The sequence below is a fragment of the Hypomesus nipponensis genome, chromosome 9, assembly GCF_054491055.1.
Source record: "Hypomesus nipponensis isolate SF chromosome 9, ASM5449105v1, whole genome shotgun sequence".
In the NCBI taxonomy this organism is placed as follows: Eukaryota; Metazoa; Chordata; class Actinopteri; order Osmeriformes; family Osmeridae; genus Hypomesus; species Hypomesus nipponensis.
In genome coordinates, this window is record NC_140369.1 from 10,585,906 (window position 1) to 10,724,560 (window position 138,655).

The 138,655-nt window shown below is 44.4% G+C and overlaps 14 protein-coding genes across 23 annotated transcripts in view; 10 read left to right on the forward strand and 4 right to left on the reverse strand.

The window, feature by feature from the left end:
- pa2g4a (proliferation-associated 2G4, a) overlaps positions 1-1,166 on the forward strand; it is a 4,951-nt gene extending 3,785 nt beyond the window's left edge. Inside the window, exons 10-13 of the mRNA XM_084704335.1 lie at positions 1-73; positions 167-294; positions 455-508; positions 619-1,166. The exon at positions 1-73 is cut by the window's left edge and continues 22 nt beyond it. Coding sequence (XP_084560461.1) covers positions 1-73; positions 167-294; positions 455-508; positions 619-681 — 318 coding nt within the window. The 3' untranslated portion in view covers positions 682-1,166. The remainder of the gene's footprint in view (positions 74-166; positions 295-454; positions 509-618) is intronic.
- Positions 1,167-2,016: 850 nt separating this feature from the next.
- crbn (cereblon) lies at positions 2,017-12,905 on the forward strand. 3 transcript variants are annotated; one of them, XM_084705716.1, is made up of 13 exons: positions 2,017-2,153; positions 2,628-2,650; positions 2,738-3,556; positions 4,115-4,221; positions 4,345-4,547; positions 4,713-4,862; positions 5,710-5,872; positions 7,213-7,275; positions 7,433-7,517; positions 7,669-7,784; positions 8,814-8,878; positions 10,070-10,201; positions 11,240-12,905. In XM_084705716.1, exons 3-13 carry the CDS (start codon positions 3,490-3,492, stop codon positions 11,421-11,423), a joined length of 1,335 nt encoding a protein of 444 aa, XP_084561842.1. In that variant the 5' UTR covers positions 2,017-2,153; positions 2,628-2,650; positions 2,738-3,489; the 3' UTR covers positions 11,424-12,905. The 3 variants fall into 3 exon arrangements, with proteins under 3 accessions (XP_084561842.1, XP_084561844.1, XP_084561845.1); XM_084705718.1 differs by having other exon boundaries at positions 2,128-2,251; XM_084705719.1 differs by lacking the exons at positions 2,017-2,153; positions 2,628-2,650; positions 8,814-8,878; positions 10,070-10,201; positions 11,240-12,905 and adding an exon at positions 7,967-8,261 and having other exon boundaries at positions 3,403-3,556.
- Positions 12,906-17,469: 4,564 nt separating this feature from the next.
- Positions 17,470-21,025, reverse strand: LOC146272852 (vasopressin V2 receptor-like). The gene is made up of 2 exons (XM_084704411.1): positions 19,170-21,025; positions 17,470-18,993 (listed from the first exon to the last, which is right to left on the reverse strand). The coding sequence occupies exons 1-2, from the start codon at positions 20,023-20,025 to the stop codon at positions 18,776-18,778; spliced, it is 1,074 nt and encodes a 357-aa protein (XP_084560537.1). The 5' UTR covers positions 20,026-21,025; the 3' UTR covers positions 17,470-18,775.
- A 2-nt stretch (positions 21,026-21,027) lies between these two features.
- vhl (von Hippel-Lindau tumor suppressor) lies at positions 21,028-22,728 on the forward strand. Of its 2 annotated transcripts, none has more exons than XM_084704412.1 (4): positions 21,028-21,152; positions 21,282-21,514; positions 21,742-21,867; positions 22,106-22,728. In XM_084704412.1, coding segments are annotated over exons 1-4 (582 nt in total). In that variant the 5' UTR covers positions 21,028-21,150; the 3' UTR covers positions 22,327-22,728. The 2 variants fall into 2 exon arrangements, with proteins under 2 accessions (XP_084560538.1, XP_084560539.1); XM_084704413.1 differs by having other exon boundaries at positions 21,097-21,163.
- A 2,793-nt stretch (positions 22,729-25,521) lies between these two features.
- Positions 25,522-30,494, forward strand: tatdn2 (TatD DNase domain containing 2). 2 transcript variants are annotated; one of them, XM_084704410.1, is made up of 9 exons: positions 25,522-25,592; positions 25,886-25,936; positions 26,613-26,720; positions 26,803-27,121; positions 27,229-27,636; positions 27,779-28,840; positions 28,944-29,071; positions 29,420-29,603; positions 29,726-30,494. In XM_084704410.1, exons 3-9 carry the CDS (start codon positions 26,617-26,619, stop codon positions 29,864-29,866), a joined length of 2,346 nt encoding a protein of 781 aa, XP_084560536.1. In that variant the 5' UTR covers positions 25,522-25,592; positions 25,886-25,936; positions 26,613-26,616; the 3' UTR covers positions 29,867-30,494. The 2 variants fall into 2 exon arrangements, with proteins under 2 accessions (XP_084560536.1, XP_084560535.1); XM_084704409.1 differs by lacking the exons at positions 25,522-25,592; positions 25,886-25,936 and adding an exon at positions 26,015-26,212.
- A 480-nt stretch (positions 30,495-30,974) lies between these two features.
- ghrl (ghrelin/obestatin prepropeptide) lies at positions 30,975-31,673 on the reverse strand. The gene is made up of 4 exons (XM_084705270.1): positions 31,666-31,673; positions 31,418-31,558; positions 31,198-31,293; positions 30,975-31,100 (listed from the first exon to the last, which is right to left on the reverse strand). The coding sequence occupies exons 2-4, from the start codon at positions 31,529-31,531 to the stop codon at positions 30,975-30,977; spliced, it is 336 nt and encodes a 111-aa protein (XP_084561396.1). The 5' UTR covers positions 31,532-31,558; positions 31,666-31,673.
- Positions 31,674-32,617: 944 nt separating this feature from the next.
- Positions 32,618-36,676, forward strand: ccdc174 (coiled-coil domain containing 174). Its single transcript, XM_084705730.1, has 12 exons — positions 32,618-32,633; positions 32,728-32,759; positions 33,348-33,449; positions 33,544-33,644; positions 33,746-33,804; positions 33,946-34,099; positions 34,194-34,289; positions 34,399-34,535; positions 34,674-34,768; positions 34,908-35,055; positions 35,262-35,414; positions 35,650-36,676. Exons 1-12 carry the CDS (start codon positions 32,618-32,620, stop codon positions 36,432-36,434), a joined length of 1,878 nt encoding a protein of 625 aa, XP_084561856.1. The 3' UTR covers positions 36,435-36,676.
- A 631-nt stretch (positions 36,677-37,307) lies between these two features.
- On the forward strand, positions 37,308-42,712 carry LOC146272857 (uncharacterized protein C3orf20-like). Of its 2 annotated transcripts, XM_084705886.1 has the most exons (13): positions 37,308-37,786; positions 38,033-38,119; positions 38,427-38,508; positions 38,709-38,921; positions 39,095-39,374; positions 39,482-39,586; positions 39,776-39,911; positions 39,996-40,209; positions 40,311-40,638; positions 40,824-40,940; positions 41,863-42,005; positions 42,298-42,441; positions 42,537-42,712. In XM_084705886.1, the coding sequence occupies exons 1-13, from the start codon at positions 37,420-37,422 to the stop codon at positions 42,643-42,645; spliced, it is 2,325 nt and encodes a 774-aa protein (XP_084562012.1). In that variant the 5' UTR covers positions 37,308-37,419; the 3' UTR covers positions 42,646-42,712. The 2 variants fall into 2 exon arrangements, with proteins under 2 accessions (XP_084562012.1, XP_084562013.1); XM_084705887.1 differs by lacking the exons at positions 37,308-37,786; positions 38,033-38,119 and adding an exon at positions 38,137-38,325.
- A 6,198-nt stretch (positions 42,713-48,910) lies between these two features.
- Positions 48,911-66,133, forward strand: fgd5b (FYVE, RhoGEF and PH domain containing 5b). Of its 3 annotated transcripts, none has more exons than XM_084705737.1 (22): positions 48,911-49,297; positions 50,503-53,395; positions 55,820-55,970; positions 56,065-56,123; positions 56,250-56,280; positions 57,342-57,493; positions 57,804-57,960; positions 58,187-58,274; positions 58,464-58,514; positions 58,849-58,907; positions 59,153-59,224; positions 59,925-59,993; positions 60,831-60,914; positions 61,038-61,117; positions 61,500-61,596; positions 61,784-61,921; positions 62,016-62,118; positions 62,208-62,344; positions 62,520-62,645; positions 62,757-62,911; positions 63,549-65,637; positions 66,007-66,133. In XM_084705737.1, the coding sequence occupies exons 1-21, from the start codon at positions 49,288-49,290 to the stop codon at positions 63,583-63,585; spliced, it is 4,749 nt and encodes a 1,582-aa protein (XP_084561863.1). In that variant the 5' UTR covers positions 48,911-49,287; the 3' UTR covers positions 63,586-65,637; positions 66,007-66,133. The 3 variants fall into 3 exon arrangements, with proteins under 3 accessions (XP_084561863.1, XP_084561864.1, XP_084561865.1); XM_084705738.1 differs by having other exon boundaries at positions 58,190-58,274; XM_084705739.1 differs by having other exon boundaries at positions 48,912-49,297; positions 62,520-62,618.
- Positions 66,134-69,044: 2,911 nt separating this feature from the next.
- prkcda (protein kinase C, delta a) lies at positions 69,045-79,437 on the forward strand. The gene is made up of 18 exons (XM_084705028.1): positions 69,045-69,170; positions 72,167-72,296; positions 72,411-72,610; positions 72,732-72,798; positions 73,244-73,400; positions 73,953-73,984; positions 74,161-74,246; positions 74,387-74,516; positions 74,619-74,719; positions 75,084-75,180; positions 75,263-75,393; positions 75,492-75,665; positions 75,902-75,993; positions 77,746-77,808; positions 78,114-78,252; positions 78,507-78,695; positions 78,790-78,918; positions 79,006-79,437. The coding sequence occupies exons 2-18, from the start codon at positions 72,188-72,190 to the stop codon at positions 79,162-79,164; spliced, it is 2,055 nt and encodes a 684-aa protein (XP_084561154.1). The 5' UTR covers positions 69,045-69,170; positions 72,167-72,187; the 3' UTR covers positions 79,165-79,437.
- A 1,123-nt stretch (positions 79,438-80,560) lies between these two features.
- On the forward strand, positions 80,561-84,288 carry rft1 (RFT1 homolog). 2 transcript variants are annotated; one of them, XM_084704890.1, is made up of 10 exons: positions 80,561-80,770; positions 80,946-81,031; positions 81,147-81,266; positions 81,386-81,677; positions 81,761-81,895; positions 82,045-82,305; positions 82,428-82,572; positions 82,709-82,814; positions 82,922-83,171; positions 83,399-84,288. In XM_084704890.1, the coding sequence occupies exons 1-10, from the start codon at positions 80,708-80,710 to the stop codon at positions 83,561-83,563; spliced, it is 1,623 nt and encodes a 540-aa protein (XP_084561016.1). In that variant the 5' UTR covers positions 80,561-80,707; the 3' UTR covers positions 83,564-84,288. The 2 variants fall into 2 exon arrangements, with proteins under 2 accessions (XP_084561016.1, XP_084561017.1); XM_084704891.1 differs by having other exon boundaries at positions 80,566-80,770; positions 80,946-81,026.
- Positions 84,289-84,402: 114 nt separating this feature from the next.
- Positions 84,403-85,376, reverse strand: mustn1a (musculoskeletal, embryonic nuclear protein 1a). Its single transcript, XM_084704893.1, has 3 exons — positions 85,234-85,376; positions 85,000-85,120; positions 84,403-84,635 (listed from the first exon to the last, which is right to left on the reverse strand). Exons 1-3 carry the CDS (start codon positions 85,240-85,242, stop codon positions 84,538-84,540), a joined length of 228 nt encoding a protein of 75 aa, XP_084561019.1. The 5' UTR covers positions 85,243-85,376; the 3' UTR covers positions 84,403-84,537.
- A 739-nt stretch (positions 85,377-86,115) lies between these two features.
- On the reverse strand, positions 86,116-91,154 carry ruvbl1 (RuvB-like AAA ATPase 1). Its single transcript, XM_084704892.1, has 11 exons — positions 90,853-91,154; positions 90,286-90,372; positions 90,030-90,162; positions 88,867-89,018; positions 88,482-88,571; positions 87,581-87,730; positions 87,412-87,475; positions 87,098-87,296; positions 86,915-87,017; positions 86,747-86,838; positions 86,116-86,641 (listed from the first exon to the last, which is right to left on the reverse strand). Exons 1-11 carry the CDS (start codon positions 90,991-90,993, stop codon positions 86,482-86,484), a joined length of 1,371 nt encoding a protein of 456 aa, XP_084561018.1. The 5' UTR covers positions 90,994-91,154; the 3' UTR covers positions 86,116-86,481.
- Positions 91,155-91,476: 322 nt separating this feature from the next.
- On the forward strand, positions 91,477-100,612 carry eefsec (eukaryotic elongation factor, selenocysteine-tRNA-specific). Of its 2 annotated transcripts, none has more exons than XM_084706415.1 (8): positions 91,477-92,084; positions 93,467-93,674; positions 93,764-93,860; positions 94,289-94,453; positions 95,288-95,926; positions 97,548-97,704; positions 99,676-99,905; positions 100,242-100,612. In XM_084706415.1, exons 1-7 carry the CDS (start codon positions 91,790-91,792, stop codon positions 99,855-99,857), a joined length of 1,743 nt encoding a protein of 580 aa, XP_084562541.1. In that variant the 5' UTR covers positions 91,477-91,789; the 3' UTR covers positions 99,858-99,905; positions 100,242-100,612. The 2 variants fall into 2 exon arrangements, with proteins under 2 accessions (XP_084562541.1, XP_084562542.1); XM_084706416.1 differs by lacking the exon at positions 100,242-100,612 and adding an exon at positions 92,918-93,032 and having other exon boundaries at positions 91,964-92,084; positions 99,676-100,234.
- Positions 100,613-138,655: the final 38,043 nt, after the last annotated feature.

Genomic DNA, 138,655 nt, shown 5'->3' on the forward strand with positions numbered 1-138,655 from the left:
GCCCGTCTGGGTGTGGTGGAGTGTGCCAAACATGAGCTACTACAGCCTTTCAGCGTGCTCAATGACAAGGAAGGTATATCTCATGCTCTCTCCCCTCCTGCACAGTGTCTGGATGCATGGCCTTTCCCACTATCTTGTTCTGACAGTCTTGTTCTTTCTCTCTCAGGAGAGTGTGTGGCTCAGTTTAAGTTCACAGTGCTGCTGATGGCCAATGGCCCACATAGAATCACCAATGGACCCTTTGAGCCTGAGCTCTACAAGTCAGAGTACGAGGTGCAGGATGCTGAACTCATGGTAAGACTGCCTGCCTACACACATTCAACATTGAGGACTGCTGGAATGCACAAGGGGCGTAATCCATTTGATCAAATAAACTGTTGCGCTACATAAATAACACAAATTTTACTCCATGACTTGTACCTTGAGACATGACAAGTTTTTTTTTGCTCTCTAGACTCTACTACAGAGCTCAGCAAGTCGCAAAACACAGAAGAAGAAGAAAAAGAAGGTTAGTTTTGTTTTTCCTGAATACTTTTATTATCTACGCTATTACTATAAAAATTATTATTATTTGTTGTTCTGCATGTTCTCATCTACTTCCTCCTCTATCTCCTCCAGGCCTCCAAGACAGTTGAGACAGCTACTGGGCAGCCAACTGAGGAGACTGAGGCTGCAGAGTAGATTCTACATGTCTTTGGGAAACACACAAACTCATACCAACACCCCAAATAACAGAACATTTATAATTAGGAAAGGAAATTACATATTTGCCAATTGTCATGTTTCTTTTGTCCCCATATGTTTTTCTGGTTTTGAGCCCACAAAATAAATCTGATGGATCAAATTATGATCTTTTATTGGATGCACCAAACGTATACACATTTGTTGGTGTTCTATGCCATTCTGGGGATTCTCAAGTCCAAACACAAACATTCACAAAAGTAAAGCCTCACATCTAAGTTAACAACTTTACTTTTCCACAGAGTGTATCTGCTCTGACCATTGATACTGTAACTGGAATGAAAAATGGGGAAACACTTTTTGGATTATTTACATTTTTTTGAAATGTGTTTTTACACCTTACTGTTGGGTGATGCACCTGACTGAAAATCTTGCTACATAGGTAATATGTTATGAACTTTCTAAATTAAAATGGTAAAAACAAACTGTTAAGAAATATTGTTTTGGCTAAATTGTTCACTATATCTTGCCAGTTATATATGGGTTCAAAATGTATTACAGACGCTTGATATGGCAGTGTTGTTGATGGAAGATGTTATTAATGATTGCATATAATTTGCTATAATTAACTTTATATGTATTTATATGGAGTATCATTTAGTCGACAGAATTCCAGAACCAACACCCAGCCTCCCTTTTGGAACACTGCTACACCTACTGCCATCAGATATTAGCCAAATTGTATTTGAAATCCCTTTAAAATACTTATACAGTTCACAGTTTATCTGTAAAGATAAAATTACATTATGGATTTAGTGGAAAAACCTTTTATCTACTATATGTAAATGATGCTGCGTGTTCTCATCTGATGAGTCGGTGTTGGTGACATCAAGAATGCAGCTGAAGGAAACAAAAAGTCAAATTAAAGTCAGCACGTGAAAAGTGCTTTACAATCTGACAAGATCTGAATGAAATGAGTCCAGATCGTGTCCCCCGACCCTGAGCTTCTTGATTTATATCTGTTTTGCTGTTGGGCTTTTATAAAATGAAATAAATCAATAACATTTATATTCACAAGGGCTTTCTCATTTGTGTTAACTCATGCTCACATATATGAGGGCCTACATTGCATGATCAATGATAAAAACAACGAACACCAGGTAGAATCGGTAGTTCAAGTGTTACAGTGGTGACAGCGCTGCATTCTTAGCCTACAGTCCACAATTGGCCTACATATCCCGGTGAGCTTAGTGTTGGGCGATTGAATATGACGTCAACTTCTGTATAAAGGCTCACTGTTTTTGTCGTCACATCCTCTTTCAGTTGGTGTCTTCGCTTTAGCGGTAAGAATCAAGACAAATACACCTATTTTGAATCGAATTGCATCGTAGATTATTTGTATCCATCCATCCATTTTACTAACTTGACTTCATTCTCTATTGCAGACACATCTCCACAAGATGAGAGCCAAGGTGAGATGACCCATATCAGAAATGTTATTAACAACGTCGCCCCTGTCTCAATAACGTCAAGGAGTTAAGAGCTAGCTCTAGCTAGCCAGGAAACAAACGTGTGGGAATGCACTTTTCCAATGTTTTCTGATTTATACTGGTCTTGAATGGAGCCTTTAATGGTGTCCTCAATTGTGTTGCTGTTGGTTATATGCTCAACCAAGTTCTGAATCGTTGTTAAGCTGGCTAAATTGTGGCCCTCTACTTATGCGCCATAAATGCATGCTTGTTTAGTTTAATATTTTAATGTACTAATGCGTGCGAAACTTTAGGGTCTAAGCAGAACATGCAATGTTTAATTCCTTACAAGTTACTATTTGCATCTTAAAGTTGCTAAAAATAACCATCTTGATTTAAATTCTAAATTGTGCATTTTTGCTGAAACTAATGGAGTCTAGGGAGGCAAACGTGCTAAAAATGTTCTTTGTTTTGCAGTGGAGGAAAAAGCGTATGCGCAGGTGAGTCCTGTAGCAACTGTATGTTTTGTAACATTTCGTCTGTTATGGTATTATGATCAAAGGCTCATGTTGATTTTCTATTCCAAGGCTGAAGCGTAAAAGGCGAAAGATGAGGCAGAGGTCCAAGTAGATCGGCAATTTCCCTGTGGTTTTGAGCCCCTCCACGTGCCGGACCCATGTTTGTCATGAAGTGAGGACCAGATCCTGCCCAACTTACCATGAAGGCTGGCTGACTGCTTGAGGGCACAAGACTTGTCTCCTGCTCCTCATATCTGGACTTTGCCACCAGCCCAGCACTGACTGTTCTTAAATGCCGGAATAAAAACGTGGTTTATAAACTACTTTGTGTCTAGCCTCTGGTTTTGCTCAGATGTTCTAAATGATTGTTCTCAGCACTTGCACCATTGGCTGTCTAAGCTGAAGAAACTTGAGTACTGATTCTGTATCATAGTTTGTTATGCGGTTGACCTGCTCTGGATAAGAGTCTGCTACATGTAATGTATGACTGGAGTGCTGACCAGCGGGAATACAAGCTTTAGTTGATTTGGGAACGACCACATTTACAGGACCTTGAGATGGGAAAGAAACATGCCTATGGTTTCAAGCGTGGCTACAAATTTATTTTGTGAGAATATAGGTGTGCAATTTTTTACTGACTTTGATGTTTATGCGACAAGAATCTGAGCTCAAGCTCAATATGGGCTGGTGTGCGTACAGTGGCGATCCTTGAAATGACAATTCACCATCTCGGCCAGTTCGTGGCAGCAATGAGCCCGCTCGTCTAGCAAACTAGAATAAATACGTCAGCGAAGAAGTGTTCAGTTTGTAAACAGAGGGATATGGCTGACGATAGGGGTGGAGGCGACAACAACGAGAACATGGGCAACCAATTACAACTGATACCCGGTACTTACAGCGCTTCAATATATCACTGACCAGCTGAATGATGCACGACAGCATTTTGTTAATTGCACTTTATTGTCTTGCAACCAAGCAAAGACTCATGTTAGCTTACTAGTGCTAGCTAGTGTGTAGCCTACTTGGTTTCGGTCTTGCTTAGACAGCAAGGCCACGGTTTTTACTCATAAATTCACGCAACACACTTGAATTATGTGAATCTTCATATTCTAAGCCTGTATAGTGAGGGCCGACATGTATTTAGTTAGATGTATATAGTACCTGTGTGCCATGGAAGTGAAACAGAAAGTAAATCTAATCCAAATCACAAATGTGCATAGTTTGTGTCCAAGTCTCAAAGCGTTCCATGGAATGTACATAATAGGCCTATACATATTAGGAAGTGCATTATGTGAGAAGCTTAGTCTTATGCTATGTACTGACAGTTTCATTTTATGATAAATCCATGTAGATGAGAGCACATAGCAGGGATGAATCTTAAGCAGGAGGCTGGGATGGATTATTCAGATGCGAAACACATCATTTGTGTCCTTTGATATGATTCAGGCAATGAGGAAGAAGAGGAGGACGAAATGGAGACCGAAGACCGGGACAGTGAGGACGCTGAAAAGCCCAGCATTAACTTTGACCCCAGTCTTCCCACTTCACACTCTGTGAGTAGTTCCTCATGGAAACGTCGTACCTAACACAATTTGATCATAATTTAATAAATCACCTGATGTAACTTCCTGTTGGACTGTAAGAATATCTGTTCCTCACCTCCCTGGGTCTTCCAGTACTTGGGCGCGGACATGGAGGAGTTCCACGGTCGTACAGTGCATGATGATGATAGTTGCCAGACCATCCCGGTGCTGCCGCATACATCAGTCATGTTGATCCCTGGGCAGACACTGCCGTTGCAGCTCTTCAGGCCACAGGAAGTCAGCATGATGCGCACTGTCATCCAGAGAGACCGTACCTTCGCCGTGCTCGCTCACAGGTACTGAAATAAGAATGAGGGAGATCCAGTTTGGGCATGTGGAGTTAAATGTTGTAGGCGAGTGACAGGGAGAATGTTCAGACAGAGCCCGAAAGGGCAAGACCTCAATGATGCAAGTATCTAAAATGAATCTTCTTGCAACTGCATGTTCTGTATTCTTCCCAGTGACACAGGTGATCCACAAGCTGAGTTTGGGACCACAGCTGAGATCTATGCGTATCGAGAAGAGCAGGAGTATGGCATCGAGACTGTGAAAGTAAAGGCCATTGGCAGGCAGAGATTCAAGGTCCACGAGATCAGAACTCAAGCTGACGGGTAATCAACAAGCAGAATCAGAACTTCTCACACAGATTTCCTATTAACTAGTTTATACCAGAGATGGACATACACAGATCCTTGTTTATTTTAGATATTATATATATTAGAATTATTGATATTTACATGAAGAATCTGTATTTGAAGGGCCACAGCTACAATTAAGAATTGGATATCAAAGTAACCACTGGAGGGCACACTCCCATCATGTTCCTTACAGTCTCATTCAAATCAAAAGACCCCCCCCCCTCCTCTTTCTCTATCTCTGTCTCTCGCTATTCCCTGTCACCACCAACAACAAGTATACAATGGATCAGACAACAGTTATCACTATCACTGGCTTTTATACAAATTGTGGTTGTTTTTTAAAAACAAAATATATGCTGCCTCCTATCACTAGAAGCAACCTGCTGTAGGCCCCTTTCAACATCGACAAGCTCTTCATGTCATGGTGTGCCCGCAAAAAATAAATGGATCTCACTTTTAGAACTCACTGTCTCTTAAGGAGGGCTGAACATTTAGTTAAGCATCAATTGGACAAAAAGTATGCTGCTTTTTGGTGTAGCGATTGTTCTGTTAAAGTGGCGTCACTATGTCGAGTGAATGTGGACATCTGTGCTAAATGTTTTACATTATGTAGATTTTTTAATGCTGTGTCTGTATGTGCACAGTACCAGACACTTCTTCTTTAACGAGGCTGTGTAGACTGTATAATTCTTACAAAAATAAATACTTTCAGGTAGGTTTGTAGGATCTTTTAGTTCACAAGTATTCAGAGCACATCTCTCATTATACTGTCGTCTTTTGATGCAACTCTCTCAAACCCTCTTTTCCTCTCCCTTCCCAGGATCAGACAGGCTAAGGTGCAAATCCTGCCAGAGTGTATCCTACCAGACCCTCTTACAGCGGTGCAGCTGACTCCCCTGTCCCGCCTCCACATGCATCCCTCCTCCAGACCTCCCACACAAAGCTGCAAGCAGGCCCAGTGCTGGTGGAACACTTATCGCCAGGTCAGACACACATGCACATATATAGATATGTGTATTGTTCAACTTTAACCCTACCACACACAGGTTTTGGATTGCTACGTGTATGGGTCTTATTTAAAAATGATAAACCACAGAAGCTAAGGTGACATTTCCTGCAAAATATTTACTCACATAATTATCACTTTCTTCACGCCCTGTTATTCAATGTCAGAAATTCTTCCCATGTTTATTACTTGATTAATGGTGAAATTATGAACTGTGCTATTGGTAGGAGTGAATATCAGTGTATAAGATGTCAGGTGTGTGGAGATGGAGAAAAAGGTGTAAGATCTAGTGCTGTGGTCGCTGGTGTCACTTTTTCTTCAAGGTTTAGTTGATGATGACTCACTTACCATAGAGAAACATACCTATTGGGTAGTGATGAAGAAAGTGTTTTGTCCGTCTCTTCATAAACGGAGTGACTAAGTTCAGTTGAGTTCTGGATTTTAATAAGTATTGATCAATCTGCAGATTGGGAGAGAAAACCAGACCCCTGACAATAAATGACAACACAACACCAGGCTTAGGTGTCAATCAAGTCTCTCTCCCCTCTGAAGGCCGGAGGACCATCTTTTATAGGGCACAAGAATGTAAACATGGATAGTGACAGTCAGGCAGTAATGACGTTACAACAGTCTAAGAGAAAGAGATTCACAGCTCCCAACACATGACCACTCAGACTAGAGAGTTCATAGTTGGAGCTCTCCTTGTAGTCATGACAAGGACCATTTAGCCAGTACTTTCTCCTGATCTCAAACATCTATTAACCCTGACACATAGACACAATCTACTCTAATTAATAGCAAGCTTACATGAGAACATACTAACTAGTATCCAATGACTAGTTCTCTTGATTAGTGAATAATGTAAGCACACAGGAAATCTAAATTTCTTCCACAGTAGGTCGCTTTGGATCAAAGCTTCTGCTGAATGGCTAAATTGGCCGTGTCCGTGTCCCAATATGTAGTTGCCATGTCATCTCAACTCTCATTAGCATTTTTATTGCTTTTGTTTGTTGATGATGAAAGAGTGTGATGAGAGTGGGAGTGACAGGGTGTGGAGAGCTACATGATGGGAAGGCAAACTGTCTGTTGAGAATGTTGGAAGAGATCATCTTCAGTTATATGTGCTCTTCATGCTAGTGAGATCAGGAGTGAGAAAAAAATATAGAACGTGTGAAGGGTGTTAAATAAACCTGGCAACATTGATCCAATGTCACCTGTGTTTGTTACAACAATGCCTCTTAAAATGTAAGGATCGTCCCTTACCTTAAATGTTGCCTGCAAAAACCTGGAAAAGTAACTCTTTTCTTTTCTCCCCAGAGGAAGTTCCAGTGTGCAAATATGACCTCATGGCCACCCTGGGTCTATGCCCTCTATGACTCTGTGAGTACTGCAAGCTATCAGGGGTTCTCCCGATGGCACACAGAGACATTGAGGAACATTGTAACATATTTTGACTGTACACTTTTGATGGGTTGTAATGTATTAAGACAAGCGTCTCATTGACTCATCAAACTTGTGTCCTGGTGTTTTGACACAGGAGACTCTGATGAACAGAGTAAAGAAACAGCTTCACGAGTGGGATGAGAACTTGAAGGATGATTCCCTCCCTACTAATGCCATTGGTCAGTCGTTTGAGTTGCTGAATTCTATATCCACCCTTATATCTGGAAAATACGTGTACCTGCATCTTTCTCTTTTGTCTTATTTCTCTAACTTGACACAGCTTCTCACCCTTTCTTTCTTTCTTTCTTTGCCCATTCTCTCTCGGCCTAGACTTCTCCTACCGAGTAGCAGCCTGTCTGCCCATAGACGATGCCCTGAGGCTTCAGCTGCTCAAGATCGGCAGTGCCATCCAGAGGCTGCGCTGTGAGCTGGACATAATGGACCGGGTGAGAAGGAGTCACGCACATATGCTTTACATGCCTAACCCGCCTGACACCCTACCTCGTACAAACAAACCTGTTCTCCCCTTACTGTGAACTGTTGGAAGCCCTCCCTAATGTACTGTGGTATATTTAGCTGTTGCCTATATATAGAGATGATCATTACCCCCCCTATCTCCGGTTCTCAGATGCTCTTAGTGAGATGCTCCCCAGGCCAGGGACCAGGGGCCTCTTTCAGTGATGAAGCACATCTCCCTAATCTTAAGCCCCTGTCCCTCAGCACCATTGCAACAGAACTTTCCTTGCACAGCAGTAAGACCATTCTACTCCAACACAAAATTTAGCAAGGTCCTCTGGCATACACAGTTGAGTGCCTTCACTCTGCATCAACAGCCCAAGGGAAACCCTGTTAGTGTGACAGTGGCATAAGCACGGCACACATGTCTGGAACATAGTTAATAAACTGTTAAGCTCTGGAATACCTCTAGGTTTGTGTCTATGTTTTTTCTATTTCTGTCTCCCTCTAACCCTAACCCTCTCTCTCTCTCTCTGTGTGAGAGACTGTCTGAGTACATTAAATAGAAATCATTTTGCGTAACAACATACTTGATAGAACATCAACCCATATCCTACATCTTATACATTCTCAAACAGAAAGATCCACAACATTCAGTCATATCGCAACATGTTGGGAACCTGTATGTTAGTGATTAGCTGGTGTTAAACTCTTATAATCTGCAGAGGGCAGTCTGAAGATGTCACACATTTACAAAGAGGCTTCACAGAGGCCGACTTTTGACCATACCCATCTGTTGGGCCAATTACAGTGCCTGTTACATAACCATGTAGAAGGGGAAGCAGCTGGTACGATTATCAGAACTTATTTTGCTGCTGCATGCCTGGTGTACTGAACATGAAGTCCTCATGGCAGTATGTTACACTCCAAAAGGGAATGGAAGTGACAAACAAAGAACACAACACATGTGGCCGTAACACAATACAAATGTTGAACTGCGTCTATTCTCTCTTCCACAGTGCACTTCTTTGTGCTGTAAGAACTGCCACGACACAGAGATCACCACTAAGAATGAGATCTTCAGGTGAGCTGGAGGTTGGGTCCGTGTCTCACTCTGGTCTCACGCCTGGTCTGGATGTGTCTGGAGGCTGGATTGACACACTGTCTTCACATTATTGATTGTGTTTTGTGCAAGTGTTTTCCCCAGTCCCTTCTCCATGGGGGGGGCACTGTCAGCTGAGCAGCGGGGGTTATGTTACCAGAGCTTTAGATGAGACGGGCGTTGATACTAATGGAATCAGGCTGTCTCTCATCTGTCAATTCAATCATGTCCCGCACCCTTCCTCTTTCATGTGTTGCCTCGCCAACTCTGTCCACCGTTTGGCTAGAAGCCAGGATTTTGTAATTGCAGGGGATTAATAGTCTGACCTTTTTAGTTAAATTGTGGACACACAAGTATAACATTTGACGAACCTCCAAGGGCATAAACAATCACAGGCTTGGTGCATATCCACACACACACAGATTCCAATCAACTATGAAGCCTGCATTCGATTGAACAATGATGTGTTTCTTTGAGGCCAGACAGTGTACAGTTGATCAGAATAAAGCTGTAGGAAAGATGACCCCTCTTAAACACCTCCACTTAGCCATCCTCTCTGTTAATGGCTGACTAGTCACGGGGATAGTTGGCCTGTTCAATTGAAATTTTTGATTTGACTGAAAGATCCAGCATCCATCACAAGGAACGGAAACGTGCGTGTTTGGGATTTTCGATCTCATTTTAAGGTGCGTCATGTAAGCGTGCAACCAAGAGGGGAGCCAGTGAGATGATCCAGGCTCCTGTGTACGTGTGCTCTGTGTTTGTACTGCCCTGCTAGAGAACAACCAGACCCTCCATCTGACAACTTCACTTGAGGGGTCCCACCCATTTTTCACCTTCACATGATGGAGGGAGAAGTACACTTAATTTTCTCTGTACATGTCACAAATGATAGATTTAACTGGATAGATTTCATTTGGAATTGTGTTCTGATTTGTAAAATAACAAATTGACGGCAAGATGAGATTTTAGTTCAAATCTTGTAGTCTATTACACTGTATCTGAATCTGGTTTTAGTTTCAGCTTTGTCGAGCCCTCCAAGGATGCTAACTGCGAATGCTAAACCATTAGAGCTTGTCTAACAGTATCTCTCCCTTTCTTTCTCTCTCTCTCTGTGTGTGTCTATCTCTCTTTCTATGCCTCTTCTCTCTCTCCCTCCCTCTCCTCATTTAGTCTCTCTCTGTATGGCCCCATGGCAGCCTATGTTAACCCTCATGGCTATGTCCACGAGACCCTCACCGTCTACAAAGCAAGCAACCTCAGCCTGGTCGGCAGGCCATCCACACTGCACAGCTGGTTTCCAGGGTAACCCATATTTCCCCCACCCCCTTCACGTCTGTCTCATGCCCAACTCAGTGGCTCATGTTACGTGAATACTGACTCTCACACAAACAGATGGACATAGGATTGTGCGCAAAAGATTCTCTGCTTACACTTTTGTGTTATTCTAAATGAAAGATTAACTTCAATAGGGAGGTTTTTATGAGAACCGATCATATTACTGTTAAAATGATTAATTGGCTTTGTGTTTGCAGTTCATGGACATGTTTCCTTACTATATTTGGACTGGAAGTAATCCCACGCTGCCATAGATAGGCAGTTGCAAGTCTACGGCCCCAGGGTGGACAGTCTTTTTTGGCATTGCATCAGTACAATATGTGGTGCCTTATTAGAATTTCTCGATTTCCCCTCATCTTTCCTAGGCTGCTTAGTATTCCAGTGGGTACTAGACCAGTCTGTCATTATGTATCATTGTTAACTAAGGTGGTATTGACCCAGCCTGACTTATCTGGAGAGGGTTGAGGGAGAGGCCAGTTCTGTGTCAGCAGCTTAATCACTCTTGTAAAGTCTAAACACACCAGCCTTTAAACAGTGCCTAGTCACGAAGCACATTTGTTATTTTACCGCCATTCTTTGTTACTGCCTCTACTTATGCTCACAGTGTGTAAGGTGGGGATGGAAGAAAGAGAGAAATAATGTCATCATAGTTGCTTGAACACAGCTCCAGAATGCAGTTTCAGCCCCAAGGTTTAGAACAGTCTTAGCTGGACAGGTGTCAGATGTAAGCTGCAGTTTCTCATCAGTGTGCCTGGCCTTGGTTGTGACCACATCAAAGTGCTGCCACGACTTAAATCGGTGAAGGAAATGAGCTGGTAGCTGATAAAATGGAGATAAGAGAAGGGATTGCATTGATTAACCACAGTCTGGGTCATTTCAATATTTGAGAGAAAGGGAGAGGAGAGCTGTCTTTGTAGCAACAAATCAGCCACCAGTTAGCCTCACTCCTCACCCAATCCTGCCAGGTTGTGAAAGACAGACCGCAATCCGTATTTCCTCCCTCAGGTACGCCTGGACCATCGCTCAGTGCCAGACCTGTGGCTCTCACATGGGCTGGAAGTTCACAGCCACAAAGAAGGACTTGTCGCCGGCCCGCTTCTGGGGCTTGACCCGCTCTGCCATGCTGCCAAGGATCCCTCAGACTGAGGGGGATGAAGGGGACGAAGGCTCTCGCCTGCTCTGCCTGTGACCACCGACCACCACACACCCCTCGGCACCAAGGTCTTCTACCAGACAACCTTTGACAAAGGTCTCCCCCTCGCTCTCTTCCTGTCTCACTCTTGCTCTCCCTCCCCCAACTAATCAGTGCCTCCCACCCACCCTTGACGAAAGCCCTGACAGCAAATCTATCATGTTGGTGTAAAGGTCATATAGCCTCTCAGTGACACTTTACAACACAGAAAAGGAAGGAAAGAAAAAACTAGAGAGGGGCCTGTTTTGTCCTAAATCAAAAGAATGGGGGAGGGATAAGGTATAGAGATATACAGGAGCGTGAAACCATTAGTGATGTGGTCAGGCGTATCATCCTAATAGCATGCTACTCTTACATCTACTGCTACTTTCTGCTAAAGACCAACACATGCTTGGTACTACATGCATCACCCTGTCTCCAATCCACCGTACGGTGATGTGTGTGTGTGTGTGTGTGACCCTGCATGCAATCAAGCTGGGAAAGACAATGAGGGTTCCAAACACTTGTCAGGAGAAATTCCTAGCCCCTTATTAGTGTTTCACAACAACTAATCAATAGAGATTCACTTTGGATTCAGGTCCAGAGTTAGACCTACGTCATTCTTTGAGACAGTGTACTTTAGCAGAGAGATAAACTATTCAAGATTAAAGATATAACTTGTTTATTTTGGGAAGATCTTCTGCTTTGACTTGGGTGCACAAGGCTGTGTATTGATATTTGAGAGTTTAGACTGGTGGCCAGGCACAATCGTGCCTGCATTTTGTGCAAGGTGGAATGACATGTCTGGCTATTATGTCATGCATTTGGGACATGTTATTTGTTTTTTTTTGTATTATAACATTGATTTGTCAAAATAGAATATGTAAAATACATGTAGAGAAATTGTACTTATATTGATATTTTGTAAAGAACGATGGGCCACAGGACACTGGGCCTATGAAGACGAGCATCACTTTGAGTTTCTTCATATTTGTGAGTGAAGGCTTAAGCATGTTCGATGCCTGGTGTAAAAATGACTAGGGCAGAAAGCACTGAATCTACAGAGACCTTTTTTGAGAACACCAGTCGATCCTTTCCCTGATTATTTGTGTTTGGGATGTTTGTGATTACTGACAAGGTTTGTTGGTGTACTACTGGAATACTGTTTGTTCTCTACCAGTGTCTTATAGGTATGTTATTGCAGAGTTATAGAATAACCTGGAACGTTAAGTGGTAAATGGCAATTTCATATCAAGAGTTGAACTTTTTCTTTCATCAGTGGCTTTTAAATTGTACTTCTAGTACTTCAAAATTGCACTTCCAAGGTTATTTTGGCTCATGTTTGTAAAAATATAACTGTAACCAAGCCATGATTGCAACTCTGGTTTGATATAACAACATTGTATCTTTGCTGGTCCCTTTCATAGCCTACAGGTATTTCCAATGTTGGAAGTGTCACAAAGCAAAGTAATTGGATGCAATAAATGTTTTACATTACAACATGTTGTGGTTGTTTTATAAAGCAGAACAGATCTTGGACACTATTTTCTTTCCCTCAATGCTCAGTGGAGGATTGATTTCAGGTGAGTCTAGAAAATATGTGGTGCAATGAACTCTCAGTCCAGTTCACATGGACACAAATGGATATTTAGGTGGTCTTTGAACAATATGAATAAAATTGCTTTAATCTGTCTTTTGAGATTGTGCTCCCCTCAGTTGGTAATAAACCTTGCAATGCCACCAGGTTCCATCCATTGTGATGAAGAAAAACGTTCCGATAACTATATTATAAGTATGTCTCCATTGTTTTAAATTATTTACTTTCAGAAGGTAAGATCATTTCAAAAGACTTTGGTTTGTGAATATACAATTGCTGAATATTCACTGGTTTTCAAGGAACTATCACGCTAGTAAACACAAGTGACTCGAAATGAACTCAGTCTTGCTGGTATCTAATAGGATGTACTCTACAGTATACAGTGATCACTGACCATTAATACGTTGATATAAGAAAACACAAGAGACAAACATCCAGGCTTTTAGCAGCTAGGCAACCAGACCGGGCCACTCTAATGAGCAGCATGTCTTTCTGAATCCCAGGCTTGCCAGTAGACAGTGGACGGTCTTCATCTTGCCATGTGCCCCACCCACACCTACTTTGGCAATATGATCACTTGGAATATTTAAAAACAGACAGCAGAATCCTTGTTTTTATTATGGAATGGCTTGTTTAGGGCAACTTAAAACAGGAAGCTCCACAGGAAACTTCCTGAAAGCTTTTCTGTCACATGTGATGTGCCTTGCTCTGCTCAGACAACTGGAGTGTTTAAACACAGGCTGGTGCCTTTGTGACATCACCACTCTGAAAAAGAAAGGTGACACACTCCTCAGGAGTGTGAAAAGAAATAAAAATTGTGAGTGCTGAGATGTGAAGAGGATGAGCTCATGAAAATAACCAAGATGTGAGAATGGATGAAAGAAAGGTGGTTGTGAGTGAGAAAGGTCAGGTTTCACCCAACACATGGGTGACAAGCTAAGACGGCCTAATGCTCTCAGGATTCTGAACAGAACACTCACTACCAGCTATGCCGACATAAAGCAAGTGATTTGCTGGTGCTGGTGGTAGTTTACATATCTGAGAAGTGAGTTTAACCAATCCACACCAGCTACACTAGCACCAGTTTTCCAAAAAATTAAATATTTTGTTTGTGTGTACCTTTGTATAATCTGTGTTTACTGGTGCTCTGTACCATAAAAAGGAGCTTGTAGTTACACCAGCAGTGGGTAGTCTACACAGTCTTGCTCTGCTGAGGGAGTGTGGACAAGAGGCAGGTGCCACACACCTGGCCCTGGTTCTCCAGGTAGACTTGACAATCCCGCAGGAAAGAGGAATTATGGAAGTGTGCCCATACTTACAGAAATGTACAAAATGTAACATTTTGATTCTGCTTTTGTCTCTCATTGTATAATTCTCATTCTCTGATCACTCAAGTCCTTTAGGATTTCTTAAAATGTTCTCCTTGAAACTATAATGAAATGTTAGATAATGATCCTTAAAACAATTCAGTTTACGTGCTTTTTCATCCTCTACATTTGTCTGCTGTCTCTTTCTCTGTCTGTATTTTCCTCTTTGTCTCTCAGTCTTTCCCTCTTCCTCCACTGTCCAGGAAGTATTTACACTGTACAGCACGATGCTCTGCTTAGGTTGACAGCTTTATTCATCATACCTCCTTTAGCTTTGGAAGCACTGCATTACATCCGATTCAGTGTCAGGAATTGGTGAACTGAGAGTCACACAGACATTCTCAAATTATGTTAGAAAAGGAAGACGATGGAAGGCTGCAGTTTTTTTGTAACTAGACTTAAGAAGGGGTGTCCTGCACTAACCAAGCCTTTTTCGCACAATGACAGACACCAATGTCTTTCATGTATGTGAGTAAATGTGCAGTGTGGAAAAATCCTTTAATATTTGAAACAGAGTGGGATAAAGCAGGATGCTTAGAACATGAATAGAAAAGAGCAATTATGATTCATTTGATGAGCCCTGTCGTGAATTCTAGGAAATATGCCATCTAAGCTGGAGGAAGTAGTTAGTGTATTGTTTTTTTGTTTGTGTTTGTACTTTGCACCCTGTAATGCGACAGATTATTCTGCTGGCACTTGTCTTTATGTACAAATATGTATTTTACATACAGATGCACATACACACATATGCCCAATCACATGAACACCTTCAAGAAGAGAAGGATTCCATTCAGCATAGTTATCCCCTCCTCTGCACTACTGTGATTTGGGAAAAGGATCTATCATAGAATTAATAACGATATCTTCAATTTCTGGGTGTGATTTTACCCTGACCACTGTGCTTGTCAGAGGACTCTGAGAGCATGTATGAGGTATCCAAGGACCTGGTGCGGATTTTCAAGTTTACGCAACAATAACTTTGGTGTCTGATGTCAGATTATCAGTGTAACACACTGCATGGTTTCTCAACGGGAAATGAAATTGATTTACCGCTATTTGCCTTAAACCGCAGTACTCAGAATGGGGTGTTCCAATAAAACTGCATGGAATGCTGTGGCAGGGCTGTGCTGTGTTTGTTCAGAAACATACTGTGATGACTTCCTAAGACTCTCTATGTTCAACTGACCCCAGTGTCATCTGATTCTGTCCATTTCTGCAACTTGTTGTTTGTTTCACATCCCACATTGATGTTTCTGCTAATTAATCCTGTTTCAAAGGTGCTCATGGGAAAGAAGGTTGTTGTATGTCATGTAATGTCTGGTCTCTGAAGGCTATTGAGCACATTTGTCTTTGTGTACTGTCAGCATGTATACTGGGTGAAGTGTGTCCTTGTGAGAGAATTGTTCATGTTGTTGCACTGACTGTCAGAATTTGGCTCCACCAGAGACTTCAGTCCTGGTCCCACTCATCCTCTCTATCTACAGCTACCTGCTTTCATCCTGTCCAATTAAACTGCCCTCTCTCCTACAAGAAAGTGCGTCCCTATTTGCAATATTAAAATCCAGAAACATTCATCTATGTGATGTAATATACCTACCAAAACTGAATAACGACTTTACAGACATTGAGTTATAATTCATAGCAAAATGATCTGGGCTACATTCAGAGATTGGTGGAAGGAAGTGGCTTTCGGTGTTCCCACTCTGCCTAAAAGATGTATTACACAAGTGAGTCACAGAGTGGTTGGCAACCAATTTGATTTGTTTTCCTGTTATGACAAACACCTGTCTCTGTTTTGCTTTCCTGGTGAGCTATTTCCTTTCAGACATGCCATTAGGTGGCCAGTAGAGAGTAGAAGAGCACAGCAAAGTTGATGTGATAGTACCTTGTTGTTACCCTGACAGAGCCTTGCAGGGAATGGTCCTTCTAATAGCTTGAAAGATTCATTCATTCATTCATACATACATACATACATACATACATACATACATACATACATACATACATACATACATACATACATACATAAACATTCTCTGTGAAAATAATTTTCCTTGTGACTGCCATTGCAATTTGGACTTGGCACTGTGTCTCTATAGTGACAACAATAATGGTCTGTCAAAGACATTAATAATGCCAGTAGCTAGGCATCAGCGTTGCTAATGATCCATTGAGGGTTGGTGTCTGCTCTCTTTGCTGTCAACACAGTTGGTCATAACATCTAACTGCTTAACCTCTTATCCTCGCCGATTATTTTGTGCAAGGTAAGACCAGACAAAGGTGTTTGTTTTGGAAAAGGCTGCACCCCCTCGCCCCACTTTTCCTCCACACGTGTAAAACACACATAACACATGCTGGTAGAGGGACACATCAATTATCCATAGGTTTGTCACATGTTTTGTGAGTGTATGTCTTTACATCAGATCTAAATAATAATACAATAATACAGAGATTAGAAATATGCACCTGGAGAGGCTTCTGTTATGATGTAGCATTTAAGTGGACCTGAGAGCATAACAGGAAGAAGATGGAAGGATGGATAGATGGATGCCCTGTCATGTTACTGTACACTATATCCGTAATTACAGCTACCAAATACATTATTCATCCTGATACATGAGTAGTAAGATATTTTGCTTTTTTCGTGTGTTTGTCGGACGATTAATGTATTGTACATATCTTACAGTTGCTCTTTGTTGTTTTTTTACTTTATAACTTTCTTTTAATCTATTCACTTCCCTTTTTTTCAACAATGTGCACATTTTACGTCCTTCTTAATAAGGTTATTTTGGAAAGTGTCGTATAATTAAATTGAAATATTGGGCAATGTAATAAAAAATAGATTTTAGTCCCATACTAAAACCATTTTCAATGGAGATCTTTATTTACATTTTCTCTTATTTTAGGACTATGCTTTATCCATATCTGGGCAACTGGTGTTGCTTCCTCCACTTAATCAAGATCATGGAGATTATTTGTTGTAACCTTTAAAGGGGCATAAAGAAACAACCATTTTCACATGTCCAGTATGAAACTGGTGTAATGTTGTCCCTTCACAATTAAATGACAAGACATAGAGTGACAGTTTTGAAGAGCAGCATATTTCTTCAGGAAAGTAATACTTTATTATTATTTTTTCTTCAGAGAATTATCATTCTTCATAAAATACAATACAGAGAGTAAGATGAATCTTTACAGTATAATATGCACCGAGATTTACACAATGTAACATATAAATACACACAGACACTTTAAGACGCCATTAATACAAACAAAACAATGCACGAAACAGTTCCACTTCTCATGAACTTTTATTTCTCTAGCTTTTCTATTCAGCATCTGAATGAAACGTAGTTAATGTGTTCCACAGTTGAATAACTGTAGGCTGTGAAATGAATTAAGGAATTTAAAATGCTTTACAAACTGTGAGTCAACGTCTATATGCATATTGGTATTGTGTTTGGTCTCTTGGTCTTAGTAAACAGGGATTGATGTTGAAAAACATCAATGAAAAAAAAATGTTAGGATTGCACAACAGACTTATCCGGGCAAACAGGAAGTAAATTGTTCAAAAGTTTCTGGAATTTTCCTACATTCTCATCAAGATAAAGCCTATGAATCCTGGTTGTAAAATAGAAAAAGAAAGTGCATAGATTGTAGATAGGGCCTATGGTATTTTTTTATTTTCTTATAGGCCTATGTCTATAGCCTGACATGCCTGATTCAGCTGTGCCAGTACACTGTAGCTTGGTTATTTTGTGTATAGGCCTATGTGGGATATATACATTTACATTTAGTGATTTAGCAGACGCTTTTATCCATAGCGACTTACAGTAAGTACAGGGACATTCCCCCCGAAGCAATAGGGTGAAGTGCCTAGCCCAACGACAAAACGCCATTATCATGGCCGGGAATCAAACCAGCAACCTTCTGATTAATAGCCCGATTACCTAACCACTCAGCCATCTGACCTCCCCACACTGAATAAATGGGATATTTGGCATGAAAGAATACTTTTTTTCAATTATGGTATCAGACTCTTTTAAAATAATATAATGTTCACAACTAAACTGTAAAACAATTTTAGACACAATTGTCTGTCGTCTCTGCTTCACGGTCGCCGCTATCCTACGGCTTTATTTTATCCATCAGCTGTGCCTTCGGCAACACAAGGTTTCACAGCGCATTTCTGTTTAGCTCCCTCGTTCTTTTGTAGGGCTCATCCAACCTATTTCTGGTTTCAGTGCCATGCTTACGCGGCTCGATGGTTCACTTGGCATACCTTGACCATGATATCAAGGGGTCAGATTAGAAAGGAAAAGGTCGGTCATCTGCACTGATCGACACAGTGGCTGTGACCTTTGCCCTGATTATCCATGCTGTCCCACACCATTATCGATCATTTACTACGTGAATTGTTTTGAGTCGGAGAGGCTTTTAAAGCTCATGTAAAGCGAGCTGACAGCTGTAGCCTCATCGTGCATGGAGTCCTTCCTGTCGGAGTGCCTCTGGCAAAGAGCTGTCACCAGTTTCTTAGGTAGCTGACCGCTGAAGAACAGGTAGATGCAAGGATTCGCGCAGCTGTTTAGACTGGCCAAAAGCATCAGGATGGTGAAGGTCGCTGCTGTATTAAAAAATTAGATGGTTAGCAATGATGTGGGTTAAGGGACTACTTTTTATACACAGACCTACTCCCAAACGGCCAGACAATGTATTAATAAAGTAGGCCTATTTAAACAAAATAGTTCAATTGTAGGCTGGCAAATGACAATAGCATTTTGTATTAAAAGTGTGTCTTACTTTCTGTTGGTGCATCAGTGTCCCAAACGGACCAAAGCTGGACAGTAAAGAACGGAGCCCAACAAATGATGTAGGTAAGCACGATAACCACCGTCATTTTCACAGTCTTGATCCTAGCTTTGGACACACCTGCCACGCTGCTGGCTCTTGAAGGTAGAGGGAAGGCTACCCCTGCGTTATCCTGGTGCGTCTTTAAATAAAGGTTGATCTGGATGGCTCGGCAGATTCGCACCTGACACACCACCACGGTGAATATGGGAAGGACAAAAATTACAAGGGTCGTCCACGTGATGTACGTCTTTAGACCCCACGGTTGAATGAAATCTGCCCAACAGTCATAAACACCCGGCGCCAACTGGACGCGCGAGAAGATAAATATCTGCGGCAGACTTCCCAGAAGAGAGATCGTCCAGGCAACGCACACAGGGATGTTCCAACGCGCACGCCTCCTCTGGAATGTGACCATTGGGTTGCAGATTGCCTGATATCGGTCGATGGTCATTGCCACGATCATGTAGGTAGAGGCAAACATGCCCACCACTTGCAGATATTTCACTAAGCGGCAAACAAGGTCCGGCCCGATGAACCGGTCGGTTATGTCCCACATGAGCTGTGGGCACACCTGGAAGAATGCAACCACCAGGTCTGCCAAGCATAGGTGAAACACAAAGACGCGCATCCTGGACACTTGTTTGCGTCTTCTCCAGAGAATCATCAGAACCCCGGTGTTGAGGATGGCTGCGCTAAAGAATATCACACTGAGAAGCGCGATCTCTGCCTTAGCCAGATTTTCGTCTCTTGGAAGGTCCTCCAACTCCATAGGTTGGCTGTAATTACTTCCATTGAACGGGTTCATACTTATGGAAGGCTTTGGCAAGGCCTTCCAACGAGTATGCACACCAGTAGTTTAGGTGGCTGCCTTTGCTAAAATAAAAAGTAAATATTTATACTAAAAATATTTATACATTGACCCAAGAAAAAAATGTATACATTGCTCAGAAGAAAACATGGGCCAAATTAAAACAAACACATTCATTTGTTGTAGCCACGCAGTTTACATTGTTTCATTCTAAAGCTTTTTGAAAAGAGACCTTATATGCATTCAGCTGTGGAATTCCAATTATTACAAGAATTTCAAATTGATTCTGTTTCTTTTTTGCGTGAGTAGTCAATCAGAATTAATTACCATAGTGGTTGAATATGATACAAGAAATGTTCAAAGAAAAATAAACTCACTGAGCCTGTATTTTAGAAGAAGTTAGGTTCGCAGTCTGTGTTTGTTGGAGAAGGATTGAAGCTGTCTCTCGGTGTTTTATAGGAGCCGCGTATCGAAGCGGGGTGGAGCTAACCATCAGCACCACCCGATTGCCACTCTACATGTTTCATGATCGGAGTTGCACGTTTGACAATGTATCGTTAGACAAATAGATAGGCCTACTTAATCAGTGTTAGGCCTATTGAAATATGAAAGTTTACTTAACTTTGTGTTCTTGAATTAGGCCTAAATTGAATTATCCAGATTACATTTTATGTTTAGGCCTATTGTAGGGTGAGATAATTACCCTTAAAATAACCAAGATAAACCTTTTTGCTCCTTTATTGGTATAGTGTCAACCTCTAACCCTAACCCTAACCCTAGAAACAGACTATGACCGAGAACATTTACCACAGGACACAAACATAAAAACCACAGGACACCTAAAATATTCTTTGGGGTCCTCTGCAAGAACATTACACTGAATTACTACCTATGTTAAATGGGACATTCATAAGCTGGTGATCCGAATTTGTGGCTTTGAACCCAAGTGTATGGCCTTCGCTTCTCCCAAGTAGTCCTCTAGCGTCACGGTGAGTTGACTCTGCCTGCAACTGATTGACACTAGATGTGACCAATAAAAGCTCTCAGTTGCTTGACGCACCACGTCTGTTCCAGAAAAGGAAGACCAGCTACAGAACGTAAACAACGCCTGCGAAAAAGGATATGTGAGACAAACGTTTGTCAAACAGTTTTTCTTTTGTTTGATAATTGTAGAAATACTCTGCTTTAACGTTTATTCTTCTGGTAGGGTAGGCTACATTTTAAAACGTAATTTACTTTTGTTTCGAATTTAGGTGCAAGAGAAAGCGACTAGCGACGGCCTACAACAGAATGCCTCAAGAAGTTCAAGATGAGCACGAACAGCTCCAATATGTTAGGTCCGTGAATACTGGAATACCTTCGTATGCTGTGTTTTGTAATCGAAGTCCCCGAACAGCACGGATGTATTGGATTAATTTCAGCGGACAGCCTCAGGCCTATGCTGATTTACATCCAGGAACAGGTCGAAAAATGAACACATATGTCGGTAAGTCGTGAAATAATGAGCTAGCCACTGGTAGATGTTTTTACGACGTTTCAAAGCTAGCTGTACTAGTAGTGTGTTAGCGCAGGTAGCTGATTGAGTTATGTTAAGAGTAGACCAACAATGGCATGTCGCCGTCAAACCAAACCATGCACGGTACACATCTCCATTGTTCTAAGTGTAAACAGGGTTAAGATAGATGTAGAGCGCTTTCTGCTATTTTTGCCTAGGCCATCCCTGGATGTTTAGAGACGCAGAGACAGACGAGCCACTCAAGGTTAATAACACAAGAGAGCTGTTCCTGCCTAAAGCGACAGGAACTGGAGAGGCGGATTTCATCAACATCACCTTACCAGGTAAACATCACGTCATTTATTGAAGTATTTATTTAGGTGGCAAAATCCTTCGAACTAGCCTAATGACAAAATCATAAGACATCAATAACTGTTAGAAGATCACTATCAGATGTTTTAAAGCATCAATAAACAAGTCTTTGGTAGCTGAAAGCTTTCTCCTAGTGTGTTCACACCAATTCAGTTGACGTGTGTATCCCAGTGTTATAATGCTCAATGAACGCCTTCACATCATTTTCAGTTTTCAGTCTGAAGGAGCGTGCCCTCCAGGTTGTCCGGCAGCTTGTGCGGTCAGAGGACTACAGGAGACTTGAAATAGCCCGTTGCCTACACGAGGAGTTGGAGGATCAACCGAGTATGTTGAAAGACCTCAAACGCATCGGCCAGCGTGTGAGACAGCACCTGGAGGAGAAAAGGCCAAACCAGAAGAAGCAAACTGAGGGAGGAGACCAGCTGCATTGAGAAGTTAGGCCAGCTGGTGAAGATATTGACTGTTGTTGATAAAACATCCTTCAAATAGAAAAACTGTAAAAAGTATATACACACACACACACACACTATCTACTCTACATCATATCCAACAAAATATTTGACAGTATGCCTTGTTGTATGGACCTGTGTGGGATAACGCTGACCTCAATCCTGTGGGGGTGTAAATGTGAGAAGTATAATATAACCAAGATACAAGGATTAGTAATCACGACGTTATGCTCAGTAGTTCAGTTAGAAAATATTATTTTCTGACTGAAAATATTATTTTCTGACTTAATATTAACTTACCTTTTCTACTTTTGTAAATTAACCATAGATTTAAATTTGTAAATACATATTTATACCTGTATATTAAACCTATTTTTAAATCTGTGGTTTGGTAATTTTTTGGGATACATTTCCCATTTTACTATACAGGTAATATGGTGCATAAAGTAGTCACTTCACCCAGTAGTGAAAGTGTGACGTCCTGAAAGTACGCCAGATGAGAAGCTTTTAGGATGTAAAGGGTGGTATTATATGGGGCAGTTTGACATGTCAGGGATAATCACTAGTATTATTGCATAAGGTGAATATAGGACACTCATAATTAGACTAACCAAGATGAATTGTTACAGTAGACTGTTTCAACTCTGAACTGGTATGTGTGTGAGTGTTCTTTCTAACTTCTACATTTACAGATGTGCTTAGATGTGTAACTTCAGTAACTGAAATGATATCCAGTACTGACAGAGAAAGAATACTGTTGCAGAACTGTTGCTAGGTGACATAGAAACACAATCTATCCCTGGCTTTGTGAGACAAGTGGCAGAAGTATCCAGGCCTTGGAAATGAAGAAAACTTGGGACCCGAGTCCTTTCAGACAACAGCAGTAAGTTTAGTCTTTCTTCATCCCCTTTTTTATAATGCTATAACTATGTATTTGATAAAAATGAGTGCCAGTGAATATACATGCCACTGTTCCAAAAGTATATAATATATTGAAATGTAATGTTTCATTTGTATTTTCCAAACCATATCAGTATGTGTGTATTTCCACATAAAATATTTTTCTTGAATTGTAGGAAATGTTTATGCTCAAAAAAGGTTGTCACCAGTTTCATGGTGAAAGGTTTCATGTTGGTTCCCACTTGACATTCTGTGGTCAGAGTTGCATAATGTTAACCTAATCATGTTTGAGTACTGATTGAAACCACTGAACCAACTGATTTGTACTGTTAACGTACAACCAGTCGGTATTAGGTAGATTATATATACAGTACATTTTAATTGAGTTGCTCTTCTACAGTATGACATGTTGGCCCAGGAGTCACCCTGTGAGGTTTCCGCCTGTCCACACAGACCATTGGACCAAAATGAAGACCAGGGTAAATACCTATTCAGTGAGTCTTACCAAATATACTAACATTACACAATAGCTGTGAATGTGATTGAATGGGTAGAACAAGTGTACCCATTTGAATTATATGTTACTAATCACATTTGTATTTAGGTGCCAACCTATCTTTCATCAATGCCTGCTACCATGATAGAGAGAGGTACATATGATCTTTCACAAATTTGAATAAATGCAAGGTTATTTTGTTCTGTGATCAAACCTGATGAAAATACATGGTATTAAGTCAACACATTATATTAAAAGAAAATGGCTCCTATTCTTTTAGATGTAAAAAATATTTTTAAACAAACCAATAATTGCATAGTATAATGCTCCTATTTAATGAATTTAAGTTTCTAGAGCTCAAGTCTTCTCAAACTGCTTAGGCTACCTAGCATAATCTTTATCTTATAATGTCTAATTTTGTGCTTGTCAGTCCTCTAAGGGTAGAGAGCAACTCTATGTATCTGGGTAGTATACCTTGGTAGGCTGGGGATACCAGTATGGTGCACTAGATTATATTTGCTTGTAGTGTTACAACTGCATTAGCTGGTGTAAGGGTCTTTTGGACATTGGTGCAATGTCCTCTTCTTGCTCAGCAGAATCCCCAAATGGTATTGTACCCATACACAGCAGCCAGCTTCTACTACCTGTGACACAAAACATGTCTGGTACCACACCTAATAATCCAACCCTTCCTTGGCCACAAGGTAGGTCGTCCTCTATGAGGTTGGGTAATTCTTATTAAAGCTTTTATTCAGCAGTAAGATCAAACTAAACATGTTCAGATTTCAAGTCATGGATGTTTGTAGCAAATACAATTTTTCTTTTTCAGGCATGAGTCTTTGTTCTCGAAGGGCTGGTCTTTCTGTTCAAAACCTGTCCCACTACAGGAATCAGTACAATGACAATGCCAGAAGGGGTTTCCGCTACTGGCTCATCGAGAAGAAACCCCCAAATTGTGAGGTTCTGATAAGCAAGCACTGTTCTATCCGACTATCCTATCTCCTTAGTAACATGTGTCTAATGGTATGGGTCTGTGTGACATTCACATACACATTGGAGTGAGGGTCTGTAGGATCTCTCCCCTAGGTATTGGAATGAATCCTATTCCTTTCTGTGCTCTAGCCCTCAAAATCCCCCCTCAGTTAAGTTCCTCCATATCTATTCTCATGTAAGGGTTATTGATGAGGTTATGGATGAGGTGACAGTATTTGCTCTAGAGGATGTTCTGGAAAGTGGCACAGTGTACTATAGTACTTCTAAATGTAATCTATGGGCCAAACAATGTTCGTGTGTTCTGATATGTTCTCTGTGTTCTATCCTGACTGTTCTTCCTTCAGGTAATGGCTGCAGTTTTGGAGCATACAAGACCTCACTGGGATTACCCAGAGTCTAAGGAAAATCTGTAACTCTTTTTAATGTTAGAAGCGTGATGAAACTTTGTCATCGTTACTTTATTGTTCTATTTCTGAATAAGTATTAATATCCCCTCAAAGGATAGCTATATACTGACTTTGACATTATATTTTATTGCGTGGCACATTGATCAGTATTTGTAATAAAGAATACATTCCTATTCTGTGACTATGACTAGTGTTGTGTGTATACTTAAATATAGAAAACTCAGTGCACTCTACTGACCATTTCAAAATGTAAATCATATTACATTTTCTGAAATAATATAGCCTCATGTGTGTACTCAACCTGACTGTCACATTTTAACGTTAAATCTCAAAAAACAATTTAACATTTAACTGTAGGCTACTAACGTAGGCTAAATAGCGTAGTTAGCCATAATTGAGTCTAAATAGACTCAACTGGAAGAACATCTGAAGAAGAATATGTCTGGGGCTCGGTAAGTGCACCGGAAAACCATTTTATTGTGACAGCTGTTTAATTGGATTATTCTAGTTTAAAAGGTCAACAACATTGTACGTTTGATGGTAATCTTGTTATTGCACTATTCTGACGGGTTGACAAAATAGTGGTAAAACACTGGGATCTCTGGGGCCCGTCTTAGGCTACTGAACTCTATTTGGAAAATGTGTTGTGGATGATTATCAGATTGTTTTTTTCTTTTCAAAAATCTGTGTCATGGTTAAATTGTCTAGGCTTTTTCAATATGCTTAACTCCAATGCTTAACATAGGCTGCGGACAACCAGTTGTGGCAGACGTGGGTAGTGGAATCATGAAAGCAGGTCAGTTAGTAAAACCACGCTACACATTCACAAGCCTTTGAAAACCGAAAGCTGTCATTTATGTGCGAAATTAGTTTATCGATACTTTTTTAAGTAGGCTACATGAACTGTAATATTGTTATAAATATGTCCGTTTACAAAATAATATTGGATCTTTCCAATTGGTAACCAAGTGATGTCGATCATAAGACAAGCGCACTTCATAACAGTCAGACCACATGGTTTCCGTTCTACACGAGGCGGTGGCGGTAAATCTTTGCCATTTTCAAACGGAAGGTAAACAGCTGATACCTTGCAAATGTATTTCGCAATATGGTTTTACCGATTGTCAGAAATATTTTTATAATCTTGAGAACTGGATCGGCCTGTTGGTCATGTGTTTGCAAATTGCGTTGATTGAATGTGAAGGGTGAACGGACAGTTGGCTTACTTTAACTCATTGTAAAGCTTGCTAGAAGTGTCTGCTGCTGTGCCATCAGCTTGCTAGCACAAACCTACAGTACCGAACAATGCCTTTCCCGACCAGTTAATTTGATACCGAGAGCTAACTTAGTTAACCAGTTAGCTTGCTGCTCTTTGAAAGTATATAAAAAAAGATAACGCTTGGAATGTCAATATTTCTGATCAGGCTGTAACCGGTTTTCTCATGTTTTCCCCACGTGTCTGTTTAATCCAGGGAAATGCCCTTACTCTATCCAACGTGGAAAAAAAGATGGACAACTAAGTTTCAGGTGCCATTCTACAGGAAACAAAGGAGGGCACATTTAAATGGCGACATTGAATGGTAAAACACTATCTACTAGGCTTTGTATTTTAAACTTTTATAAAGCCGTGGATGCTAACCACGCAATCGTTTTTCTCTGTAGTGTCAATGACAAGATGGACAACACTAAGAAGGTCAAGTTTCAGTGGCTACGGTCAGCTGTATGCTCCCCTACTAAGTTCCACAAGAGCAATGTTGGAGAACATAGACCAACTCGTTGGAGTATGTCCCCCAAAGAAGAACTGAGTCCGTCTTCGACAGTTTTAAATGTGTCTTCAGAGTCTTCTGGTGTTGGAAAACTGGGCAATATCTGTTTAGACACACCCAAGAGGAAAGCAGAAACCCAGAATGGGAGTAACCCAGTTACAGACAAAGTCAAGAAGCTTTCCAGAAAACATCTTCAATCCATAACTCCCTCCAAGGTAAGTCATGCGCGTCTTGTTCACAAACACAATTTCCTTGAAACTTGAAGACTTGAACGTTTTTTTTTGTAAATCATTCTCAGAGTCAAGCATTTGTGTTAATTCAGGTAATATTCATGGATGGTACCACATCTTCGCCTATCTCTTGTGACTTGAAGAGGAAAAACTGGACTCCAGATGAAGGATCTAAGGCAATCTACCGGAAGGCCTTAACTGCAGCTTTTGGGCGAGAAAGAAAGACCTCATCCCCAGTCAAATGTTCTAGAGCCAAGAGCCCCTCTCCAGCCCGGAAGTTCCCAGGCAGGAAGTTGACACTCAACACAAGTGATGAGATGCCTAGTCAAGAGTTAGATCAAAGTACAGACTTCGACTTGAGCTGCTGCTCTGCCCCGTCAGAAAGCGAGCCTGATGGTAGAGCTCCTGTTGAGGAAGAAGGCGACAATTGGATTCGTCCTCTGGTATTTGTCAACACAGACACGCTTGAAGACAGCGCTTTTCTCGAGCAAGATACAAGGGTATGTTCCAGAGATTAAAGATGAACTGTTAGCTCTACAAATGTGTTGATTAATTCAGAATAAGCAGAATTTGGTCCAGTTTTTGTATTAGTTGTCTTTCTGTGTAATGCTTTAAATGGTCCTCAATGTTTTCCCTTGAAAGAGCGTGATCTTCAAATCGGGTGACTCTCCTGATTGGTCAGATGCTGAGGACCCTGTGGCAGTTAAAACGTTCTCCCAGGATAAAGATTTCTCAAGCCATAAAGATGAAATCAGTGAGTCGACACCTTCTGCCCTGGAGTACATGTACAATCGTGACTCCGACTTTATGAAACCACAAAACTACTCTATAGGCACCAAGAAACCCAGAAGTCCTGCTTTGCCTACCCAGGGTCTAGTGATCCCCTCTCTCTCCTCACCTGGATTGAGAGGTCCTGACCTCCCCAACAAGTGTCTAGACCTCACCTCCCCCCAGTCATGGAGTACAGGCTTTACGTCTCCTGAGCAAGCCCTCCCAGGGACGCAAAGAAGGAATTACAAATCCCCTAGCACAACTCCAGAGACTCCCAGGACGGGTGTGGTTAACCAGTGGGACCAGCGACCTACCAGAGGTGCCCTCATGTCCCCAGACCCTTTTGCACTGCCCATACGCTCAAGGAAAGACCCAGTGTCCACTTTGGAGATCCTGCCTCTAGGACACAGCTTGTACTCCCCCTATCTCCCCGGTCACCCTGCCCCCCGGAGGTACTCTGATGCCTTTCTGGGCAGCCACTCCTCCACAGCCTTTGACAACGTCACTAGGAGGATGTCAGTCGGGGCAGAGCCTATCTGGACATGTCACCCCTCACAACGGGTAGAGGCCAAGCTGGGGTTTGTGGACACCCACTGCCACCTGGACATGCTGTATGGCAAGATGGGTTTTGTTGGCACCTTTGCACGGTTCCGAAGTGTGCACCGCAGCAGCTTTCCATCAGAGTTCCATGGCTGCATCGCTGACTTCTGCAACCCTCGCATCATGGTGAGGGAGGCTCTGTGGGAGGGGCTGCTAGGAGAAGAGTTGGTGTGGGGTGCATTTGGGTGCCACCCTCACTTTGCTAAGGAGTACTCAGATGTGCAGGAGCGCAACATCCTGATGGCAATGCGGCACCCCAAGGCTGTGGCCTTTGGAGAGATCGGCCTAGACTACTCCCACAAAAACTCCACCAACGTGGTCAAGCAGAAGCAGGTGGGCTTGGACTCCTTGGGGAGAGGCTATTCATTCATTTAATATCTATGCTTAAAACCTGAGTTTGACAGTGATGGTGGTGTTGGTTTGGCGCCCCCCGCAGGTATTTGAGCGTCAACTGCGTCTGGCAGTGGCCATGAAAAAACCTCTTGTGATCCACTGTAGAGATGCAGACAAAGACTTGCTTGAGATTATGAAGAAGTGTGTGCCCCGCGATTACAAGATTCACAGGTTTGAAAGCATGTGTTCATTGTCGAATGACCGTATACAATCAACGAATAATTTACAAATATAATTGTGTTAACCCTGTCACTAGGCTAATGTATGCTTCATGGGTGCAGACACACTTGAAGGACTTAGTTTTTTCTGTTAAGGAACAAACCCCAACAGTGGCTCTTTGAAAAGGTTACAACAGAAAGAATGAGAACAACTGTAAAGATGTCTTGAAACAAGTCTGACAGCTTGGCTTGAAAACCGACCGATAGCTATCGGACCGATAGCTATTTAAAAAGTGTATTCAATAGAAGAAGATATGTCACACATTTGACAGTTACACTTTATTATAATCTTGTGTTTCAGGCACTGTTTCACCAACAGTTACTCAGTGATTGAGCCCTTATTGGATGCGTTTCCTAACCTGTATGTGGGCTTCACTGCCCTCATCACCTACCCCAAAGCCACTGAGGCTCGAGAATCCGTGCGCAGGATTCCCCTTGAACGGATCGTCCTGGAAACGGATGCACCCTACTTTCTACCGCATAAGGTAGACACATTCAAAATTGAGTTTCTCCGAGACACTTTGTCGCATTTTGAGTCACTAGTTGGAATGGTATAGAAGACAACGCCTCGCTCATGTTCGTTAATTGATTGTCTTTGTCTCTCCAGGTTAGTAGAGATGTGTGCAGGTTTGCCCACCCTGGCATGGGCATCCACACTCTCCGTGAGATTAGCGTCCTAAAGAGAGAGCCCATCGCCACGGTATTTACCACTATCAGAAGCAACACCACTCAACTCTATGGTCTGTAAACCTGATGACTGTAAAGCTAACCATGGTTACCAGATGTAACCATACATGCATAAAAAAGTTAACGAAATGGGGACTCTGAAATAGTTTGGTTGTTTTTTTTGCAATTGGTCTGCTGTTCATAAGAAGAAGAAAAAAAGAAATCTCTTAAATATATCAAATGTATATTTGTTTACATCCTTTGTGTAAGGCCTTTCATGTCAATAGTATTTTTCTTGTTATATGTAATGGGATCAATAGTTTACTTTTGCTGGCATAAGTCTATTCCTGTGTTTTGTTGAGAACAGGTGTGCAGTGCTCTGTTTGAGCTCCTGTTATAAAGCTCTAAACTAAAGGGTTCTCAGTCTGACCCAAACTTCTGTTGGCACGTGATGAGGCTGCTGTTGGTTGCTGTGTATCATTACAAAATACCTAAAAATGTTACTATTCATTTGATTTGTCATTGGTTTGATTTTGATATGTTGTTATGGTCATTTGACATCCCTGTTCTGTGTTTTTATCATTATTATCTGCATTCTTAACTGACTGTTGTCAGATGGGTTGATTTTGGTGTAGTTTGTTGCTGTGGAACTCCATCCCTCAATATGTCATGTAATTTAATGCTGTCATTAAATTTGTTCGTTTTTCTCATCTTGATGTCATTATTGTATGATGAGGAATAGAATGATCATTATTCAGGCATTTCTTCTGAATTAAAGATTTGTATAGATGTGTGGGTGTCAAGCCATATGTACTTCTCTATTGAGTTTTTTTGTTGGTAATTTATAGAGAAACAACTTACATTCTCCTTGGGAGTTAATTTAATAAGAGGAAGAGGCTGCCAAGCTGGTCCATTAGCCTATTTCTGTAGTGGCTGTAGATACAAAGGTACAATTTGTACCTTTTGTAAGTGTTTACATTTCTGAACAAATTTATAAATAATGTGGTTTAGGAAAGAACAATTTGTTGAAAGCATAAAAATATGGTGCTTGTTTATATTGGTTTACTCGGCCACAAACACATATGATGTAATCAAAGAACATGTTTTTGTATTTAACATTCAGAAAAATTCAACAACGCTAGAGTTGTACCCAGTAGTTGTCTTTGGAATGTTTTGACGGAAACATAAGGTCAGTTGGGGTTTCCTGCTGGTGGGTCATCTCCCAGGACCTCCAGCAGGATCTTCTGCAGCACCATGCCATACTCCTCGTACTCTGCCTCACTCAGTTGGACACCAATCTCAAATGGGACTGTCACCTGTTGGCAGCAGAGGCCGAACAGGTCGGTCATACCTAGAGTCCACGTGTTTGAAAAAAACTGTTCAGGTTTATTTTAGACAGTGTCTATGACTCACTGTTTTGTGTCCATCCTTTTGAGGTTGGTGGTCCTCAAACATCTCAGAAAACTCCTCCACAGCCCTCCGGCCAACTCGGGGAGGCTTTCCTTTACCCTGCAAACACAACCAGACTAATCTAACCAGAACACCCACCCTCTTTCTCTGTCTACATCACTCAAACACATCAACACACACCATCATCCATCTCCTTACTATACACCTATAAGCACCTACTTACCGGAGGTCTCTGTGATGTGCTGAGGAAACTGGTGCCAGCACTGGCTGACTTGCACCACAGAGACAGACAACACAGCAACAGGAGCATCACACCAGTACTTCTCTTCATAATCATGGTGAAGAATGGCTGCTTTAGGAAGATCTACTGACAAATACAGAATGCACAGCCTGATTTAAACAGCACTTAAAATTGTTTTTTCCAAACATCAAACCCCATAACTTGTGCCAGAATAATTAAATTTGACTCACCTGACACAGATGTCGATCTGTCCGGATTGGTTTTTCTCCACATTATATACCCATTCTAGTTCCCTTTCTCATTGTTTGTGTTACTATAGTACACAATACTATAGATAACTCATCTGGGTAAGCATGGATTGTTCAAATGTTTGACTAGATAAGGGGCCAAGCATAGCTGTGTTGAAGACTTAATGCTTATATTGTGACCTTTAATCATCAATTGAGCCTACTAGCTGACAGCAATTAAGTGTTTCAGCTCCGTGCCTCTCTTGGCAAGACAAAGCAGCCCCAGTTGGTATGAAAATGGTTTTACGTGGACACATCTGTATCAGGTGTAAGTGGACATATTCACTTCTACACAACCGTGCCATTTATGTGGTTCAGAATGTGTGCCCAATTTGCACATCCGTTTGCTTGTCAGTATTGGCAGATAAAAACAGTTATGTTGCTAATGTAAATAAAGTAAATGTAGGTAAATGTTGCTAATAAAATATTCTATTTTAGTTAATCTTATTTGTACTGCTGCTGCTTTTCTACAGGTACACTTGCACTTAGAGATTCATGTTGTTTAAATTGTAACTTGCTTAACTACATACTCTTATGGTTTTTCCCTTTGGCACTTATTTTTTGGTTGTTCACAATGTGTGCTTCTTGTTTTGGCTACCCGCAATGCTTTGGGGCTCTTGTTGTTATTATCAGTGACCTATGCACTTTGTAAAGCTATCTCTTGGAAGTCGCTTTGGATAAAAGCTTCTGCTAAATTAATAAATGTAAATGTAATGTGTCTGCATATAAAACCGGACACATTTTTCAAACAAATATACTTTCAACCACACAGTGACTGTCAATCAGTAGCCTATGAATAAGTGAAGAACATTTGTATATAGGTTGACAGGTGTGGTAAACGTGCAATGTTCCATACCTTTCCACACCGTTAGGTGGCAGTAATGATCACTTAGCCATGGAAGTTGCGTTCGGTTGAAACCCTCAAAGAAGGTATCATGCTAGTTCTGGACGGCTAGTTTATTTGCTTTAGTAAGACGCAATTGATCATAAACAGTAATGGATAAGAAAAAAAGCTATACGATGTTACGGCCTCTTCTGTGAGTAGCCCAACTATTTAAATTAAGTTTGCTAACTAGCACTAAAGGCCAAACGTTATTTTCTGTGTAATTACAATGGGGAGTTACAACCCTCACCAATGTAAAATACATGTTCAATGTAGAGTTCGACACACACTGCATTTACTTTTGGAGTCAACCTGTTAAGTTCTCTGAGTTAAGATATAGTTAGCTTCTATTGGACTGCGTGTAGAACACCGATCTGTTGCATTGATCAGTTTTAAATAGTTTAAAATATGTCTCTGTTAATTTAGGGCATTTACTGTGATATATTTAATACAACCTGTCAGTGAATTGTCGTTATATACCTGTGTATGATACACACCCACAAACACAAACGGTCACACAAACATGCAAACCCATAGACTTAATGAAGTCTGTTGCCGGGTAACAAAATAAAACTTCATTGTATTAACAACGTTACTAAATTGAGGGAGATTTACTTCGACACACCTGAAGTTTGTTCACTGTTGCAGTTTCATATTGTGTTCAAACCCGTTAAAGTGATTGAACGGTTGCAAAACAGTTACTAGGTAAGTAACATTGCAGGTTATATTTAATTCTCTGTAGTTGGTGGACCTCAAAGCTGAACTCTACAGAAAGCAGGAGAAATTCAAACATCAGAAGCTCGGACAAGATGCTGGAGCTGGCTCTTCTAATTTCAAAATTAAGGTATGTTGAAAGGGACTTCTAACAGTGTATGATCACAAATGATCTTAGTTTGTATCCATCTTAAATGTAATGTTCTGTCTGTTTTGATTTGTAGAAGCCCACAGTGTGGAACAAGCAGAATGAGGGGGTCTCTGCACGAGCACAGAAAGATGTGGAGCAGCTGACAGAGGAGGAAAACAACCATGACAAGTCGAGGTCAGTAGCCTAGTTAGCAGTTGTTAGGGTCAAATCAATCTAAGACATCCTTTATGTATTGGACCCGACCTTTGGTAATAACCTGTATTCCTGTACTGCAGACGGAAGCTTGAGGAGAAGGCCAAACTCTATGAGCAGATGACCAAAGGAGACTTTCCTGGTTTGTGTCAATTATTTCACTTGAAGTACAAGTGTGGTGTAAGAGTAATGATGAACCAAAGTGATCTAGAAAATAACAAGGGATTCTACTTTCTATGTGATCCTACTTTATTGTTCTATCATCTTTTTGATGATAAACCAGATGAGGAGACAGAGGGTTTGTTCCTGGTGGATTTCACTCAGAAGATCATCGACAAGAAGAGAGAGACTCATGCCCAGCAAGACAGAGAGATCGACGACAGGGATATGGGCAGCTCGTCCCCCATCCCACCCCCCGAGAACCCGGAAGAGGAGTGGTAATGTTCCCACATCAATACAAGCTCTGAATCATTATGAAGCCACGTTGCCTCATGGTTTAGAGGTCAACAACTTCCTGTTGTCTGTCTGCAGGGTGGATTATGTGGATGCTCTGGGCAGATCAAGGAAGTGCATGAAGAAAGACCTGCCAGGGTTCAAGAAAATGGACCAAGACTTTCAAGGGAAAAGGTACAGCAACAGTGTTGTGGTCTAAACAAACACTGACGCTAGGTTTAAACTGTACATCCGGCTCATTAATAGGAAAACGATATGTGTGTGTTTGGGTTTGCCCATGCAGACATGCAGTGACGGAGAAGACCTTACTGTCGGAGGACATGCGTCGTGAGCTTCAGAGGCAAGAGTGGGAGAGGGAGGAAGAGGAGGCGTTGAAGAGGCCTGTGGGACCAATCCACTATGAGGACATTAGGGAGCAAGGTTCGCATGTTACACCATTACTGAACTATGGATCTGACACTATTGCCAAACTCAATACTTAATAGTGAACCAAATGTGTTAAGATTATTGATCTAATCTGTTAGTCTCCCTCCCCCCTCATTTCTCTGTCTATCTCAGAGGCCCGTGAGTTGGGTGTGGGCTACTTTGCTTTCTCTCAGGACCAGGAGCAGCGCAGGAAACAGAGGGACACTCTGGACATGCTCAGAGACCAGGTGAGGAGCTCTATTTTCTCGGTCCTTGGCAAGGTCACATTTTTGTATCAGTTTATGTATGAGTTTTGACACTGTATCTCCTTTCCAATATCTCTCTGTCTCCTTGCTTGCCATCCCCCCCCCCTTCTTTCCCTGTCAGACGACAGACCAGCGTAGTAAGAGAGAGATGCTGAAGGAGAAGAGAAAGGCTCTGCTTAAGGCTCGACTGGCTAAGGTGAGGCAGAGAAAGATGAAAAATACCAAGATGGATGGCACAGAAGAGGGTCAGGAAGAGCCACTGAAAGAAGGTTCGAACCATAACTACAGCACATCAATGTAGAAAGAGATGAGACAACCCAATGACCAGGATAACCTGTTGTGTTAAATTGTACTGATATGTTTACCCAGTTCTTTGATCCATGATTGTCCATAACATCTAGAAAGTTAACTTCCGATTATTTCCTTTCAAGTTATTGCTTTGAAAGTGTTGAATGCATTGTCTTGCTTCCTTTAGAAGAAGAGGAAGAGGATGAGATTGGTCCCCTGCCTCCATCAGAGGATGCCCCTGAGGCCTGTAGGAAGGTTGGGAAGGTGGAGGTGGAGATCCAGGAGAGAAGGGACACCAGGCCGGGGGTTCCCCACGTCAGAGAGTGGGACAGGGGCAAAGGTACACTTCAATGTTGTGATATTTGATCCTAAAATTGTTATCTGAAAATATATTTGATATTTACTAGATGTCCATGTAGTAGTTTTTAAATTAACAGTTTATAATGCAGTGAGTAATAAAATGAGACTCATGCAAGATATTAGGTCAGACATTAGATCAGTTGTAACCAAAGCCTGCCTTAACTCTGTAGGATGCTGTGATATAACCATCCTCTTCGCTCCAATTTCTCCCCCAGAATTTTCTCTGGGCCTGTGGACTAACCAGAGACGAGAAGAACGGGATGCAGACTTTGCCCCTCCCTCTGCGTATTTTAAAGAGGATAGGAAACCAGGTTATGGAAGGACTGTTGGACGAGAACAGGACAAACCCAAAATGACTTTCAGGTGGTCTGCTGCACAAAGTGAAAAGAGCAAGGAGCCACCCCAGGCCCACCCTGAACCCCAGGCCCACCCTGAACCCCAGGCCCACCCTGAACCCCAGGCCCACCCTGAATCTAATAGTGCTGCTGGCCACTCTAAACCCCAACACACATCTCCTCCCCCTCTGATTAAAATGCCGATACAACCCCAAACCACAGATCAAGACCAACCTCAACCCCTCCCCTCTGCACCTGCTGTGCAGAGCTCCCCCCAAACAGCACTGCCGATGCACAGTCCTCCGTCTGCCCCACCCCTGTTCTCCCAGTCTTCTCTTCCACCGATGCATCCTAACTGTCCTCCATCTCACCTGCAGTATACATCCACACCCCACTACCCACCCCAGTATCCCCCCCACTACCCACCCCAGTATCCACCCCACTACCCACCCCAGTATCCCCCCCACTACCCACCCCAGTATCCCTATGGCCAGTATCCCTATGGCCAGTATCCCTATGGCCAGTATCCCTCCCAGTATCTGTCCCAGCCCCTGGTCCAGCAACAGGCCCAGCCTGATCAGCCCGTAGAGGAAGCTCAGTCCCAGCCCCTGGAAACCTCCCAGAGTCTGGAGGACATGCTGTCCTTCTACAAGAGCTCTACTTGATCTTTACTGAAAGACTAAATGGAGACAAACATGGATCACTCCACCCAGTCCCAACTGGGATGTACCATCACCCAGACAGACACCAGTGTTTGATGTTACTTTAAACCAAAAATACAGATAAAAAAACAGTTTGAGATGAAATATCCATGTTTATTTGCTTTGAATATCCCAACCAACAAAATGTTTTCTCACAAGGCTTCTATATATTGGAAATGTGATTAAAGATAAGTAGATTGATTTAACTTAGTGCTGTCTGGTTATGATTTCTCTTGAGGTGCTTTTCCTTCGAAGTACGATTATTTATGGTTGCTGATATTATTGCAGTATCTTGGCCTTTACCTAAGTGTTATTTTTGAATGTGTCAGCTTGCCATCTGTCATTTCAGCTCACGGGCATACAACATTTGTGTACCCTTCACTTGGAAAAGAACAGTGATTGAAGGGGGTTGAAGTTGTTATAGTTAACTATAATTTTAATACATGTAATCATTAGCCTGTAGGTGGTGCTAGGACCATTCTTTTGGACCAATGTTGAATAGTGAAGCTTGCTTACTGCAATTCACTTGTTTTTGTGGACATTAGAGAGTTTCAAACTTTTTTTTAATGCTTCAAGTACTGTCCTAGTTATCAAGTTAGCTCATGGCCATTCTCATGATGGCAACAGTTTTGTTTTGTTGTGAAGGCACAGTGCATCACCTTTGTATTGAATCAAAGGTGGTAAACCATAGAATGTTCTTATTCTGCCCTTACAGGCTCTGGAACCTTTAAAAGCTTGTCATAAGAGGCTGCGTGTTCCTAGGTTCCAGAACGCATTAATAAGTAGTATGAATAGTAGTCATTTATGGTGCCAAAATCAGTGACCTATGACATTTTGTTGTCATTTGAAGCCAATTCTGAGACAACATAGACTGCATACAATCTGCATTTGCCCAAGAACCCTCAAGTGTCTGAAATGTCCCAGTGCGACTGTTTGAATACCAACTGATATGGACCTGAAGACTTTCCAGCGTTGCATGACTGAAGCTCCTTGTCTCCTGGATCAGATAGCGCTGCTCCTCCAGGAATGCCAGGAGAAGGAGATCCTGCTCCCCAGAGGCATCTGTAACCTGTGTGACTTGTCCTGGGAGGAGCTATCTGACCTCCCCCAAGATGCCAAGCCCCTCCATCAGCCTAAGGTGTTCAGCAGACCACTGCGAACCGGCCACTTGCCCCCAGACACCTGCTGCACAATGTCCATGGTGCCCAGTCATGTGCTGCTGCCAAATGACTCCAGCATGTCTGTTCGTCAGGCTACTACCCGCTGCAGTACTTTCAAGTTCAAGAAGAGGTTCCACACAGAACGAGAAAACAATGGTGAGCTTATTTTATTGGTCCCACCACTGTCATCACGAACACTGACCCTGAACTCGATAATGCGCACATCATGTGGTTGGTCTTCATCCTAGAAAATTGCGTGTTGCATGTGTTGTAAACAATGGGGTATGGGTCGCAAAGGAATTTGATTTAATTTGATCTCCACAGTGAAACTGTGATAATTGGAATATTAACTTATGTTGTGGTCAAGAGTAAGTGGATCACAGTGATGTGGCATGTGTCCAGGGGGGACCTGTGTTCCTGTGACCTCCACCCTGCGTCTCTATCTGGAAGAACATCTGTCCCACCTCTCCTTCTCTCTCACTTACAGAGGTAACCCACCAATCACTCACTGCAGCACATCTTTCTGTACAAATCATTGCCCTTGAAAGCTTTACTTCAGTGATCTGAGCGGTTAAGGAATCGAGCTAGTAAACAGAAGGTTGCCGGTTCGATTCCTGGCTGTGCACAAATGACGTTGTGTCTTTGGGCAAAGCACTTCACCCTACTTGCCTCTGGGAAATGTCCCTGTACTTACTGTAAGTCACTCTGGATAAGAGCGTCTGCTAAATGACTAAACGTAAATGTAATTAAGGATTCAGGGCGTAATTATCCCTAAACCCCAGTTTGCACTTCACAGCCACCACTCCCTGCTTTAGCAGCCAGACTCTGGAGGTGTGTCACTGGGCTCTCAACAAGCTGCAACCCATCCTAGACCAGATGTAGGTGCATCTCCTCCCCCTTCACTCTCCCATCTCAGAGGCCAAACAACGGCCCCACCAGTTTTCCTCTTTTATACAATTCCTTACTAAACAATGTATCATGAAAATCAATTATAACCTGTCACAGCCTGTATGAGTCTCATACTGAACGACTAGTCAGTTTAGACCAGGTGTTGACTGTACTCCTTGCTGCCTCACAGACAAGAGGAAAAGGACAGGCTGGTGGTAACAGGGAACACATTCCTGCTGTCAACCAAGCACTACCCGGACGACAAAGTCCACCAGCCCTTGCCACCGTTTCAAAGATTTGTAAGGGATGGTCTCTTCCCCATCATCCCTAACACCAAGCACCTGGGTTCCGCTACATCCCTCAAGCTACACTACAGCCTGTCTGATGGAACCTCCTGTGTCTAGTATCCTACTCAGTCATCTACAGTAGATACCAACTCTTTCTGCCTGTCTGTCTCTATGTCTCTATATATATTTTTCTGTCCCCTTTCTCATCCTTGATCCCCCCCCTGTCCTCCCTCCCTCCCTCCATGTCTGAGTCATCCTGCTGAGTGTGTTGTCTCTAACTGGGTCCCAGCTACCCTTCTGGATCCGTGGCAGTGTGCCAGATCCCAAGTACTAAGACCAGAGGGGGCATCTACACCAACATTTTTGGGGACAGCCCCAATGACAACCTACTGGCCTCCTTCATGCCCAGTGGGCAGGGCTTTGTGTACCATACAGGTAAACCCACAACCAGCTGGTTTGCCTTTCTGGTGGGAACCTCTGGATGCCAGCAATACACACGAGAAGGCAGCCTCGCCAAGGAATGGACTTTCAACCCACAGGCTCAGCTTGAGGACACATACACATATAAGGTGTATACAATGTATACGGTGTATATGGGAAAGTGTATCTTTGTGATAATGTGTGTGGTTGAATGTGTGTATTTATATCATATATGTTTATTTTGTCTTCGCCTCAGGTAAATGATGTCATGTCCCTGACCTTCAGTAAAAACTTCTCCATGGATGTGACCTTCACAGCTCTGGGTGAGAGTGTCACCCTGAAAATAAGAGAGAAACCCTTGGTAAGAAACCCATCATTGTCGAGTCTGATGGATCTCTTTATGCAGTTTAATTTATCATTGGGGATTAACTGTAACCCTCCACTTGGATATGAATCATCCTGCTCCGGATTGTGAGGTTGGGTTATTACTCACCTGTTAACCCTTTCACCCTACCTCCTTCCATCCTTTTTTCTACCCTCCCCCACACAGGCCTCCAGTGGCAGAGTTCAGGGCCCTGGTGCCGAGGATGAGAAGCTGGCTGTTTCCAGGGCAGAGCTCCAGGTGATCAAGAAGAGAGTCAGACACACGGCTTTGCACTGGCTCAACTTCTACATGGTGGCCGCAGGTAGGTCTCAGAAGAGGCAGACTTTAACACAGACATCTGGTCTGGTAGGTGGTTTGTCTCTCAATCTACCTGTCCAACACACAGGTCTTATCAAAGAGCCCCTACTCCAAGACCCTAAACCCAGATCATTGAAACACAAGGAGCCTTGGACTTCACCTCCCAGAGTGCACCTCGGTAATGAGGAGAGCCCACCTGCTTTTGTACGGCCAGCACCTCTTAGAAGAAAGTTTCCTCGACCGGCCACCTGTACCCTGCCCATGTCCAAAACATCTCCCCTGTTCAGACCGGCCTCACTCAGGTGAGGCTAACAGACACAGGCACACACCATAGAAGTGACACCACCACAGACGCACACAGACAAGCTGCCTCCGTCAGCCTCTCTCTCACACCCTCCTGCAGGGCCAAGTCAGCAGGGTCATTGTGCATCTCGTCTGCGTCAGCCCTCCCTCCCAGTGAAACCCCAGCCCTTCGCTGCCTCATGGTTCTGCGGCATCTCCTCCTCAACACCTACAAGGGGCAGGGCTGCCACTGCTCCACTCGCTTGCCTGTCATTTCGGACCTGGAGTTGGAGCCGTTCCTGGGAGGACCCTGGACCCGCCAGGGCCAGGTGCTCGTCGTCTACGTCACCTCCTCCGTCTGCCCCCCACCTCGGGGTAAAAGTGTGGAGCTGGTCCTGCAGAGGATCCACCATAAACAAGTGTCCACCTCTGCCATGCCCTGTGCTAAGGTGAGAAGACATAGGGTACAGGCAGCGTACATAGACGTCAGTCCTATGCTGGACCAATCAAGAGCACCATGGACTTCTTGATTATGTAATGATTATTACAACTACAATATTTACAACGTTTCCACATAAGATTGTCCAAGATGATATACCTGACTAGCAATGTGTGTTCTGTTTGCCTGTGTTAGAGTTATTGCGACCCCTTCAGACTGGTTAAGTACGATCTGGACACAGCAACCCATCTGACCCAGACTGCCATCCCAGTCCTGGTCCAGAGGCATCACGTGGGACCTGGAATACTGCTGGTACGAGACACAAGGGAACACAATCATGTCTGGAGAACCATTCAATCCCCCTTACAACAGGGGTTGTCAGATGGGTGAGCGGTTAGGGAATCGGGCTATTAATCAGAAAGTTGCCGGTTCGATTCCTTCACCTTACTTGCCTTGGGCGGAATGTCCCTGTACTTACTGTAAGTCGCTCTGGATAAGAGTGTCTGCTAAATGACTAAATGTAATGTAAATATGATATACTAACCATGGGGAGTGTGAAATTAAATAATATTTCAGTACTATAAGTCTACTAAAAGCAGGAGGATGTGCGTGTGTGCATGTTGTGCATGTTGTGCATTGCCTGTGTGGAAAGGCGGATCTTGTCCTAGTTCAGTGGAGGGCTGACCTTGGCCCATGTGTTTTTTCCCTTCTTTGTTTCTGTGCACTTTAGTCCCAGGCAGGATGGGAAATACAGACTTAGACAGTCACACCACTGTCACCTTGTGTGTGGGCGTGTGTGTTTTTCTCCCTCCTCTTTATGAAGGCCTATTTATGCATTGCTGCCTTTGCACATTTATGTATATATAACCTGGAGGAAGAGACAAGGCAGTTGCAGTGACAGGAACAAGTGACACAACAATAAGGAAACATCATCTTGAAGGTTATGACTGTATAATACAGGTCTAACATACACTCTAAGTGATGCACAATGCCTGCATGCACAAATGAAAAACAACAAATTAGGGGTGTGTGTTTGGACAGATAGCAACACAAAAAGTTTGTCCTTTCCTCCGTAAAGTGTTATTAACTGCTCTACACAAAGTTAAAAGCAGTATGCAAAGTAGAAGGCCTAAAACTTTTAGCTATGTTCTTATTTTTACCCACCACCAAAATCTGATGTGGTCGTCTTGCCTTGTGTGTGTCTGTATGTTTGTGTATCTGTACGCGTCTTAAGATGTATGTTGGAGGCAAACTAATATTCGGAGGCACTGCTCTCAACGGCTATGGCTTCAGCAAAACCAACCTCCTAAAGCAGATCACCAAAACACAGAATGACTATGCCAAGGGAAGATTTCTGCCCCAAGACTACAAACTGGGGTGAGTGTGTCTTCTAAAGGAGTCTACTGAATCTTAAATAAAGTATACTTTGTGTGTATGTGAAAGTGTGTGTGTGTGTGTGTGTGTATACACATCTTATGTGGATCTTGATCTTGATGTCAGATCAGTGCTGAAATTGAACAGCAACAGATCCCGGACAGTTTTTTGCATCCTGTCATATTCTCTAAAGAATAGAGACAGTGTATCTAGTCAGGTCATACACAGACTGAGTTCATCTACATTTGTTTATGGTAATATAAATATATATATAAATAAAATCACCCTATTCCAGGAAGTTTGAATTCTGGATTCCCCCTCGAACGGAGGCAGCGGGACACAGCAGGGGAGATGGGCGTGTCCAGGTCAGACCCCCCAGATCCCAGTCCTCCTGCTCCCAGCACAAAGAGGACCGCTTCCCTGACCAGCCTCCACACAGGTATTGCAGACATGCACTTACACGCACGCGTGCAAACACACACACACACACTAAGGACCTGAGTTATACTGTACTCATCTAACGTGTTTCATCAGTTTCCTGAATGGTACTGCGCTGGACTTTGTGGTGTCCAGTATGTCAGACAGAATGTCCATTCTAGCAATGACAAGCAGAAGGTGCTGTGATTGGACCTCCACCACATAACGTCTTGGATTACTTCAGCTTTGTCCGAGGGAATTTATTTGTATTTTTTTAAATAGACTAACATTTTCCAATTCCTACGCTTCGAATATAAAATACTGTTTTCAAATTTCTTGATTTTGGAAGCATAACTTCATCACAGCACATACACACAAACAAAACGCCCACACTTCTCTGCAGTGAAACCAATTTTGAGAGTTGTCCAGAGTGAATGCCTTCAGGAGAAGCTGATGGAGCCTTTATGAGGGGGCTTATGGGGATGGGTAGTGTCTGACACAGCCTCTGGTAATCCCCTCTCTTACGTCCTTTACCGCTGATCAGGGACCACAATCAATGTCACCTTTATGGCTGTGTGAGGAAGAAGGGGTGGTCTGGTGGAATGATACGCCACCAGCATTGCTGCCCCTTGTGAAAGCATTTTACTGGTATGAGGAGCGATAAAAGTAGTGTAAAATCCTATGGATCCACAATGGCTGAGGTAAGAGTGGAGATAAAGCTAGATGTATAGATTTTGGATTTGATACTATAGGTGCTCTGTCTCAAAAGAGAGTAATTCTAAAGCTAAATAGAGATCATAGGAAATCAATGTGCTAAATTAAATGTTCATAGTGATGATTGATGTAGCTACATTCAATACAAAACCAAAGAAAATGAAAATATTGTCACAAAACTCAACACGAATCCACTTCAGAGTCAAGAAGACTTAACGTTAGATAAGTCACGTTAGATCAGTGTGCTGGTTCAGAACATTTGGCCTCTGCTGAACTGTGGTGCGAGCATGGTGATGACCTGGACAGCAGGACAGGATATCTTACACAGCCGTGATCAGCATTGGATTATGTCACTATGAATCCACCCCCAGCAAGTCATTGTCCAAGCCCCCTCCTGGCATTGATGGAGGGGCGGGGCTCTAGTGATGGCCTCAGTGTGACTTTGTGGTGGGCTCTAGAGGGTCAGCGGGGTCCAGACCCTAGACTCCCTATCTGGAAAAGGATCACGTTCCGAATTGACCTCAGCGATCATCACATTAATGATGTCTGTACACAACACAAACACACTAGAACGAGAGACTGTTCACTTTTTTGTCATCATAGCATCGGACTTAAACTGGATCTACATGTCTCGTCATTTAGGTCTCCTGTTTGTCATAGTGGTGCAATCCCATTGTGCTCAATAAGAGAGGTCAATTCCTTTGCCCCTCCAGACTGTGTAATGACTGACGTGATGATTCACATGATGTCTGCCTTCATCACCCCACAGTGATCTGTAAAGAGTTAGTGTGGGTGATCGAGGAGGATTCTGCAGCCGCCTCTGTGCCCTTGGCTTCGCTCCACTGTGAGGCAGCTGGAAGGCCAGCCCTGCTGTGCCTGTGTGAAGCAGCCACATGTAAGCCTGGCTGACACCAGTGGGCTGATGGCAGACCAGCTGTGTCTCTCAGCAGCCGGTGACATGAGGAGAGTGAAGACCCTGTGGATTCTGGGATGATTCAATTTGGCTGTGATACAAGTCACAATGTGGGGGCTAAATTTATGTTGTAAATAACAGCCTTGTGCTTGATGAATACATTTCATTTGTGTTGTGAGTTCACCTTACTGCACCGTTGTCACCCGGGTATGTGAATTTCTGCATTATTTGTGTATGCCCCTTCAATACTATGTGCAGTATAATCAATGACTTCACGACACAAGCAGACTACTATGTAGCTTAGCATCCTAAAGAGGGTGGTTAGGGTGGTTCGTGGTTGGGATGTATCAATCTGCAAGAGAACTGTTATACGTATGTGTGGTCAGACGAAATGGGATGTGGATGCACTGTTTGTCTCCCAGGCGTTCTGTCTGCCTCCTCTTTGGCCCCTTCCTCACGCCTGCAGATAAAGAGATGAGCTGAGCGCTGAGTGCTGTCCACACTGCTCACATGCTCCTAATGGGCTCATCAATTCTGCTGATGCAGACAGGAAAAAAAGAAAGAGAGGATGTTGGTGAAGTAGAGAAAGAAGGAGGGAAGATGTGGTGTTGACTGTTTTTCATAAGAGACTTCAGACCAACATATTGGCCTGCTTTATCTGAGAAGTTTCTAGACAATTAGGTAGTTCTTTGAGAAGAGACTGAGTTGGGAATCTGTGAAATGGGAGTATTGATTACTTTGCACTTTACTTCGACAAACACACCTCTTGTTTGGAGTTTCTATCTTACCTGTAGCTCTACAAATCGAGGGTTTAATGTCTTAATGTTTCAATGTGGATGAAAGATTAGACGAAATGGTCATGGCCATCCTTTTGTAAGCTGCCAGGCTGATTCATGGAATAACTGTTCTGTATGCCACTGTAAAGTAAACTAACACCAAGAGAGATCAAAATGGCCAAGTGTCACCTACCTAACAATAACCCCAGATCTACTGTAGCTATTCTAATGGTCTAGTAACAATGTGCCATCTAGAGGAATGGATGATAAATAAGTTCTATGGTTCAGAAAGGGAGTGTGACAGCAGTTGATCAGAGAGATAAAACAAATCTAAAATACATATATATATATATTAATCATTAATATACACTGCCAGAGAGGCAGATGTGACTCCCAGAAGATCAATACTACCTTTGCTACATTCAAGTGGCAGAGTACTACAGTCTTTATTGAGCAGTTGTGTTTCTGCATTTCAGCCTTGATTGGACATCCATAACATCGACATAAACACTCCTTGTCCTTCCAAATGTGCCTGTCCGTGTTGTGCAGAACACACACGTGCACACCCACACATGACAGGGCACATTCAGGTTAATCCTGCCTGGTTTTATGGAGATAAATGATCAGTGCTCACATAAACATGGTGATTAAGCTTATTGCCTCAAAGCCATCATGCTCACGTCAGAGGCCATATAGATCAAAACAAATGAATAGCTGTCAGTGAAATCAACACTGATTAATTTGATAAATACGATTGTCCTTCAGGTCATGATAAGGATTTTGCATGCCCTCTAATTCAGTTATCATAAGACATTCATCTCAACCCCATCTTCATGCAATGTGATGGAAAATCTGAACTACAATCCCATTCAAAGTTCCTCTTTCTTCGTAGGAAATGAAAACCATGGGTAGTTTCCACCATGTAGTTTACCTGAATGCAATACATTTTATTAGGCTATATGACTGAATATTATTTTCTAATATATTGTTTGTTCCCATGTGGAATTTACAATTACAGAGAAAAAAAAATCAGCTGGTGTCGTCCTTTGGAGAGTATTTTTCTCTTTGTTGCCTTTTGTTTCTCCTTCAGAGTTGTACTGCAAGTGAAGATAGATGTTTAGCTATAAACTTCAACACCAGTAGAAGCCAAGACCACTGCTGACATTACACAGATGGAAGGACAAAGGAAAGATCCAGCATCTCCCAAACACACTCTGTTTCCTTCAGTCCCGACCAACAACATATAGACAAGCACACACAGTAGTATTGCTTCACACGCAGTATTGTTTCACACATAATATTGTTTGCTTATGTCCTAATCTCCCCCCCCCCCACACACACACGCACACACACACACACTCTTTCGGCTCCCCTGGAAACAAAGTACAGGAAAGAAAGAAAGAAAGTCTAAAGAAATGTCCTGTGGTCATTATGTGAACCTCAGGAAGGTCCTCTAGAAGAACAAAAACAAGCACCCAGCTGTGTGTCTTCCTTGGTGTGATGTGATGCCAACTATATTTAGTCCACCATGACACATAAGGTTGTCCCGGTTTCCCCATCCCTCCCCACAGCTGACAGGACCCAGATCTATGGCAAGATCACATGCCCAAGCAAAATGCATGTATGTGTAATTGAGTTGGGGGGGGGGGGGGGGGGAGGAAAGAGAGAGAGATACAGTCTGTGTCTGTGTTTGTCTACAGTGTTTAAATAAATGTTTTTAATTTTCAAAACGGAAGAAAACACATCCACCAACTCTTTTGGGTATGAGACCCACAGGCTCATATGGTACAAAGGATGTGAGGCAAAGAAAGCTAATAAAGATGACTACACTCAAAGTTGGATTTTCTTTTCTCTCCATTGTGGTATTTATATCCTATGCTCCCAGCCTTAGTATTTGCTTGTGCAATGCTTGTTGCTCCAACGCAGAGTTTTTCTCTACTATGCCAACGACAAACCAATTTCCATTACAAGTAATTGTGAAATAAGTGTGTGTGGCTTGATAGAACCTGAAATGCTGTACATTAAACTTATGTTGTTTAAGAAACATAATATTTTCAATGCTATATTTTGGGAAGTAATAAAATTATGAATACCAAAGTTACAAATGGCATGCTGTCAAAGCATTTCAATTTAAACTTTATTAATGCAGTTTCACAACACTTATAAATATAAAGCCAAGGGACAAAACAGACTACATGTTAGTCCTTTTGAAAAGTGCCCCCTCCCTCTGCTCCACTTTTTGCTGAAAGACCTGAAAACAGTCACAGGAAGGAGTAAATCAAAAGTGCTTTTTAAAGCCTCAGTCGTATTGTTTTCCCTTGGAGCAGGAGGGAGGAGCAGGAGTGGACACGCCCTTTCCCTTAATGTTGGGGTGTTCTAAATAGACGAGGGGGGGGGAGATATTTCTTTGTCACTTTAAGTCTGAGATTACTGAGCACTGCTGGCCCACTTAACCAGGATGAAAATGGGTGAATGGTTCTGAATGTATCAAATGTGTGTCTCTGTATGTGTGTGTTTTCACGTGTGCCACATCTGCAGTCCCTTGTTTATCAGGAGATCCATCATTCCCCTCTCATGCCGCAAAGGCCCGAGTCCACAGCCCTCCCCTTTATTGACTCAACATGAAAACACTATTATTGCACCAACCAACAGGGTAGCAGCACATAATGTTTTTCAATGAGCAAAACAGTCAGTGTCAATAGCAGAGCTATACCTCAGCCAGGATAGCACTAAAACAGAGAGGTGACACGTACAGGCAAAGAGGGATCATATATATTTAAAATGGTTCATTTAATTCTAAGTCATGTGGAATATATCAGTTCCATTCCATACAAGAAGCTCTCCTCGTGGGGTACTGTTCTTGGTTTGCTGCATTTTTAATACTGGTGTCAGCTCTAGTCTAACAGTGCCCAGCATGTTTTTGTTAGGTAGGTTACATCTTGAACATATTGGAAATAAAAATCTTCACCAAATTAGCTTTGATATGTTGGTCTTCCTGTTGTGCATCCATAATATGCCTCTTGACCATAACCACTGCACAGGCCTGGACTAGTTCCTCAGGTTTGCAGGTTTATACAGTCAACCCCAGTCAGTGAAAGATTTTGCCCCTTTCCAAGCAGATGCAGTTTATGTGGCCATGTGCAATGTCACATTAGGGGGGAATGTCCCTGGTGTTTGGAAACATTTTAATCCTACAGTTTTCCTTTTTGAGATATGCTACTATACCCATGTGTCCCACCATGTGCAGACTTAGTCTTGCTTTGAACTGTGTCTGTAGGGATTACTTCTCTCTCCTTCTTCAGGGTTGACTGTCTCTCTCCCTTTTTGTGATCCCATGGACGTAAGGGATGTGAACTACAAGGTTAGATGTGTCACCATGACACAGATCTTAATTGATGAGGTGTTGCTTAACCTCAGAGAAAGAGATGGATACTGTAAACTGGTTTAAATAAGAGGTGATGTTTGAACCACGTTGGATGGCATGGCAGTCTCCCCTTCATATTGCAATCTTTTCTTTAAATAGTTGTGACCAAACTATGCCAGTCACAGTAGACGTTGAGTTACACACAAGTATTGCTTTTCTTTTTAAAAGTTTTGTATTGTGGTGTTTTGTACTGTGGTGTGTATTTAGTTTATTTTGTCTTGTGTGTTAGTATGCTACCAAAATGAAGTTATTTTAGTGGACAATAAAACACATCTATCTATACATAACTTGAAGGGGTTAAATTTGACCGGGATGTCCATCTGTTGCCAAGGAAGTGGAGCCTGGTTGTGAAGGAAACAGGGAGAACAATTTCCTGTTATGTATAACTGTTTTAAGAGGCTGCTTCACTCAAATCAGAAGGCCATCAGTCTATGGGACCCTTGGAATTCTGAATTTAGCCAATTGTCTCAGCTGCGAGGCTCCAAGTTACTATTTTATATTTAAAAAAAGTATAGCAACCATTTCCAAACTGTGTTATTCATTTGAAGATATACTTATTTAGTATTATGTAAAAAATATATCTCATAGTAAAACAAGTTGTCTTTGATAAAATAGAGATATGAGTAGGAACAACGTTCAACGTAAAGCCTTTGTCCCGTTATTTAACAAATCATCTTAGTTAAAGGCACAGCTTAATAAAGTCGTACAAAACACTGCGGGAGAGTGCATGAGAAGAGTCTTTATCTGTATTGTTAGATTTCTAGCTGTATTTAAATAGATTGCTTTCTGAAATTTAGAATAGTCTTGTCTTCCAGATCAGGAGGAAGCTCGGAGGAGGAGTAGACTACTTCTCGCGCTCTGCTGCTTCCAACACCAGACCCTCATACATCAGTTGCGCCCTCAACACATACTATGGGCGCGATAGCCGAGGACCACTACCGTTGGAAAGTAACTTAACATGAAAACACCAGTTTTCTGAAGGACGGCTTCAATGATACAGTAGATGTATTGAACAGGCTACGTGCGCGTAGTAACCCAAAAATGAATGCAGGTAAGATATGAAACATCTAGTCATATCATTCTGTGCAGGATAATTATGCTATTTCGTTTTAGTGTAAAATAGAAAAAGGTGTTTGGAAGCCAAAATGATTTGTTCTTGAAAGGGCAGTGAGAACAGTCCTAGTTGTCAGTAAAGGCTATGCGGTCTGCAAATGTTTAAAGAGCTCGGTTTAATCCTAATGTAGGCTAATCTAAGAAAAGCGATCAAAGCTTCAGTGGCTATTATTTACATGTTTGAGAAATAGCTAAGTAAAGAAAAGCGTTGAGTAAAGAAGAAAAATACTATGATGTACAAAATAACTTAGGAGTAAAAAACAAGCCAATAGATCAGTGCTGAAGTGACAAGAAACTGAATGAAAAGATATGCAGAAATATCTGTCTACTGGGAAAATAATGCTAGTCATATTTAATCATTATTCAACTATATTGTCTTGCATAGGCCTACTTATTTAGCTTATTAAATTATAGAATGTTGCTGTAATTAGGCTGTTTTCTGGTCCAGTTAAACATGAAAAGGTAACAGTTTCTTATCGTAGCAACTTTTATTAGTGGCCGTATAAATGATTAGTGATCGCCGAAGACCGTAGAAAGAGGTTATTCACGACACAATGTAAACTAGGTAAATCCATACAATTGATATTCATAAGCACATTTATCTCTTATTCACTATAAATGAGAATATACTGTATATATTTGGGCAGTCAAGGAAAATCTTGAGGGGGGGGGGGGGGGGTACAGTATGGTCACTGCATGGTGACGTTTTAACAGGTTAAGTGCTCTTTTACAATAACTTTTCATCAATGCAGCAGAATGGAATAACTTTTTTTACAGTCAGTTGAGTGAGTCATAAATCCTTTTAACAAATGCTGTCATAAGTTATAGCTTCAGTTCAGACCTTTATATATTATGTCAATTGATATAGTGCATTCACAGATCTCAAATGAACAACAGTCTGAGAGGGGCTTCTCTGTGAATCACAGGATGTGACTCAGGGAAATCCTTTAGTGCCATAGTTTTTTTTTTACAGAATGTGGGCTGTTAATATCTTTCCCATGAGCCTAATCTGTTTTAAACCTTGTCTGTTAGGCATATTTAGAAATCTACCTGTAGAAAACCTGTATTAGTACAACTTTTTGTGAAATATCATGTAGCGTTGGATGTTTGTTGAGTGGATGGTCTGTATTTTTCTTTCTCCAGAGTACAAGAAGCCAGCTGTGGCTCCCAAGCCACAGCTTTTGAGCCAGGCCAACTTCAATCTGTCTTCCTCCCTCATGTCCAGACCTTGTTTCTCAACCAGAGGTCCCAAACCTCCTATTGCTCCCAAACCTAAAGTACCACAGAGACCGAAGGAAACAAACACCATATTCTGTAACCATGCCCAAGATAAGTGCATTAATGGGACAGACAAGGATTTGGACCATGAAACAGACCAGGAAGACTGCCTGAGTGGAGGGGAAGCCCAGGGGTCAGAGGGGGAGGGTTTAGATGAGGATGAAGACAGACCAGTAGAACATCAGTTTGACTACCACAATTTCAGTTCCGGAATCAAACAATTAGAGAATGGATCTGAGGAACAAGAGGACAAGGCAAAGGAGATGGCAATCATGGAGGAAATGATGCAGGAAGAGGAAGACTGGAGAATAACAGACAGAACTCAAACAGAGGAAGTGGACTCTCTGGACACGCTGGAGGTCAGTGATGCTGGATTCACCATTGACTCCATGGATGGGGTGGATATGATTGACTCAGACCTGACTGATGACATCGATGCTGAGGGCTGTGATGCAGGCGAGGCTCTGGCTGACACAGATGGCCTCTCAGTGGGAGACTTCTCTGTCACTAGCATTGAGGAGGAGGAGGAAGCCTGCTGCCTCTGCAGAACTGTGTCTGGGAGAGAGGACAGACACATGAAGGAGGATAGGGAACATAGTATCCAGGGAGAAGCAGAAGCTGTCAGTGGTACAACACATGCAGTCACAGATTCTCTTGAAGAGGAACCTTTCGTTGTTTTTACCAAGGAACACCGTTTTCACATTACCCATCATGCGTCATCTTCCACAGTTAATGAGGAGAGAGTGGTGGAATGTTCACATATTCTTGACATTCCTTCAAATGTCCGAGAGATGGAGGGTGGCTATGACGAAAAGGATATAGGCTCTACTGTTGCTCAAGAGAAGACTGAAATGACCCTGTCTGATGGTTATGGGAGCACCAAGGACAAGGCTCACTGGATTCAAACATTCTCTGTGATAAAACAACCTGCGACAGTTCCACACAGTTTCTCTGAAAAGGAGTGCCAAGACTACGAGGATGGAAATGAAAACAACCTTTTAGACAAACAGGAGGAACCTGATGCTTTTGAGGTTCACCAGACCCTTAAGCCCCACTACATCTACTCTGAAGACATTATTTATGAAGAACAGAGCTGGACAGATGAAAAAGATCATAGATCATCACAGCATGAAGTCGTATCACAGAAATCGTCCTCAGTCAGCGATGGTAGGTCACCACTGAGTGAGTATGCAGCCATAGACAATTACTCTTTGGATGAGGACATTGGGCAGATTGAGTGTGTATCCTCTGAGGATTACGTGGAGATTGGGGATGATGATGATGATGAGGAAGGCAACAACAACAGAGGTCAGAGCATCACAGGTCCATGTCAGAAAACCACATCCATGGAAAGTGAGGAGCTCAGAGCCCACATCGCTGATGGTTTGTTAAATCCCAATAACAGACGGTTTAGACTGGTGTCTATCTCAGTACCAGCAGACACCGACTCTTCTTTGGCCTCTTCCTTCTCAGACAGCCAGCTGCTCTCTCTTGACTGCTCAGATGTGTTCAGGAACGAGGAGGACCTGGAGGGCCATATTGTACCTTACCTGGATGAGACAACAGACACAGAACAGGACCTCAGTGATGAGCATGTCTATGAAGAAGCAGGGCTGGATTCAGAAGGGGAGAACTTCCTCCCCTTTGACAAGAAGTCCATGGTGATGCGGTCCCGCTCGCTGTCTGGGAAAGTACCCGGTTGTGTACCTGAAACAGTTCCTGAGGAGGCGGGTTCAGAATGTCCCCTCCAGAAGTACTTCATGATAGGATATGAACGGACAGAACCTCTGCTGAGCAGCAGTCCAATGTTAGGCACAGCCCGGGCTAAGATCTCCTCCAAACCTCAAAATGTTGTTCTATATCCCCGTTCCTTCTCCATGGAGGGACGGGACATGCCTCTGTGTGTGTACAGGGAGGATGAGAATTTCCTGAAGGAGAGTGGCCACATGAAGAGGGGGGAAGACAGTCTGTCCCTGCCGTGTGTTATAGGGTCTTCTGGGAGCTTTTCCCAGATCTCCTCCCTGCCTTCCAGCAGCCTCTCCACACCTACATCTGTGGTGGACATCCCTCCACCCTTCCAGCTGGCCCACATCAGTAAGAAGCCCATCACCAAGAGCTCCCCCTCCCTCTTCATTGAAGGAGACTTCCCTGACCGAAACAAGAAGAAGAAATCCTCCTTCAAACGGTTCCTGATGCTCAAGTTCAGACGGAAAACAGAGAGTAAGCCCCTTGTGGATGCAAATCAGTCTTCCAGGTTCTCTTCAGAGTCCGGCAACCACTCCTCAGGTCGGGTCCTGGATTTAGACGGGCGGAGCACAGGCAGCTCCCCGCAGCTCAAGTCCCGGTGTGTCAACAAAACCCAGCGCTCTCCGGACTCCCCTTCCACATTTCTCTTCTACAAAGACGGAAGGAGAAAAGGAGGGTCTGTTGCATTCGCCAATCGTAATGTGGCACGGGTGGAGTCATTCGAGGACCGCTCGCGGGCCCCCTTTACACCCCTACCTCTGACCAAGCCACGCTCCATCTCCTTCCCCAATGTAGACACATCTGAGTATGAGAACATTCCTGCCATTAGCTCAGATTATGAGAATATCCAAATCCCGTCCTGGAAGCCGATGAGACTGGGGACCTTCGCAGAGTTCTTTGAGCATCCACGCCGGGTGTTGTCCTCCTCCAATGAAACAGATGGATATGTGGACATGAGCAGCCTACCTGGGTTTGAACACAAAGCTCAGTCAACTGAGCAGGACACTGAAAGGTACGGTGAAACTCCCAGCGTGTCTGTGTTTATTTGTGTAGGTTTAACTCAACATGTTTTATCTGTAGTATGGTGTGTTTATGAGTAGACAAGTTTGACACATAGGTACTCTTGGAGGTAATATTAGGGATGTTTGCTGTCACCTCTTATATGGAGGACCAGTATTTTTTATTACCCTGCTTCCACTGTGTTGGTTTACTGCACCCTCAAGGTAGTGGATTTATTGTACTTTATAATGGAAGGTCCCTTGGTGCCATGACGCCACACAGACACATACATATATGTGCTTACTGTACATGCAACCCCATAGTCTTAATTAAATCTTATAGCTCCTCTCTGGTTTATAATATTGCTGAGATCTCAGGGACCACGGGGAACACATCTAAAAATGTGTTTATCAGCGGATAGGCTGATGTGTGTATATGCTCAGTAACAACCAAGTTATCAAGCTTTCTAGTCTGAGACTCAAAGTAATACAAGCCTTAGTGTGAGGCTCAAATCATCTTTTACAGTTTGCTGAAGACTATAGTGCTGCATTTGAGTTCTTATTTCTCGTATTCCACTGTTGTGAATGGTTGAGTTGACCCATCCCCCTGCCTGGCTGCATACTGGTGTATCCTTATCACGCAGACCTCCCCAAGTGATTAATAGGCAGAGCATTTTGGAGTCATCTCTTCTTCCCTCCAGCCAATCAGAATCAAGATACCATCTCTGTGTTCTTGTGTGTTCTATAATAACCAGTTTCCCTCACAGAAATGCTGTTTTCTCTGCAAATTTATCATTCTGGAAGTGTGTGCAAAAACATATATGGTTTGCTAAAGGTGGAATTTGGTGGAAACAGTTCACATGAATGTACAAAAGCAGTGTTTTTAAAATATTTAGGTTAGTGAATGCTTAAAATTTTTATGTTCATTTGGTATTTACTCTGGCCAGATTGGCAGACTTAATGTGGCAGGATTTGGCTGGGTGTCAGTATGTATCGGCGAGAGAATTTTGACTGCAGGTCTTGGCTAGGTTCAGACTCTAGCTTTGGCTCTTATTGTACTGTGCTGAAGGTGTTGGCTGAAGGAAAGCTTGGGTGTGGGGACTGTTAGGTCACTGCCAGGTCATCCCTTGGGAGGAAGCATCCTGCCTTTCAGCATTCACTTCCCTGTTTACAGGAAAGGCCAGAAAATATTGATGTTTGACTTAATATACATACTGTGTCTCTGCCAGCATGCAGCAGCTATAGATGCAGAATACACCTGCATTGGATCTGGGTCTGTTGGTTCAGCTAACCTGGTGTTACCCTGTTAGTGTCTAATCTTTACAGAAATATAATATATGAGCTATTATTGCTGTACAAAAAATACAAGCAAGACTAAGAAATGCTATCCATCAGATCTTTGGGCCCTCTATCCCACACTATCACTAGGAAGTAATACATTTAGCAGATGCTCTTATCCAGATAATACATAATAGCCTCAGCAAAGCCAAGGGAAGACAGGAGAGAGACATTTTTATCTCCTATCTTAATTTGCCACTGTAGAGTTAGCCTCTGGCTGTCATAAAACATTACTGCAGAGAGGCAGCCTACACTGGGACGTCCTCTCCCTGTCTGAGAGCTAGAGTTTTAACGTTCTCTAAATTAAAATGTTGTCTTAGGATAGTCAAATATTTGTTAGACAGGTTATGCCCTTCCTCTTTTGGTTCTGTCTGCGTGACAATCATGGACACCAATCCTGCCACACGTTGGCTGTTCATGACCTATCTGCTAATCCACTTCAAAGGGTTCAACTGTGGGAGCGATTCATTCATCTGCTTGTTTTTCGGCTGGGGCAGAGAAATTGACATGATATTCATGTTGTGTTTTGTCATTTAAATGTCTTCGGTGCTTGAGAACCTGGAACCAAACATAAAAAGCACTATAACATCCCACTGAACATTAGCACACCCAGCAAGTTTCCCATCACAAGTTCATTTGGTAGTCTGTTGAATCCTATCAACCTACAATACCCTGGGCATGTAGCTATTGCTGCTGGAGTTGTAAGACATCCTTATCTACTCTAGACACATGTGATCTATACTGAAATATTGATATAATCCAATATGTTTGAATAATAGTTCTGTTCTGAGTCTGACTGACTCTTTTTACAGTGTGCATTAATGTATAATAATACCTTTACATATGCAGATAGATAAAGACAAGGATTGAAACTACCCACGTGTGTCTCACTACATCCTCCAACTCCTCTAACTCCTTCCTCCTGCTTGTAATCCTTTGGTCATCCTTTGTTGTGTTTGAGCACAAATGCACTTTGGTTGTAACTGCCAAGGTGTAATGCAAAGTATGTAATTTAGTGTGTTTGTGACTCTGTGGGATTCTACATGTATGTACACCACACAAAAAAGAAATGGCTGTCTGATTTCGCTGTTTCCTCTCAGTGCCTACACAGAAGCCTACAATGTGTGCTCCGTAGTTGAAGGCCCACCCAGTGTGTCTGAGGGGGAGGTGGGGGGAATAACAGCCGATGAGGAAGACGCAGGGCGCACCTCGGAGGACGAAGAGGGAGTTGAGAGTGGTTATGATCGACAGGTTAGTTTGAAGCCTTTTGAGTTGTATTCATTGAGTAATTATTTTTGTTATTAATGAATGGTCCAAAGGTTCCTAATGAAGTGTTTCTTTACAGACAGATGGGCGATCCAGAGCGTTTTACATTGCCAAGGAGTTGGTGGACACTGAAAGATTGTGAGTTACGTGTTTCACAATTATATCTGATGTAACAAAATCATGTATCATAAAAGAGCCATAGCCATTTCAATAAACTGAAATAAACTTAAATTAAGTTTAACCAAACTGTTTCTCTCTCTGCAGACACGTGAAAGCACTTAAACTTCTGCAAGAGGTAGGTGTCAATGATTTCACCGATTTACATCAGATGCTGTACATATCAGGGGATATTGTAAGCTTAGATCAACATTGATGTTCATTTCCTTTATGTTAGTTATGAAGACAGGTCCAAGACTGCAGGCATGTTTATGTGACTATATTATGGAAGAATAATGATATAATTAACCTACTGTACCAACAGAAAAATATAATTTGGTTTAATAGGTAGGTGAACTGTATATCCACTGACAGACAGTACTCCTCTGTTGTCACACAGTGTTTGGGGGATGGTCCCCTCACCCCTGCACTACTGCTCTGGGGTCAAAGTGCATCTGAGTTCTCTTCTCTGCATTACATCACAGTACACTGTCTCTCACCCTCTGTATTGAAAAATCCATCTAAAAGTGGGTCAGACCTCCCTAGAGACTAGAGAGATTATTGCTGCAGTACCACGAAAGAACCAGAATACGATTGTTTTGTACCACTGAGTTGATCTCAACAGATAGATCAGACAGACAGTACAGTACAATGTACATAGGATGATGTGAAACGTGTACTGTGTCCAGTATGACTGGAGGAGCAATCCTACAGAGTCAAAGATAATCTAATGTTCTGTGGTCTGTCCTGTACACTAGTTTAGCTAACTGACAACTTGATGCTGTCATTTAAGCCTACGGTCAACATAAAAATAAACATTGCAGGGAGTAAATAATTAGATTTAACATCAACTGGTGTGAGCTTGTGCAGTGAGTTTTTACATTTACATTTAGTCATTTAGCAGATGCTTTTATCCAGAGAGACTTACAGTAAGTACTGGGACATTCCCCCAAGGCAAGTAGGGAGAAGTGCCTTTCCCAAAGACACAACGTCATTTCGCATGGCCTGGAATCGAACCGGCAGCCTTCTGATTAATGGCCCTATTCCCTAACTGCTCAGCCATCTGACCCTGATATTACATTTGTGTATGTACTGAACAACAGAGATTAAATGGTTCGGCACCAGTGGTAGTGTGTCTTGAATATTAACACACATGATCTAAACATGACCATCCGTCTCTGTCTCCCCTTGCTGTATCAGGACTTCAGAGAGGCAGTGGGGGCGGCTGTGGGAGAGGAGGGAGAGCCTGTGTTGGAGGATGAGATGCTGAGGGAGATTCTCAATGAGCTGCCGGATGTTTACACCTTCCACCGCAGACTGCTTACTGAGCTAGAGAACCGCATCCGTCAGTGGTAAGAGTCCCACCAGCCTGCACTAACACGTTCTATAGAATGTCCTGTCAATTCGAGAGAATTTAGAATTGTGTACATGTACCATCATTGGTCAAGATCGACAACCGTGACTAGCTGACTTAGGCCGATGGCTCTCCTGGGGTTCACCTTGCAGGGACCCTTAGAGTCCACACATTTCTATGATCAAATACTGTACTGAACATTAAATGTTTGTCTTTTAGATTGGAGCTTATGCCTGAATCTGTGTCAACATAAAGCTGTGTGATCATTACAGTTTCCCATTTACTTTAAATTATTTTCTTCTACCCAGGGAAGAGAGCCAGAGGATTGCAGACGTTATCCTGTCCAGGAAGTCGGAGTTTGTTGTCTTCACAACCTATATTGGTCACTATGACCGCAGCATGAGCTTACTTGAGGAGAGCTGTCATGGCTCACCAGCCTTTGCTAACATCGTCCACCAATTTGAGGTCAGACTGAACTTCTCTCTACCACACAAACAAATGCACTTATTCCAAGTTACAATTAACTTCATACTGTAGGTGCACAACATTACAGTCAGTAAATGTGAAAATATCAGTCAGTTTAGTGTTACAAAGAATTTGGGGGGGTGAATGCAACATTTTAACTGTATTTTATGTATTGCTATGTATATATAGTATGTTCAGTTATTAGAAGTGTTCTATCTGTCTTCAGCAGAGTCCAGTTGGTGTGAATGTCTCTCTCAAACATCAACTGCTGCAAGTCATAGTTCGGGTAGCCCAGTACCGCATGCTCCTCACAGGTGAGTGTGTGTGTGTTGCCTAATACACATGCCACATACGTATCTAATAATGTTAATCCCTTTCATTCACCATCAGACAAGACACACATCCACATTGGAGAATGCTATTGGGTGGGATCCCATCCCAATGATGAGATGTCTTTCACATTGTTTTGGTCTTTCGTCTCTAAACTTGGCATTTATCTTCAGATTATCTGAACAACCTGTCCCCGGACTCCAAAGAATATGAAGACACACAAGGTACAGTGACACATGCACATGTGGCATGTTGGGCTAGTCATGAGGGATGTTGTGTTCCTCCAAGACGTGTGTGTGGGTAGATCAGACGAGCCATTTCAGTTCTCTACTCAGCAAGCTGTGGGGCTGTAATGACAAGAGGACTATATAATAGTGATCATGGGAGCAGTTTCCAGGCCTGATCAGTAGGCCTTTCCAGCCTTCTGCCCTCTGACACCATGAGGGTCCAGGGGGGGCATGCTATTATTCATAGCATGGCAGCTGTAGGGGGTTGAGTAAATGTTTGTGTGTGCCTCACTCTTTGCTGTTTTTTGTTTTGTTTTTTTACCTCCCTCAGCTGCTATAGTGATAGTGTCAGATATCGCCGATCAAGCCAACGACAGTTTGATACATGGGGTAAGTGTTAAGTGGGCAGAAAAATGTTTGTGACTCTTCTAAAGAAGTGTGTTCTCAGGAAGTGTTCATATGTGCGTGTGAGTGAAAAAAAGAAAGATTTTACTGGTTCTCTTACAAATGTTCTTTTCTGTTTTCTCCTCGCACCTCTCTCTCTCTCTCTCTCTCTCTCTCTCTGTCTCTCTCTGTCTCTCTCTGTCTCTCTCTGTCTCTCTCTGTCTCTCTGTCTCTCTCTGTCTGTTTGCCAGGAGAACCTGTTGCGTCTAGTCAATATAGAGTACAGTGTTCGGGGCCAGAAGGACTTACTTCAGCCAGGCAGGGTAAGCTGATATAAGCTTTGTCCTGTCTGATAACAGCATTGTTTATGCTCTGTATGGCTATGTATTGAAGGGCAATGGGCACCTTCTCACGCCTCCTCCTCTTCCACCACCTTCCCCCCTCTCCACCACCTTCCCCCCTCCAGTCTTCCAGCCCCCGTCACTATTTATCTAACCAGTCAGCTGGGTCTGGAAATCCCCTTTCTGTCTTATAGAGAAGTGTAGTGCAGCTGACCTTAGTACCCAGTCTTAGACAACAAAATTAACTTCTGCTGCTTATCGCTAAATGTTTTGTACATTTCCCTCACATTCGCCCATCAACAGAACTAAAACAAGAAAGAGTGACTGTTCTTATTGGGTCCATTGACCTATGTATGTTGGCTGTGTCACGATTTGATTGTGTCAGGTACTGGTCTGCTTCTGAACACAAAACGGAAATGTGGACTAACTATACAGTACCAGGAAGTTACCCCTATGAGAAAATAATATTTCAAAGTTTAATGTTGACTCTACAAGGTGGAAGGCAGATTTGTGTATGTTTTAGTTAGTATGTTCACAGCTAAGTGTGTGTATAGTATGTGGTAGTGTTTATGTGTGTTTGTTTGAGCTAGGTGTCACAGTAGGCCAGACACACACAGGCCCTGTGACAACAGCTCACATCATCTAATGTGAACATGTGTGTGTGTGGACATTTTGTTCTCAGGTGTTTGTGAAGGAGGGCACCCTGATGAAAGTTAGCAGGAAATGCAGACAGCCTCGACACTTGTTTCTGGTAATTTCCTTTTTCTGTTTACTGTTGGTTTGTAGGACACCACAACGGCAACATTATATCCTGTACAAAATACTACCCCTGACTAAATAGAGGTTAGGGTTAATAACTATGGAATATGTAAACACTTTGAAATCCGCCAACATCTGATTCCACGATATCAGTAGTGTGGTAAAAAAGGAGAAGGAGGGGGGAAAATGGTATTACGGAAGTTTGGAGGGGATGAAGGAGAGTGGCGAGCAAGAGGGAGGGTCTTTTATAAAGCTAATATAGCTAATATAAGTCTAAACAGAGCAATGACTCAAGACAGACTCATTCTAGACACATCTGTAGCCCTGCCAACAGAACACTGTGCCATCCAAATGTGAAGAAGGTCGGCACTTGGCAGGATGAGTGAAAGAGAGAGTGTGTGTGTATGTGTGTGTAAGAGAGAGATTGAGAGGGAGAGAGAGAGTGCACGCACATGACAGCTTGTCATGCCTGGGCATCAGATGACTTGGGAAATCAGTCTGCTTAGATCTCTTAGGATCTCCCTGGTTTAATCCTTGATTTTGGCTCTGATCAGCCACACACACACACACACACATCTCTCTGAGCAGGGATAGATATTCTGCATGTAAATGTGTGTGTATGTATGTGTTTGTACACGTGTTATTGTGTGCGCTGATGCTGTAGAATTATAAGAAAAGCTCAATCCAGTTGCTACAGAGAAAAATTGTTCAGTCGTGATCAAATCCCCTCGGCCTTCAATTTCTCACATAACATTTTTCCCTAGGATTAAAGCGCCCTCAAATGGCTATTATGGGTATAATCACACACACTTTTTTTTGATGTTGACAGATGAATGATGTGCTGTTGTACACGTACCCCCAGCAGGACGGCAAATACAGACTGAAAAACACTCTCCCTCTCACTGGCGTAAAGGTCAGCCTCTGTTTCTCTTCTCTTTCATTCTCTGTATCTCACACTCTCTCTCTCCCTTCCATAAATAGAGTTGTCTAACTTTAATTGGTGTATGAGTTGTGTGATACTGGGTGTCTGTTCCAGGTCAGTAAGCCTATCATTGAACATGTGCCGAACTCTCTGAGGATTGAAGGAGCAGACATCTCCATCACCTTGTCAGCAAGGTGGGTCACAGTCGCGTTACCAGGGACCTCACACAGCAACTCTCCATCAGTCCTTCCTGCTACAGTACTTACAGAACTTGATCTTGAAACTGAAATGTGAATTATGAGGGGGTGTTCTTTTTCTAACCACATTGACTGTGCTATGGTAAGATACTATATAGGCTCAGCCAAACAGTATTTCTGGCTATATTGTAATATACATTAGATGCACATTAGATGAGAACATAAGAATGTTATTCAGTCCTGCACAGTAGTAGTACTCATGAAATATAATGTAATAGAATACTGCACAGTAGTGAAACAGGTTCAGGATGCACTGTATGTAGTCTGGTGAGTTGGATTGGAATATTACACCAGGGTGCATGTTTGTGTGTGTGTGCAGCTCCAGCAGTGAGAGAGAGGACTGGTTCCACACACTCAGCCGTACAGTGTCTGACCTCCAACACAGAGGGCCTTCTTCATTAAGCTGTTCAGGAGAGGTGAGCTTCTCTTTGCCAGAAACAAGCACACACACACACACACACACATGTGCACAAACACACACACACATGTGCACACACACACACATGTGCACACACACACACACACACACAGTGCCTTACAAACCCTGACCATGTGTGCTACTGTCAGCTCCTTATTCCTGTGCTTGCTGTGTGTCTGATTTAGTCCAGAGAGCGTGTGTGGCTATCTCTGGGAGAGAAGGCTCCTACACTCGTGCCTGTTTGTCATGTGATGATGTGCATGAACTGCACCTCGGACTTCAGCATCACTCTACGCCGACACCACTGCCATGCCTGCGGGAGGGTGTGTCTACCAAACACGAACACATACATACCTGTATGCTCTGTGCGGTTCTGTGTGCTGAATGTGTTGATTTCGCCCCGGTCCTGCTATACAGATAGTGTGCCGGAGCTGCTCCAGAAACCGCTACCCTCTGAAGTACCTGAAGGACCGCATGGCCAAAGTGTGTGACCACTGTTACAGCGAACTCAAGAAGAGAGGTACAGTACTAAACACTGTCACAGCTCACGTGGTTTACACACGCTTCTCTTACTCTCTGTGATACTGACTGTTCCCTGTCTGTCTGTAGGGGGAGATGTGTGCGGCCCAACAAGTTATGACAGTCCTCGCCCCAACCGCTCCAGTCGGCCCCTTTCTGCTGTCTTCCAGAACATTCACCCTCCAAGCCTGTGGAAGAACCGCAAAGGCACTGCCTCTCTGGCCCAGGTGTCTGTTTAAAGTCCTTGACAATACGTACTCTTTTACAGTAATGACCAAAATGCATGGGTTAGAAGAATATGAAGTTATTATTAAACATGCTGCCTCCAGATGCTGCTGGTGTTCCATTCCAGCAGTGGCTGTCTTACTATAACGGAGGACTGTTGGTTCTCTGTGCTGGCAGGTTCATGTGTCTGAACAGGGCTCCGTCAGTGGCACTTTGCAGCGCAGTAAGAGAAGCAAGAGGAACTGGAAAAGACTGTGGTTCCTTCTCAAAGACAAGGTGCTTTACACCTACCAGGGTCATGAGGTGAGGGGAATACACACTCCCCTTAAACCTGAACCACACAGACACACACACACACATCACAATGTTGTTTGAACTTTATTGTGAACATCTCTGTCTGGATGTTTTCTGCAGGAGAAGGTCGCGTCTGAGAGCTTGCCTTTGCTAGGCTTCACAGTGAAGCAGCCTGATAGGCCAGAAGGGGAGCAGCAAGCCAACGTATTCCAACTGTACCACAAAAAAACTCTGTACTACACCTTTAAGGCAGAGGACAAGCACACCGCACAGAAGTAAGACCTGCAACACTACACCGTATGACATGGGTTAGGAGAATGTTGATGGGGTATGCCAACGGGAAGTAGGTTTGTTGCCAAATGTGGTTGGGACAGCTTATTTTAAAACTGGGGATGCAGCCTTTAAATTTAATTTTCTTAATACTGTTAAGAAATGAAGTTATTTAAGTGTGTGTGTGTGTGTGTGTGAGGGGAGGGGCAACAGATTTGTTATTTTCATTTTCAGATCTGCATTATTTTGTATGATGACATTTCCCTCCCCCTTTGTGTGTGTGTGGACGTGTGTGTGGGTGTTGGTGTAGGTTTGTGTGTGTGTGGACGTGTGTGTGGGTGTTGGTGTAGGTTTGTGTGTCTGTGGACGTGTGTGTGGGTGTTGGTGTAGGATTGTGTGTGTGTGGACGTGTGTGTGGGTGTTGGTGTAGGTTTGTATGTGTGTGGACGTGTGTGTGGGAGTTGGTGTAGGTTTGTGTGTGTGTGGACGTGTGTGTGGGTGTTGGTGTAGGTTTGGGTGTGGGTGGCTCCCACGAATGTGTTCCTTCCTTGCCGATGTTTCTTAATAACTCTTAATTTTTTATTTATTTACACAATCACCATGAAACCTAGAGCGTTGTAATAATGCCATGTCTCTGTCTAGGTGGGTGAATGCTATGGAGGAAGCTACAGTTTTATAACATCGGCCTTAATGGGTGTTTAAAAAAAATGGACCAGCATGACTGCCCTCAGCTCACAGACTCAACCTGAGGACCTGTATGTTGCCCAAAAAATGCCTGAATGTAAAACAAAAAGGGAAGAAGAAAATAAAATGGCCTGAATTGCCTCTGATGCTGGTGTTACAACCGTTGTAACAGGAGATAAGACAAAGCGTCCTTATTTTTAGATAGGTGGCGCTGTCATTCTCTATTATCCCTTGTCCTGCAGTAGCAGGTACGTTTTCCGAGGGCCAGGAGAGCTGGGAGCCCAGATATGTACCCATCCGTAAAATTCCATCACGTAATCTTGTAGCTGAAAAAAAGGATTTTAACCTGAGTTTGAGAATTGGATAAACCTGCTGTTTTGTTAAAATAAAATAACATTTTAAATTACATTTTATATACACTGTATTTATAAATCCAGATATTATGAACATGACTAAACTGAATGTGTTTACCAAATGCCATTTGCGATGTAATGTTTTATGTGATGTTGCCAGAAGTGAATGAGGAAGCGGGCCTGTGTGAAGCCTTGTCACAGTGCATGTTTTATAATGGCCAGGTCTTGAAGAAGAGCGCAGCAATACAAAAATAGAACACTGTAACAAATGAACGACCTGTTTCTTGTTCTTTCACACAACATGTTCCCTCTAAAACTAGCCAGCTGGGCATGGAGCACCAGAACCGCAGGCTCTGCTCCAAGTATAAAATGATGTTGCATTTAAAGCATATGTTTTTTACATTGTAACTTTCTCATGTACTGTATTTTCTGATATGGCCTTGCAGCAATGTGCAAATGTGCATATGTACATGTGCATGTGCATATTTTGATAGGCAACGTTAATTTGCTTTATTTGCACTGATGAAAAAGACAAAAGACCTGAAAAAATAAGTGTTCTCATCTTTTCTTTTTTTGACTTTGTTGCCAAAAGTCCTTGTTTGTCTCCATTGTTCTGAATGTGTTCTTAGAAGTAGCAAAGAATTGTCCAGAAAGACAAAATTATACTGCTGCTACTTCCTAAATACAACAAATGTAAAACATTACAATTTAAAATCAAACTCTATTAATTGAAGTATACCCACGTCAGTTATCACGCACCTCTGATGTGAACTGCTAGGACTCCTAATACTGGCTTTATAAGGAGAGTAGCCTTCCTAGTGTTTGTTATGTAAAATCTATTTTCAGTCATGATATCCAAAATGGACTTGATCCTCGAGGAGTTTTTTTTTTATTTCAAACTGTGGAGTAAATATGTGTGGGAAGTTCTCTTTGTTTCACTGTTGTTTTATGAAGTTCCCCTCTATGTCCTCTAGATGGCGTGCAGCATGAAGGTTGAGGGCATTCAAGTTCTTGTTGACTACCTTTTGACTCTGACTTCATCAAGTACAGCAACAGTACAAAAACACATGTTTATATAAATACTAGGTGTAAGGACCCAGCAAGCTATCTAGATCCCTACCCTCTGTTTTCACAGTGAACCGAGTTACTAATAAAAGAAAGTGAATTGTTCATGATTGGATCATGGTGATTCATGTTTGATGGTTTCTTAGTGCTCTGTTGGCTATACTACTGCTACCTCCCCCACACACATACAGACCAGAGAGGAGAGCAGAGAAGAGGGCAGGACTGCTCTGTTTCTTAGTGTCCCCTGGGGCTAGCTGACCCAGAATAGAGAAGGGGAGAAAGTTTGTTTAATGGAGCTCCTGAAAGTTGCAGACACCTCGTCCTACATAGGATAGATCATTTATCATTCTCTGCTCTCCTTCTGTCGGTCCCTCCCAGACCCCTCTGTTTCTCTCTTACCCCACCATGTCCATCCATGTAAAAAAAACAAAACATAATTTAATTGTAAGATTTCTATATTTCTGACATATTGTGGACTACCATTTAGAACTCAGCTTGATTCTACCGTAACTAACTGATGGTCATTATTACAGTGGGTCAATCCTGGGCCTCACACGGAGCACCCTGAAGGAAGCCTTCCCTCCCCTGATATCTGCACCTGCTCCTCAGGACGAGGGCTCTATGATCTGGTGTGAATTGTCCTCATTAGCTTTTTATCTTGGCTGTGTTAATGGCTGCGGCTGACGCTAATACTATACTTCACTCAGTATTCACAACCCAGAGGATTTGCTTGGCAGTAGACAGCACTTGCTGATGTTAACAGAGAAAGCACTGTAAATATATACTGTAAATAATCAAGTTCATTTGAAGGTGGTTGAGAGTTTTGTTTATTAGCCTGTTTTACCCAGTAGAATATCAATACCATTATGCAATATGCAATGTCATCTCATCTGCAGAGTCCTCTCCTAGTTCACTGTTGTATCTGTCTGTTTATACCATCACATCATTATCATTATTGTGTTTCCCCCACAAATTCAATTTATTGTGTCTTTCAATAGGGACTTGTGGTACAATACAACAAAACACCATGGACGAAGACAGTAACTTGAGCTACAAGATCAATTTAAGTTCTGTACAAGAAAGGAAAAGTAAAATAATAAAGAATGGAGCAGAGGAGGAATGTCAGCTGAACTCTGCCTTTCCTTTCTGCCCTGTGAGTTCTCATTATCGAGATTGAGGGAGTGTGGAGTGCTGGCTTTAGGGTGAGAGGGTTGATGGTGGGAGGATAGGCTACAACAGTAGGATGGCATGAACATGCAGCTGTGTCAGAACTAGTGTGCACACACACACAACGCACTTTCACACGCTCTTTATATACAACCGTGGCCAAAAGTATTGGGAGCGACATACATTTTGTGTTTGCAAAGCTTTCTGGGTCTTGGCATAAAATGACTGCTAACATAATTTCAGTAAGTCATATCATCAGCACAGGGGAAAGTGTGAGCTAGTTCTAGCCAGGTAAAACACTCTATCATTCTGATTGGAATTTAAGAGCAGAATGACTGCTGTAAAAGAGAGGACTATTTGCATATATTATAAATGTTCACCCTAAAAATGCTTAAAAATATATGAAATGTGCCTTATTGTATTCCAGTATTCTATAGAAACATGTCAAGACATTTTCCTCAAATACTGAACCAGCAAACTTTGCAAAACACAACATTTGTCATTGCCAAAACTTACGGCCACGATTGTACACACAAAAACGCCCCAGGCATGAGGTAGCAAGGAAACTAGTAACTAGTCAGGTATTCACTCAGCAAAATCATCCGTTTCATAAAAAAAAATTGAAAACATAGTTGCAGTAACATGGGCTGTAGAAGGGGGGTTGTCCCATTTGAAAAGACTCGGGGCAGTCATAGAGGTGGGAAATGGGACAGCTGTGTGAGAGAGAAAGAGGAATAGGAGAATGTCCTAATGACATGGGTTTGACATTTCCAGGACTGCACCTTGTTCTAATGCTTCTCCGCAATGCAGTAGAGGACGGAAAACTGGAAGAGGAAGCAAAGAAAAGCAGGTGTAGAGGAGGGTGGGAGAAGAGAGGGACAAGCTGTTATGGCCTAATTTTCCAAGTCTGCACACCCCACACTGACAAGTCAATGTTACACCTATTCCCCCTCCTCCCTCTTCCCCCTAAATCGTTCCTCTTTCTCTCTCCATTAAACAGCGATAGGTATCCATACAAAGCATGTGTGTCATAGTTTCCAGTCTGTACCTAGAGTCTACCTCCTCTGTTGTCACCGGTCTCTATCCAAGTCTGCAGACAGGGAAACATAAACACATGGATGGGGCTGACAGAGGCCATTACACAGAGCTACAAGGGCAGGCCGCCGCCCCAGGCATAGGCTGTGTGTTGAAGGGGAAAGGATTGGTTTGGCTTTCATAATATTGTACAGTCCTATTGCTCGCTGCAGCATGGCAGGTAATGCTCTGCCTCATTCTTTCCCTATTTTTTGCCGTCTCACTCTCTAATCTCATGTTTATCAAGAGATTAACTTCTACATTTTAAAGAGAGGTTGTGTTGTGCTCTCAAAGACAGTAGTGGACTACACATTGAAAACACAACTACAGTACACAAAGCCAGAGGAGGCATAGTGTCGGTGGAATTTGTACATCATGAACATTATAGCCACAACCACAAACTTCTCTGTACCTCTCTCTCACGTACCCACACCCACACACCCACACACACAGTGGCATGTTCCCCTTGTCATTAGCTCACAGCTGGGTTAAGTGCAAATGACTATGACAGTCAATTGGGATTCATGTAATCTCCATATCCTAAATGTAACCATTTGTTCATGACAAGAAGTTGGGGAACTCCAGATTATAATTTAACACACTTATGAGAACTGCGGAGTAAGCTGTGTTGAACTGTACAGAATGCATGCCAGTCGGTCTATGTAGTTAAAGAGGTTGGCAGAATCTGTGTGAGATGCCCTACAAGAGAAGTCCACAGGTGCTGCATACAAACGTACAAACGCAATCACAAAAGTGGAAAATCCTGTAAGGTAAGGAGTTCCCTAGTTGTGTTATGAGTCAGGATCTCCCTGTTATGTAACTCCTGAAAGGGTAGAATTAGGGTAGAACAGGGACACACCTGTATGCAGCAGTTTTAACTTTCAGCACAACAAAAACATCCTCACCTACACACCAGTGTGTCTGTTCTGTGAAATTATATTTGATTACTTAATTAATAAGATTCAGAATCAGAAGGGATTTTATTCGCCATGAATGTTTGCACAAACAAGGAATTTACTTTGGCAGGAAGGTGCATACATTAAACATATAGGATTATATATCTCTTTTTTTTCTTTTCTTTTCAGAAATAACTAATTAAATACAACTTAACTGGTACACAGTGGGTGATGGTGAGAGCATATGTGAGTGTTTGTGTAGGGGATGGGTTAACCAGGCATGTTGCTGAAATGTTGGGCAGAGATGAGTAATGTGGAGGGCTAGAGCCAGTTTAGCCTGAAGACAGAACTAGCAGCTGCAGGATCCAAATCTGCCACCTCCACAGCCACACAGCGCTGCCTAAACTCAGACTACCCACGCAAACTAACTCTACAATCCCATCCTCCGCACACACACACACACACACACACACACACACACACACATACTTTGCTGTGTGCAAAACCCATATGTCTTTTCATACATTAGGTAATCAGGATAGATCCTTTACCAGAGTTATTGTCAGCTGTAGGTTGAGACGCAGATCCCATTCTTAGAACAATGTTTTAATCTAACCCAGAGATGAAGGAAGTAAAATAGTGCGTACATCAGAAAGATTGAGATATATCATGTGTCTGACTATGCTTTGTGAACCTGCTTCATCGTCCTCATGAGCACTGACCCAAGTCGTCTATTCAAAAACTACAGACAGTAAGATCAAAGACACGTCTACTTTATCAAAATGTATACAAAATGGGGACACCTACATTCATTGTTGCTAAATAGCTTAAAGTGCGTCCGCAATGCAGTGTGTGTATGTGTGTTTGATTGTGTGTCTGTACCTGGTCGACGTCACATAGTTCGCGGAGAAGCTAGAGCGCGCAAGTACTTCCTCAATCGAAGGAATCACAGAACGAGAAACGGGAGGAAGAGACCGACCACGACAAGCATACGTTAACAAGAAAAGACACGTTTTCAAGTCGAGGTAAGTGAATCACACGTACATTAACGTGAAACCGTCAGATAGTTCTAACTTATAACTACAATAAAAAAAAATCGGTCCCTGCTATTCGCAAGCATTCTCAAAAGTTTGGGACAAATTATGATGGCCTCTATGTTTTTTGTATTCAAGGAAATGTAACGGCAAGTAACTATCTTCACAGTTAAAATAACTTGCAGTTGACTTATGTGTATGTCCAGGCTCCACAATCTGAACTGACTACAAATACATTGAATATAAATGTATCCCTATGTAAGGGACGTCGTAAGACTGTTCTGTTCTGACATCCGCAACTTGAAGCTACATATGTGGATATAGTCGGCCTATATTTAATAGCACAATATATGGACCATCATTCATTTGTTGCTTTACTGGTATGATGCACTTATTTAAACAAATGGATCAACTTTATTTTCATTCGCATTTTGACATTGTGTTATCAAACAGTTAAAATCACATCACCACTGTACCGGTCACAGCTTAATTGGTGAAATTAACTCGGTAAACTCAACGTGACAGTTAATCAAAATATCATAGTCTAGCCTACCTTTCAGCAATCTCCTATAGCCTACTGGTTTATTTTGACATGCAAGATAATAGATTTTAGGAAGAGTGACGTTGTCTACAGATTATTATGACACAGATTGGAGCATAAATAGCCTATTTAAAAATATGCATATGAATAGGCATATTTTGTCGATTTAGGTTCGTTATAGGCTTATACAGTAATCTAAGTTGATTGGAAAGGAAAACCCAGTTATAACTGCACTATGAGTCACAATGCATCTTACTGCACTGAATTGAAATATTTCCCACATCCTATTGCATTCATGTAGGCATACTTGGACAGTTGTTGCGTTAAGGATGTTGATCATCAACACACTGACACTGACACATCCTCCTTTGCAATATGATTTGTGATGTGTGTGAATGAGATAGAGTCCATGTGTCTGTATTAGGATATGTATTATGTACTATTATCTACAATGGCATGTCAATTTTTACATGCCCCAAAGACATGTTCAGTGGCTGCACAGTTTGAACATAACCAAGAAATCCCCAGGAGAAGCTGGTCACATGGATCTAGCAGCTGAGAGGGCTGGGCATCAGTAGCCATTGGGGTCAGTTCAGATTGCCCATTGCAGTATTACAGCACAAGTCTCTGACAGGCAGTCGTTACTACACTGTTCCTGTTTTATCTCATTCTATCTCTCAGTCTCTCTCTCTCTCTCTCTTGCTCTCTTTCTCTCATTAACAGACACACACACGCTCCACCATCTCATTAATTGTGTTATCTCAGTCATTTATAGTTGTTGCTACGCATACAGGACATTAAATGAAATAGTACAGATGTGAGCATTCTCCCTGTCTGTTTGTGTTTCTATGTTTAGAATGTGTGTGTGTGTGTGGCTAATATGTGAAAACAGATTATGTGTCTCAAAACATTGGTGCATCAAAATATAGACTCAGTCATGCATACACACACACACATACTATTCAGTAACAACCTATTTTCCTGTATCTGGTTGCTTGTCTCTCATATGAATGATTCTGGGTCTTAAAGCGTTTTAACTGGATCAGTCACGGTCTTGCAAACACACCTGACAACCACACACTTTTTCTGTGTGACCGTAAACGGTCCCATCACTAGATCTATGTGTGCTTCTGAGGAAGTGATGGAGAGGTATGCTACAGCAACTTAAAGTAGAACACTGAAGATCTTGTCAATCTCAATGCTTCCCTTCTCCACCACCACCACTATGCACACACTCACACACACACTAACACCAATAACAGTGAGGTTATTATTGATTAGATAACAAAAGCATCACAGCTCAGGGCTATGGGCGCGAACTAGTCTATCGACTTTGCTTTCACACGTACTGACAAGCATCACTTCATTTTTATTTCTCTTGTATAACACTCTTTCGCTATTATGTGCAATATGTTACTTCTCTTTGTGTACTTGTTTTCTGCCCGTGTAGTTGGTGTTTGTGAGTTTGGAAGTGAGGCATGTAAAAGACCTGTCTGGGGTTTTGGTGTCTGGGCATGCTGCGGCTCGCTGGCTGTCAGGAACGCAGGGAAATACCTTTACTTCTGCAGCTCCACTCACAGTGGTGAACAACATACTGCAAGAAGGGTGGAAGAGATGGCTTTCTAGTTTCTCAACATCCCTGTCATACTGTTGCACATAAGAGTTCTTTGTTTGTGTGTCTGTGTGTGTATGGGTTTTGTAATAATTCTCCACCAATGCTTGGCACACAGAATTGTGCCAACCCCCCCCCCCCCCCTACACACACACACACACACACACACACACACAGGTTTATAACTAGGCGTTCTTGACAGAGGTGCTATAATGATCTGGATGTACATGGGTGGGGTTTAGATTATTAACCTACAGTAAACATAAAATATATGTTTAATCTTACCTCAATCAGGAGCCTGAATCAGTCAAGCCTGAATTTCAATGCAATTTTACTTCTCCTTATTTGAAACTTCTTTAAAATGCTGTTCTGCAGTGTGACCAAATAACTGTCCCAAGTTCTACTTGTGTACACATGTAAGAAGGGTACTCGTGCATTCTTACTCACACACTCTGTTACTCAATTGGCCAATCACAGGACTTTCAATCATAGGACTCTTTCAATCATAGGACTTTCTTTAAATGAGAATCACGTTTTTTGTATAATTTCTTCTATTTCTAAATAGGGAAACTTTTAAAGTTCTTTAAGATGTCTTTATAAAAAACAACTACTTAAACAGTAACATGAGTAGGACATTATTGATGCGTATGTATTGTGCATATACAGTACATGTGACTGAAGCTTGTGTGTAAACGTGTTCTTTTGTGTGTGTTACTTACAGAGTACAGATGGCGATTTTGCTGAATCATGGTACTTTGTCATGTGTATTCAGCAGTAATCAAACTGACATGTCAACATATGTGACTGGGGTAACATTCTGGTCTCATTGAACAGGTGGCGCAGGGACTGGTCACCATGGCGCCCTTCTTGCGGATCGGCTTCAACTCCTACGACCTGGGCGTTCTATCTCCCCTGGCTGACCCCCCCTTCTGTGCCATCAAGATGAAGGAGGCCCTCACCACTGGTGAGGATATGGATTGTGCTGTATGGACTGTTCATGCACACACAGTATGTTTATGGCATGACACTAATTCCATAGTGGCCGTGCCATGAGATCATTCCTGTCCCCTCTCTCCAGAGAGGGGTAAGACCCTTGTCCAGAGGAAGCCCACCATGTACCCAGCCTGGAAGTCCAGTTTCGACGCCCACATCTACGAGGGCCGTGTGCTGCAGGTGCTGCTGATGAAGACGGCAGAGGAGCCTCTGGCAGAGGTCACAGTAGGGGTGTCGGTCCTCGCCGAGCGCTGCAAGAAGGCCAATGGACGAGCTGAATTCTGGGTAAGACACAGGAAAGTGCGACACAGACGTGATCCAGATCTGTGGGGTTGTGAAGGCGGTTTGCGTTTGAATGGAAGTGTCGGAGGGCTTGGTCTCGACAATCTACTGTACGTGCATTCAGGTGGATCTTCAGCCTTCGGGGAAGGTGATGATGGCAGTGCAGTACTTCCTGGAAGGAGCTGATCCAGGTGGGGTGTAATGATTTCCTCATCTTCATTTCCTCTTCCTCCTCTGTTGCCCGCCCTCTTAAACCGTCTGCCCTGAGCCTCGGTTAGTCTCTTGGCTCACAGCTTGTCTGTTCACTGGACAGACGGATCAGGAGAGAACAGACTGCATACCACAGAACGTGTTAGTGTGTATGTGTATGTAAGAGAGAGAGAGAGAAGGAGACAGAGAGATACAGAGAGGGAGAGAGGGAGAGAGAGAGAGCGAGAGAGGGAGAGAGAGAGAGAGGGAGAGAGAGATAGAGAGAGAGAGAGAGAGAGAGAGAGAGAGAGAGAGAGAGAGAGAGAGAGAGAGAGAGAGAGAGAGAGAGAGAGAGAGAGAGAGAGAGAGAGAGAGGGACTAGCTTATTTTTTTCCAAACAAATAAACCGAGAGCCTGTCTCTTCTCTTCATGTGTGCCTCTTGGTAGAGAGTAAGCAGTCTGTGAAGGAGGAGGAAGGACCCACCATCAACCGAAGACGAGGGGCCATCAAACAGGCTAAGATCCACTCCATTAAGAACCACGAGTTTATCGCCACCTTCTTCAGACAGCCCACTTTCTGCTCTGTCTGCCGAGAGTTTGTTTGGTCAGTTTGTCCTTTACACCATGTGTGTGTAATTGTGTGTGGACACTCTGGGGAGATGAGCTCATGTTTTATGTAGATACCATTGTATCTCCACTTGTGTCTATCTTGGGGTGTTGGAGCCTGAGCCGATCAGAATTCCTATATAGTTTAGCAGAAATAAACTTAGTTAGACTCAATCAAATGCTAGCATTTTCATCAGTTTAAATGACAGGAAAGCATTACAAATTTGCATTGCCGACTAGTAATTCTGACTAGCAATACTAACTAATAATATGCTGACCCTTTTTAAATATTGGATGACCTTGAGGTTTTTGATGTAAAAATGGGTTACCAGCAACAGCAAGAGATTATATCAGAGGTGTGTGTGTGTATGAAAGTGTGAATCGGGTTTCTGTACAGTTCTGTGAGCATATCAACCACCCCTTTGCATCCAATGGCGTTCATTACCATTCTAATCAAGATAGCAAGGCCATCATTGTCCGCAGTCTATCCAGATCTGGAGGTCATGATCACAGCCCTGAGCTCTCCCTTCCTCTTCTCTGTCCTCCACAGGGGACTCAACAAGCAAGGCTACAAATGCCGACGTAAGTGGATGAAATTCATAAAAAATATAAACCATACCATATAAACCAACCATTTGACCATATTTCACCTCAAATGGAAAATAAGAACTGTAAACACAGTTATATAGGCTTTATGATTTGTGGATCAGCTGTCAGATGTGGAGTGTATGAATTTGTGTTCCCCTTTTATTCTCCAGAATGCAATGCAGCCATCCATAAGAAATGTATAGACAAAATCATTGGAAGATGCACGGGCACAGCGGCCAACAGTCGGGACACTGTGGTACGTTGGACCAGGTTTTGTCCAGGTTCCTGCTCTTTTACCCCAGTACTTATTCAACCAGGTTGAGAGTTTTCTCTGGAGAAACCTTCAGGAAACCTTCCATAAATGTGTGGTACATTCCCTCCTATGTATGTTCACAGTTCCAGAAGGAGCGCTTCAAGATTGACATGCCTCACCGCTTCAAGAACCACAACTACATGAGCCCCACCTTCTGTGACCACTGTGGCAGTCTTCTGTGGGGCCTGGTTAAACAGGGGCTCAAATGTGAAGGTAGGGAACAAGCTCTGTGTGTATGTGCATGTGGGTGTTTTGATTCTTCTCTTCATGTAGAAGTGTGTATGTCTGTAACCAAGTTACTAATTTCTCTCCTAGACTGTGCCATGAATGTCCATCACAAGTGTCAGGATAAAGTAGCCAACCTCTGTGGGATCAACCAGAAACTACTAGCTGAAGCTCTGACACAAGTCAGCCAGGTTGGTAACCGTACTGTTTGTGTGAGCATGTGTCTGTGTGTCAGCATGTGTTTGTGTGTCAGCTTAAGGTTGTGTGTGTATGTGTGTATTTGTAATGTGTGTGTTGGTGTGGACAGACGTGTGTCTGGGTGACTCCTGAGTCAGGCCAGGCTGTGGGGCACCAGAAAGCTGAGCTGCCTCCTCTTGTGTGTTTAAGGACACAAGGCTAATGCGCTCCTCATGTTCTCATTCATTGATTCACTGCAGTATAATCAGATCCGTTAAACAGTCTGTTGTACTGTATATTTGATATACCTCTGCTTATTTAGCGCTCTCTTTCTCTAAGGTACATTTCTCTTGTTGTATTTCTTCTGTCCATTCACAGAAATCCACAAGGCGCTCAGACCCAAACCAGCCAAACCTGCCAGATATAGGAGTCTATGAGGAGGTCTCAAGGAACTTGGCTGCTCTGGATGTCAACGGTCAGTGTGTACGTGTGTGTTTGTGTGTGTGTGTGTGTGTGTGCATGTTTGTGTGTGTTGATGAGGATGTCTGCTCCTTTAGACGGCACCCCTTACGGCCGGCTGTGGGAGGGCTCCAGCCCCGTGCCACCGACGCGTCTCACCCATCTGACCCACATCAACGTGGACAACTTCATCCTCCACAAGGTTCTAGGCAAGGGAAGCTTTGGCAAGGTAGGCATTGCCATGGTAACATACATTTGCTTTCTGGCGTCTGTAAGAGGACACGATTACTAACAATCCTCACCTCTCCTGCTCCCCTGCCGTCGTAGGTCCTGCTGGCAGAGTTAAAGGGCAGTGGAGAGTACTTTGCTGTCAAAGCTCTGAAGAAAGATGTGGTTTTGATGGATGATGATGTGGAGTGCACCATGGTGGAGAAGAGAGTTTTAGCTCTGGCCTGGGACAACCCCTTCCTCACCCACCTGTTCTCTACCTTCCAGACTAAGGTATCTCACACGCTCACACACACACATAAACACCGTCATAGACAGAAAATACCTTAAATACAATAGCCTTATAGAGCTATACGTCAATGGCTTAATCAGAGTAACTTTACTGTGTGGTTTGCATATTCATTATAAGTTGTCTTTTGATTTCCTATTATTATTTGCAAACCACATCCTGATATGATTGACATATGTGGAAGGCCACAGTAGTAATGCACATGTCCTGCTTGTGACAGGAGCATCTGTTCTTTGTGATGGAGTACCTGAATGGAGGAGACCTGATGTTTCACATTCAAGAGAAGGGTCGCTTTGACCTTTACAGAGCCACGTGAGTAGAATCAGCCATAGACTGACAGGCAAATCTAACATGCCACTCACACAAAAACAGACGCACAAACTCAGACCCATGGGTGTTCTGATGGAAAACAGATTTGCACAGTTCTGGCAGCATATTATATATTGGTCTCTTTCCATTGGTCAGAGCAATAGACTGCCCATGTAAGGAGAGGGTAATACAAGTGGGTGTGGGTGTATGTGTTTGTGACATCACTTCATCAGTCACCAAACAGGGTTTTCCACACAAACATGACATAATTCCCCCCCTCCCCCCCCCCCTTCTCTAAACCAGAGACTGGGGAAACCTGACTTTTCAAGAAGTTTAACTTTGAGTTGTGTTTAAATGGGTTAAACTATCTAGTATTAGCAGTTGAACTGAGTAACAAAGCTCCCATCCTAACCCTCTGCGTTGAACAGGTAAGATGACAGGATTACTACACTGCTGCCAGGCCAGTGACACTCGATCCAGCTGGGAGTATTAATCTTTAACCACATTCTGTGCATGAGTATGCGTGCATGTACTGTGTGCACGTGTGGATTCTCCACCAGAAGCTGGCAGCCCAGAGTGGAAAGTCTTTCCTGGGTTTGGTTTCCTGGTTATGCAATAGTTTTCCCTGGCCAGAGTCTGAACCAATGAGTTTCCAATGAGCCCACTATCACAGCACAAAGGGCCTGTTGATCTGCTGCTACCTCTGAACCCACTATCATCCGACAGGCCCCAAATCTCACACTACCACCAGAGGGGAAAACACATCCCATTTATACTCCATTACTAACAATGTTACTCTCTGTGTCTAAGCTCCCTCATCCTGCCTAGCTGGGAGAGTTTGTCTGAACCGTCAAACAACTGTTTGTGTAAGAGCATATGTACTGTACATTCAGTATCATTAGAACCTATACTAGGATTTACCCAGACATTTGATAATGACTTAGTCATCATTATTGGTGAGTGAGAGTTAGAAAACAGGTCAGGCTGGACAAAGCCATGTATCTTATCAACCAGTCAATCAATCTGTCAGTAAATCAGTCAGTCATTCAGTGAAGCCCATTGAATCCTCAGCTACATGGGTACATCGTCCCCTGCTTTCTGGAGCCAATCTGTTTCGCCTTTCAGAGATGATAAAAGAAGGAAGCCAGTGATAGGCTTACACCTAGGCTAAGGCTGCTTGGCTGCCATTGGTCACTGCTCAGTGGTCTCAGGTATCTCAACGGGATAGCATTGTTCACCTGTCCTCACAATGTCTCTCCATACAAATGTCCACTTCAATTATTAATACTGTGTGAAAATAAAGAAAGTTACACTCTCTATGGACCTGCATACTCTCAGAGCAATTTGCAAAGCCAGGATGTAACTTCTTCAATACAAGTCTCCATAAAAGCATTGCTGATTATCACAAACTCTTTTAAGTTGGTTATTTATCTTGAACATTGTATTGTTGCTTCTCTATTAAACATATTAAGAGTTTGATTACCCTGCATGAGGAATAGGGCTGCTATATGGGTCCATCAATGGAATGAAAAGAAAGCTGAAATTAAGCTAGTTGAAGGAAACCTAGGTGAGAACATATATTGAGTGTGTTATTCTCTATTTTCCATTTGACACCACATGTACGCAGAGCGCAGCCCACAGAGACTGCATTCATCACCTCCTACACCACCTTGGAAAACACTGCCATCCCACAAAATATGTTTTAGATCAGGAGTAATGTCTACCTTATTCTCTCCTCCCTCTTCCCCCTTCAAGATTCTACTCTGCTGAGATTGTTTGTGGCCTACAATTTCTACATTCCAAGGGGATCATCTACAGGTAGGGCATGGACAACACATGCAAGCACACACACGCACACACACACACACAAAGTTGGGGATGGGGAGTCAGGTGGCTGAGCGGTTAGGGAATCGGGCTGTTAATCAGAAGGTCGCTGGTTCGATTCCCGGCCGTGCTAAAATGACATTGTGTCCTTGGGCGAGGCACTTTACCCTACTTGCCTCGGGGGGAATGTCCCTGTACTTACTGTAAGTCGCTCTGGATAAGAACGTCTGCTAAAATGACTAAATGTAAAAATGTAAGTCATCACTTCCTTCAAATGCTTTTCGTCTTTCTGCTCTCAGAGATCTGAAGTTGGATAATGTGATGTTGGATCAGGAGGGACACATCAAAATAGCCGACTTTGGCATGTGTAAGGAGAACGTGTTTGGAGAAAACAGAGCCACCACCTTCTGTGGGACTCCAGACTACATTGCTCCAGAGGTATACAACAAACACTGAACTGATGTTAGGATTTGCTCTGATTGAAAAAATGCTAACAGGTTAGTCTAGCTACGTGACTGAACAGCGGTGGTTTACCAGATGGAATTTGTTGTTAATACAATTACCGATGTTTACATTTTGGCAATACTTTTTTTCGTCCTTTATTTCAGAGACCCTCTAGGTTTACCCGGCTAATATTTTAATCAAATAATCAATCTGTTGGGATGTGTGTTTATGATGACATCTCTCGTTAGATCCTGCTTGGACAAACATACTCCTTCTCAGTGGACTGGTGGTCATTCGGAGTGCTGCTCTATGAGATGCTGATTGGCCAGTCACCTTTCCATGGTGATGATGAGGATGAGCTGTTTGAGTCCATCAGGATGGACACACCTCACTTCCCCCGCTGGATCACCAAGGAGGCCAAGGACTTGATGGAGAGGGTTTGTACTGTACCCTTCTCCAAATATAAAATAAACCTGTCTCTCTGAACTGAGCTAGTCACGTTGATTGTGTTTGTCTTCTCTACTCATGCAGTTGTTTGAGAGGGACCCCACTCGCAGGCTAGGCATTGTGGGAAATGTCCGCTTACAGCCCCTGTTCAAAAACATCGACTGGTCGGCCTTGGAAAGGAGGGAGGTTGAACCCCCCTTTAGACCAAAAGTGGTAAGGGTCTTATGAATATGTCTGTCAAGATAGTATAGAGGAAAAAGGTGTACAGTGTTACTTGACTAACCTTTACACCCATTACAGAAAGCCCCAAACGACTGCAGCAACTTTGATCGTGAATTCCTTAGTGAGAAGCCCCGCCTCTCTCACAGCGACAAAAACTTCATTGATTCCATGGACCAATCAGCTTTCGCCGGCTTCTCCTTCATCAACCCTGAGATGGAGCACCTTCTAGAAAAGTGAGGCGCAGAACTTCATGCCAGTCTCCACCCTGGGCACTGGCATCCCAGAGGTCAAAGGGGAGAGGTGAAACCAGGGTTTAATTAGTACTGTCTTAGGGTCTGTTCGTCAAGGTGTCTGTTCTGTCCCGTGATCAAACCTGCAAGTGAGTGAGCGGTACCCTGTTCAGTATTTTGTGTGCCTGTTCTGTAGTTAAGCACAAACAGTCATTCTCTGGTACTTGTAGAAATCACAAGAGTATAACTTACAGGAATTGTCCTTTGTACAAATAAATAGTTTTGTGATGCATGCTAGGGTGTCTAGGTGTTTGTGGGCCGTATGTAGATGATTCTATTAATTGCCACCCGCATTGAAATTGTCAGTTGAAGTGAGTTAAATGACCCTTGTTATACCACACTCACCAGTTTGAAGAACCAACACAAGAAGCCTCTGATTTTCTCCCATTCCTTTGCAGTAAAACCCTGCCTCAAAATAGAACTGAATTCTGATTGTTAAGATGGTTCCTGTTTTGACACCTGGAACCTTAAATGTGGGATACACTCATTGACAGCAGTATAGTACCACCACAAGGGATGTCTGGCTCTTCCAGTGAATGGAGCACTTTAGTGTGTGTGGATGAAGGTGTTTAGGTTTGTTTGAGTTATCTGCTTGCAGGTCCAAAGACCTTACACCAACATTCACCTTCTTTCCTACCAATGCATTATTTGACTGAATCATTGCTTCTGGTTATGTCGCATGAAGAACCTTTCTCTGTCAATAAGAAAGATTTGTAAAAATGTGTGGTTTACTGGTTTGTGTGCCATCTAGTGTTAAGTAAATTCAGAAAATTCAGACAGAGCAACTAGAGGTTAGCCAGGTAGACTAGCCTGGCGTTGTGAGTTCACTACACAGTGAATAAAATACAAGCACAGTGGTCTGTCTAGTTAGGTAGGCTATTATATTCCTGTTGTGAAATATCTCATTTATAGACATGTACTATTTGAATGATTTGCGTACTGTTTGCAATGCTAAACATTGGAAAGGGACCTATTGACATGCTGTATAGATATATATGTATATTGATTTGACATGTATATTTTGGTGCGCTTTAATTATGTGCTTTTTTACCGTCTCCATCTTTTACATCTTATAAAAAACAATCATCCCAATGTCTGAAGTCAATTTTTCTGAAATGTCCCGGCACAATAAACTTTTCAATGTAGTTATGGAGCTTTGATGAATTAAATAAGCGTAACTATGACCTAGAGACCTACAAACATATAATGGGGGCCATAATTTTTACATGATCTGCAGCTACGGGTCTCAACTGAATCTTGTGAATCAAAGTATAAGATAAGATCGCCCTCTGGTGGACCATTAGTTTTAGTGTCAATGACGTATAACGGATACGTATAAGATGTGTACGGAAGTGCGGTAAGTGTGTAAGAGACATGAGTGAAAATGTCGGATTTCAAATCCGCGATGTAAAACCCGGGTTTGTTGAGATGACTTGGTGTTTAAACCAGCTTGCCACTTAGCTGTGTCATACAGGACTTTACGCAGGACAATGAAGTCCCAAGACGTGTTGAAGGATGCATCCACTCTCGCTTCATACAATGTATTGCTACAGGTAAACCTAACGTTCTAATTCAATTACTTTAACTTAGTTCTGTCTGACAGTTGATACAAGGTGATATGGTGACAGAAACTACTCTTGAGTCTTGACTGGCATTATCAATGTTCTTAAAAACAATGTAAATATATCTGTATTGTGTTTGTGCTTACATTTCCTTATGATGTTTCAGGTGATGTTTCGTGTGCTCACCTTCTTGCTGAATGCGTTTACCCTTCGTTTTGTTTCCAAAGAACTCATTGGTGTTGTTAATGTAAGGTAAGATGTCACAATGTGTAAACTTACAGCTGCTGTGATTCTGAGATGACTTAACTTACTAAAATACAATACTGTGTGTGTTTGTGTATGTGTTTGTGTGTGTGTTTATGTGTAGGCTAACACTGCTGTACTCAACGCTGGTATTCTTGTCCAGAGAGGCATTCAGGAAAGCATGTCTCAGTGGATCTGGAACAGATCCTAACTGGAGACAGGTCATCAACCTGCTATGGCTGACGTGAGTTTGTGTTACCATGGACTACTGAGGTGTATACCAAAAACAATACCTCAAAAGTTGAACCTTTTTGCTCTGAACTGGTATGTGTACATGTTTTCCATTGTATTTGAATCTCCCAGGTTGCCTTTGGGTGTTCTGTGGGGGTCCCTGCTTGTGTGTGTTTGGCTATGGCTCCTGGAATTGCCAGACCCCCAGGCCATTCCACACTATAGCCCTGCTGTGGGGCTTTTTGCCCTGGCTGCTGTGCAGGAGCTGCTGGCTGAACCGCTCTGGGTCCTGGCTCAAGCACACTTGTTTGTCAGACTGAAGGTGGTGGCAGAAAGCCTGGCGATGATTGCTAAGTGTGTTCTGACAGTGGTTCTGGTGGTATCTGCCCCTCAGTGGGGCCTGTACATCTTCTCTATGGCTCAGGTACAGAGTAGTCTAACACTAGAAGTTGAGTAGAATGTTGTGGATGTGAATTTTGTACTGATCTATCTGCTGTCAACTACTAGCTGGTGTACACAGGGTTCCTTGTCTTGTGCTACTTTGGCTACTTCCTGCATTTTTTGGGCTCTGGTGAAGCTCAAAGGAAGGCCTTCCCCCTTCGCTGCATTGGAGACCTGCTGCCTTCCAGGGTGAATGAAGAGGTAATGTTTTCCACAAGAAAAATGTCACTTTGTTCATGTCATCCAAAATCTTACAGCTTGGGCTGCTTCGTGTTTGTCTTATATGCGTTAAATAGCTACCCAATGTTTGTTTGGTCATACTACTGTGCTGTTTTGGTGTGTGTATGTAGCCGTGGGTGGACTGGACCCTGGCCAGGCTGACGTGGAGCTTCTTTAAGCAGTCCTTCCTGAAGCAGATCCTGACGGAAGGAGAGAGATATGTCATGACCTTCCTGAACGTGCTTAGTTTCGGGGATCAGGGTATATACGACATTGTCAACAACCTGGGCTCCATGGTTGCCCGCTTCATCTTCCTGCCCATTGAGGAGAGCTTCTATGTCTTTTTTGCCAAAGTTCTGGAGCGAGGGCGGGATGTGAAGAGTCAGAAGCAGGTCAGAGTGGTGGAGACTGCCAGTCAGATACATACTTGTGATGTTTCCATTGTGCAGTGCTAGTTCTGACCTTGGTCAGCTTATATCAGATAATATGATCCGACTCACTGATTTGCCTGCAGGAGGATGTTGCTATCGTGGCTGAGGTTCTGGAATATCTTTTAAAGTTGGTGCTTGTGATTGGTCTGATCATCACAGTGTTTGGATATGCCTACTCTGAACTTGCATTGGACATTTATGGGGGCTCCCTGCTCAGCAGTGGAACAGGTAAGATGACAACTTCATACATGTGTGCTACAGAAGGGATTTACTAATGCTTATGAAGTTACACTATGAAGATGTATGTTTCTAGTGGTTTGTGTTGTTGATGGCAGTGTTTGTATGTATTTTTCTGTTGTTGAAGGGCCCAGTCTTTTACGATGTTTCAGCTCATATGTACTTCTGCTCGCTATCAATGGAGTGACTGAGTGCTTTGTCTTTGCTGCCATGAGCCAAGAAGAGGTAGACAGGTAAGAACAAACACAAACAGACATGCATAGGGTTCTGTGATTTCCTACCCAGTATGAGACCCTGATCACTCACACTGTCTGACCCCAACTGGCTGTGTGACCCACAGGTATAACCTGGTGATGCTAGCCCTGTCAGTCTCCTTCCTGGTCTTGTCCTACATGCTGACATGGTGGGCAGGGGGGCTTGGCTTCATCCTGGCCAACTGTTTAAACATGGGCCTCCGTATCCTGCACAGCCTCCTCTACATCCACCGCTACTTCCAGCAGAGCCCCTGGACCCCCCTGCGTGGCCTCTGGCCCTCCCCAGCCCTGCTGCTCACTCTGGCTCTCAGTGCAGCCCTCACTACCCTCTCTGAGGTACCTGCACATATCCTTCTCTCTTTTGCCTCATTGCTGACTTATTTTACTGGTCATTCTCAAGTCTGTCAATATCCTTTCATCTAGCGCTAGTCTTTGTATTTGCCAAAGACAATAGTTACCTTGCGTTGATAAAAACTTTAGACTGATTAACATTGTTTCATATACATTCAGAACGATTCAATTGTATTCCCTTGCTGTCGTCCTCTGTGTGTCTCCTGTTGTAGGGTGCGTTCTGCTGTGATGGAGGGTGGATGCTGAGGCTGGTCCATGTTGCTGTTGGAGCAGGATGTCTTCTGGGTGTTCTTGGCACTGTCCTCCTTACAGAGACTCAACTTGTTCAGTTTGTCAAGACTCAGCTTCTGCCCAGGTACAGAAAGAAGCAGACATAAATCTTCCCTGCAATGGGCAGAACAGACTTCCATCATCCCTTAAAAATGTGTAAGTAAATACTGTAAAGGGTGAAGCAAGAACCGTGCTTTTCTCTTTGAAGCATTTCAAGTATCCAAATGGTCGGTGGATGGCTCTTTGTACAGTACCTTTTATGTTCATATGGCTGTATACCCATGGGTATAGATCCATGTGATTCACTGATTTAGAGTTGGTGGCAAATTGTCAACTTTTCTCATTTCTAAAACAATTTCAACACAATGTTGGATATATTTAGTTGGATACATTGTGCTTAGTAGATGGCATTGAAAATGATTGTTTTGGTTTTCTAACATTTAGGCCTATGTATAATTGTACACATTTGAATGGATTTCCAGCTGCCCTGCTTCCATCATTGTGTACGGCTCTTGTTGCTATTAAATATAAGTAAAAAGAAAAATGTTTTTAGCTTTTAGACATTTTACTAATGTTTTTTGTTATTATTATTTTACTGTTTGGTGCACGATTTTTTTTTCCTGAGGCGTTCAGTTTTGACATTCAGGAATCAGGTATACCATATATGAGACCTGTTTTTGGCCCTGCCATCAAATTGTGCCATTTTATTGGAACGGTCAAACTGGTCTTATACCAGAATTTTGCCAACTGAGGTGTGTGTGTGTATGAGCTGTCAGGATCCCTTGTCTGAAACATCCTGGTCCCAATAAGTAAATTTTTTTATTTGTTTTGAGATTTTGTTGTTGTTGCAAAGGTCCCTGCTTGTTAGTCTTTTTCAAAAAGGAAAACATAATTTATTTTAGTTTATCGTCAATGGAGCCGTTCATCAAGATCTACTGTACGCTGATTACAGTTTATTTTTTATTAGACCATCACAGTTATATCACATTAATCCAGGTCTCAAGGTGAACAGTACGAGTGGCTAGTTTGTACAGACCGAGAAGCAAGTGATCATTCTAAACATGATCCCAGAAGGGTTCTTCTACTTCCGGATTGGTCGAGTGGGTGGTTTGTTGAAGGCAGTCTCTGCCCCTGACCTCACTCCACTGAACACTGACGGGGCAGCCTTCCCAACACGCTCTGGAACGGCCCACACAATAAGAACCATCAGCCTCGCACAGTAAATCAGGCAGAAACCCAAAGAGCTATGTAAGACACTGGTTATGTACAGTATAAACAGTGATTCATCATGCAGGAGGTGAGAGATGGGGGGCACTTTGTTTGACAGAGCTCTGAGAATCATCCCCCTCATCTCTCAACTATCCCGAGTTCTGTATATGGAATGGAAACTTCAGTTTTATAAGTCTCACTTTGTAGAGCATTGTATACATACATTACGTATTTGTCAGCAGAGCTTTTCCTAAATGAAAATGATGAGACCCATTCACACAAGACTAATCCCTAGACTTCAATGCCATGTTGAGAACATAGGCTCAGTACTTACCACACTCTTCCATCACTTCAAAGGTCTTGCTCTTCACCTCCACTTTGAGACCGAGCTTATCCTTTGCTTCAACGAGATCTTCCTCTCTTACCTCTGGTCGGCTCTGCTCTCCCTCGTCAGGCTGAAATTCACAGCAGAGATGGTAAAATATCAAAAGATATATTGTGTTGCCCCAGTAGTTTCAGTTTCCTACAAACCAAGCTTTTACCATCTGCCAAACTGTAGTATTCTCACCTGAGACATGCTGGCTGTCAAGTTGTTGTAGAGGTTGTGGTCCAAAGTCTTTCCCTGTCTTAACTTTCCTAGTGCTGCTCTGCCTAGTCCAATCCGACAAACTAGAGCAATCCGCCCAGGCTATAAATCTCTAGAGGACTATAATTCTATTGCAGGCCCAAAGGATGACTCAGTCTTGGGCTCCTCCCCTATTTCTCTGGTTCTATTTGTTCTCAGGGTGTTCCATTCTCTTCTGTCATTTAAGAATGACGTGATCTCCTGCAGCTGGAAGTTACATTACTCCCAAGTATTTAGACAGAAAAAATCTAGGATTTTAGTTGTAGTAAAAAATCCCCTTTCCTTCCTATGTTGCATTGTCTTTTTATCAGCCTTATCTGTAAATGTCAAACTCGACAAATGTAATAAAAACATTTATAGTTTCAAAGACGACCGCTTCTCAACTGTCAAATACCGCTACAGCAAAACAAATGAAAGGTTAGATTTTTTTGTTTGCGTTACAGACTTTAAATTAGGAGTTACATGGTCATCTTTTTTCTACTCCATGACCTACTCGTGTGTTTCATCAGAGATGGGAAGTACAATTCTACTACAATGCTTTAAGTAGATTTTTGGGGTATCAGTCCAAATATGTCAGAGCTCATAATTCTGTACTTTAACTTGAGTGAAAAAGTGTAGTCAGCACTCTGTTTAAACATGAGTATATGTGATCCTACTTGAATGAATGGTGTGTACTTTGCCATCTGTGTCTCATCAAGGGAAAAATCAAATAAACCAAGCACCTTTAATCTAGCTATGAGTCATAGGGACATCCGAGTCTCACATTCCACAAACCAGTTATTACCTCTTGGATGCACATATAACAAATACTCAAGATTACAAATGTAAAAAATGCTCTCTTTACTCATCTTACACAAAACAAGTATATGTATAACACCAACATTTTGCAGTTTAATCTCTTGACAGTAATGCAAGTCTAAGTAGTACAGTAATACAAAGTGAAGTTTAACAATGTGTTTTATGGCAGCCCACATGTAATATCTTGGATGCGTCAAATTATATTCCAATATTGAACAATTTACGTCAACATAGCACAGCTGGGAGAACTTACCAACTGGCATTCTACACAAATGAATGGGAGAACAAATCTAAATCATATGGAAATAATGGGTACCAAAGGGAAGGCTATTCATTTTAAATAAATGTCAACTAGTGAGCAGTAAGAACATGCCACTGAAGAGATTCCACAGGTCATTTCATATATTTATGCTGCTGGTCCTGGAGGATCTTTGCAGAGGACTTGGCATCATAGAAGAGCTCATTGATCTCCTCAATCTGCTCCCTCTCCACACCTTCCTTACCCTGAACACGGCCCAGAAGATTGGCAGGGGTCATCAGCTGCACTGCATACCTGGGACACGAGAGGTCAGAGGTCAGTACGCACACACAACTGTGCGACATGCATGCATACACAGGACACACACACAAGTAACATGTAGGTCTGCATCAGATATACCTGAGGGTGGTCTTGTTGCCGATCTCTGCCAAGTGGCTGAGTGCTTCATCGCTGATATTAATCCCCTCAGTTTGAGCACGGATCTTGATGATCTACAGAAAAAGAAATCAAAATGATGTCCAAATAATATGCCGACACTGTAAACCCAGCAATGTGACACACACACACCTGTTTCATCTCCTGCAGGGTGTAAAGCATGGTACGGATGATCATAACTCTGTCCAACAGGTCCAGAGGAATCCCATGAGGAGAACTGATGTCTTCTGTTCCCCTGAACACCAATCAGAAAAGAGACAGTCAAATACAGCCAAATACAATGACTCAATGATTTGTCTCCATGACAACACATACCTTATGAGGCAGTTGCCCCTGTTGGATGCAAAGACTACAATGGGGGCGATGGTGCTCTCGAGGGCTCGGTGGAGGTAGGTGAAACACTCGATGTCAAGCATGTGGACCTCGTCTACAAACAGCACCCCAGGGACCAGCTCAGCCACCCCCTGGTCGATGTACCGGTTCACCACCTTGTTGATCTCAGTACGGAGCTTATCTGGGAGGAGAGAGACAATCAGGCGCCAGGATCAAGTCAGGAAACCAATTGTCGTTACGTGGCAGAGTCCTGTGGTGTGATATTAGACAGACGCTAAGTTAAAAAAGGCCTTTACCTGTGATTTCTGTCTTCTTGGGCTTCATCAGCTGTCCCATCATGGACAAGATGTCCTGGCCTCCCTGAGGAAACAATTTAAATAACTATATGCGTGTATGAAACTATAGAAAAATGGATGTTTGCATTAAAAGCCCAGGTGAGGTCGAGGCATGCCAGTGGATGTGTACCTGGGGTCGAGCGTTTGCAATGTCCAGGTCATGTAAAGTAACATCTTGAATGATCTCTTTCTTCTTGTGTACGTCGCCTTTGGGCAGCGGTACATACTCCTCTGCCTCAAGGTCAAACTCGGTAGCGAAGGTGTCACAACGACCTTGTCTCTGTACTCACACGAGAGGGAGGAAAGGGTTAAAAAGACCACAGAGATGTCAACTACCATCCTGTCAGGAAAAATGATGGCGGTCTGATAACTTTGGAATGGGACAAAAAAAAGGGAAGGGGGAGGGAGGGAGGGAGGGAGAGCAGGTGTGTTAGTACAGTCTGTGCCAGCTGAAGCAGGACGAGAGGGCAAGGGGCAGAGGGATGAAAGAGTGTGTGAAGGGGGCTCCTTAGGGGGGCTGTCAACAGCAACAAATGTAGCCCCACTGCCCCTCTAAGCCCACCTGCACTGAATAAAGCAGCCCTCGACACACGGTCAACACAGGCCACGAGGCCCTGTGCTGGAAGAGAGGGATTGAAGGGAGGGGGGAGAGATGGAAAGATAAAGGGGGAATAGGGAGGCGCTGTGGAGGGCTGCAGGAATGAGGGAGCGTACAGTAGAAAGATGAAACACAGCCGTCACGGAGGGCTGATGGAGATGAAACAGAGCTGGTACGAAGGACTGAGAAGGACAGGCACAGGACAAAGAACTTGTTATCTGAAAAGTGTACTGGAACTTCAATGACAGAATCTGGAAGAGTACCCAGTCCATATGCCTATGCCCACATAATGCAACTAGAGTTCCTAAGCTATTTTTCTATGTCAGTGTGTGTGTGTTTGTGTGTGTGTGTATCACAAAGACGTACATAGTTGCATCTTTGAATGTGTGTGTGACAGTGGGTTGTGTAATGGCTTGCAGAAGTGCAGGGGTACCTTGACAGCTCCGCTGTTGGCCTCTATGTAGATGACATCTCCCACCTCCACTCGCTCCTTCTGGAGGCTCTCATAGATACTGGGATCCAGCTACAGAACACCATTAGGGCTGGGTTATTGGCAAGGACCTCAGGATATCATATGCATCTCCATACATTGGGTCACAAAATTATATTACTAATATAATATTATTGTATTATTAATTATATATATGCACAATACTATACAAAATATTGATGCAATATTGCAAAACTACTGTATAAAAATACTACAGTGATACTGAGCTAAACTGGGTATTGTATGACAAGATTGGTTTAACCAGTCGGCCTACATTTATGCTTCAACCCTCACTTAATGATGACGACTGTATATGCCCCAGACTGACCTTGAGTTGCTTAGTGCCCTTGCCCGTCTTCAGGCCAATGATGACGTGGCTGATGGTCTTTCCGTAGCCTCCCATTGGGTTCTCTGTCTCACAGGGGGTCAGCTCCGTCACTTCGCCCTCATATACCTCCTTGGTCTCCTTGATACGCAGGCCTACAGGAGGCCATTGCACACACATGATAGCATATATACATTTACTATAATATGCATTCTCTATGCAACATGACCACACGGTAGCTCTTGTTTTGGATACTCTTGCCTCTGAGTATGAGTGGGCCACAGGTGGTGTGTCAGGCCCAGTCCTGGTCTGGTGGGGGGTGAGTCATGCTCTAGAGGGGGAGGTTGTCATTCAGGCTGCTCTTATCAGACGGCGTGTTGACATCCTGAGAATGTACCCCCCTCCCTCCCTCTAACACGCACCTATTCTCTCCTGGGGGCGGGGCAAGAGTGTTGATGACCAACCCTCTGTCAACCCAAGCTCCATTTCCTACCCTATGACAGGTCATGTCAACATCCAGACAAACTCATTCTCCCCCACTCAAGCCTTCCTTCCCAGTGTCAGCACTGACACTCAAATCTCCTTTTACAGCTTAATTTTTTTCTTCTTCAGTTTTTGACTTCATTATGTCCGGTTTCAGCCAATAACTCATTTTGGTGCATCCCAAATTAAAATATTGCAAATTTGAATGATCTCCATGCAGCCCATGTTCCCTGTGTGTGAGAACAGAGTCTCACCTATCGCTCTCCTGAACAGAGTCTCACCTATCGCTCTCCTGAACAGTCTCACCTATCGCTCTCCTGAACAGAGTCTCACCTATCGCTCTCCTGAACAGTCTCACCTATCGCTCTCCTGAACAGTCTCACCTATCGCTCTCCTGAACAGTCTCACCTATCGCTCTCCTGAACAGTCTCACCTATCGCTCTCCTGAACAGTCTCACCTATCGCTCTCCTGAACAGTCTCACCTATCGCTCTCCTGAACAGTCTCACCTATCGCTCTCCTGAACAGTCTCACCTATCGCTCTCCTGAACAGTCTCACCTATCGCTCTCCTGAACAGTCTCACCTATCGCTCTCCTGAACAGTCTCACCTATCGCTCTCCTGAACAGTCTCACTTATCGCTCTCCTGAACAGTCTCACCTATCGCTCTCCTGAACAGTCTCACCTATCGCTCTCCTGAAGTTCTCCATCAGCACCTCCGTTTTCTTGATCTCAGAAGAGTAAACCTCACTTCCAACCATGGGGCAGAAAGGCACCTTGTTACCCAGCTCCTGTGCCATGGCCAAGGCCATTGCTGTCTGCAATGGGGAGAGTGGGGTTAAGTATTGGGGGAGAAGGTCACGTTAAAAAAAATGCATGTGAGAATCAGGGAACAAACGAGGGACATTGTGAGCAATGAATAATCTGATCCTGCGCATTACCTTTCCTGTTCCAGGTGGCCCAGCGAGCAACACTGCCCTGCCTGCCATCTTCTTTGAGCGGATCAGTTCCACAATAATACCGCAAGCCTGGTGGCAAAGTGATGATATTAGAATTACCGCTACGACAGTAAGCAAGAACTGCATAGAATAGTTTACCATATAAAGCTAACGAATAACTAACTGTTGACGTTGGTAACAGCTCTAGTGATGACACAAACTGAAATAAATTAAGGCACATATGTATAGGGATAAAGGACTACAACTAGGGTTGTCAAATTGCGGTAATTTTCGAAGTTGGAAACTGCACATGCTCAATTGCAGATTAGCCTATAACAGGGAACCTAATTGTTGTTGGGGGGGGGGGGGGGGACATTAGTTTGCATGGCTTCTGCAGAGCTTGATAACGAGCCATTAATTTGAATCAGGTGTGATGGAACAGGGAAAAACATGCAGGACCGAGGGCCCTGAGGACCAGGGTTGAAGACCACTGAACTAGATGATAGCAAACGTTTAACTGATTAGTAGTTCCTAAATTCCCATGGCTAGAGCTAGCTACAGTAGCGTTACCTCTCTCGCCGTCTCCTGTCCCACAAGACCTGACGCACTCTGCTTAGCATTGCCGGCCTCGTCTAATCCGAGTCCCTTCACATGACTGTGAGACGCAATGCGCTGAGTTTTCGTGGTGCTTTTCACCTCCTCGATTTTCATGACTTTTCTGAATGTCTATCAACAGAAAGCAGTAGAGATAAATATCTTGTACTCAATTGTTCTCCACCGTTGGAATCTGCACTGAAACTCAAAACTTGTTTGTCGTCATGTGCCTTGTTTGTCGAATTGTGTTGCCATGTGAGTAACGAATACGAAGGAAAACCATAGGAAGTACCGCCTTACTTTTGGTTATAGTCTCAACTATTGGCCAGTTTATACCCGGTTCATAAAACCATTGGCTAGAAACGAAGTCATTTTGTGACGATAAACCCGCCTGTTTTACTCTATTTCCGTACGTGTTCACGTTTCTTTGACGGTAAGGAAACTGGCCAATTTAATAAAGAGGTACAATGTTCCTAAGTAAATATAAATGTCCGAAGTATGTATTCTCTGGTGTTTATATGAATATGGTATGGTCATCACTTAACCTTTTGAACTATTGCAAGTTTTATTTACTATTTTATTTGCATTTCTAAACCTTTTTTGTATGATTTAAACCTGTGTTTATGGCACTGATAAAATAGAACTACTGTTCCGAGCAGAGGACCGTTTTGACTGATACTCGGCCGTGAGGAAGAACAGTTGACAGGAGGAAAGTTCCTCCATACAATCAACAAAACCAAAAGCTCTTCAAACTAAGATACAATTTCAGTGAACCAATTTTGGAAAGCTATTTCAGCAATTGTATGTAATTTAGGCATTACGAAAAGAGAGCTTGTCTAGCCATTGTGTCAGTGACTAATAGTTTAGGGTTCAAGGATCAGGTAGACAGTCAAGCCAAAATTGCGACAGCAGTATGACAGACGTCACTTGTTGTAAAACCACCAAAACGCTGAATTTCAATGTAGGGGTTCTTGGACATGTTGACAGCGGCAAGACCTCACTTGCCAGGTCGCTCAGTAGCACAGCATCAACGGCTGCCTTTGATAAAAACCCGCAGTCCCGAGAGAGGGGCATCACTTTGGACCTCGGATTCTCCTCTTTTACTGTGGACCTCCCGGACCATTTAGGGGAAAGCGCCTATGAAAGCTTACAGTTTACTTTAGTGGACTGTCCTGGACATGCGTCTTTAATTCGCACCATCATTGGAGGTAAGATATGACGTACCTTCTGTTCATGATAAAAGTTCCTGGAGAGAATGGTCTTATCCTTTCTGCATGATGCCACTAGTCTGTGATTTAATACATAGAAGGACCATGTATCTGCCAGCCAAGTGCACTGTTACAGGTCATCCTATTGTTGGTTTTAACTTATCTATAGTGTCAGATGGGTGGTACAGGTTGTTGTTTCTGCACTGCATGTGGTTTTATCTTCAAATGAGAAAAGCAACACAGTAAAGTTCAGTGCCAAGCCCATCCAGCAGGAGGAGACTCCTTACTACAGGATCAGTCTTCTACACACCCCACTTACCACAAGTGACCGTTACACTGAAAGGACAGATGCTATGATTTTATATATTACTTATTCATACTATACATACGAACATATGAATAGACTGTTTTAAGCATATTAGATCACAGAGCCCTACTGACATGTTCTTGTCCTCTGTCATGCCAGTATCATGCTTCTCCTCACTCCCCATATTGTTTTTTCTAACTTTAAGTATCTAAAGCTGCAGTAACAAATGCATCTCAGAAATGCTTATTTTCTTTGGTCGCTGTATGTGTGTGATCCGATTAGCAGTTTACTTTAGATTCAGTTGTCTGTCTGACAGTCAGGAACTGACTAACAAGGATCCTGTGGTTGGGGGTAGGAAGGACTTCACCTACGCACCAACAATATGCATTGTACAGTAAAAGGGTTATTGTCAACTCGACAGTTGTTGCTATAGGCAGAAACCAGAGTGGATGGCACATGCTGTAGATTAGGGTGGAAGGATGGTGTGGGGAGTCCGTTTTTAATAAACTTCCTCTCTTGTCCCAAGTGGGGAAAACACAGGAAAGAGAAAGAGCCAAAGAGAGGGACTGAAAAGAGGGGAGCACAGGAAAGAAAGACTGCCAAAGTGAGGGAAAGAAAAGAGGGAGAGGAAAGACAACCAAGTGAGCCCGAGCTCTGGTTTCAGCCCTCTAGCTCAGCTCTCTCTCTCTCTCTCTCTCTCTCTCTCTCTCTCTCTCTCTCTCTCTCTCTCTCTCTCTCTCTCTCTCTCTCTCTCTCTCTCTCTCTCTCTCTCTCTCTCTCTCTCTCTCTCTCTCTCTCTCTCTCTCTCTCTCTCTCGCTCCATTTGGAAACCTCCCACCATTGCTTGAACTTTTTCTCCTGTTATTCTTGGTTGTCTATCTATTTTCTGTTTTTGGCCATTGGTCTAGAATCTACACAGTTCTGACATACAGTGTAACCTCCAAGAAAAGTTCAGCCTACTTGGGATGCACAAAAATCCCGTTTAGCTTTTACAGCTCTTCTTGGGTTCGAAAGCCGGTTACAGGATAGTGATGGGGCATCTTTGTGGTGTCTGATTTTGTATTCTTGTTTTAAGGGGCCCAGATTATTGACCTGATGATGCTGGTGGTGGATGTGGTGAAGGGAGTCCAGACTCAGACAGCAGAGTGCCTGCTTGTTGGCGAGCTCACCTGCCCTAGAATGGTGGTCATCCTCAACAAGACTGACCTTCTGCCCCCCAACAAGAGACAGGGCGCCATCGAAAAGATGACCAAGAGACTTCACAAGACCTTGGAGAACACAAGGTAGATTACAGAACAGATAATAATACACATTGGATACACATTGGACATACACACTGTAGGCTAATTCCAACACTTTCCCTGTTGAGCAGTTTCAAAGACTGTCCAGTAATCGCTGTGGCAGCAAGGCCTGGAGGTCCTGAGGCAGCAGACACAGATGAGCCCCAGGGTATCTCTGAGCTCATACAGGTAAGGACCCAAGGAGGGGGCCCCAAAATACTCCTGGATTATTTTTCTCCTTGCTCTGTCTAAAGATATAGAACAACCCATGATAAGGAGGTATATGGATGTGTTTTACGAGCAAATATGTGTTATTCAGACAGGACAGAGGAAGGTTAGTTTTACTTTATGGCGGCATAGAAGTATACCACATCAGGGGGTCCTACTGACAAATACAGAAAAAACAAGAGACACATTGTCAGACAGGATTTATGAAGCCACAGGATAGACTCAACACTAGATATGGTTCTGGTTAGGACTGGCCTGTGTGTGTGTTAGAATCACACATAGGCCCACAGTGACCTTACAATGTTATGACAGCAGTTTTTACTTTTCTTGTTGTTGCTGTGTGTGTGCGCTCGTTTGTGTGTGTGTGTGTGCGTGCGTGTATGTCCTAGTTGCTGAAGAGCCAGACATACCTCCCTCAAAGAGACCCAGAGGGGGCCCTGCTCATGGCTGTGGACCACTGTTTCTCCATCCGAGGTCAGGGGACGGTTCTGACTGGAACCATCCTGCAGGGGGCGCTGGCTGTCAATGACACTGTGGAGATCCCAGCACTCAAGGTACAGCCTCAGATAAGGCTCTCACAATGCCACGCATGCCCACAGATCAATGATTCTCGACTACTATTACCAAGGAATTGTGATCTTGCGGGCCAGTATGTTGAGAAGCACTGAGTATAGAGAGTATCAGTTTAGAGGGTCACATTGCACCCTGATGGATTCTTAGTATTGGAAGAAAATGGGTTGGAAAATCCAAAGTTGACTGGAAATGGATGGATGGATAGAGAAAGAGAGGAGGAGGAAAACAAGGAGGATGGATGGTTCTGCAGGACAGGAGGATGTGTCTGTGTTTGCTTACAAAGGCAGGCTAGAGGAACTGGGGTGGAGGAATGGAGGAAATGGGATGAAAGCGTGGGGGAAATGGGTGGTTTGGCAGTACAGGAGTTGGCTAATTTACAACAGGTGAAGTCAGTCAGTCGACCAACACTTGCAGCCCAGGTCACTGTAAATATATACACTCTTATTGAGGCATGGGAGCTTTTTACAACACGTCGTAATTAGACTAGCAGCCACTTGGTGGCAGCATTAGGCTGATCTGATGTCATAGCTTTGTGATGTTGGGTTTTTATGGAAGGTTTTGTATATAACGGCGCTACAGAATTCATCCACTGCCATAAATGACAATAAGGATGTAATTCTTGTCATAATTGTCTTTTATTTTAAGTATTGACATCTGAATGATTCCATGGTGCAGCTTAACATAGCATGTGTGTAAAGTATTATGAAGCGTTTTCTTTGTCAAGGATCAGTTTAATGAAATACCTAATCACCCAGTTGTGGATGTGTGAGTCCTGGCTTGAAGATCCCTGCTCTGTGCTCCACTCTGCTCTCCAGGTGACGAAGAAAGTCAAGTCCATCCAAATGTTCAGGAAGCCTGTGTCTGCAGCTATGCAGGGCGACCGGGTGGGGGTGTGTGTGACCCAGTTTGACCCCAAACTCTTGGAGCGGGGGGTGGTGTGCACCCCGGGCTCCCTGCACACCATCCACGCTGCCCTCATCTCAGTCAGAAAGATCGGCTACTACAAAGGCCCCCTCGCTTCCCGTGCCAAGTTCCACATCACCGTGGGCCATGAGACCGTCATGGCCAGGGTCACCTTCTTCGGCCTCCCCCCCGGTCAGACCCCCGCCGTGCCCTCCGCCCCTCAGCTGGAGCCTGTCGCCCTGGACACACCCTTCTCCTTTGACAGAGACTACTTCCACCAGGAAGAATACATAATTGGCCAGGGGGAGGCGGGAGGGGTGAAGTCAGACCCAGAACAGTGGGCCCTGCTGGAGTTTGAGCGTCCGGTCACATGCCCGTCTCTCTGCTTGGTCATTGGTTCTAAGCTGGACACAGACATCCATGCCAACGCATGTCGACTGGCCTTCCAGGGGAGACTGTTGGAGGGCTTTGAGGAGAAGGGCTATGCTGAGACCACGCTGCCCCGCCTGCGCATCTACAAGACCAAACAGAAGGAGGGCCAGGTGGAGAGGGTGAGTCTGAGGAACACACAGACATCCACTTCCAATACAATTGAATTAAACTATCGTGGTCGAATCACACTCTATGGAGTCTAAACTGAATTTTAGTTTGGACTTGAGTTTTCTTGTACAGTAACTGGTCTGATGGTGTGCCAGTCCCACAATCTTGCCCTTGATCCTGTGATTGTGTCACACCTCTGCCCTCTCTTTCACCCCACACACACACACACACTTTCTCATTGTCTGTGGTTCTTCTTGTTTGGATGTTTCTCATCGCAGTGGCAGTGAAGCATGTTGCTGGGACTGAGCTTCTTTTGTACACACACACACACACACAGGCCAGGCTGTGTGTGGGGGCGGTATGCAAGGCCTTAGCGTGTGCTGGGTGCCGTGTGCTGTGACACGCACGCACGCGGCGTCCTGACGCCAGAGCGCCCGTCTGGCTGTCAGCTGCTGGCGCTGTTTAGACACACCTGACTGGCACAGTAATACCCACATGGCCCTCTGCATTCCCCCACCCAGTCCTCCACCCTGATCTCTGTACACTCATTCTCTCTCTTGCTCTCCTTTTGGTGTTTGAACTCCTTTGTTTAGTCTAAGCTTGAGTCCCACTCTTCCTCTCACAGGGATCACAGCAGGGTTGTACAGGTCAAGGGTTACTTGTGAAGTGTTGCTTGTCTCATACAGCCTGAGTTATTGACCCTGGTGTTGACCTTGCGCTGTGTGTGAGGTCAGACTGGGGTCGTGTAGGTACCACCACGTTCACAACCTGCAGGAATGCAGCAGAACACTCCTCTGCTTAACCTGGATGCACAACACTTGTCTAGAACTAGTCTCACTGTACTGTAATCTGTACATAGATTTGACCAAACCTTGACTATTCAGCCCTGCCCAGAACCAGGAAGTCCGGTTCCTTCTCCCACATACCAGCCGTCTCTATGATGTGACTCCATAACTGTCTCCTGCTGTGTCTAACATGTGTAGGAACTTGTGCCTGTAGCTTATCAGCAGTCGTGCATCAGTGGAGTTGGAACAGAATGTCATAGAAAGAGTATGAGAGAGAGAGAGAGAGAGAGAGAGAGAGGGAGAGGGTTTGAAAAAGAAAAGGAACAAGCATAGAGAGAGACAGAGATAGAGAGACAGATTGGTGCCCTCCCATTATCAGATCAGTGAGAGTCTCAGTGATGGAAAGATTATTACAAATACAAACAAACAAAACAAAAATGCAAGGAGACGAATGTAACGGAAAGACAGACAGACAGACTTCAGGGCTCTCGTTGGTTTGGCCCAGGGGTGATGGAGGTGATGCAGGGACCTGGGTTGGCCCAGGGGTGATGGTGGTGATGCAGGCTGGGAGCTGCTCTTCTTCCTCCTTGTATCTTGGCGACAGAGTCAGAACAAATGTGAGCTCTGGTAGATCAGAGGCTGTAATTAATTAGTAATAAACTATTACCGGTAAGATAAAAAAGAAACACTGACATTGACACATTGACCCCACTGTGCTGAATGAAGATTGCACTGCCTGCAAGGCCTATTGTTTAATAATATGACATGCTCCTAATATTATCTGTTTGTATGTTCTGTTTAACTTATCATCTGCAGCCAAGTCAACCACTTATGTTTCCCTGGTCAGGTGACTGATGACTACACTGTGATTGGTCGAAACCTGTTCAAGAAGGAGACCAACCTGCAGATGTTTGTGGGGTTAAAGGTCAAGCTGTCAACGGGTGAGGCCGGTGTCATCGAGGGTGGCTTTGGACAGAGTGGAAAGTTTAAGATCCGGGTACCAGGTAAGGAGGCATGTAGGTGGCTGTGGATATAGTCTATGGACCTGTGTTCTCTTCATTTAGTTTTGTGCTATTTTGCTATGTTTCTCTTTTTTTTTTCTTCCTGCCCCTCTCTTCCTGGGTTTTTGAGGCTCTGTGGTCATTGAGTGAGGATGTGGTAAGGCTGGTGGGCTCAGAATCCCAAGCTGCATTCCCAGAATTCCTCTGGGGGTTGCCTAGGTTCCGGGGGAAGTCTGTTCTTTGTTTGTTTTACCTTCTGTCAGCCCGACCCTCGGATCCACACCGGGCGGGAAGAGAAAACAAAAACATTTTGAAAGAGAACCATACCTACATCCTCCTAACACGTACTGAAGGCATCCTGTCAGCCCGACTGAAACAGTCCCACATAGACCTAAACTGTCCGTTCATACACCCAGACTTTGTCTTTTCTTTATCTCTTCTTCTACACCTCTCTCACTTTCTCCATCCATCTATCCCTGTCCCTCCCTCTCTCTCTCTCTGTCTCTGTCTGTCTGTCTGTCTGTCTGTCTGTCTCTCTCTCTCTCTTTTCTGTCTCTCTGTCACTCCTCTCATTCTCCTTCAGGGCACATAACCAAAGATGGAGAGAGAGTATTTAGGGCTTAAAATGAAAGCCCTCTTCAACCTCAGCCCCCTTACACAACCCCCCCCCCCCCCCCCCCGACCTCAGACTCATCCCCACAGCCCTGAGGGCCAGCTGCCTGGCACCGGCCTGTGTCTGAGCTGATAGAAGGACGAATAGGGCCAAGAAAAGGAGAGAATCTTATAGAATTCTATACTTTATTCTTCATTACATTTTTACATTTTGTGCTACGTGGACGGTTCTTTTCTTCTAGCAAACATCAATGCTACAAAAGATGACAGTTCTATTGCACTGTACATCAGCCGTGTTCATCAGTTTTTTAATGAAAGCGAAAACTGCCATAGTTAAGATAAGCAGTATACTCTGCTTCTGTGTGTGTGTGTGTGTGTGTGTTAAAGAATAATGGGGTAGGACAAGCAGATCAGAGATATCAGTCAAGGCTTTCTTTCTGTCCAGTAACCATAACAACCCTCAGAGTGCATAACCATAATAACCAGCTGGCTGGCGCCGTGATGTGACGCTGGTAGGTGAGGTTAGACAATATGGCAGGTTGTGCAGGAAAGATTTCTCACCTCCACGTGAACGTGACCACAAGCAAACAACACAAACAGACACACACGCACACAGGAGGAATGATATGTTGGCAGGGCCAGAGGTATCTGTGGCATGATTCTAAGTGCCTGAAGACAGACTGACACCAGTGCAGTGGAAAGGTCAGAGACACCAAGGCAGCAGCACATCCACCTACACACAGCACAGCACAGCACAACACAGCACAGCACAACACAGCACAACACAGCACAACACAGCACAACACAGCACAGCACAGCACAACACAACACAACACAGCACAGCACAGCACAGCACCCAGCGACCAGGATCCTCCCATAGAACTGAGATAGTGGACCAGGTTGTGGTGCGTGAAAGCAGATTAGGAGAGGGTGGTGGTGAGCCAGCGACAGGGGGAAGGGACAGGAGACTGGACCTAAGTGTCAGGACAAGACCGTGACAGCTTACTAGAACCATGAGGCTAGACTGTGGCTATCAGTAGCAGGATCATGAGGGCAGTGGTTCAGTTACGGGTCGTCAGGCCAAACAGGCTCCATCTCCCTTACTCACCCCCCCCCCCCCCTGATGCCCAGAGGAGAAGAGTACTGTCTGCTGTCAGATCTGAGCACTATAAACTCAGAGCTGGTACTCATGATGTATAGCACTGGCCAACAGTGAGGACGGGCCAGCTCTACGGGACAGATGTATTGAAAGATTGCATAGGATGCTGCAAGAAAAATATTCTAATATAATAGCTCAATGGTTCATCTTCATTTCTATTCCATGTAATGTTCTTCCTCTGTGTGCCTGTGTCCTGTCCTCAGAGGGTTTAAGCCCAGAGACCAAACAACTCCTGTCTTCCTCCTCTAAGAAGAAAGGAAAGGGCGGGGCAAAAGGGGAGCCGGTCAAAGAGGAGGAGCCAAAGACAGACTCTCAACCTATCAGCATCCATCTCACTTTCAAAAGATATGTCTTTGACCCCCATAAGAAAATGGTCCAGTCCTGATCTATAGAGCACAGGGCCATAGGATTAAACCACTGTACACAGTGCTGGGTAAGAGAGAAGGGGGATAACTGTATGAACACATCTCCCAATCAGAAAGACATGGAGCTGTAGTTTGAATGTTCTGTTTAGTGTTGAGATGCCTAAGCACAGAAATTGTGTTTCTTTGAGAGCCCAGTTATAGTTGAGGTCATAGCAAAAAAAATATTACACACAACATTTTGTCAAACTTAGAAATTGAGTCAAATTTCTAATGTGTTAAATTTCCATAGAATATCGTGACTTTAGATACAGTTCTGTTCAATATCTTTGATCCTGACCTGCTCTTTTCTTCCACCCTGTCCAATATTCCCCCCCCCCCCTCTCTCTCTCTCTCTCTCTCTTTAGTTATTTTTGTCTCTCTGCATTTCTTTATTTCAACTGTGCCTTCACTTGCGTGACCACATCAGAATGCATTGCCAAAGTAATCATCCATTTCCACTAATGTAACACCCGCTGAGTTTAGCGCTCTCCTTCCTCATCGTGCTCTCCATCTGGGGGTGAAAGGTCACTGTTCCCTGGGTTGGGTTTGGACACGTCCCTCCACTGCTCTCATGTGATTCCATTTTTATGTCTAAGTTTAATTACATTTTCTTTTGGCAAGACTCTGGCCAGGCTTTGTTTTACTCTGATTGCCAGCTGGAATGAGAGAAGTTACTCTAAGTTTCCAATTGAATAATGTAAGAGAGGCAAAATAAAGCAAATGGATTCTGAAAGTATTCTCTGGCTGTGTGTCTCTGTGTGCGTGTGTGTGTGTGTGTGTGTGTGTGTGTGCGCGCGCGCCTGTGTGTGTGTGCTTAAGGACGCACCATGTTAAGTGTTGTTTCTCCCAGCCAGTCATGAAGACGCTGCTGAGTGAGATGTGCAGTCACTAGTCTAGCTAGCTGAAAGCACGCTGGTGTAATATGACTGGACTTATTGTGCATCTTTTCTAGTAAACCACGCTAACGACATTTTCAGTCAAATGATCAAAGAATATCACCATATATTTGTGTATATGACTCTCGTATATTAGTGACAGTGAACAACATCTGGCTACATGTTCAGTTCACTGTCACAGCAGCAATGTTTAAGATCATTTAGACACTTTTTGTAACTAACCCTTTGGTACTTTTGGAAGTCGCTTTTGATAAAAGCATCTGCTAAATGCATAAATGTAAATGTACTTCACTTATCAAATAATGTTTTCATATTAAAATCGCTTTACATTACTAGCAGACAGTTTATCTGGTGGGGCCATGCCTACCCTACTGGTCAGGACTGAGAGGTGATAGTAGGGGACTTGGGGAGATGTAGCAGGTGATGTCAGCAGACAGTCCCCATGGATACTCTATCTAAGCAGGAATCTGTGGAAACCGGAGAGAGAGAAGAAGAGAGAAGGAGGAGGAGAGGACAGTGGGAGGATTGTTCTGCTGACTGACAGTCCTTTTAGCCTTATCTCCTCCAATTCCTCTTATAGAAAACGAGACTGAGGAAAAAACCTCTCTGTCTCTCCCCTTCGTCCTCTCTTCCTCCAATTTCTTTCCCAGGTCTATCCTGTCTTTACATTTCATCCAGTTTTTTTTATTTTTTATTATTGGCTGTTTTTTTCTGTCCATCACACGTTGGTTGGTTCTTCATGTGTGCTCCTGTTCTCCCACATTCCTCCAGGCAGACAAGACTCTCAGGCAGACACTCATGCTAATGAGTTTGTACAACTTACCATAAAATTGACAAAGGTTTGATAAAGACAGTTAGTTATGGATCTGTGTGATCTTAGCTGAATGTGTGTTCATTTGTTTTACATACATTTTGGGCCTTTTTGGTCAGAGATAGAAAATAGGAAGTAGAAACAGAGGGGAAGACATGCAGAAATGGTCCAAGCTGGACGCCGTTAATCCCCACGTGTTGAGACAACTTTACCTCATACAAAAATAAAGTGAAGCATTTTATTTTTACCGTCGGGCTGTCTCACATTCCCCACAGCGCTCTCACCCCCCCGACAGCACAAGGTTCAAGGCCTCAGTCCATATGATACGCGCTGTACCCTCTTAGCCATCGGTGGCACCCCTGCATTTCTGTACAAAAATCTGTGTTTGTAATTGTGTGTACAATTAGTGTTCTCAAGTAAGCTGTGCAGAGATAAGAACATGCTATGGGAACATTCAGAAAGGGTTTCGGCATCAGCATTTATTGAAAGATAAACAGGTACAGACAGATGGATAAAAGATGGAAAAGTCATCCTCGTTCATCAATCCTTTTTACTCTGCGGTGCCTGTCTCTGTCTTGATAAAGATCTTCCCGCGGTTCATTAAGACAGACAAGACTGTGTGGGCTCAGTCCTGTTCTCCCAATCTGCTCGGTAACATGCACGCTAATCCTGTTGCTAATGCTGTATGTGTGTTTGTGTGTCTCCTTGGAACCCTCTAGCAGACTCGGAGTAGGTTGTGGAGGGATTGTCTAATCCGGTTTCAGGGCCATGGCCTACCAAGGCAGAAGGAGGCAGACGGGGACCATGTGACCATGTGACTGAGTCTGCGGCTTGTTTCTCACCTCAGCTCAGGCCCTCCTCTCTCCCTGACACAGACAGCAGGTGGAGAGGTACCACTCCAAACAGGAGAACTATCGCATCCACATGGTCACATGACCTGCTGGAGCCTAAGGTCTATGAGCTGTACGAAGGGGTCTGTGCTGCAGACACAGTCCTATCCTGTGTCTTAAAACAAGGGATCCCGTAGTGTTTCCCGTGTCTGCTTCCTATTTCTGATAAGAGATGTAGGACATGTTCTTATCCATCATGTCAATGACCCTGTTGTCCCAGGACAGTCTTAGAGCCAAGACTCCACCTCAGAGCACCCACATATACAGATGAGAGAAGGGGCGGTGAGACACAAAACATGTATGATAGAAGAGGTAACAAGAAAGAGATGGATGGCTTGGGGGGCTGGGTAAGAAGGTAATTGACAGGGGAAGAGAGAGAGGAAAAAGTGGTGAGCCAGAGTAAAGGAAGATTAAAAATACTAATTAACAGGTGTTTGACTGATAAAAACACACATCGTAAATTAACAGCAGTTAAACCAGTGGGCATGTGGTTCGTTTGGCGACCAACGTTTTTTAATAATTTCCTTCTCCTCTCTCTCTCTCTCTCTTTCTCTCTCTCTCTCTCTCTCTCTCTCTCTCTCTCTCTCTCTCTCTGTCTAATTTGCATTATTTCAACCGTGATCAAGCTTTTTTTCCTTCATTTTGTTTTCAAAGTGTATTTTCTACACTACCCATGTAGAGTAATCTGTTTTTTTAGGATGTAGATTTGATTTGTCACACTGCTACTGCTTGTCATTGTTTATCCATTGTCTACCAGTCTAAATCCCTGTGATTAAGGGATCAATATACCAGTGCTTGTTGGGGAAAAAAAAAATATTAAAATCAGTTTTTATTGAGAAGAAATCTGTTCTGCACAGTGCAGATGGATCCACCTTATATCCTCCTCCTCTCTCTCGCTTCTCACCTCCAAATGCAATTAAGTACTGTATGATTAAAATGGACATTCTTTAATTATTGCTGTCCACACCCCATTCAGACCATTTCCTGTACTCGCTATCTCTCATCCCTCTATCAGCTGCTGTTTGTCCCAGCTTTTCTGAATATACTGCTTTGTGATTGTAATGAATGTGATTTAAAGTAACATTTATGGCCAACTGATCAATTAGAATTGTTAACCACACCACACCAGCCAAAAATGTGTACTAGATTAAACTGTACATCGTTTCTCTTGTAAAAACGTCTATGTGTGTTAGATATTAGATAGGGTCTTTAATGCCAGACTGAAAAATCTTATCAGCTTATTTATGACTCTTAAAAGTTGAGCTACAGTACCAAAGCATGTAAAAAAAAAAAAAAATTAATATGAAAGAAACTCATTAGCTGATCCCTCAGCAAAAATGTTGCAAGGCAAAAAGCCAAACACCCTTATGAAAGAAAAGCAATTGACCCTTCAAGGCCACCATTGTTCTCCCATCACAGCCAGCTTGTTTGCATATCTATTCCTGTCTCATTACTCACACAGAGAAAAACATTCATGCAAATTAGTGCTGGCACTTTAATAAAGCAATGTATTGATATACTGTTTCCATATCCCTGACACACACACACACCACATACACACACATCAACCTCCACCCAAAGGTCCAGTATTGTGTGACTGCCTTCTGTGTGTTTACCAGCCCTGTCATTCCCTCATCTCCCCCTTCCACCTCCATGTCACTGGTGGCTGATGGCTAAAGAATAACGGCCAATCATTACAGCTGAACACAGCACAGGCATTGGGGTCAGAGGCCAGGAGCGGCGACACCTTGAGAAATGCCAGGCAGCGTTCAGTGATTCCCGTAGCTGTGCCGTGCCGTGTCCTCCTGTCCATCACAGACCCCCAACACTGCCCCCTGGCTGGGGGAGGCCAGCGGGGAGGGGGTTACACACACTGAGAACGTCCCGTGGCCTGCAGCTGTGAGGCCGAGATTGGCTCTCCTGTGAAAGGCTGGTGTGGTGTGGATGACAAGGCAGTTCTAAGAGGTTGAGTTATGAGGATGAAAGAAGGACGAGATGAGAGTAGCTTTGTCCCCCTCTTTCTTTAATTGTCTTCCTTCATTCTGACCCCCCCCCCCACCCTTACCACCACCCCAACACCATCACCACCATCACCACCACCCCCACCATCACCACCACCCCAACACCATCATCACCACCCCCACCATCACCACCACCCCCACCATCACCACCACCCCAACACCATCACCACCACCCCAACACCATCACCACCACCCCCACCATCACCACCACCCCCACCATCACCCCAACACCATCACCATCACCACCACCCCAACACCATCACCACTACCCCCACCATCACCACCACCCCCACCATCACCACCACCCCAACACCATCACCACCACCCCAACACCATCACCACCACCCCCACCATCACCACCACCCCCATCATCACCACCACCCCTACCATCACCACCACCCCAACACCATCACCACCACCCCCATCATCACCACCACCCCCACCATCACCACCACCCCCATCATCACCACCACCCCCACCATCACCACCACCCCAACACCATCACCACCACCCCCACCATCACCACCACCCCCATCATCACCACCACCCCCACCATCACCACCACCCCCACCATCACCACCACCCCAACACCATCACCACCACCCCCACCATCACCACCATCCCAACACCATCACAACCACCCCAACACCATCACCATCACCACCACCCCAACACCATCACCACCACCACCCCAACACCATCACCACCACCCCAACACCATCACCACCACCCCCACCATCACCACCACCCCAACACCATCACCACCATCACCACCATCACCACCACCCCAACACCATCACCACCACCCCAACACCATCACCACCACCCCCATCATCACCACCACCCCCACCATCACCACCACCCCCCACAACCCCCACCCCCAACTCCCCACTTTGAAAGCTCACCCCGAGCACACACCTTCAAACACAATCTCCCTCTCCTAACTCTGCCCATCTACTACACAGTCCATGTGCTTGGAGACTAGCACTGCCACTCAGTTGCTCAGTTCACTTTTGCTCTGCAGACTTAATGATGTGTTTGTGTGTGTTTCTCTTTGTGAATAAGTACCTTGTTCTAGTTTTCCTAAATCCATGACCATGATTATCCTGATTCTCCTCTTTCCCCTCCCTTACTCCCTGTATCTGTCTGTATCAGTTCTCTTTGTCCTCCTGTCAACTGGGCTTATCTCCCCCCTGCTCCCCCATGTATTCTTATGATCAGACTGGTTGTACTGGGTGATTAGTAAAACAATATATCTGTGGGCCAGAGACAGAGCCCTATAGACAGACGTGGTGTTCATTTGCTATAGGCATGATACACTCTGTCACCCCTGGAAAAACTAGATTCTGTTCACGGAAGACCAACCAAAGTGATGAGGAGAGAGGAAAAGGGAGGTGGATGGAGAATGCTTGAAAAGACAGATGAAGGGAGAGCAATGGCCTGGAATGGATAGAAGAGACGAAAAAACAGATCTAAAAAAAGTTTCTGAAAGTATTCAGGACATTCCTAGGTGACACAGCTCTTGATCAGTGCTCTGACCATCGTAGAGACAAGTGTTTTTTCTCCCCATCTGGTTCATGTTGTATTACACTAGAACCATTTAACCCCTTCACACGTGTGCTCTCTCATCAGAACATGGCATGTTCAACTTCACACAAGTGTGTCATCATGACTAATGTCTTGGTGTTTTGTGTGGGTCATGGACTTACAATGTGTGGGCGCTACTGTCCTAAAAACTAGAGGGCACAGGAAGGGGCATTGCGGCTTCAAGACTCTGACCACCCTAACATGCTGCTGGCTCCGTGTCAACTTAGATCAGAGAGCAACAGACCACTGTGACACCATGGTGACATCATGCCTCTAGCCTGCCATTGTAACAGCACACTGTTCTGTTACTTGTTCTTTGTGCTGGCTCTCTCATTCTTTCTCTCTCCCTCTCTTTTTTCCTCTCTCTCTCCCTCTCCCTTCCTCTCTGTCTTCCCTTCTCTTTCTCTCTGTCTCTATCTACTTGTCTTTCTGTATGTCTCTCTCTTGCACTCTTGAAATTAATACCACATCATATTTAACTCATTGAATGTGTGTGTGTGTTTGTGTGAACTTGGCCATGTTGAAACATCAGAGACAGGGTCAGAGACAGAGTGGACGGAGCGTTTTCTTTGTAGCTCTTTCTAAGACAGGCCCTCCAGGCCTTCTGTTTTGAGCTGCCTGGCTGTGGAGAGAGGGGTGGGTGGGGATCAGGATACTATCACTACTGCTTTAGGATGTCAAAGACTGTGACAGCTCACCTTGATTTCTGGATAACCCACAGCAGGCAAACTGTCTACATATAGACGGGGAAGTTGAGGATTGTGTTGCAAACAGATTTATTTTGCGTTTTCTCAAAGTGAGATTTGCTAGTGGACCATTTGCCATGGAAATCCTGCTCCAATGTGTTCCATACCATTATGTGCACGATAATATTTTGCTAATGCAATGAATCATTGATTACACATAGATGTCTTTAAGACGTAAAATGCCAGCTATTTGCTTTGTGCTTTGGACAGCTGTATATTTGGCAATGTGTTCTGTGCATGTATATCTAGGTGTCGTGTAAGCAGTGTTACAGTAACAGCCCTGGGTCATCAGTTGGTGTGTCACGGTTGATACAGTACTGTAAGGTTATCAGATCTGCACAATGGAGGATATTTATTGGGCTACAAAGCACACGCTGTGTTTACTGCTATATCACACACTGTATACAGAGTTAATCCCTGCCTGACAGTCTGGGACCCTGGGGTTCTGATGGGCCAGGGGGGTCAGAAGGCCTGGGCTGGGCTGGGCCAGGCTGGGAACCCAAACATGGCTCTGGTTCTTTCTGTGAACCGTGTGAGAGGGTGAGGGGCTGTCAGGTCGGTCTAAACAGAGCTTGGTGACGGAGGCTTTTAGAAGAGGCCGGTGACTGACAGCGGTTTGGAGGAGAGGTGACACAGCGGCCTGGATGCTGCTGTTTATGTATGTACACTGGCCCTCCTAAACTGGGATTATGAAAACAGTGGCTCCCTGCCGATCTGATAGTGCTGTGGGGATGGGATCAGAGACCGCTCTACTGAGAGTCAGAGAGAGAGGGAAAGAGGGAGAGAGGGAGGGAGGGAGGGAGGGAGGGAGGGAGGGAGGGAGGGAGGGAGGGAGGGAGGGAGGGAGGGAGGGAGGGAGGGAGGGAGGGAGGGAGGGAGGGAGGGAGGGAGGGAGGGAGGGAGGGAGGGAGGGAGGGAGGGAGAGAGGGAGGGAGGGAGGGAGATAGAGAGGGAGGGAGATAGGGAGGGAGGGAGATAGGGAGGGAGGGAGGGAGGGAGGGAGGGAGGGAGGGAGGGAGGGAGGGAGGGAGGGAGGGAGGGAGGGAGGGAGGGAGGGAGGGAGGGAGGGAGGGAGGGAGGGAGGGAGGGAGGGAGGGAGGGAGGGAGGGAGGGAGGGAGGGAGGGAGGGAGGGAGGGAGGGAGGGAGGGAGGGAGGGGAAAAACAGAGAGAGAAGGTTGAAGACAGAGAGAGTAATGAACAGTGAGAGAGGAGATGGCAAAAGCACAAGAAAAGTGAAACCAGATAACAAACAAGTCAAACCTAGCCAGGACCACTAAAGCTCTGTCCATCCATCTCTCTCTTACACCCATCCCTCTATCTCCACCAGGACAGCTAGTCACTTCAGTCACAGTCCCTATCTCTTTCATTCTCAGCCAAGTTCAACTCTTTCACAGAAGTAGAGAAGTTCTTTGTCTCTAATCCTCTTCTGACTAATTTGATTTCTTCCCTCTGTCTTGCCCCTACAGTTGTCTCCTCTTCTTAATTAGGTAATTTCCCCCTGGTTACACAGAGATTGGGAACATTGACTAGCATGAGGCACTGCCCCAAATCAACTATATCTATTGCTTACCAATATCTCAACCCCTTAACCCCTCTCCCCGCCTTCTCTGTCCTAGTTTTCTAGCATTCCAAAAGTCATAGTTACGCTGATACCCTTCCACACACACACACACACACACACACATTCCCCCTGTGCTTTGGCCCACTGGCAGTCATGGTTCGGTTTTCTTTGAAGTTGTACATGTAGAAGGAAGATTCTGTGGCTATTGTGCACTGTTCAGCCCATGGAGTCAGTACATTATGAGCGTGAATGCAAATCTTTACTGAAATTGTGTGCATGTGCAGGCATGTGCACGTATGTGTTTACTCAAACTATATGTCCACATACAGAAGCCATCAACCTTTTCCTTTTGCTTTTCTGTTGTGAAACTATGTTAAATTAGAGAAAGTCTGGTTATAGGTAAAGGAAAAGTGAAGACTTTTCATGCACTTCTAGAGCTTGTTTGAAATGTTTCTAATTGTTTTCTGCAGCTTTTATTTATGTCTCTAATACGATGAATCCCCCTGAAGCTGCTCACTCACTGAGAGACAGTTTACTGTCTTTGATTTGGAATCCTTTGGCTTTTTTCTCCCAGCGTTAATTAACCTTCAATAAGAAAAATTAGCGGGGAGGCGTAGAGCCCACACTTTGATGGGCACACACAGACACAGACGCATGTTGAGAAGTGTTTTCTCTGTTTTCCATCTGAGATATCCCTCCCTGCTGTTTTTGTTGTTTTTCTGTCTGTGAACTTACTTCTCTCCAAACCGAGTGGTCCTCTGTCTCTTCAGAAACATACATTTTCAAAAAACGATTTCTCTCTTTCTATCTCCTTTTTATTCACAAATGTCTAATTCCATTCTGTCTTGCATGGCAGCATTTACAGATTCTTTGAACTTCTGTCAGAACAAAAGCAACACAACAGGTTCAAAGACAACTAATATCTGCTCTCTGCTCGTAACAATTAATCCCTATGTCTTTAACTTTCTCTACTCACTCCCCGTCTCTCTCTTCCTCCTCTCTGGCTCTCATGCTTGCTCTCTGTGTCTTTGTCTTTTTGCTACAGTATGTGTCATCATCTCATGTTTTTTTATACACGGCCCTTTGTATGGTTAAGCGCTCCATCGTTTTGATACAGGCTCTCATTAGTTGTTCAGTTTAATTAAAAAAGCTCATTCATATGAAAATGGGAGACTGATAGTGATTTCCTTCCCTAGCAACAATCATCTACCTCTTACAGCAACTTTTAATTAGAATCCCACTTGATTGACATTGGGCTTCCTAGCTCTCTGTGGACACACAGTGTGATTTCTACAGTAGAACAGCCCCCACCGCCCCACCCCCTTGCACACACACACACACACACACACACACACACAGTTAAAGACATGGTGGATGATTGCTGCAGATGGCTGCAAGGCTGTAACCAGTCTACCACTGGTTGTCATTGTGAGGCAGGGTGAGGGAGAGAGGGAAAATAGACCCTGAATGATCCATCTGCAGTAGCACCATCCTGTATTTAACGTCAGAATCATCTCCCTTTACATCTATCTTGTTCCCTCGCTCTCTCTCCATCTCCTCCCTTTCTCCCTCGCTCGCTCGCTCGCTCACTCCTCATCAGTTTTCTAAGCGTGCCCAGTGTTGTCAATGCTCTGATAGGTTCATTCAGCCAGTGTTTACCTTGCTGAAAAGATTCCCATCATTCTTGTTTCTGCTGCCTGTTTTTCTTCTCCTTTCTTTTCCCCGTTCCTTTGCTTAGTTGCTGCATCCTAATCAGGTGTGTGTACACAGCTTCATTGCATGGAGCCAAACCAAGGGAGTTCACACAACAGAAAAGGAGTGTGTGTGTGTATATGTGTGCATCTGTGTGACATTGAGAGGCAACAGTGACTGATGATGTCGTAGAACAAATATATCTCATTCTCCTCCTTTTACATATCTGGGGTACTTTTTATCTGTCCTTATAAAGGATCACACCTGCCTCTGCACAAGAAGGAGCAAATACATTGGACTCTACTTTTTAGTTCTTTCTGCTGTTGGCTTTATTTAAAAGTCAAACAAAATTGGGGTTAGTAGCCTTCAACATGAGTTAACTGACAGTCAGTGGGACAAAGGGTGAAGAGTTTTTTTCTATCCTTTTTTACAAATGTTTTATTTTAATTTGTATATTTGAATTCACTGTAACCTTGATCAAAAGCTTCTAAACCTATTTTACTTGGAGGGGTAGGGGGTAAAAGGTTCCTTTCTCCTCTAGTGGAGCCAAGAGCTTCAGGGTAGTGTCCCACCGAAATGACCCATTAGAATTTAGGATTTATTTATTTCTTTGCTTTCCTCTTCCTTCTCAGATGTGGGGATGGAGACAGGGAGACAGGGGGTTGGGACGGCTGGCTGAAGTTTGGGAATGATTTAGGAGACATGCCAGGTAGCCCTCCTTGGCAGACGAGGAATATTGCCAAATTCTTTCCCATTAGCATGTCTTCATTATTAAATCAGGAATATTTGGGGACAGGAGGACAAGAGAAGGATGAGGGGGCGTTGGCATGTCTTTAATATTTCCAATGAATCCTGTCCGCTCACACGCGCAAACACTAGGTAAACATTTGATCCCTGTGATGATTCCAACTCCCGCTCTGCTCTCCTGAATCTCCAAATCTTTTTTTTATAGCTTTCATTAGAGATGCTAGGGAACAGCCGCTCACCCAAACATGAACTTCCACGCCCCAGTGCGGAGCAGATAGTATGGCGATAGCATGGCAAGCAGAGGGAGGCGTTTGAAGTTACGGATGAGGTGTTGTTTTATCAGGTTGTGCTGGACACTGGGCCTTTGATGTAAGGGATGAGCCAGACAGGAAGGAGGTGAGGGGAGGGATGATGGTGATGAAGATGTGGGGTGATGAAGACCATATGACATGCCTGCCTGCAGATGAGCACAGTCTCACCTAAGCATAAACTATCCCCACAACAACAACAACAACATCAAACAACCCTCACACAAAGCTGCCATTGTGTGATTGGTAGATAAGGATAAGGAGCGAAGCTGGGAATAAGGACCGCTTCAGCTCTGAGGACGCCACAGAGAGTAGGGTGTGGATACTTTGTGACGGCACAGTGCTTTGGCATGCCTTGTTGACATTGTTTTTACATTTTCCTATGTACTACACCTACTAGCCTACTTTATGGCGCACAGCTACAATCTTTGTTCCACACTCTTACGGTATTTAAGATCTAGACAAACAGGAATAGTTGAAAGAAATGCCAGAGGAACACTCGAGGAACTATAAAGAAGGATTTAACCTGGATCTGGTCTCATGCTCTACTCTGTCTTTTCTTCCATTTCCTTCTCACTCTGTATTAATCTACATAATTCCAATGTTTATTTAATAAAAGGTGCAGTTGATTTAAGGCCTCGTCGAGCAGCGTGAGGAGTGGACGGCGACAGGAGAGATTCATCTGGAAAGGGTTAGCTGGTCGCCCGCTCATCTGGATGTAGTTTTGATTTATGGAATACACATTTTGGTTCACTCGTTCATTTTCTGCCTTTGCTAATTCTTTCTTTCCTCTTCATCTTAATGAAGCGAAACTGTTTTCAAACACGAACACGGCTTCTCTTTTCCTGTGCCTCTCATCTCGGTCCCGTGCACCGCCAATGGCAGTCTGGTGCCTTTATCCTTCTCTTCCGCTTTCCCCCCTGCTCATACTCCTCCCATTCCTCCTCCACCTTCTACCCTCTCACTGACCAATCTCCATTTCCATTTCAATTTATTTTCCTGGCACTCTTCGCCTGCCTGACTGTGTTTGTTTTTCTCTGCTCTGCCTCTGACTGCTTGTCCATTAAGATTTGTTCTAACTGCAAAATGTGTCTCGCACCCTCTGTGCGTAGTGAGGGAAGATGAAAGGATTTACCACTGGCATGTGTAAATCAGTGGATCAAGTCTCACCTTATTTGACCTTTTTAATATGTTGCATTATTATTTAATACATGGCCAAGCAGTCACACTGAAACATAAATTATTCCGTCTCTCTATATCATGAAGGTCGTAGAGCTCATTTTTATAGCGAACACAGAGAATACAGACATACAGTGAGAAACACAAGCTGGTACACAGAGAAGAAGGTGGACATTGTTTAGTCATACTGGTCCTGACAGCTAAGCAGGTCTTAGCAGTCTAAGCACAGGACGTGGGGAATACACACTGGGTAAAAGGAGATATACCCACATGAGTGCAATACAAAATCCATCATCATATTGTATATGTAGTTATGTGCAGATAACAATGGAAATAATATTTGAAGATATTACTTCTGTAACATTGGGAAAGACTAGATTCCAACCATTTTGTGTTAACATATGGTAACACATCGAAGGTTGAGTGGTGTGTGTGTTAAAGCGAGAAAACAATCGTGTGTGTAAGTTTGATAGTTAAAACATGTAAAATGAGGCCAGATTAGACAGACGGACCCTTGGAGTTCTCTGGCCTAGTGGCCCCCCAGCCCCCCTGTGGCCCCTCTGTGGCCCCCAAGTCCCCCTGTGGCCCCCAAGTCCCCCTGGGACCCCCCAGTCCCCCTGTGGCCCCCCAGCCCCCCTGTGGCCCCTCTGTGGCCCCCAAGTCCCCCTGGGACCCCCCTGTGGCCCCCCTGTGGCCCCCCAGCCCCCCTGTGGCCCCTCTGTGGCCCCCCAGTCCCCCTGTGGCCCCCCAGCCCCCCTGTGGCCCCCCAGCCCCCCTGTGGCCCCTCTGTGGCCCCCCAGCCCCCCTGTGGCCCCCCAGCCCCCCTGTGGCCCCCCAGCCCCCCTGTGGCCCCCCAGCCCCCCTGTGGCCCCCCAGGGTCTCTGGCCCAGGATTGGTAGAGAGGCTCGCCTGGTGGGCCCTGTCATCCCATGGTGCTTTGCCCCTGTCTTCCTGGATGGAGGGATGAAAAGAGCATGCGTGCCATTCACTGTGAGAGACGAGTCTGAATAGGAAACAGATCTTATTCTCCCATTGTATTAGTCAACTGCTTTCTCTCTCTCTTTCTCTCTTGTTCTTTATTTCTCATTCTCTCTCTTTCTCTGTCACATGCTCTGTCTTTCCATGCCTTTTACTATCCCCCTTATTGCCCCAATCTTTCTCTTTCGTCTCGCATGTGCCTTTCTCTCTCTCTCTCTCTCTCTCTCTCTCTCTCTCTCTCTCTCTCTCTCTCTCTCTCTCTCTCTCCTTCTCTCTGTCTCTCTTTCTCTCTCCCTGTTCTCTCTTTCTCTCTCTCTGGCTTGATGAGCTGTGGTTCATACTGGTTGGAATGCTCTGGCCCTAGTCTTTGTTCTGAGTTCCGTTCCTGTGTTCCATTGCTGTGTAGCGTGACTGCTGCTTTCCCCGTAGGCTTCTGTCTTTCCTGTTCCCTCTGTATAAATATGAATGAATTGCCACAGTTCAGCAAAGTGCAGTTTCATTAATTAGAACATGTTGAAGAAGGAATGGCACTTTCACTTTGGTCAATCTAACCAGGCTTATGAAAACACCACAGGCGAAAGCGCTCACAAGCACACATTAGTGTGTGATGAACAGGACATGCAGCATACACACACACACACACACACACACACAGGGACTGCACATGTACAAAGACATGTATGATCACACTCTGATACTTTGATCTGTCCATTTCTACTGGCCCTGAACTCCCTCGCCCGCTCTCCTCCAGCCCAGATCGGGCTCATTACCGTGGGCAGACTAAGCTGTATTGCCCCTGAGATAACTCCCACCTGGAGGTGCAGGCTTTGAACCGCCTTGATTAGGCCTGCTGCAGAGATAAGAGAACCATTAGCCATGCCTGATCATTTCATGGCTACTGCAACAATAAGACAGGCTGCTCACTGACGTTAACACAAACCCCATTAAATTGACAAAGATGTGGGTTTAAGTATTTGTGCACGTAACACTGTGTGTGTGTGCGCATTTCGGGGGTAGTTAGTTAATACTGTAGCTAACAGCAATAATGTTCAGTATCTATTACTGCAAAGAGCATGTTAGAGAGGGGGAAAGAAGAGAGGGAAAAAGAATGACACCGGTAAACAGAGGAGAAGAGATCAATACACACATACAGAATGGAGGATTGATTCAGGCTCCTAGATCGTTGAGATTAGATGAGGGGTATGGAGTCTTATTCATGTGACCTTAGCAGTGTCAGACTGAACGAATGGTTACCCAGTCAAACCCTACAACCTTGTGCATGACAAAAGCAGGGAGATGGCATTTATGCTCATGCAGGATGTGTTTAGCCTTTGTGTTTTGGTACACATAGATAAACATTTTATGGGGTTAGATTGCACAAATTCACAACGCCTACCCCCAAGGTGTTCTGAAGGACATACCCTGTCACACAGATTTTGACATGAGAAGGTTATTATGTCATTAACAGTAGACACGGGTTCCAAATGATGATCTACAGTTCTTGACAATGATGATCATAGGATGTCGTAGACACTGTAACCTTTTTGTGACTCTCTAAGCAAGAGTTTCTCAGCTTCCCAAAAATAATCGTGGATGAGACAGACCATTGTTCTCCAGTTAGAGGTGTGTCAATGAAGGACAGAGAAGGCCTTGGGCTCCCCAGGGAACACCGGAGGGCCCAGTCCAGACCCAAGCCATGTTAAGCAAATGTAGGCAAATGTGGAAAGAACACAGTGTGAGTCCCTCAGATGAGTATAGGGGCTTATCTGTCTCTGTCCATACACTCTAAACCTGTGAGACGGCTGGGCCCATATCATTACCTCCAACAGATTCACTTCCCCTTTTTTCCGCCCCTCTCCGAAGCCTCCATCTTCAGACCTGGTCTGTCTTTCACCCTATGCTCACGCAGTCCAGAAGTGACTTTACCCGTCTCCTCACATCTGCTCTACTCTCTGGCTCTGGCCTGGCTCTGCACTCAGTCAGGAAACTTCATGCCTGTCGGGACAGTGCGTTGATTGGCAGGTGAGGCTGGTCTCACTGTGCCAGAGCTTCTACAGTAAACAACACTCAAAGCTAGAATTAGCCTAATCAAGACCCGCTCTCACACACACAATGTTAGTATGCGGATGGCCATTTTAAATTAGATGAATAAATTTGGAAGCTTAATTATATTTGCTGCTTTGAGCTATTGTTGTCCTCTATGGGAAATGGGGGGTGGGGATGGAAGAGAGGAGAGTATGATTCCCTAGAAGACAAATATATACATGTTCATCATTTAAAAACATCTCTCTCTCTCTCTCTCTCTCTCTCTCTCTCTCTCTCTCTCCCTCTCTCTCTCTCTCTCTCTCTCTCCCTCTATCCATTTCTTTCTCTCTCTCTCTAGACATAACTTTCTGTTCCCGTTTCCTACACATGGATATAATCCAAACAAAACAAACCCAATTAACCTCATTTAATTGACCTCCCTACAGTTAGCCTAACTTCTCTAGTACCCAAACCAGCACATGCCCGCACATATGCACACACACATATAGAAATCCTTCTCTGGTAATTCATATTCTTTATCATCTAAACAAGTCTACTTTAGATGCCACTCGTGCTCCCTCTTTAATAATGCCCTCCAGACGGCAATCTAATTAAGATTAGAAATACATCTAATCACCCTCCCCCTTCCTCCCCAAAATAAGGGCCAGTCTGATGGGAGGGATCGGGTTGTTCAACAGCATTGCTAGTCATCCAGTCATTCCAGTTGAAGTCCCACACATGGTGTTTTAAGTATCATTTAGTTCGTTCACACTGACCCTCCTTCCTCCGCCCTTCTCTTCCTGCTGTACTTGCCAGGTCATGTTCTGTGGTCTGAGTGTTTGATTGAGGCCTCTCTCTCCTGTCTGGGAGAGGAGAGGTGGGCTCCGCTGGGATGGAGGGCCAGGCCGCAGTGGGACCACACTTCCCTGGGTTGGGAAACAATTACTGCTGCCCCCCCCTCTCTCTCCTCTCTGCCCCCCCCCCTCTCTCCTCTGTGCCCCCTCTCTCCTTTGTGCCCCCCCCCTCTCCTCTCCGCCCCCCCCCCCCTCTCTCCTCTCTGCTCTCCTCCACTTTTTGGGTTTAGTCTTCTCCCCATCACTCCCCCCCCCCTCTCTCTCCCTCAGTCTCTTTCTCCAGTCCTGGGGCACTACACCACTCAATTTATTTATGTATCAAGAGACGGAAATGGAGTCCCACCCAGGGAGGAGGGGTCAGTGGAAGGTGAAATGTGTGTGTGTGAGAGAGAAACAAAGAGAGATCGAGAGATAGAGAGACAGAGAGAAACAGAAAGAGAAAGAGGCCATGTTTGTTAAGTGTTGAAAGCACTGCATGACTTGTAATGTGCATGTCAAACAGCATTACAATGTGTATTGTCCTGTACGTGCACTGTACTGTATGTGTCTGGAGGTTGTAATTAAGCTGGTTGGAGTGTGGAGGGTAAACATTCAATGTGTGGATCAGGTCTTCATAATACCTTCAAAGAACAAAGGCTTTGCCGTAACAGAATAGAAGAAGTCTGTGTCAATCGCCAGCGTGTCTGCTACTTCCAATCCTGCCACTGACTCTAAGATGGATCCATCTGTGTTGTTAGTTCTGGATGTACTGACAAACACCCAGATTTCCCTCCATGCACACCCAGATCCCCATTCCCCTGGTATACATGCTGCTCTGATCGCTAAGATGACATTAACCCCTTTATTTTCTACTGCCCTGAACATTAAATTGCCCAAATGTGATGATCTCCAATACTTAATTGGCTTCAGAAAGAAAATTACTCAGGAAACCACAGTACCGAAAAATTTAAAAAGACAGAACAAAAATAAATGGATGAAGGCTTTTTATTCGATGAGACTTGTGACTGCGTCCTGGCTCCTTCCTGTATCTGACCCCAGTTTGACCCCTGACAACCCCTCACAGAGGAGTCAAGGGCTCTATTCTCTCTACTCTATTCAGGGGCTGAGAGTTGAGGTTCAGAGAGGCAGCATTCCTCTGCTGCTAGCCCCAGTGCTAACCCTATCTCCAGCATCATGGGAGGGCAGCCGCACTGATATAATTGCAGCCTGTGATCACTCGCTGGCCTAAACCCTCTCATTTTTCTCCAAGACAAAGTTCAAGTCCCTTGAAATCCACTCTTCCAACACCCTTCTCTCCCTAACAACCTCGTCCCCTATTATCACCCTTTACCCCATGCACACACACACATGCACACACACACACACACACACAATCTATCCTCCATGCAGCCTCACATCCAAGTCATAAACGACTTCTCCCTGTACACTCCTCCCTCTTTATGCTAAGTCCGCCACATGAGTTCTAACTTGCGAATGGCATCAACTCAATTAGAACTTTCTCTTTTCCCACTCAGACTCAATATTGCATCCTTCCCTGAAGATGTAACTCTCTCCACCATTCTGTTCAACTTCACCCCCACCCCACACATCTGCAAACACACACGTCTGTTACAGGTCAATGGCGTCAGTTTTTAGGAAAATCTGTAGCACATTCATGACATGATATCATTGAATGGTTGATGCTGGGCTACAACCCTTCAAGCGGTAGCTTGGCATCACCACTGACATGCTGCACCAGCCCTGTGCCCAGCTGGTACCAAGCCGCCGGGGAGAGAATGTGGCCTAAAAAGTCATTTTTATAAATCAGAGGTCGATGATGCAGTAATGACTCAGCAGTATTCTTTCAACGCTGTTATGTGGCTTTGATTTAGGAGTAAACACACACCCAAGCTTGAGTTCTACTGTTACCAGGAAGTTACCAGGTCAAGTGTGCTCTTCAGCAGAGTGACAGTTACTGTGTGTGTGTGTGTGTGTGTGTACTGTGTGTGTGTGTGTGTCCCTTCTGTGGTCATAGACATCTTTAACTATCATTTGCATGTGTGACTGTGTGTCCATGCAAATTTTTGGAGCATTTGTTTACTGGTTGTTGTGTGTTTAACGGTATTGTATGTATGTGTGTGTGCCACATGCTATACAATAAGCAATGATGTGTACTTTCTATGATGTATATATGGGTGTGCGCCTCGTAAATGTGTGTGTGTATTACCCTCCTGATCTGCGTTTGCATGTGGTTTGTGTTGGTTAGGAACCAGCCTGTGCTCATTTCTACAGATCCTTAACTCACCTGCAGGCTCTGCTCCTTATCACTCCCCTTCTCTGATTGGCTCTTATCGGCCCTCTGAGCTCCGATTGGCCATTATCTGCCAGCCCTGCTCTGATTGGGGGTCATAAAGCAGGCCTGTAATGGAGCGTGAATGCCCTGATAACACACTGATAGCAGGGCTTGACTCTGATAACACACACATCCTCGTCCTGCTCACTCTGATCCTCCTCGTACGACCACAAACACCCCCTCTCCTCTCCTGCCTGCTAATCCCTTCCTCTTCAACTATGCTCGTCGAGAAATGTCTATACAGTGAATTGAAAGCTTTGCCGTTTTTAAACCAGCCACACTTGCAGAACTTAATGTTTCCAGTTACAGTATTTGATGTACCTCTGGGGGGCAGTAGTGGACTACAGTGCTTGATCATGTGTATGTGTGAGCATTTGTGTGTCTCTCTGAAGAGAAAGACATAGACAGGGGGATTTAGTAGATTTATTGCAAAGGGTGGGCCATTTTCCTCTCCTTTACTGCACAGAGAAAAAGGGAGGAGGAGAGAGAAGGGAAAGAAGAAAAGACATACAAAGGTTAATGTATTTTTAGTGTGTATCTCATACTGCGGAAAAGAAGACCATCTTTCCCCTTCAGTCCTCCCTCTTTTTCTCTCTCTTTGTCCTTCTCTCTATCCCATTCTCTCTCCATTTTCCTCTCTCCCTCTTCTCCCCATGTGACTCTATATTTCCCCATCTTCATCGTCTGCATCTGAGCACATCCCACACTCAGTCCCACAGGGTCAGCCTCCATGTCACTGTGCTGTACATGATGGTCCTTGGCCTTACCCTGGGCCTGTGTTGTCACCATCTTGTGCCATGACAGTTGTTCAAATGCCATCCACTGAAGACACTTTTGACAAATGTTGTCTCAAATTCAACTCAGAAAGCAGATAGATACATAGCAGGCAAACAGGCACACAGGTTTTGTGCATTAACATTTTGAACACTCACACAACTTTTTTTTGCTATGACATTGAATAATACAGTATCTAGCATTATAGTAAAGAGATAAAGTATAATCACCAAAATTAAGTCAAATGCCCATGGTAGCCAGATCAGTGTGCGAAGAAGAAGACGACTTTTCCATGAGTCCAGAACTTGACTGTGTTTTCCCTTCATAGCTGTCTCAGGCCTGTGGTTCTCTGGGCTATATCAGACATATCCAGATCTCAATTATCATTCCTAATGAGGGGATGACTCCAGAGGAATCCCCTCTCCATCTGCAACCTTCAAAGAACCTTCAGAGAACATCTGAGAGTCTTTATCGGAGTAAAGTTTCTCCTTAATTTGAATAATTCTCTAAATCGCCCAGAGGGAGATATGAGAGTGAGGAGTGAAGTCCTAAAGTCCTAAAGTGAGATGTGAGAGCAGAATGGAGGAAGAGCTGGCCCTCTGATCAGTTAGTCTCTCAATTCACTTCTCTTCCTGTCTCTCTCTGTACTACTAACTCATGCAGACTATACATGCACTCTCTCAATCTCTCAAGAGCAGAAGCACACATACAGCCTGGGAGTGTGATAGCCATCAGTCAGAATAATATTCAGCTCATGCTGTCTGTGAATAAAGTGTTAATGTCACTGGTACAAATGAGAACCAGTGTGCTCTCCTCTTCCTTACCTCCCTCAGCAAACTCCATCATTGTTCCTATCCTCTTTCCCATGTACTCCCAATGTGCTTGTGTATCCTTCCCTGTCTCCCCTTCGCTTTGTTTTGAACATGGTCTTGGTTTATTCTCTTTAAAACGAATCTGAACTGAATGTGAACGTGTTCCTTCATTATTGATGGTCAAGTGTTTGTTAACCTGTGTCTGTGTAATGTCTGTCCTCAGGTTGTTGTTAGTGATCAAGTTGAGTTCATATTTCAGTGTGCACATTGTATGTTCATATTTCAGTGTGTATACAGTACTGTACATGTGTTCATACTCTTCCTGAACCAATGGGGCCTAACACAACTGTGTTCTTTCCATATGATTTGCAGACAGGGGGAAAGGCCAATGCAAATCTGTCCTATTTGAAGAATAGGTCTGCTTGAGTCAAATGAACGGTGTGTGACAGTGTGTGTGACAGTGTGTGTGACAGTGTGTGTGACAGTGTGTGTGACAGTGTGTGTGACAGTACGACCCAGTCAGACTGAGGCAGCCAGAGCGGCTGATGTCTGTGAGCAGGGGAGGCTCCTTACTGGAAACTGAGACTGAATGAGAACATGTCCGACTGAGAAGAGTTTATCAAGATCAATCAACCACAGGCTTCTTGTAAACAAACAAGTACTCTGAGCCATAAATGCGGACACACACACCTGCATACGCAGTCACCGACACTGACACACATACACACTTAGAACACAGGACTTTAACCATGGTGAATCACAGACCACCCTCATACTGTAGATGTTGGTTTGTAGTTAAATTATTGTCACTTTAAAACAGTCACCATTGGTTTGTTTCAAACAAGAAAATTATCCTGTTTTATAGCTTAGTCTTGTTTTGGTTTTTATGTAGTTAATGGTCCCATTTCTGCCCACACACTTCTAAAAGCTAAATGGCAGGTTTATGAGATTGAGAAATGATAAAGGAAACAGCCTTTGTTGCATTAAATGCACTTTGAAAACTGTTGCTGCAGAATGGCTTACCAACAGATCAAAGTGTCTGTTATCATGGAACTTGGTTTGTGCTCTTTCCACAAGTCTATATGGTGAAAAGAGACACACTTTCTTATTCCCCTTTGTACACACATACACATAGTCACCTCAGGTCTGTAGCCGCCAAAGGCCAAATGCAAATCATTGAAAGTTAAACAAGGGGATCTGAGCTTGGCTTATTTGTTTAATACCATTAACCCTCTCTGTCTCTCTCTTCCTTGCTATCTCTCTCTCTCTCCCTCCCTCTCACCCTCTCTCTCATCCTTCTTTCTCTCGGTCCCTCTCCCTTTCCCCTCTCTCTCTCTCTCTCTCTCTCTCTCTCTCTCTCTCTCTCTCTCTTTCTGACACACACATGCACACACACAACACAAAGACACATGCAAAAAAAAGAGCAGTCATTGTTTTAAATGTCACCCCTGCCCCCACTCCTTTTTCTCTTTTCTTCCCAATGAGAAGATTTACTTGCCCCCCCCCCCCCCCCCCCCCCCGTCTGAGTCCCCTCTCTGTGGCTGCACAAACACAGCTGACAGGGGTGGAGGGGCTGCCACGACCTGCTCGCGTGCCGCCCCACAAATCCCTCTCCGTCAGCCGGCCAGCAAGCCCAAGTGTGTGTGTGTGTTTGAAGCAGTCTTTATTCTCTGATCATGTTTAAGTGCTGTATGTACTTTACATTCAAAATAAGTGAGTTTGTTGGCGTATCTCTGTCTGCCAACGTCATTTAGATATGTTCATACGTTTTATGTGCAATGAACACAATGTGTATAGGTGTGTACTCTGTCTGGGTTTCTCTAGTTTAAAAACCCACATACTTCTTCTGTTCTTGTGGGTGTGTTCATTGCTGTATGATATATCCTCCTAGTTTACGTTGGAACTCATCCACAGCTATTTTCAAGGTAAATAAAGGAAGGATTACCTTGGTCCAGAGGGCCAGTCAGTATTGAACATCAGATACAGTTTACTGAGTCTAAACCCAGGAAATGTCTTGTTACTATGTCCATCAATCCTCTGTTTGTCTGGTCTGTGTGTCACTCTCAATTATTCAGTTTATCTATCCTTGTATTAATCTCTCTATAGATCAATCAATCAATCAGAACTGTCTTCAATACTTATTTAAAAAGGTTTTCCGCTTCAATATTATTGAACATCTTTAGTTGTTGTTTAAAAACATCAATGATGGATGAATGCATTAAATGAAATAATCAATCCCTAACCAACAGGCACACAGCTGAAATAGTTTTACTATAATGTACATTCAGAGTAAGACACTAATAAAAACATTTAAGAACATACACAACTAAACAAATCGTAAAACTGCAGCAATTTGAGTTGAACACAGGTGCTGGGATATCATTGACAAGCTTTTACACACAGCCCCCCAGAAACCCCCACACCGCTCTTAATGAAGCGGTCAAAGAGCTGTTAGATGCCACCTTGCCTAGACCTCTGTCTTAGCTGAAGATTTACTTTTAAAGAGGAGAGAGAGAGATTGTATGTGTGTGTGTGTGTGTCTTATGTGTTTGACCTTTTCCCTTTACAGGCCTGACAAAGAGCTGTGTGCCCTGTTAGTGTCTCTGCTGGGTTGAACGTGTAGACCATTCTTATGCAAACTGAGCCTCCTGTTTGTTTGGGTATTGTTAGAGCATGCCTGCTAAACCAGGACTGATTACCCAGACAATGTTCAGCAATATCTATCTGGTTGTCTGTCCAATTCTATCTATGTTTGCATGCCTGTGTGCGCCAGTTCATAATCTTTGTGATAGTATGTGTGGGTGTCAGTCTCTGTTGGTGATGGAGGTATGATGAATGATGTAGTTCCCAGTGTGCTGGGCTGCTGCTTGGTGCTGTGTGGTATTCTGACCATGTTCAACAGCCCTACAGTACTGTTCCTTTAGAAAGAGCTGTGCAGCTGCCTTCTTCCATGCTGCAACGTGAGTTAAACACACATATACACACACATATACACACACAAATACACACACGGCGCACCCCTCCAGCTCTCGTCCGTCCCGGGGGCAGTAAACTGGTTATCTCTCTCTCTCAGATCCTAATCTGACAGCAGCTCCTGCCTGTTGCCAGGTTACCCCTAGGGGGTCAATCTCCATTTAAATCCTCCCTTGCCCGCCCACCCATCAACACCAGCCTCTTGCCCCCCCCCCCCCCCCCCCACCCCTCGTAACCTCCTCCTCCTCCTCTCCTCCCTCCTAAGGCCTCTCCACCACAGCCCTGAGGGCCAGGGCCCCTCTTCCTGGCCCGACTGCTGACTGCCAGGACGTGGCTTCAGAGGAGAGAGCAGGTGAAACATAATTGATGACGGAAGCAAACTTTCCAAACCTCATGTCTTATCTTTTTGTATAGCAGGGATTTTACACCGTAACATGGACAGATAGATCGGAATAAGCAGCCTCAGCTGAGTTTCTAGAAGGTTCCGTCTCCTAGGGAGACGTGTCTAACGACTGTTTCGATTAGAACAGTTTAGTATGCAAGTGAGGGTGCTACTGAGGATGGAGAGTAGTAAAGCGTTTGGAAATCTGACCCAGGCGCAAGGGACCTGCAGCCCCATGCCTGGTCTGGGGGCATTGTGCTCTGGGTTGTGGCACACAGAGAATGTGGAAACAGGGGGGTAGGGTCGGTTTGGTTGGGGGAGAAAAAGACGGAGGTAGAGGTGGTGGTGGGGGAGCACGGCTAGACGGATGTGGGCGGATGTTGAGGGGCCAGGACTGGCGAGACAGGCAGGGGAGGGGGGGAGAGATGGAGAGATAGGGTGCTGCTGCTGAGACCTCCACTCTACTGTCTGAGCACACACTCCTCTTCTCCTCTCTCTCTCTCTCTCTCTCTCTCTCTCTCTCTCTCTCTCTCTCTCTCTCTCTCTCTCTCTCTCTCTCTCTCTCTCTCTCTCTCTACTCCATGAATGGAGTTCCATTGTGAATCAAAAGGGACGTCCTAGGCCTTGACCCCTGCCCTGAGGTCGATGGGGAGCAGGGGTGGATCACACAGTGCATAATTACAGCACAAACACAAAGCCCCGCCCCCGGATGGAGGGGCCCCGTGCCACACCAGCCGACCCTGACGCGCCACTCTGCCGGGCCATCGGTCAGGGGCACCGGTCATGGCAAGGCAGTGCCAGTCAGCACCAAGCAGTCTGTCAGATAAAAGGCTGACATTTCAGAGAGGGCGGAAACGAGGCAACCTTATCAAGATTGCCGACCTTCTGTCATGTGACCGCCCCTGCCCGGCCCCAATTGGAGGGACACTTTATCTCTTATCTGATGATTGGTTGGGCCCCGCGGGCAGAGGAAGTGGCAGCCTTGTTTCCCATGGAGAATGTGAGGGAGAGAGAGAGGGTGGAAGGGAAACAGAGAAAATGAAGTGGGATGGTTATAGCAGCAATTATTATGGTGTGAATTTGTTCAGCTTCTCTCAACATACTGTGTGTGCTGTCCATTTCATTCCAGTAGTACAGTACACGTTGTATTTCTGGAATCATAAGTGACTCAGGACCTTAAGTATCCACTAAATCTACTGGGCATGGGAAAAGTATTGGAAACCTGTGTGGTTCTAGCAGAACATCTAGGCAGCTGGCTAAATATTGTTCCGTTTCAACAGTCACAGAGAGTATGGTGTGGAGAATATCTGTAGCATGTCCACATGTGAAGGGCACAGATTACTTGAATTCCTATTAATACATGTACTGTTCCTAGTTACATACATGTACTATTCCCTGGTTACATACATATATTGTTCCTAGTTACATACATGTACTGTTCCTAGTTACATACGTGTACTGTATGTAACTGGTGGGTTCAAATGAAGCATTGCTTTTGTGCGTGTGTGTGTGTGCGTGTGAATGTGTATGTGCTGTGAATAGTAAAAGCATTCCTGTGTAATGGCATTTCTCGTCTGGGTTCTTGCTCGTGTGTTCTCTCTGCATGAGACCATGTCACAGTTAGACCATACAATGCATATAGAATCACACAGTTCTCATCCTACACTAAAACCTCTCAGGACTTTGTGTGTGTGTGTGTGACCTGCATTAAGAAGCCGTATATCTGGAAGCTCACCTTTCAGCTTTTAGTTAGGCACCAGTAATAATCATTCCTATTACCCAAAACTTTTCACGATGTACAATGTTTTGTGGCATCAGTTAAATGAATTACACCTTTTAAAATTGTTTTACAAGTTAGGTAATTATACTCTGAAAAATGCACATTTTGTACAAAGGCGTGTAGCCCAGTTTTTCTCTGCAGGAAACACTGTTCCTACTCATCCATCAATATGGATCACTGTGAACCTGCAAGGGCCTGGAGAGGTAGAGATGATAGGAGTTTTGTGTGAAGAATGAAGGATAGAATATTAATGTTAGGTAGCTCTAAGCTCTCTTTCTCTCTTTCTCTCTTTCTCTCTTTCTCTCTTTCTCTCTTTCTCTCTTTCTCTCTTTCTCTCTTTCTCTCTTTCTCTCTTTCTTTCTCTCGGTTTTCATGTGTTCATGTGTGTGTGCATGAGTGAAAGGGCCTTGTTAGCTCATTCCACTAGCCGGTGTGTCAGTCAGTCTGTCGTGTGACAGGGCGTGCTCACAGCATCTGAGACCTTTGGAGCGCCGCCCGCCATGCATTGTGGGCCAGTGGTTCTCCACCTGGCTGACTGACGGTGGGCCGTTTGAAGTCTGCATGGAGAGAATGAGACCCATTCATCGGAACCCTTCGACCTCCACTCCCCCACCTTGCAACCCCACCTCACTCACCCTGTTATCCACATGAAACGCTACACTGCTCCGGTCCTGCTGTGTGTGTGTGTGTGTGTGTGTGTGTGTTTGGTGGACACATAGGGCAAATTACTGTATGACTCGTGAAGGGCGTACAGTATTAAAGTGAGAAGGACAGTTATGATGGAGGTGGAGGATACAAAGATGCTCTGCTGGCATCAAGAGTGTCTGTTGCTAAATATAATGTTTGTGCGTGTACAGATGGGAGCTTGAATGTTTGCATTGATGCATTTGCGAGCACTTTGAACATGTGATTTTGGGTGTGTGTGCTTGTAGTCTGTGGCTGCATGTGTTGCAGCCTCCTTGGCAGGGGTATCAGAGAGATCAGCTGATGACAGACGCTGGGGCAGTTCCTGGTCCTCTCACCAGCCTTTGTCTATGGGATTACTGGAATGTGCTACAGGAATGTGGAGCAGGACAGGTGGAGAGGATTCATCTCAGACAGACACCCAGACAGACCCCTGTACCACTCTTTTCCACCCATCAACCCCCTTCCTAGCTTACTTTTCTGTACATTTTTCTCTCTCTGTTTGTCTGTCTGTATTTCTCTCTCCCTCTTTCTCATTTTAGCTTCAACTCCTTTCCCCTTTATTCTTCTTTTCCCAGCTCCCCTTCACTCTCTGTCTTCTGTGTGAATGACAGGAAACAGCTCTCTTCTCCCTGTGTGCAGAGAGAAAGAGAGAGGGAGAGAAATGGAGAGAAAGGATGATTTAACACGGGAACGCGGGCACTGGCATTTCCCTTGATTCTTCTACTCCATGTTCTTCTTCTCCGACTGATTAATTGGGTTTGGGCTCCATTCTCACACCTGTCACATGTGCCAGACTATTCCAGTGGGGCCTGAGATGGACGACAAGGGCATCAGCAGCCTTCCATTCTCCTAATCTCCTGCTAGTGTCTCTCCCTGGTAGCACTCTCTGGTAACGTGTAGTTTGCAAGATCAGAACTGTAGCTTGTTTTCGTTTTTGGTCAAAATCTTCATGCTGAAGAAAACGTTATTTTCCCACTCCAACCTCAATTTTCTCAAATGTTCACACAGAGTACACAACACCTCTCTCTCTATAGCTTAGCAGCTCAACCAATTCTCCGCTAACTTTCCAACCGTCCCATTTTCTAACCATGACATGCAGACATGTTGATTAGTAGTTTATTGCAGCTGTAGAGGCAGAAATAGGAAGCATTAAATGTTCGAATATTACATCCTGAGGGATGTGCTTATTGTCTGGTTTCACTGCCCGCTAAACTTAACAAAGTGTGTACAGACACACATGACATCCAAACTTCCTGTTTTAGGATGCAGTCATGATAACGCCCCCCCCCCCCCCCACACACACACCCCTCCTCCATCCCCCTCTGCCCTCACCCCCTCTTTTACTCATTTTCTGTAGCCTTGGGTATAATAGCTAGCAACCAGTCATATTTCCCTTCCCACTTCCCCATTGGGTAACAGGAGACCCCCAGGATCCCCCAGACCCCTACTCAAACAAAGACGTGGCAGCAAAACTCCAGTGGGGCTTGATTAGATTGGACTCCTCCAATTGAATCTCCCACTGAAACAAACACTTCAACATGCACACAAACACTTGCAAGCACACACACCTCACTCAGTTGTCTTGTTTACACAGTGACCCTTGGTCTCAGTAAAAGCTGCTAATAGGAGCAAATTACTGCCAACAACTTGGAAATATCAAGTGGCTAACTGCTCAGCTGTAATGGCATTAGCTGCTGGCCAATCCAATTACAGCTTTGAGAGGGGAAGGAGGAGCCCAGGAGAGAAGGAGGGAAGTCCCGCAGCCCTCAGGGAGAGTTGGGAGGTAGAGAGTATCTGCCTTTGGGCCGCTAACTGTCACTGTTTGGCAGTAATCTGATTTGAGAGAGTAGTGAGGGGTAGAGTGTCCTGCTTCTTAACCAAGGAGAGTGATCAAATCACTTTGTACTGCCCTGTGCAACGGCCCAACACAGAACTACCTACCTACCTACCTACCTACCTACCTACCTACCTACCTACTCTCTCTCTCTCTCTCTCTCTCTCTCTCTCTCTCTCTCACTGTCTCTCTCTCTCACACTGTCTCTCTCTCACGGTCTCTCTCTCTCTTTTCTTTTTCTGTCTGTCTGGTAGCAGTTGTTCCCTCTATCTCTGTCCGTCACTCATCATTGTTCACTATTACTTCATCCATTCCTAAAACTCCCAAGAGACATTTTCCTTAGTACCTTTTCAGACTGTTCAGTAACCCTGATGAATGACAGCAGAAGGCTTTTCAAGGTTAAAGTGATTTAGTCAAGTTTCTTTTCCTTTGGCAGGCCAGCATGAGAATGAGGACACAACCCATTATGACACCTTGGTGTGTCAGAAAGGTGCTATGTTTGGAGGTCTTGGTTCTCTGTTTGTTTTGCTTCTGCTGAGTGTGAGTCATTAGGCTGTGAGTGACCTGCAGGTCAGCTCTCCCTCCCCTTAGCTCGTCAAGGTCAACTTCGTTTGACGTCTGGAAATGTAAGAGAGCAGTAACTCAAACCAGGGCTGTTGATCGACGCTAATGCAGGTTTAATGCTGTCATATTTCTCTTATTCCCTCTCTTTTTCTATTTAGACCCCCCCCTCTCTTTACTTTAGCTTCAATTACTGAAACCCTTTTCCCTCGTTCCATGTTCCCCCACTTCCCTTCCTCCACTTCCTTACACAGCCCTCCTCCCACCCCCTCATCTCCTTTTGGCTCTCCCTCTTCTTGCTTCCATTACTTTAACCCCAAGCCCCCCCCCCCCATACCTCCCCACAACCCCCTCTCATACCCCCCCCCCCCCCCGCACCTCTCCCCCCAGGCATACCAAACCTCATTTACACAGATCTGTTTAGCCAGCACAGGAAGCAACCCGCGCCCTTAACAAAATTAGGGTCCCCGGTCCAGCGAATGAGCCGCGGGGCTGGTCTGCAGGGACCAATCATGGTGGGCCTGGGCCGTACCATTTCCTTGTGTGTAGGAAGGGAAGCTGGTCCCTAAGTGCTGAGTCTCAGCGCTCTGCCCTGTTGGGCCAAGAGCTCACCTTTAACCATGAGGACTAATACAGTCCATTAGAAGGTTTTTATACCAGTTGATTCTTCCTGTATGTGCGTCTCTGTATGATGATGCTAATGATAAGCTGCTAATGATGCTAATGTAAATGCTCTGAGTGCTGCGCTAACAGACCAGCAGAGCTGCCTCACTCCGATCACTATCTCTCAGCCCGGCGCCTCTGTAATTTGGCTCTGAAGTTTGACCCATTACTGGGCCTGGTGCTTTTCCCTTTTCCTCCCCTGATCCCTTTATCCTCTCCATCCATCGCTCTTTACTTTTTGTAGGCCGCTCCCTTTAGAGGGCATTTGCAGGTAAGACATGGAGACAGAGCTTAATTCAGCCATTTCTTTAAGCATTTAAAATCCTAAACACATCCACTGGTGTGCCCAGGCTTGCTAACATTCCTGCTAACCCAGTTTCTCTGTGTTGGGCTCCCGCTTTTCACTGGCAGTGTTGGCTTTAACTCCCAGTGTCTCACATTAAATGTGCACTGTTGTCTATCTGGGGTCTCCAGAGGAATGTGAGGCAGTTTAAGCATCAACATGCTTCCTCCTCCACACACTCTTTCAGTTATGCATTAGGGGGGTTTGGATGGGAGAGGGTGAACGATATCTCTCTTTTCCTCCCTCACTCCAATCACCTCTCTCTCCATGCCCTCTGCACAGGTAATTAACTTCTCCTCCACGACCATCCCTCCATCTCAATCCCCCTGCACTCAACCGCTCTCTCTCTCTTTCTTTTTCTCTCAGTCTCTGTCACTCTCTGACTCTGTCACTCTCTCTGTCTCTCTCTCTGTCTCTCTCTCTTTCTCTCTCTCTGTCTCTCTCTGTCTCTCTCTCTCTCTCTCTCTCTCTCTCTCTCTGTTTCTCTCTGTTTCTGGTCCTTATCTTGGATTGTTTGAAACAGTTAAAACTATCAACCTCGTTTCCCCTTCCTCTTGTGCTAATTCCCCTGGACCAAGGTGGGTAATAGTTAGAGACTAATCCTAGACACACCCTCCTCCTCTTTCCTCATCTCGTCACCTTCTCTCCCTCCTCTTGCTCACTCATTCACTCTCCTGGTTTTTTGTTCTTACCTCTTTTTAGCTGATAGTGTGACCTACATATAACTCTCCTTTCTCCTTCATTCTGTAGCAGGATTTACGTAAAGAGGGAGATTGGATTAATGTGAGGTGTTATCCTGATCAGTGAAAGAGAGACTTGATCCCTGTTACACTGAATCCTGATTATGACCACCTTGAAGACACACACACACACACACACACACAGGTGAGTTGAGCTAAGAGAGGTTACATCTGTGACTTTATAGGCACAGAGGGGAGTAGAAAGAGATTGTAATTACTTTTCTCTTTGTACAATTCATTTGTATTGGGACCCTGCTGGTCTCCTGTCACATGGCACAAGGGAGCATGGTGAGGTCACAGTTCTGAGAATAGGACTGGGCCGCCTCAGCACAAAGACTGAGAACAAGAGAGAGATAGAAGAAGCTAGAAAGGGAAAGAGAGAGATAGAGAGAGAGAGAGAGAGAGAGAGAGAGAGAGAGAGAGAGAGAGAGAGAGAGAGAGAGAGAGAGAGAGAGAGAGAGAGAGAGAGAGAGAGAGAGAGAGAGAGAGAGAGAGAGAGAGAGAGAGAGAGAGAAAGAGAGGTCTCACCCCTCTCATGTGAAGAATGGATATCTGGTGACTGATACCGTGTCTATTCACCGGCAAGGACGCCATTTTATGAATTCATTTGAGGTATCTGTGTGAGGTAATGAAGGTTAGTGTGTGAATGGAGAGCAGAGTATAGAGCGACACCCACCTGATAATCGCTATCATAATTACTACACCTAGATAATGGAGACAGGTCTCTGATTGAATGTCTGTGGAATTAAGAGGATAGATATCTATTCAGTATCTCTACATCCCCCTCTTTATATCCCATGTATCTCTCTTTCTCTGGCTGGTGCTTGCTCTCTGCCGTGTCTCGGCTGTGTTGCGAGCAGTAGAGATTTGTACCTGACTGTGTGTGGCAAGGGAGGTCGAGACCCGATCTGAATCCCTGCTGAAACTTCAGCGCTCTCATCAGATTGAGCCGGGATGTTTAGTTAATCACTGAAGCCAGTAGTACCATAACTGATGTCTTTGGCGATTGACTTTGCTTCGTGGATGGCCAGAGGTGAGTAGTGGAGCACTGACTGCAGATCAAGAAGTTCCAGGTTCGAATCCCTTGTATGTGGCTTTGGATGAAAGCCTCAGCTAAATGAACACACATTCAGAAATTAAAAAGTAATTAAGCACAAATCAAGACTCCTGTTATTGTACTGTGGTTCCACACATCACTTTGTGTTAAGTATTGAATGTCTATCTCTCTCCCCTGTTGCTCAGGTCTCCTGGTTGTATCGTATTGCTGGGACAAAGCCATACAGATCTCTCCTCCTTTTACACCTTTGTCTATAGAGACGGACAAAGGAGTGACACACACACCCTTAACACACAGCTGTCCTCACCAAGTGACAGGTCACTCCTCCACACCCTGCAACACAGGACATCCATTCCAAAACCAGAAGGCTTACAGTCAGTACTCTCTGTCAAACCAACACCGATCTAAAAATCAGTCTTCTCAACAGGTATTCAACACTTTTTTGGGGGTGAAATTGCTGTACGTTCTGCTTGTAATATATACATTTATATATAGAATATACATGCATGGTGTATGGTGTAATACATGTTATGGTGGAATACATATAAGATAATCACGTAATCAAATAAATTGGTATTGGAGGTGACTCCAGTAACCTCAGACAAACCTACAAATTATTTAGTTTCAACTTTTCTCTGTGCGACCTCCTCCACCAAGTTAGAGGTTTGCAATCCACCCGTCCTAGCATGATTCAGAGTGATGGAAAGTCTAGAGGGGACTACATGCAAGTCAGAGATGGAGGAGAAGGCCAGATAAAAACGGAGAGGTAGAGATGGAAGAGAGTAGAGTAGGGTAGGAGAATAAGGGAGGAGAGAGCAGGAGATTACTCAAAAGGCTTATCTCACAGGAAAGGAAGACGGGGAGGAAGAGTGGGGGGGAGAGAAAGGGACAGGAAAAATGAGGGAGAGCAGAGCGGAGTAGAAGAGAGGCGCGGGGAGAGCAGAGCTGTGATGCCATATAAGACCAGGACCTCCAGTAGTGATGGATCCTCCTGTGTGGTGACTCACACAGAGATGAAATATAACTGCCTTTCATCTCCACCCCTTCTTTTCACTATCTTTCTCCCTGCATCACTCCTCCTTTCCTCCTCTGTCCCTCCATCTAACTTACTGAGGGGCACAGCTTCTCTCATAGCTGTGTGTATACTGTATTGATGTGTGTGTGTGTGTTAACTCACACTGTGCCACTCTCCCTCTGCACCCAGACTAACTATTCATTCTCCCAAAAACATTTGGTGTGACACTGAAAGGGGGTCCTGCTTAGGTAAAATGGCCATCCTCCTATCCTTTTTATCTGTCCCCCATTATCCCTTTTACATGCACACACGCACACACACACACCATCTCTACGCACAGTAAAAAGCAACACAGTCTAAGATTACCCACTAAAACCCAACAGCTTTGTTGGCATGACAAAGAGGAGAGCGAGCACTCAAATGACACACCATAGTTGCATAAAACCATCAGCTTCCTTATATACAAGCACAAAGACAACCAGTCATGTTACACACTCTTCTTCTAGCTCTTCCTTTGTTCTGGGCGCACTCTTTCCTTCTGCTTCTTTGTTCTGGTTTGCACGTTCCTCCACCCTCCTCCAGCATCTTTCTTACCTCTTTTCTTGGGTCAGTCTTAATTCTTGTCTTCTTCCTTCATCTTCATCCTCTTTTCTTTGGCCTTTTAGGTTAAGTAGGAGACTCAGATGTCACACAGGTGTGCCCTAGCATGCTGTGTGTGTTACTATTGGGAGCAGAGCCGTCGCAGGGGGGGTGCGAGGCCCTGTGTGAACGCAACATGCGAGGCCCTGCTTATTGACAAACACTGTGATGCACACGCAAGAATCACTTTCAAACCACACAGGGACTGTCCATAATTCCGACAGCTATATAGTCACATCCTGCATGCGCGAAAATATTGAAAGTAGAAAAAAATAAAACACTTTGATTGCAAACCAGACAGGCACTTGTCCCCCAGTGGCGCAAGGCCCTGTGCGGTCGCACAGTTGACACAACCCATGCAACGGTTCTGATTGTTAGGTTTAGGGCTTTATATTGTTTTAATGTGCCGTGCAGGTGTATTTTAGGTTGGCCAATGACATCTGCATCTTTGTGTATTTTTGTCGATGATTGGATGAGGGGAGGGGATGCCCCAGTCCCAGTCATGAGTTTCAGAGCTTGTCAACTATTTAAGCTTGTGTCATCATTGGCCTTTTTGAAAATACACACAATACTAACTGACGGACAAAGTGCCACAGATGCCCTGCTGCCGTTACTACAGCAGTACCCCAGGGATGGAGGGAGGGAGGGAGGGAGGGAGGGAGGGAGGGAGGGAGGGAGGGAGGGAGGGAGGGAGGGAGGGAGGGAGGGAGGGAGGGAGGGAGGGAGGGAGGGAGGGAGGGAGGGAGGGAGGGAGGGAGGGAGGGAGGGAGGGAGGGAGGGAGGGAGGGAGGGAGGGAGGGAGGGAGGGAGGGAGGGAGGGAGGGAGTGATGTGGAGTGGGCTGGTTGTGGGAGGAGTAATGAGATGCATGTACTCATTAATCATCACAATAAACAAGATTTGTGTTACACCGTAAACTCCTTAAACTCACACAAATAATATCACTTTTCTTTTCACAAGTTTGATTCCAGTTGAGTGACTCTTCAGAAATGAAAGGAAGAGTGACAGACTGAGAGCCAGGGGAGCAGAGAGAGCAGCGGTGTGTTCTGGATGGAGGCCCATGGCCCTGTCCCCTGGGGCTGCTCAGTACTGTGGAACAGCATTAGGATGGACAGACAGACATCTTGGGAGGCTAATGACATTAGTACCTGCAGCCTGGGATCTGTTTAGCCACACAGCCCAATCCAAACTCATTCAGCCAGGATGGATTGGTGATAAAGACTCTCAAACGATGTGATCTTTGCACTCTAACCTTTGTCTCGTAGCCCTTCTTTTAGGGGTGGCAGAGATAACAATCTGAGAGGGCTAGTAATGCATTTGACATGAGTTTAGTTGAGTTAGTTCCGAGGGTTTGGGCTCTTGATAATTCAGTGGTCAATGCTAACTTCCAGAGACCCGTAACACTAATAACTTTGAAAGGTTTTTCCAAAACAGTTTTAAACCAAAAATATTAACATCAACTGAATGAGTGAATGAAACTGAGGCACATACGGGATGTATCAGGGATGTACTTTGTCTTTCCAGTTGAAGAGTGATTAGCCTGTCAGAAACAACATGTCTCGGAAGCAACGGGGGCAACTAAGAATCATTCCACTTAGGAGACACACAGAGAGAGCTGTACGTAACGGGAACAGCATGTGGCAGGGCTAAGGATCTGTCTTCAGATCTCCTGTCATGGCGGAGAAGGAGAGAGAGAGGGAGAGTTTCCTCCTCAGATAACCTTGCTGTCTGAAAGCCCTTTACTGTCAGACAGATAGAGACTTCATTAGGTTAACAAACCCAACCCTGCCACTCAGCCATTAAACATCAGATCTACGGAGGATAAACAAGGATATTAATTGCAGTTCCGTTGAGGGGTGACAAGCAAGTACGGTAACACAGTGATTAGACTCATCTCAGTAGAGTCTTACAAAAACCCTACTCCAGTGCTATGGCCACGCTCATTTTTTGTCTTGAATCTCAAGGATGACATCAAGAGGGACTGCAGTTTTGTGAGCTCAATGTGAGAATGTTGAGCACAGTGCGGTTGTTTACCAGTCAGTGGATCGCCGGGTATCACCTACTGTATTGGCACGTGGTAAACAGAAGCTGCTAAATGAAATAAACAATCATTTCCGGATGTCATTGAAGTCTATACATTGCAATGGTGACATTATGGTAATACATGTTAAGAACCCCGGGGATTCTGACTGAATTGTGATTGTGTGGGGTGCTGAGGCTTGGCTTGGGGTTTGGGAATGTAAAGATAAGGAAGAGGAGAGCAGGGTCAGTCCCCAGAGACTGGTGGAGGATCAGATAAGATAGCCTTCCCAGAGAGAGATGGTATTGACTGGGTGACTGGGACAGAGTGATGGGCTGGGGCTTAAAAGAGGTACGGTCACCTTTGTGTGTGTGTGTGTGTGTGTGTGTTTGTGTGTGTGTGTGTGTTTGGGGGTGTTCTAGTCTGGTGGAGTCTCCGGGGGTGTGGGTACAGTGGCTGGGAGGTACCTCTATGAACTGTTCTCATGTATGTCATGGTTAGGACATCCATGTGCTGGGGTACGGTGTGTGTGTGTGCGTGTGTGTGTGTGGGACCCTAACATGTACCAGAGTCACACAACAGGGTCATATTGATCTCCCTATCTCTGACAGACAGATAGCCTTATTATGGATGGTTGAATTAAAAAAAAAATAACATTCTGACCCTATTAGCATATCACCCTGTGCCATTCAACCTTTCATCTCACAGATGTAAATATGTTGCCCCCGTAGACAGTGCAGGATATGTACCACTATCCAACAGGAGACCTAAATACCTAGCTCTCATTTGACAATGTTTAATCTCAGCCACAGCTCTAAATCTAAAGAGTCTGTCCAGATCTTTAGCTGCGAGGGTTGCTCACCTCCATCCCCTGGCCTGCGCTATTCCTGTTCTATCTCTGTGCTATCTTTGTTCTGGCCCAGTCCTGGCCCGGTTCTGGCCCGGTTCTGGCCCAGTTCTGGTTATGTTATGCTCATGTTCTGGTCCATTTGTGGCCCTCTTCTGACCCTGCAGTGACCCTGTTCTGACCCCAGCAGGGCCCAGAAGAACAAGCTAACACAGAGACCAGCTTTGAAACATTGGATATGGTACAGAGTGGAATGAAGACTTGAGCCTGTCCACATTAGGACGGGATTAGCAGCACAGGAGGGGGAGAGGAGAGCAGGAGAGGAGGTGGAGGAGGAGAAGGACAGGGGGGAAAGAGGTTGAAAAGATGGGTTGGAGGTTAATGCAGACCTTGAGACTGGACACAGCTAGGTGACACTGATCAGTGAATGGGATTAGGTCAACTAAAGACTGTTGCAACAATAAATAATCCCATCAGTGCTTATAATATTTCAGAATGGAGCATAGATGGATGTGTGTGCAAGTGAGCATCAGGGTGAGTGTGTTATGAGTGTCCAGCTGTTTCTTACATGTTGTCTGTGCGGCATTGAGGCAGTGTGATTGAAGATGTGTAAGTGTGTGGGCACAGAGAGCCAGACCTGAACACACAGCCACTGTGCTTACTGGGCACTGTGAGCTCTGTTCATTTGACAGGCAACGAATGGGAACTATTGAGTGGAAAAGCTTTTAATTTGGCTCTGGTGTGGTAATTAGGTTTAAATTCTCTCTTCTCACTAAGAGGAATGGGAAGGGTAATTAAGTTAGTCATCTCGCTGACTGTTTGTGTGCGTGTGTGCGTGCATACGAGTGTGTGTGTGTGTGCGTGCATATGTGTGTGAATAAAGTATATGTTTCAGTGGCCCTCTCCTCCTCTCTTACCCTAATTCATTGTGTACTGCTGTTTATTGTGGGTATCATGGTGCTTTTATGCATTAGTTAAATGGACCCAGCACATTACTGTAATGGAGAGGGAGCATGAAAACACTGAAACCAGATCTACCCCTCCATTGCTCCCTTACTTCCCTCTCTTCCCTCTCTTCCCTCTCTCTCTCTCTCTCTCTCTCTCTCTCTCTCTCTCTCTCTCTCTCTCTCTCTCTCTCTCTCTCTCTCTCTCTCTCTCTCTCTCTTCCCTCTCTCTCTGTCTTTCTCTCTCTCTTCCCTCTCCCTCTCTCTCTCTCTTCCCTCTCTCTCTGTCTTTCTCTCTCTCTTCCCTCTCTCTCTCTCTCACTCTACATGTTGTTTCATGTCTCTTCTTCGTTGTTCAGCTCGTTCTCATTTCCTGCAGCACCTACCTTTCCCTACCATCTTTTCCCTCCATGTCTTCATCCTATTCTTTACATTCTTCACTTCCCCCGTCTCCTATGTCCTGTTGTCTCTCCTCCCCTCTAGCTCTTACTGCCCCTACGTCCACCCGTGCGTCCCCTCTCTCCACCGCTAAACTGATTTGATGTCACTAATGGCTGGGTATACTGTGCAGAAAGAACACAACAGGCAACTCTCTGGTTACATGACCTGGGAGAGAGCCAGGAGGGGAGCAGGGCAGGAGAAGGAAGGAGAGAGCCAGGAGGGGAGCAGGGCAGGAGAAGGAAGGAGAGGGGCAGGAGGGGAGCAGGGCAGGAGAAGGAAGGAGAGAGCCAGGAGGGGAGCAGGGCAGGAGAAGGAAGGAGAGAGCCAGGATGGGAGCAGGGCAGGAGAAGGAAGGAGAGGGGCAGGAGGGGAGCAGGGCAGGAGAAGGAAGGAGAGAGCCAGGATGGGAGCAGGGCAGGAGAAGGAAGGAGAGAGCCAGGAGGGGAGCAGGGCAGGAGAAGGAAGGAGAGGGGCAGGAGGGGAGCAGGGCAGGAGAAGGAAGGAGAGGGGCAGGAGGGGAGCAGGGCAGGAGAAGGAAGGAGAGAGCCAGGAGGGGAGCAGGGCAGGAGAAGGAAGGAGAGAGCCAGGATGGGAGCAGGGCAGGAGAAGGAAGGAGAGAGCCAGGAGGGGAGCAGGGCAGGAGAAGGAAGGAGAGGGGCAGGAGGGGAGCAGGGCAGGAGAAGGAAGGAGAGGGGCAGGAGGGGAGCAGGGCAGGAGAAGGAAGGAGAGGGGCAGGAGGGGAGCAGGGCAGGAGAAGGAAGGAGAGAGCCAGGAGGGGAGCAGGGCAGGAGAAGGAAGGAGAGAGCCAGGATGGGAGCAGGGCAGGAGAAGGAAGGAGAGAGCCAGGAGGGGAGCAGGGCAGGAGAAGGAAGGAGAGGGGCAGGAGGGGAGCAGGGCAGGAGAAGGAAGGAGAGGGGCAGGAGGGGAGCAGGGCAGGAGAAGGAAGGAGAGGGGCAGGAGGGGAGCAGGGCAGGAGAAGGAAGGAGAGGGGCAGGAGGGGAGCAGGGCAGGAGAAGGAAGGAGAGAGCCAGGAGGGGAGCAGGGCAGGAGAAGGAAGGAGAGAGCCAGGATGGGAGCAGGGCAGGAGAAGGAAGGAGAGAGCCAGGAGGGGAGCAGGGCAGGAGAAGGAAGGAGAGGGGCAGGAGGGGAGCAGGGCAGGAGAAGGAAGGAGAGGGGCAGGAGGGGAGCAGGGCAGGAGAAGGAAGGAGAGGGGCAGGAGGGGAGCAGGGCAGGAGAAGGAAGGAGAGAGCCAGGAGGGGAGCAGGGCAGGAGAAGGAAGGAGAGAGCCAGGATGGGAGCAGGGCAGGAGAAGGAAGGAGAGAGCCAGGAGGGGAGCAGGGCAGGAGAAGGAAGGAGAGGGGCAGGAGGGGAGCAGGGCAGGAGAAGGAAGGAGAGGGGCAGGAGGGGAGCAGGGCAGGAGAAGGAAGGAGAGGGGCAGGAAACGGGGAGCAGGAAAGAGAGGAGAGTGGAGGGAACCAGAGAAGTGGAGGGAAGGGGGGTGCCAAGGCAAATGTTAAATGTGATGGTTACAGTGTGATTGGGGTCATAGGAGAATGTATTGTCCTTTTCTTGTCTGTGTGTGTGTGGTGGTGGTGGGGGGGGGGGCACTTTAGTGTGAGGATGATTGTGTGTGTTGGTGC

Coding starts and splice junctions, on each gene's coding strand:
- crbn (XM_084705716.1), top strand. CDS start 3,490: ATGGCTGACGATAGGGGTGGAGGCGACAACAACGAGAACATGGGCAAC. Junction 3,557..4,114: donor CCAATTACAACTGATACCCG/GTACTTACAGCG, acceptor GATATGATTCAG/GCAATGAGGAAGAAGAGGAG. Junction 7,785..8,813: donor AGCTGGACATAATGGACCGG/GTGAGAAGGAGT, acceptor TCTCTTCCACAG/TGCACTTCTTTGTGCTGTAA.
- LOC146272857 (XM_084705886.1), top strand. CDS start 37,420: ATGGACCTGAAGACTTTCCAGCGTTGCATGACTGAAGCTCCTTGTCTC. Junction 38,922..39,094: donor GATGGAACCTCCTGTGTCTA/GTATCCTACTCA, acceptor ACTGGGTCCCAG/CTACCCTTCTGGATCCGTGG. Junction 39,375..39,481: donor AGGACACATACACATATAAG/GTGTATACAATG, acceptor TCTTCGCCTCAG/GTAAATGATGTCATGTCCCT.
- mustn1a (XM_084704893.1), bottom strand. Junction 84,636..84,999: donor TGAAGTGATGGAAGAGTGTG/GTAAGTACTGAG, acceptor GGGCCGTTCCAG/AGCGTGTTGGGAAGGCTGCC.
- tatdn2 (XM_084704409.1), top strand. CDS start 26,112: ATGTCGATCATAAGACAAGCGCACTTCATAACAGTCAGACCACATGGT. Junction 27,122..27,228: donor AATCCATAACTCCCTCCAAG/GTAAGTCATGCG, acceptor GTGTTAATTCAG/GTAATATTCATGGATGGTAC. Junction 29,604..29,725: donor CCTACTTTCTACCGCATAAG/GTAGACACATTC, acceptor TTGTCTCTCCAG/GTTAGTAGAGATGTGTGCAG.
- eefsec (XM_084706415.1), top strand. CDS start 91,790: ATGACAGACGTCACTTGTTGTAAAACCACCAAAACGCTGAATTTCAAT. Junction 92,085..93,466: donor AATTCGCACCATCATTGGAG/GTAAGATATGAC, acceptor TCTTGTTTTAAG/GGGCCCAGATTATTGACCTG. Junction 94,454..95,287: donor TGGAGATCCCAGCACTCAAG/GTACAGCCTCAG, acceptor TCTGCTCTCCAG/GTGACGAAGAAAGTCAAGTC.
- prkcda (XM_084705028.1), top strand. CDS start 72,188: ATGGCGCCCTTCTTGCGGATCGGCTTCAACTCCTACGACCTGGGCGTT. Junction 75,394..75,491: donor GCAAGGGAAGCTTTGGCAAG/GTAGGCATTGCC, acceptor CTGCCGTCGTAG/GTCCTGCTGGCAGAGTTAAA. Junction 78,253..78,506: donor CAGACTACATTGCTCCAGAG/GTATACAACAAA, acceptor ATCTCTCGTTAG/ATCCTGCTTGGACAAACATA.
- LOC146272852 (XM_084704411.1), bottom strand. CDS start 20,025: ATGAACCCGTTCAATGGAAGTAATTACAGCCAACCTATGGAGTTGGAG. Junction 18,994..19,169: donor CACTGATGCACCAACAGAAA/GTAAGACACACT, acceptor TTTTTAATACAG/CAGCGACCTTCACCATCCTG.
- vhl (XM_084704412.1), top strand. Junction 21,515..21,741: donor AAAAATGAACACATATGTCG/GTAAGTCGTGAA, acceptor ATTTTTGCCTAG/GCCATCCCTGGATGTTTAGA. Junction 21,868..22,105: donor CATCAACATCACCTTACCAG/GTAAACATCACG, acceptor CATCATTTTCAG/TTTTCAGTCTGAAGGAGCGT.
- ccdc174 (XM_084705730.1), top strand. Junction 32,760..33,347: donor ACGATGTTACGGCCTCTTCT/GTGAGTAGCCCA, acceptor AATTCTCTGTAG/TTGGTGGACCTCAAAGCTGA. Junction 35,056..35,261: donor GGAAGAGCCACTGAAAGAAG/GTTCGAACCATA, acceptor TGCTTCCTTTAG/AAGAAGAGGAAGAGGATGAG.
- ghrl (XM_084705270.1), bottom strand. CDS start 31,531: ATGATTATGAAGAGAAGTACTGGTGTGATGCTCCTGTTGCTGTGTTGT. Junction 31,294..31,417: donor GCACATCACAGAGACCTCCG/GTAAGTAGGTGC, acceptor TTGTGTTTGCAG/GGTAAAGGAAAGCCTCCCCG. Junction 31,101..31,197: donor AAAAGGATGGACACAAAACA/GTGAGTCATAGA, acceptor TGCTGCCAACAG/GTGACAGTCCCATTTGAGAT.
- rft1 (XM_084704890.1), top strand. CDS start 80,708: ATGAAGTCCCAAGACGTGTTGAAGGATGCATCCACTCTCGCTTCATAC. Junction 81,678..81,760: donor ACATCTTCTCTATGGCTCAG/GTACAGAGTAGT, acceptor GTCAACTACTAG/CTGGTGTACACAGGGTTCCT. Junction 83,172..83,398: donor CCCTCACTACCCTCTCTGAG/GTACCTGCACAT, acceptor CTCCTGTTGTAG/GGTGCGTTCTGCTGTGATGG.
- fgd5b (XM_084705737.1), top strand. Junction 62,345..62,519: donor GCACTGCCTCTCTGGCCCAG/GTGTCTGTTTAA, acceptor CTGTGCTGGCAG/GTTCATGTGTCTGAACAGGG. Junction 62,646..62,756: donor ACACCTACCAGGGTCATGAG/GTGAGGGGAATA, acceptor TGTTTTCTGCAG/GAGAAGGTCGCGTCTGAGAG.
- ruvbl1 (XM_084704892.1), bottom strand. CDS start 90,993: ATGAAAATCGAGGAGGTGAAAAGCACCACGAAAACTCAGCGCATTGCG. Junction 89,019..90,029: donor GAACTTCAGGAGAGCGATAG/GTGAGACTGTTC, acceptor GGCCTCCTGTAG/GCCTGCGTATCAAGGAGACC. Junction 86,839..86,914: donor CCCTGCAGGAGATGAAACAG/GTGTGTGTGTGT, acceptor CTTTTTCTGTAG/ATCATCAAGATCCGTGCTCA.